At 48.1% G+C, this 140705-nt stretch overlaps 7 protein-coding genes and 2 non-coding genes across 15 annotated transcripts; 3 read left to right on the top strand and 6 right to left on the bottom strand.

Annotated features, from left to right (window-relative positions):
- Positions 1-65599: 65599 nt before the first annotated feature.
- Positions 65600-68142, bottom strand: rpl18a (ribosomal protein L18a). The gene is made up of 5 exons (XM_047022821.1): positions 68038-68142; positions 67134-67313; positions 66590-66719; positions 66122-66231; positions 65600-65745 (listed from the first exon to the last, which is right to left on the bottom strand). The coding sequence occupies exons 1-5, from the start codon at positions 68053-68055 to the stop codon at positions 65653-65655; spliced, it is 531 nt and encodes a 176-aa protein (XP_046878777.1). The 5' UTR covers positions 68056-68142; the 3' UTR covers positions 65600-65652.
- On the bottom strand, positions 66337-66469 carry LOC124469825. The gene has a single exon (XR_006956339.1). It is a non-coding gene; the product is annotated as a small nucleolar RNA SNORA68 (small nucleolar RNA).
- Positions 67370-67505, bottom strand: LOC124469826. Its single transcript, XR_006956340.1, has one exon. It is a non-coding gene; the product is annotated as a small nucleolar RNA SNORA68 (small nucleolar RNA).
- A 996-nt stretch (positions 68143-69138) lies between the features above and the next one.
- On the top strand, positions 69139-80441 carry xpot (exportin, tRNA (nuclear export receptor for tRNAs)). Of its 5 annotated transcripts, XM_047022704.1 has the most exons (26): positions 69147-69295; positions 70369-70522; positions 71162-71244; positions 71517-71573; positions 71706-71775; positions 71919-72137; positions 72699-72883; positions 72973-73141; positions 73454-73690; positions 73856-73933; positions 74058-74096; positions 74206-74268; positions 74409-74533; positions 74707-74851; positions 75064-75183; positions 75371-75465; positions 75727-75796; positions 76001-76239; positions 76501-76786; positions 77000-77189; positions 77323-77439; positions 77567-77682; positions 77782-77829; positions 77934-78005; positions 78101-78157; positions 78284-80441. In XM_047022704.1, the coding sequence occupies exons 2-26, from the start codon at positions 70436-70438 to the stop codon at positions 78308-78310; spliced, it is 2994 nt and encodes a 997-aa protein (XP_046878660.1). In that variant the 5' UTR covers positions 69147-69295; positions 70369-70435; the 3' UTR covers positions 78311-80441. The 5 variants fall into 5 exon arrangements, with proteins under 5 accessions (XP_046878658.1, XP_046878660.1, XP_046878661.1 ...); XM_047022702.1 differs by having other exon boundaries at positions 69139-69222; positions 77782-78005; XM_047022705.1 differs by lacking the exon at positions 73856-73933.
- rtcb (RNA 2',3'-cyclic phosphate and 5'-OH ligase) lies at positions 78473-84141 on the bottom strand. The gene is made up of 12 exons (XM_047022707.1): positions 83967-84141; positions 83610-83688; positions 83458-83525; positions 83260-83359; positions 82997-83153; positions 82720-82876; positions 82386-82545; positions 82024-82199; positions 81630-81818; positions 81427-81537; positions 81161-81280; positions 78473-81042 (listed from the first exon to the last, which is right to left on the bottom strand). The coding sequence occupies exons 1-12, from the start codon at positions 84057-84059 to the stop codon at positions 80935-80937; spliced, it is 1518 nt and encodes a 505-aa protein (XP_046878663.1). The 5' UTR covers positions 84060-84141; the 3' UTR covers positions 78473-80934.
- Positions 84142-84383: 242 nt separating this feature from the next.
- Positions 84384-88629, top strand: fbxo7 (F-box protein 7). Of its 2 annotated transcripts, XM_047022712.1 has the most exons (10): positions 84384-84568; positions 84862-84984; positions 85149-85410; positions 85934-86179; positions 86296-86440; positions 86702-86785; positions 86878-86976; positions 87100-87276; positions 87640-87677; positions 87892-88629. In XM_047022712.1, the coding sequence occupies exons 2-10, from the start codon at positions 84863-84865 to the stop codon at positions 88216-88218; spliced, it is 1500 nt and encodes a 499-aa protein (XP_046878668.1). In that variant the 5' UTR covers positions 84384-84568; position 84862; the 3' UTR covers positions 88219-88629. The 2 variants fall into 2 exon arrangements, with proteins under 2 accessions (XP_046878668.1, XP_046878669.1); XM_047022713.1 differs by lacking the exon at positions 84384-84568 and having other exon boundaries at positions 84719-84984.
- Positions 88630-89646: 1017 nt separating this feature from the next.
- Positions 89647-117333, top strand: kiaa0930 (KIAA0930 ortholog). The gene is made up of 10 exons (XM_047022566.1): positions 89647-90084; positions 100347-100495; positions 111591-111695; positions 111958-112035; positions 112200-112301; positions 112670-112810; positions 112927-113115; positions 114180-114339; positions 114562-114717; positions 115194-117333. The coding sequence occupies exons 1-10, from the start codon at positions 89940-89942 to the stop codon at positions 115232-115234; spliced, it is 1266 nt and encodes a 421-aa protein (XP_046878522.1). The 5' UTR covers positions 89647-89939; the 3' UTR covers positions 115235-117333.
- LOC124469340 (microfibril-associated glycoprotein 4-like) lies at positions 102199-105299 on the bottom strand. The gene is made up of 4 exons (XM_047022567.1): positions 103975-105299; positions 103408-103504; positions 103077-103259; positions 102199-102939 (listed from the first exon to the last, which is right to left on the bottom strand). Exons 1-4 carry the CDS (start codon positions 104149-104151, stop codon positions 102647-102649), a joined length of 750 nt encoding a protein of 249 aa, XP_046878523.1. The 5' UTR covers positions 104152-105299; the 3' UTR covers positions 102199-102646.
- A 114-nt stretch (positions 117334-117447) lies between the features above and the next one.
- nup50 (nucleoporin 50) lies at positions 117448-124123 on the bottom strand. 2 transcript variants are annotated; one of them, XM_047022564.1, is made up of 8 exons: positions 123971-124123; positions 122935-123017; positions 122588-122671; positions 122229-122427; positions 120867-121580; positions 120208-120292; positions 119663-119781; positions 117448-118983 (listed from the first exon to the last, which is right to left on the bottom strand). In XM_047022564.1, the coding sequence occupies exons 2-8, from the start codon at positions 123001-123003 to the stop codon at positions 118784-118786; spliced, it is 1470 nt and encodes a 489-aa protein (XP_046878520.1). In that variant the 5' UTR covers positions 123004-123017; positions 123971-124123; the 3' UTR covers positions 117448-118783. The 2 variants fall into 2 exon arrangements, with proteins under 2 accessions (XP_046878520.1, XP_046878519.1); XM_047022563.1 differs by lacking the exon at positions 123971-124123 and adding an exon at positions 123307-123840.
- Between the last annotated feature and the right edge of the window lie 16582 nt (positions 124124-140705).

The following is a 140705-nucleotide window of genomic DNA, read 5'->3' as shown; positions in this document are numbered from 1 at the left end:
TATTTCAAACTCCCCGTTGTTGTGGTCCGACGCAAATAATGGATATCGGGCTGCGTCTCCGCACTCATTTGGAAATGGAGGCGATCCAAGCCATGATATCATGAAATGTGTCATTTAAGGAAGTACACCAATCACTCTCCTTGTATCGGGGCCATCGATCCGAGCCACGGATCATCGAGCGTCTGCTCTGGCTCATTTCGGTTGCTCCCAACTTTCCGACATTCCACACTTGGCCGGGTGCCGCCGGAGCATGCTCCACACGTTGTTTTCCAGGCTTGAGTTACCCCGTGACAGAAGGCCTCCTCATGCCTCCGCTGCGTCAGCACGGAGGACACCCCAGCAGACCCCCCGTGGTTTGGAGCCGTTTGCCGCCCAAACCGCTCGGAGAGCGCAGCGGCACCAGCAGGGGCGATGCAGCTCAGTATCTCATCTGTTCTGGGAAAAGCCAATGCACAACAAAAAAAACTGCGTGCATGTGTTGACCCGGGACGAAAGATAAAAAAATGGACAGCTTATAAAAAGAACCAATGCGTACACATCCGATTTGAATTTCGTATGGAAATCTTTATGTTGCGAATTCTAAATATAGTCTCCATGCCTGTCTTTTCCAGCATAACACCTGCACTGACCACCCCCACTCGGTTCATTTAGATTCATTATTTTCGTATGGGAGTATTTATTTATGCTTGTGTGCCCTGCTCTACAGCACCTCTTTGGCTATGAAAGACATCACTATTTTCCACAGAGCCCAATGCAGCTAGAGCAGTCCACTGTGATAGATCACAACCTGGCCCTGTCTATGTGTGTGTGTGTGTGTGTGTGTGTGTGTGTGTGTGTGTGTGTGTGTGTGTGTGTGTGAGTGCATGTACACAGCATGTGTGCGTGCATGCATGTGTACAGCGTGTTTGTGCCGTAAGGTCGAGTGTGCGAGATTGGGCCAAAGTTTGCGCGCGCATGTGCGCGTCTGGGGCGGTGTGCGTGGGTATGTGTACACAGGATGTGCTCGTCAGACAGGGTGCCAAACAAGCCACGGTCTACATGCACACATCTGATGTGGCCATTTTGGACCACTGCTGATTCAGCACTGAGTGGCTGGAATTTATGATAAACAAACACATTTATGAAAGCGTATTTATCTCAAACCGAAGTGACTCCGAGTCCGCGTTTGGCGAGCGGGATGGGACCAGATTATTCAACGGTCGCAGTTAGTCAGGCCTGCCCTTTGTCACTCTGCAAGCTTGTCTTGTTTGTACTCATCAATCAGTTGCGATGAAACCAGCAGGACACCAACCCAGGTCTCATGAAACGTTCCCTTATAAAACCCCAAACAGTTCCTCTGAAGTCCTCAAACCACCTCATCTACAAGGTGGTCTGCTGCTCCGAGCGAAAAACGGTTTCAAGTGCAAAGATGACTGTTCAGGTGGTCTCCAGGCGGGACATACATTCAACGACCACGTTAAGGCTCCTCCAAATGACACCGCTCATCCGCTTTCATCCTTCACAACAGGATATGATGTCCCTGCGAGATGCTCACCGGTTTACAACAAGGAGAACTGCACTTTTGATTTAACTTGGATTGTTGTACCTTTACCTCAGACTCATGGACTGCAGCTTTTTTTTCTTCAACATCTGTCCAGACTTTATTAGCCTGTAGATTCGATTTGGAATCTCAGACTCTCAGAATCCAGACAGTCTGAAGCGTACCTCGGCCGACCTCTCCTGTCGTCCAATTAGAAGTCTGTTATGGTATTAGCTGTGTCTTCTGTCCTTCCTGTGGATGTGGCGATTGATGACTTATGTCTTTTTGGCCAGACGTAGGAGAGAGTAGATACTCTGTCACGATGAAGTGAGGAAGGGTTGCATTTGGAGAGCAGTCCTGTCTGTGCTGTGTCAGCGCTTGGCGGATATCTGGCATACAGTTTGTCATTTGCATGTATGGTACTGTAGAGTGAGGACTGTTGTATAGTAACCAGTATAGGACTATATCTGGGTTGGTTAGATCCGTTTGAATCCATCAGACATCTCACTTCAGATCAGACATGACACGGCTGTAGGCCTTCGACTGAGGCCGGTGTCTCACACTTGCATGAGAAGATTCCTTTCCAGAAGAAGTCCAAATATTCACACCACCTATATTTTTTTGAAAGAGGGGAATGAATACGACATTCATGCTAAAATTGGACCTCGGCTTTGCCCTCCTTCCACAGTGGCAAAGGTACGCATCCGCTAATGTGTAAACCTAAACTGAATCGATTTGACAGATCATCGTGCACTGGCACCAAGGGACCTGGACCCGACTCCCGCGGAGAGAGCAAACATTCAGCCATGCCAGGCTGGGAGGCTGAAAGGCTTTTTGGTTTTCGAAAAAACATCAAGCAGTGCAGCCACCAGCACTTTTTCTCTTAAATTTTTATATTCCCCTCGTAAAAACTGGGAGAGGATGGCTGCTCGTCCAGGACAGGCCCACGCACCATCCCTCCCCAGGTCTGGCCCTGTCCTGGGCATGTCTGAGCCCTGGCCCTTGTTCTGCACGCGCTCTGTTCTGCACGCGCTCTGTTCTGCACGCGGCCAGTTCTGCAAGGGGCTCAGTTCAGATGCGCTCTAGCCTGGACCACTTGGAGGACTGGCCTTTCATTGCCTCTTCACCAAAACACAACTCTGTGATGCTTGAGGGAAAGCATTTCTCTCTCTTTCTCTCTCTCTCTCTCTCTCTCTCTCTCTCTCTCTCTCTCTCTCTCTCTCTCTCTCTCTCTCTCTCTCTCTCTCTCTCTCTCTCTGTCTCTCTATCTCTCTCTCTCTCTCCTAAGGTTGTTTTCGTAAAACGTGTTAATAATTCTGCAATGATTCAGGATTCCCTGGCCCTCCTGCTACCCGTCCTCATTTTCTTTCCCTGGCAGCGACTGTTTGTTTTCTGCACGTGGGCATCTGTGTTGACAGCAGGGCCCAGCCAGTCCCTGTCGTCAGGGCATTGTCTCTCCAGAGCTGGCTGTGTCGGACCCAGAGTACAGCGGTGCGTGCAAAACCAAGTGTCAGTGGTGCTTTAGGAAGCCGTGGTGCTAACAGGAGCCGCTAGGCTAACGAGGGGCCTGTGGTGGAGCCTGTGCAGGAGCCTGGGGGAGTTCCTGGCATGATGGCCTCTCCCCCACTCTGTCTGATTCATCTGGTGAACCTGAAACAGGATTTACGGTGAGGAGTTTCTTTTTTCCAATCGAAGACGACTTTTCGATACGTGCGGTTGACATGATTTATGACCATGTGATACCCATGTTGCCAATAGCGTTCGCGTTGGTAGTTTCCACAAATGCACACGGTATCCACGTCGATGCTGTTTGCGTAAGTCCAAAGGTCGACGTCGTGATTCGTGAAGTCATGTGTTTTGGTCTGCGTGTGGTTTCAAAGCCTTTTGACGTTGTCACGTTCTGAAACAGGAACCTGAAGCAGTGAGTCAGCCATCCTGCAACATTATAAAAGGATCAAATACTTAAACGTCCGCCAAGTCAAAGACACTGTTAGACAGAGGGGTATTATGCTTGCTCCTCCATTTTGTATGGTGTCACTTGTCCCAGAAGAGATCTCATCATCTGCTCCACTCATAACAAGGCTCATCATAGACCACACAGGGAGTGTACACAAATCACATTCATAAGCTATAATTCAAAACAATCCCTTTTCTATTCCTGCATCTAGCACCACTTGGCTTGGGATCTGGATAATATGCATTCATGACTGTGCCATTTGACTTCAAAGAAGCATGTCGTAGGCATCGCAGTGGCAGAATGGCGTCTGGATTATTGATCACAGGGATTCTCCCACGCCATTGGTTTCTGTGTCTAAGACCTTGATGCACTTTCTCTCAGGAGCATAAAACATGGGCTCACTCCTTCCCTGCTGTGTTGAAAATGCCCTGCTGCTTTGTACGTTGCGATCGATGCAAGTTAGAGTTCCAATCTACAGAATTCTACTGTGTTGTTGCAATATTTCAATGGTATCTCGTTCAAGTTCCAACCGTTTGAAAGAAATCCACTTTTAAACCTACTTTTACTGAACTTCATTGCACTATAAATTCCTTGATTCATGCTATCACCAGAAGGAGCCAATCCTTACGGTCTTTGCAATACTAAGGTAACATATTTAAGTTGGATTTAGCAGTCAAAGTTTAGCAGTGCTTGGAGGATAGACAGCATATTAACTTTCATAGGGCGTTTTCAGAGTTGAGCATGAAGGCATTGGACTGATGGATGGGTATTTTTCTATTTTGGGCCGAAAGGAAGGTAGTCATTTCTAACCCAGAGAGACATGCAGTGCTTGTTCCTTTCGAGTCGATCGTGTTGCAGCTCCCCACGTCTCTCCAGTTCTGGCTTGCGTTACCTCGCATGTTAGAAAAGCCCATCAAAAATGCATACCCCTAGAAACACTGTCTCCAAAGCACACAAACACGCACGCACATAGTCACGCATGCACACCACACAGACACTCACAGCCAGTCAGTAAATTACCTCTCCCAGCATGCCAAGCAGCAGGAGTGCAGATGTAATTAAAGGGGGAGGGGGGGGGGGGCAGTCCATAAAGAAACTAATTCTGTCTTCTCCTGGAGCCCCCCCGTCCCAGAAGAGCAGCTAAGGGGCTCATCGCCTTATAAATCAGTGCAGCTCTATTGGCTCCATCTACACACCCTCCAAACCCCCCCCCCCCCCCCCCCCGTGGCCCCTTGCGCCCCATCATCACTGTCTGATTCACCTTTGACCCCGGATAATACGACACACTGTACTTTCGCTTAGCCCAGTAGGTCAGAGCCGCTTCACACTGCAGTCTGTGTCAGAGGCAACGAGGAGTCTGTGAATAGTGGACCTCTGACAAGGCAAAGCTTTTCCCCGCATGCCTCCTGATGAACGAGTCGCTTCAAGTCTTCCAGAACCGCTGGCCCTCGCATGCAGATGGGCTGGAATTCGATTCACCGCTTGAGTTTCGAGTGAAACATGTGGCTGCAGTGCCCTTGTTCCGCGTCCTGTTTGAAGTGCTTTCAAAACCTCTCAAGGTCGGAGGAACAGACGGGCTCATGCCGGCGTTCGTAAACGTTAATCAGTGAGGAATTCTTGTTTTGTTTTGACTTTATCGAACCTGAGACACTTCATCGGCGTGGTCTTGCAACACTATCTGAGCCACACTGTACCAGGTAGGAAGTAAGGTACCCTGCCTGGAAAACAGCCGTGCACGCTAATCCGTGCACGCACACACATCCCCAACAAACCCATGCCGTGCTCCAAATCCCCATTGGTTGGGATAACACAAATAATGTCTGATTTATACGGCTACGTCTGAAACCAGATGTTTAGAAAAACACTTTTCCTGTCATCAAAGGGGAAGTCAGGGAGATGTACTGGGAAAGACACACCCTGAACACAGAGAACCGTCAGGAGAAAAAAAAAACTTAAATCACTCAGCTGTCAGTTAAGCCGCTTTGATCTGCGTACGAGCATTTGTTCAAAGACCGGGAGGCTAATGAAGAACGTTGTTCAGCGCTGCGCCGACTAGCACCGAACAATGCATGCTGGGTACACCCTCCGGACCGGGAAATCAACTCTGAAAAGGAATAATTGGCAAACGTTTCTCAATATCAAAGGTGGAGATACAAATTACCCTGCAGCTTGTGGGAGTGTGTGCGAAAGTGTTTGTTATTTTTCATGGTTTACGAGCGGGCCCAGTTTCTGTGTCATAAAAAACATTAATGTTTCCTCCCGAGGATGGCGTCATCGTTTTAATATCACAGGTAATTACCACGTCGCTCCGCCCTAATTGGTGGAACTCGGCTGCTGTTGTGGGATGCGACTCGCTTCTCTAATGAACACAGACACGGGCGTCGAGACGGAGCCGAAAGGAGTGGCGTGCTGTTGCTCTTGGACGGTGACTCCGCCCATCTGTATTGTGTGGGCAGCCTCCTCAGGCGGCCTCCTCTTGCGGCCTCGTCCCGGGGCCAGGAAGCCTCCGGCCTCGCCAACATATTTGTTTTACTTGTGAACACGTGGTAATTGGCAATTACAGCCGTGTGCCAGCGAAAGGGGCCTTGCTGAGTTTGTGTTAGCTTGGAGTTATGGACCCCTCGGGTGGTGTAGCCAGAGATCTCATTGTTTTGTGTCTGTGTGTGTGTGTGTCTGTGGTTGTCTGTATGGACTTGTGTGTCTGTTCGTGTGTGTGTGCCCTGTGGGAAGGCAGCAAGAAAAAGTCAGAAGTTGTCACGGTAAAAGTTCTCTCATCTTCTTCCGGGACTCTAGCAATAATAAGACACTCAGCCCAGCAGCCCATGTGAACCAGGACAAAGCACAGGGGACTGAACATGCATGGAAGTCATGACATGACATGATTGAGAGGAAGACCGTCCAAGGCTGGGCAGTGATAGATGTTAGGTTGACTTTGTGACACACCCGGTTCAGGGTTCAGACGGTCATACAGCCCAGAGGATCAATCCTCTCCTCCCTCGCCCCTCGTAGAGGTCAAGCCATAACAGTTGTTTCAAAGGATGTGTCATCCATCCTGGTTTGAGGATCAGTCTCGGGCTGTGTCGTTGTGTCCGCTCTGAAGTCAGACTGGACACAACGACCTGGGCTGAGTCATGTGACTCGTGTACACGCACCAGAGCCAGAAGGGACGTGGTATTGCCGTGGAAACGGCGACGCGACCGCCTCCGACTCATAACGCGGTCACCGGCCGCCTCTGTCTGGACGTTTGAGAAGCTCGCGTCACGTGTAACGGTTAGCGTAGCGCTGTCATTTCCCCTACCCCTCTTTAATTTGTCATCTCCCTTCCTTTTTTTCATGCATTAGCTTTGGATCCTAGCTCTCTCGGTTAGATAAATAAGCATTCTGCATTTCTTTCTGGCTATGGATGGCATTTAACCTCACAGTAAAATCTGGAACGCAAAACATGTTATGAAAATGTTGTGCTTTGTCCCAGTTAACTACTGTATTGGAAGTCTAAGTAAGTGGTGAGACCACCTGACCAGATAAAGTTGTATATGGAAAAATAAGTGAAGTACATTAAAGGGGCACAACCATTCGCTGTGTTTTTTTTCTCTCCTCAAAAGGCAATATTGGCAGGACTGGCCACAAGTTTTATTTCTTGACATGGAGGCATTTTATGGCCGCTGTCATTTTGGTCTGCGGTGGTGTGCCTGTGGTCAGTCAATGTCTTCCTCCACTTATTCTCCATAATTCATCATTTATAGCACTGACAGTCAGTGAGAGGCTCCCCCATCCATCCAAAATGGGTCGCCCCGGCAGGTCATGTGGTCGCCGACTGTGGGGCAGGGAGAGACAGAGGAGACATTACTTCCAGTGCAGTAAGAAAGTACACAGAGCTGTGATGGTCGACATCCTGAACCTCACCACCAACAAAATAGACGCGCATGACTGCCCTTTTTAAAGTTGTTTTAGTTGTTGTTTAATAATTACATTGGGAGGTGAAATAGGCCACATTATTTAGGTAATATCTGTCCGGAGAGAGATTTTAATGTACTGTAGCAGTGCATGGTGTGCATTTATTGCTGTTTGATTGACTGTGTTAGGAGTTTGCACAGCTTACTGAGTTATTAACTGTGTGTGTGTGTGTGAGGCGTTTCTGTGTTGGTGTGTTTTGTGCTTGTAATCTTATGTGTGTGTGTGTGTGTGTATCAGGGATTTATGCACATGGCTGTTTTGTGGTTAGAAGTGTGTGTGTGTTTGTTTTTGTTTGCTTGTGCGCGGGCACGCGCGCGTATGCGAATGATGTGCACACGTCTGTGTGCGTGTGTGTGTGTCCATGTGTGTGTTTTCTAGAATGTGTCCAACTGTAGATGGGGGGGCACGGCCAGCTCCTGGCACAGGCCTTTCTCCGGGGCCCCCAGTGTAAACAGCCTGGCCTCACACTACCTCGTGTTAGCTGCGCCACGTTCATCATTTTGTAGGAGAGAGAGAACGCCTAGAGGCTCAGGCCTTGGTCGTGAGATCTTCGGAAAACAAAGGAAAAGGATTGTTAGGGCCGTTGGATGTGTTCAGGGTTGAAACCCTACACCGCGTTGTCCAGCCTTGACGCTCGAATCATGGATGGCATCTTCGCCAAACAGACAGACACCCTCGCACATGTGATGGCATGAGGTGACTTTAGAGGCGTCTGGCACTCTTGTGTAGACGATCAGACAGATCAACAGATTTGGCGGGTCTGTGAACTTCAGTGCTGTCATGAGAACATCAAGAGGAGCCATTTTCCAGGAACCATGTTTTGCCAGGTAAACCATAATGAGTGTGTCTAATTAGTATCATTTGTATATAGTTGCAACATCTTATAAATTCTCCCCCAAGTCAGGCATCAAATGTCTCAATTACAAGCAAAAACTATTACCATAAATTTGAACAAAGACGGTAGACATCACCGTACATAGACTTGAGTATAAACCCCCCCCCCCCCGAAAAAGAAATACCTGGTGCCAGGTAAGAACCACATAAAAGGATCCCACCTCACCAACAACACTGTCATTAAAATAGACCCTGAGGCTCATTTTCAACAGAGCGTTCACGCGCGTTCACACATGCCATTTCTCTCTCTCTCCCTCTCCCTCTCTCTCTCTCTCTCTCTCTCTCTCTCTCTCTCTCTCTCTCTCTCTCTCTCTCTCTCTCTCTCCTCTCTCTCTCTGTCTCTCTCTCTCTCTCTCTCTCTCTCTCTCTCTCTCTCTCTCTCTCTCTCTGTCTGTCTGTCTGTCTGTCTGTCTGTCTGTCTGTCTGTCTGTCTGTCTGTCTGTCTGTCTGTCTGTCTCTCTCTCTCTCTCTCTCTCTCTCTCTCTCTCTCACACACACACACACACTATCTTTGTCTGCCACACACACACACACACACACATGCATACGTTGCGCCCACATACACACACACACACACAGGCAGAGACAGTTTGGCAGACACGAACAGCACAAAATATTTACAAGAGGAAATTGCTCCGACGAGAAGTGAGAGTGCTAGGCCCCTGTGTGGTCTGAATACATCACACAAGCACAGTCAAGACACACGGACCCCCAGCAACTGGTTCCAGGTCAGAATTCCCCTTGTAGACGGTAATAAATGTTTTGGGTCTGTACCAGACTGAAGAGAGAGGATCCAGGAGGGGCTAAAAAGTAAAGCTGCTTACTCCAAAACATTGGAACCGCTAACTGTGCAGCCCATGTCCCTTGTGCAGAGGAGCGAGGAAACAAAACCACACACATTTTCTCTAATCCCTCCTAAGACCTTGAGAAAGACACACAGAAACCTTTAAGCTGGGTCCTCATGTGCCTGATCCGACGAAATTCCTACGCGGTGAATGTTGCTTGTGTCCCCGATATGACTTGTTACAATACAGTCATTGTTAACGCTGTGGTGGAAATGCGACAGATTTCACTGTCCTTTTGAAGCGATTCAACTTGACTCAGAAGCCCAATTGTTTTCCTTGGGCTTTTCCGTGATTATGTGTACGTCGCTTTGGATGAAAGCATCCGCTAAATTGTCGTCTGTAGAGAGAAGTCCACAAGTTCATTTCTAGGCCTGTAGGTTTTTTCAGATGAGCACTGTCTCTCTGATCCACTCACTCTATGTTGGGTTGGGGGAGAGGGGCGTCTTCCCCTGGCTAGACGGGTCACGGGCTAGCCCTGAGAGCCCTGCCTTCCCTGGATGACAGTCGGATGTGTTTACCTGTGACCCCCTTCCCCCTCGGACTCCCCGCCAGGAGCCCCTGCCTGCCTGACGATCAGAAGCGCGCGTCCACAACCCCGCTCCTTGCTTCGAACCCCCCCTCCCCCTAAAACGATATCCCTCCAGGGCTGAAGGGGTGGCTGCCAGGCAGAGAGGGGAGAAAGGCAAGGCCGTGTTCAGCCCCCCCCCACTCCCCCGCACGCCTTTCTTCCCCCGGTGGTTCGTGTTCCCCCTCTGTCTGTAGCCGGATCCTGTTCCACCGCGGGGGGTCCCTGCACCATGAGAGGGGGGGGAGACCCTCCGTGGACGGGCCTGACACCCAGCCCGTCACCATTCCCAGCCCTGCCCTGCCCTGCCCGTCACCCACACGGCGTGCAGGGAATGGGGAAGCCGTTAGTCCACCCACTGCTCTTGCCTGGCCAGGCGGTCTGAGAAGGGGGCGGACGTGGTGGGATGTTGGGGCTGAGGTGATGGGGTGGTGGGGGGCGGAGGTATCCAGGTGACTGGAGGTCTGCTGGTGAGTGTGAGTGGGGCGGGGCGGGGGGGGGGGGGGGCAGGGCACCATTCACAACTTATGAATGGTGCGCCTACCCACGGCTCATTCCCTCCCTCTTGGATCAGCCTCTGCCATTTTTTGGCCATGCAGGATACCCTCACGCGCTGTGCTCTACCCGATACGAATCCACTTCCAGAAGGGTTTGGATTTATGAGCCGTACTTATTAAAAACACGCTCCCCTGTTGAAAGTCCTGCTATGGGGCCTGGAGCGCTGTCTCACCTGTCATTGACTCGGGGAGCTCACTGCTGGAAGCCCCTCACTGCCAGTGGGGCCTCTCCTGGGGTGTGGGCTCACACAACGCCTCCACTCACACTTCCATACCACCCTGTCACTGCAGAGGATTGGTTTCGACCTCTTTGCAAAGTCGAGGTGTCCTTGTCACCTTTTTCGCCACGTAGCCGATGGGCTACTCTGCAGTTTTTGGGGGATTTTATTTCATTTTTATAACATCTGTGCTCTGATTGGTCTTTGGCATGCATACCGCATGGCCAAAAGCTGTGCTTTTTCTCCTCTCCCTGTTACGGAGGCGGGGGGGAAAATGCCGAGCCACGGCCATTTTGAAAATGTCCGAGGCACTCGTAGAGTCTGCATAGTGAGAATGTGTCTTGTACTGCAGCAGACCTGGCCAATGAAGAATAGCAAGAAAAGAAAAGTGCATTTTCCTTCCTTACACTTATGTTTCAGTGTTCTAGGAGAACCTTCTGCTCACAATTGGACATATAAATGCCTTGGTTGAAGATACATTGAATTCAATGACAACAGTGAACCGATAATACAAAAAGGAATGTGAAAACGGGTCACAAACTAACGAGTGATTTAGAGGAAAACACGGCCATAAGGACGAAGGGCTGTAACTACTCCCAGAGATTTCCAACACCCCTGCCTAAACTATTAAGCGTCCTCAATGCTCTCCAATCCACTTGCTAGAGTGGCCTGTTGAATGTTTCTATCGGTGAGAGTGCATTCCTCAGTTTTGATTGAGCGTGTTTTAAAATAACCCTGCACTCAAGGACTTCCAATTAAGTTTTCCACACCTTCACTGAACAAAACTTTCCAGTGAATTATGTAATTGGAAGTGAAGACTGCTAACTCTTTACCCCAGCACACTGCCCTCTTATGGCCAAAGACGGGAAGGACAGCCTTCACAAGCACGGTGCAGAACGGAGCAAAAATTCAAACCCTACAACCTCGAGCGACGTCTGATGAAACTCTAGTTTGTGTGTGTGGCAGCCGGTCTGCGCAGTGCCGACGGAGGGAGGTCTGAGTCCAGGGAATCCTTATGTAAGCCCAGTTTGATTAGCACAGGAAACATAATGCATGCTGCCTTTCTAAGTGCTATGCCACAGGTAGAACGTCTGAGTGATTATGTTGCTCTAACTTGTACAAATATTTGGAGGCTGATTATTTTTTGGGGGGTGCTTTTTCCTCCCCCCCCCCTCCCTTTTTTTTCTCGTCGTCTTCTTTTCACCTCAGCCTCTTCTGTCCACCCACCTGAGTCTGGACAAACACACGGTCTGAATGTCTAAACGACCTGTCCGTCTCACCATGACAGGGGCGTCGCTACTGCGCTCATGGTGGGCCAGGTGTGCTGCTAGGGCCACGGAACCCGGCCAAGAGCCGTTGGCACGGCCCCCGCAGGGCCATGGAAAGTTCTGGAACTTGTCTGTGCTGGCAGCGTTCTCGTCAGCAGGGCCTCGACTGGCCCTGTCAGAGAGGGTTTCTTTACTGCCGAGCTGGGAGCCAGAACGGGCAGGGGGTCGCCGAGGGTGTGTGTGTGCGTGTCTGGGGGTGGTTTGGCCCCACACACTGCAGTCTCCCACACGACGGAGGCTAGCGGACACACCAAAAAACACACACACATTTATAAATCAAGACACATGCAAAAACGCACACCCACACACACGTTTATCAGATGCAAAGATAATGGCCAGGTACGAGGCTTCATCAGTATGGAATGTCTATTCCCCCGTGTGTGAACCGTCCCTGAATTATGTGGGAGGAGGAAAGGAAAAACTCCTTGTTATTTCGATTTCTTCTCCCATCTTCACTTCCACCGGCACCATGAGTAATCGCCGACAAAGGCGGTAGAGGTTACCCTAGCAAGAGGCAGAGAGGGCCTGGGGTCTGGGCCTACACTCAGACCCAGACAGGAGGAACAGGGGAAGCCTCGCACACCCACTCAGGTGGTCCTCCCAGCCCATACTGCAAGTCCCGTTTCCCAGAAAGCACCCAGCTGCACGCAGACCTGGGGTGTGTGTACGGATTACTCAGCACCAGCCTTATGACTGGACGAGAGAGAGAGAGAGACACACACACACACATGTCCACTCAGACTAAAGAGGTCATAGACAACAACAGACAACTACGGCTATGCTTTCTGTTCCGCCTCTTTATGAAGTCATGGTGGAAATGGAAGTGATTGACACAAACCAAGACCAATAAACAACGCAGGTGGTATGACCCACTCCTTCATGGGGGCGGTGTTTTTCCAGTAGGAAGTGGTTTTGTGGAGTTTTTTTCCAACTGTAGCTCTGCTAGGGATAACTAACATGGACATTTTAGGGCAACAGGTATTAGCACAGCTTGTAATATCCAAAAAACACAATTAGTTTATGCTTGGTGTACTGAGTTGGGTCTTTTTTTGAGGGCATGCAGTTATGCTTGCTTTGAGATACTGTTGAGTACATATAAAAATATGTATTTTCACTCCTTGTGCCTAAATGTGCCCAGAGAGTAGAAGCTGAGGGGGATCTGAAATATTGTTTTTGGAGATTTCTCACGCTGTTTTTGAGAGCATTTTCCTTATTAAGTTTGAAATGCATACGATGACTTCCAGTTCTGGGACAGGTTTTATGACGGCACACGGCACAATAAAATCCCCACTTAAAACGAAAGGTATTCACTTTCATTTGTGTACTGTACCTTTCCCTTGGCGTCACATCTGCGTGCTGTATGACTTTCCCACACTTTGCTACTCACAGGGAATCAGTCTCTCCTGAACACTGTTTAGTTAGGATGAACAAAGTCAAATGGGACCAGCACCCTTAGGTCGGTTGCAATTACAGTAAGATTCAGAGTGATCTGGGTTTTAGTAACCGACAGGTCAGAGACGACTTTGTGTGTGTGGCTCTCTGCCCACACAGTGGACTGATATTTGTGTTTGTTTGAAGGAAATGAGGATGGCATTTCCAGTCTCACGATGTGTCACACAGCTTGCAGGTGCCCTACCAGCCATGATGTCACAGTCTTTGGTGGTCCGCTCCAGGCTGGTGGAGCAACCGGAAGATTGTCTTGACTGGTGTGTCATGTGGTGGAAATACGATGGGAGGCCTTTCATTCCTTGGAAGCCAGCTGTGTCCCATCGACTGGCATCTGGAATGACATCTGCATCCTGTATCTTGTAGCCTTAACAATAAACAATAAAGATTTGCAAAGTTTTGTCACGAGTGGTGCAATACAGGGCATTCTTCATCATCTATCGAAAGTACAATTTTACCGCCTCGAGTTTATTTTCAGTTCCTTTTTTAAAAAGCCACCAGAAGTCTCTCGCCTAATGTAGCACATTTAGCCGTTATTACAGTAGCCGCTACTACCGTTGGCAGACATGTCATGCAAATGATGAGTCACCCAGTAAATACTTTCAGTTTCTAAACATATATGGGCTTTGTTGAGTCGAAACTCAAGTCCGGTCCTTTCTATGGAGTACCTCATGACCGCGCCACACGTTACACACAGTCAAGTCTCTGTTGCAGGGCTAATTATTTGGAAAATGGCTGGCGACCACACCATAGACTCCACCGACAGCCCCATTACATTTGACTGCGCTAGGAAATAATGGTCATCCCAGTTAGAAGGCGGTTCTCTATACCACCTGCTGTGTGTGCGGCTGTGTGTGTGGCTGTGTGTGTGTGTACATGTGTGCTCTGAGAATGTGATATTGTAAACGGAATTCCCTTTCTGTCGGCGGTTATTGCAGTTCTTGCCAAACGAGATTGTCGCGCCGTTCCAAAATAGGCTTGTTGCAAACAAGACTTTGATTACTAATTCATTATGTCACTGGTGAAGGAAGTGGCTATAGGAAATTGAGATTTATTTCAGCGGTGAAGTTGGCTGTTTGTTTTGGACCACAGTGCTATTTTCTAAACATGAAGGGTGCATGTTGGTCAGGGGAGAGGTGAACAGTGAGCTTTTGTGGCAGGGCCCGGGGCTGAGTGTGTTTAGGCTTGTGGTTTCTGCTAGACTGGGGCTTGAACAGTCTGCTTAGAGGAGGATGACGAACAATACAATTTCATGTACAGTTGTGGCCTCTCAACTTCTACCGGCGCACTGTTCATGAAACTGGGTTGTGTTTCGACATAGAGATTGTTGCATTCATGTTTGCTTTCTCTACAAAGGGGCCTCATATCAGCAACTACACGACGAAACAGTTGGGCTATCGGCAAAAGTAAAGAAAGGGAAAAAAAAGGCCTTCGCTATCTGTCTCTTCTCCGGAAATCTGCTTCATTTCATTCGTATGATTGGACGTTCTCAGCCACTGCCCCACAGCAGTTCACTCCACCTGAACAGGAGACAGCGTTACAAAAGCATTTCTATCAGAGACAGATACACAGCGGTATTCACAACAGACTCTTACATCTGCCTTTCCAACCACACCTACCATCCCACTTGTGACGTTATTGTAGATGAGCCCTCGAACGTTGGGGAAAGGTTCCCCTGTTTGCTTGGGGAAAGCGTATTGAATTCAGACTCAGAGAAGGGTGACATGGAGATGTAAATTACAACCTTGCGGTGCAATAAGTCAGAATGAAGCACAATGGGGGGCCCATTTGAATTGGCTGATGAGAGATCTCCATTCGAATGTAAAAGATAGTTAACTCTCGTTCCCTCAGCCACCCACAATGAGCTTGAACTGAAAGAAGAAGAGTCCCAATTCATCCAATCCAGATTCTGTTTGACTGCAGATGACGTTCATTTCACCAACCCAGTTGGAATGCCCTGTTTCATGACAGAATGGAACTTAGGGGTGATCGCTGGACTCAAGGTTCCATATTTGTTTCTGTTTAAGTTGGACTGAATAAGCAGTCAACTGCCTTTTAAAGCCTCAGTCGTGAGATGTGATGGTCCCCCCCCCTCTACACACTTTTGTTAGTGTAACCTAACCCCCCCCCCCCCCCTGGTCCCCCCGCGCCCCGCAGTGACCACCCTGTACTGTGCAGGATGTCAAACGAGGCAGCCGTCCGTACCTGGCCATGTCATCGAGCCACAACTCAGGCTGACCCCCCCCCCCCTCCCCTCCCCTCCTACCCCCGCCCTCCAAGGCCCCCCCCCCCCCCCCCCAGCTAGGCCAGACCACCCATTTGTCACAGAGCAGATGTAAACGTCCAGCTCTTAAGTGTGTGCAGACAGCCGGGTATTTCTCTTCTGAATGGATGGCCTATTCCTGCCCCTGGAAGCTCTCAGTGCAGTCCAGCAGGGCCCCCATGCTGAGCCTGTTCCACCTGCAATCCTCCCCACCACCGGGACCACCACTAGCTGTGCAATCTGCCGGGGCACGCCATGATATCGGACGGCTTTGTCCTCAAACCATTCAGTCATGCAGATATGCCACTAGAAGCAAGGGAAGGCAAAAGGATGTGGATTTGAATTCAATCCTCCTGCACCTACACAAAACCCTTGAGTGATTTATGACTTTCAATCCTTAATAACGCAGCGAACATTGAGTCAGTGATTATAATATAATCAGAGTAATAACGTTAGTGCGCTTTAAGTGGGACTTTTTCAACCCGTCGACCGCAAATTGTATTTTCGTCCCTCCAGAGAATGTGGGTGGCGGCTCACGAAAGGAAGTAACGAACCCGTGCAAAATGTAAAACACTTTGTGGGTTCGGTGTATATTTTACCCATTTCAATGCTTTTGCTTTAATTACGTTAATTCCACCCCCGCTTTCCGTCCTGCAATCATCGTGGTTCAGTCCAGGTTACCTGGTCTCTATTTCAGCTCTCGGACCGGTCCATGTTTCACGGGTACTCCACCGCTCCTCGTCAGTTGTGCCTTGGAAACCCACATGACAAACATTGTGTTCGGGCAGAAGTAGAGGCCTGTTTCCTGGCCCACTTACGTCTCCTTCGACTGTACGTTCCACATAGACCTCTTTGTTGCACATCAGATGTGAATGGTAACCTGAATTAAACCCTCCTCGGATGTCATGTTTAAGACACTAAATGAATCAAGTCACTAAATGAAAGAAGAAAAAAATCATAATTAGACTTTACAGTGGTACACCTGAGCTCTCCCTTCAGTCTTGGTGGGATTCTGGCAGATGTGGACTTTTCTATTAAGAGAGCAGGGGGGAACAGTAGCCAGTCCAGCCATTTCAAACAGCCCCCAAAGACCCATGAAACCGCACTCTCTGTCGCACACCATTGCTCAAACGCTAAAGTGCAACACTATCTCACGCCTATAATGAACCACTGTCTCAGTTCTAAGTAAGACATTACAAGGGAGAAATCAGGTGGAATGCTAATAGAAATACCGTAATTGCAGGAAGAGGAAATAGTGGCTGTTTCTAAGGCCAAATGGTTTTTCGCCGGACCACTGTTTTCATTCCAAGACCTCTCTCTCTCTCTTCCTCCCCCCCCTCTTCTCTTTTTCTCAGGGCAAGATTCTGTTACATACACCAGTCTGAGTCCTTGGGAACCACAGCCTTGCAGCGGTATAATTATTTCAGCAGATATCTGCACACTCCTTAGCAAATGGCTGATAATTGGCCGATATCTCGTCCAAAATCCAGAATCGCACAGCTGTCTGCAGTGACCGCATGTTTATGTTGAACCAGGCGGAGGCAGTGGCGTTTGATTGCAAGGTGTAATTCATGATTCTTGTTGAAAGGTAGGTGTGGATGGACAGGCGGAGATGGAGAGTCTGTCGTGAACACCAGTGTGTATCTCTCTCTGGTGGAAACGTGTTTGTGACTTACGCCGGCCGCCCTTTGCGGGGAGAGACCTGCAGTTGCGGACTGGCTAAGAACATCTAACTACAGTATGATGACATGAGATGGTGATGATGGGAGCTGGTCATTTAGTTGAAGTTTGATTTTCCTCTGCAGAATATGAAAGGAGCATCTGCAAGGTGCGTTGTGCCTACAACTAAGAAAACCGGTCTTGAGTTCTGGGTGGTATTGAAAGTAATTCAAATGGAAATAGAATCCCATCAACAAAAACAGTCACTGACTGCCAGATTCAGGAGTTTGAAACGGAGAAAAGGACAACTTTAAAGGGTAGTTTCCATTCTTTTGGAAGCTTGTGGAGCCCTAACTCTTTTATTTGGGCGGCTCCTGTGGGGTTATGGTTTAAACAAATAACTGCCGGTACATTTCTGGAACAAACTCTTTAAATAGAAAACAGGATGTGAGAGACAGGTCTGTTGAAATGCTCTGTTTGGTCTGCCCCAGGGAATCAACCTGGGACTCGATGACAAATCCATATGGGCAACAGGGGCAAGAGACTGAAGATGACCTCTGATCCCGAACGGTTGAGACGGAGAAAAGGCTAAATATAGCCCTGTGAACGTGTGTTCTCCTGCCACCCCCCCCCCCACACCACCCCAAAAGCAGACAAATTGTTTGAAGTGTTTTATGACCTGTAGAGAGCATTCTAAACAGTGCGATATTACTGGAACTGCCCCACCCCCCCCCCCCGCCAACATCTTTGTGTCCAGCATTCGGGAAGCTATGCTAGGTATTCCTTTTAAACGGTTGATGGAAAGTCACAGAGTCCCAGCTTTCAGATGCGCCAATGCTTCTGGTCTCCACACAGCTTGTCAGGGGTCAAGAACTCAACAAAGGGCGCGAGGCATCTCCTGCAGCCCCAGTCAAAATGTTTTGTTCAAAGGCGGCCGCCGAGGTTAACGTCCTGAGTGGAGTTTCCAGCCAGAGGGTTCACACCTCTTCTCCGCTGTTGTACATTTTGATCCTCTCCCAGATGTGTCCGTGCTGACCGACGTACCTTTTCCAGAGGGCTCTGACTCGGGGCCATGTTTCTGCACAATAGGGCCCCGCTTCGCTCCGTGTGGCAGACAGTATTATTGATTGATGGATGTTCTCCATCAGACCATTGAAGTTCCCATCTTAGCTGGAAAATGTGTGCACTTTCGCTGGGTCTCAGACGTCTGTCGGCACTGTTTTCTTTCGGAGAGAGCAAAGGAGAATCCCGGCAACCCATCTTGGATTTGTTTAAGAGGACATAAATTGATAGCAATGAGGCTTGCTTAACATTTTCGTCTCATAAAAACAATGGGGCGAACAGCATGGGTAGCACTCTAAAGGGTCAAGCAGGCGTTCTAAGCTATGCTAACTCAAGTCTGTTTTCCCCTAGACGTGCGTCTGAATGACTTTGACTTTATTACCCAAAGGACAAACCACAGTCAGGCACTTTTTTCCATTATATCAGAAACTGTTACCCAGTCTGCATCAGGTGACAGTATGTGGAATTGGCCTCCTTCTGCTTATTTTCTTATTTTTTATATGAACTTTGAGAGTTCAGAGCTGAGTGGACATATCACTGTACCAGGCGTCACCCAGCATAAACTGAATGCCAGCAGTTGCCACAAGCAAATGCCAGTGACCGTCACTACGTGCATATGCTACTACAAGTCAAGTTTGTATTGGGCTGCATCAAACAGAACATGGAAGAGCTCAGAGATAGTGAAAAGGTCATCACGTCGATGAGCCCGTCGACCCAGCGGCGCCATTCCAATATGACTGAGAGGACAGACTTTCGTATACCTGAGTGTGTATGGAGCGCGTCCTCGCGTCAGTCTAACTCAAGCAGACAGCATGTCCGTCGGAAGGTCACAGCTGTTTTGGCAAACACAATGCCGTTCTGTGTTGAAGGATTCTATACAGTTTGGTCCGTTCAAAAAACCTTGTTACTGTGACGTTTTGTGGTTCAATACTTGTACATGTACATGTATATTTGCTAGGTAGGTGCCATGTAAAAAAAAAAAACATTGTTTCACTTCTATTGTGACAGTCGAGGTGACGCCAACGGAAAGAGTTCAAGACATCATTCCAACGCTGCATCGTAAAAATATGTGCTTGGGTGGCATTAGAGCGTCGAGCAGTCAAAACACTTGTCTTTAATGGCTGGTCCACTTCCTCGGGAGATGCCAGGTGCTGAATGGCTTGATGATGGATCACTCTGTGCAGCAAAACACCCGCCTCGTCCGCCATTTTGTCATTTCGAACGGCCCCCGTCTGTGTTTACTGAGTGCTGTGATAAACACTGGGACACCCATTCCATTTACATTTCCATTCCATTTAGTCATTTAGCAGACACTCTTATCCAGAGCGACTTACAGTAAGTACAGGGACATTCCCCCTGAGGCAAGTAGGGTGCGTAGGCAAGTATCTTGCCCAAGGACACAACGTCATTTGGCACGGCCGGGAATCGATCCAGCAACCTTCCGATGAATAGCCCGATTCCCTAACCGCTCAGCCATCTGACTCCCATTCCAGGTTGCTTGTTTCCCTCACGTAGTCCGGTGGATGGAGAGGCTGGGTCAGGACTCGAGGACACCAGTCAGGCCTCAGGAATGTGCTATTTTCCCCAGTCCGCCCCAGGACGAGCAGGTAGCTGTGGCCAGGTTGGCAAGACGCTGGCACACAGGGGCCGATTGGGATTTACAATCCCTGGCCATTGTTTGGAGTTTCACTTCCTGGTATGTCTATTCGCAAATAAACAGTCTGGGGATTGGCTGGAAAGCGTCGCGGTACGCCTGGATGAGTTGGAAAATTCGGAGGAAGGCGAGATCTTTTTTGGCACTTGCCAAGTCCGTTTTCAGCAGATGTGAAAAGGGATGAATATCCCATACAACATGAAGCATACACCTCTGTCTCCGGTTAATTTAGTTATCGATCAAGCTAAGGATAAACCAGCCAATGGATGAGTTTACACCTTACCTTCTCCACATACCAATAAATAAGACAGTGGACCATGCGAATGGCTGCATACTTTCAGACAGACACAGAAACAAACTTTGCATTCCTGCGGTGTGACTTGTGGAAAGGTTGAGAATGTTTTTCACACCTTTCTCTGTGGCAAAAGGGCTGTGTTGATATTTGCACTTTGATGCTGTGAAGACCTGGCGCAGGATAACAGAGAGAGAGAGAAAGAGAGAGAGAGAAAACAGAGAGAGAGAGAGAGAGAGAGACCGAGACCGAGCCCAAGAGGTGCTTGCTAAAATGATAGCCAGAGAAAGCCATATGCTCTCCTGGCCCGATCTGAACCTGGAGCCTTCAATGTTATCTACCTCAGACGTTGTTCAGCTGGTGGTTCACTATAGGTCAAACCTGTACAGCAGGGGTCGGCAAGTAACTTGGGCCACGGGCCAGTATTTTTCCTCGCCACTAGACGGCGGGCCAGAGTCTGGGTTACTGCCTATTTAGACGCTGCGATAGGTGCCCTTGCGATACGTGCACTCGCAACAACTAGGCCTACATGGAGAATGGGTAGGTCTACTACAAATAGCTAACGATAATAAACCATGTGCATGAGCCCATTGGTGGTCTGTTAACGAACTGTATCAACATGGTCGTCACTGTCATCCCAACGTGGTGGGTCGTCATCGTTGGTGCACATAAATACTGTCTCATCAAGTGAGAATAGGATTACTAGGACCTAGTCAAGGTTTTAATGTGAGGTGAAATCGGAACTTCACATTAATGCGAGCAAAAATTTAATTTTTTACCTGGCTTTTTCAGTTCCTCCTGGGATCTTATCCCTTCCATTTTTATTTTTTTTCGCTTCAGCTTAATCTAGCTAACTCCCTCCACAACAATAAATTATGGTTTGTGTTTGAGAAACATGCGCGACAACTGAACTGCACTTTTTAATGCACGGTCTGATCATGCGCTTAATTAGATTAAAACATAATGTAGCCTATTAGCTTACTTTTCAGTCACACAGTAACTTAACAAACTTAAGGCATATCCTGTTATTCGGTGTGTGAAAAAAACAAAAAGAAAGCAGGCGATCTTCTGGCCCAATTTATAAGCGGGCAAAGCGGCCCACCGTGAATTCTCCCTATTCTCCCGATGGCCATTCCGGGCCTGAAACTATAAATTAATAAGCAATGTCGTGGGGGGTGCTATCGGGGTGCTTTGGTCTTTCTTGGGGGTGCTGAAGCACCTGCTAGCCCCTTCCTAGCGCTGCCATAGAGAGCGCTGCCCATGATTACTAACCATAACTGTGCTTTCACCTCAGGCGATCTGTCAGCCGTGAGGTGTAGCGATCATATGGTAGCGATGACATGGCGAAAAAATACTTCAGAAAAGTCAATAAGTGTATTCGACTTCATGCAGCGACGGCAGCGCCGACAGCCGGCTGCCTTGAAGCTGAGAATGCCATTGGTTACTTCAAGTCAACCGGGCTGCAGGCGACGCCGGCGCTGCATGAAGTCGACAACATCTAATGACACCATACCCAGTTTCCGGTTTCAAAATAAAAGTCGACGGGGAAAAAAACGTTATAAAAAATATATCATTGGAAATATTTTGACGGGCCAAATAAAATCGCTGGCGGGCCACAATTGGCCCGCGGGCCGCCTGTTGCCGACCCCTGCTGTACAGGCACTGGTCTGCCCACTCTGATGAGCAGACATCGTGAACTGATGATCAGACTCTCTGAGCAGCACCTTGCACTTCACATCCACTGCTGGTCTTCAAAAAGAGAGAGCGACGAATGAAGCTAGTCCTGTTAGTTCTCCAATTCAGGAGAACTAGCCGAGAACTACTTAGGACTGCACTGCAAGTGTTTCTGAAACGTCAGGATGGAAATACGCAATGAGATCATGACCAAGGATGTGCCTGCGACAAACTGTCCAGACAAGAGCCAGGTAGCTGGTCGTCACGGGGATCGGTATGAAGATGGCCGACATGGTGATGTCATGCTAAGACGCTAAGATCACGATAGCAGTGTTTGGATGTCAGTTCTCATGCCTTGTAACGCAACATGCTAAAAGGGCAGGTGCCAGATGGCGTCGTTCTTTTGTGCAGTGTCGTTTATTCGTGTGGCTATCCTACTGTAAGGTATTAATCCAGAACACATGCTGACCAGAGAAAATACTGAGGGAGACAGATTTCATAGAGATGGTGGAGAGATATGAGGACTGCACACCTGCCCACTTAACAAAACCCTGGGAGAAGGTAGCTAGCCTTTTAGTAATTGTTTGTTATCACAATTAGAGTACGGCCACAGCTGAACTCTAGTCAAAAGGCCTATCTTCACAGTTTCTCTGTTGACTGTTGATTTTTGAGAATGTAAGTCAGTGAGAGAAAAAAAAAAAGAAAAAAAAAAAAGAACAGAGGCTTTTTGTCCATGCCCTAACACAAAACATACATTTGGCTCCTGGTCCAAATAGGATTTCGTGGATCATGGCTGCACATCTGTGAGATCTGCAGGGCTAGCCATGAGCTCATGTGTGATGCGGCCCTGCCCATAACCAGGTCCTCTCAGCAGAAGGGCGTTCTCATGGATTGCTGTTGATCTAATGTCCAGGGGTCTCGGGCCCGCTTTGAAGCGTTATGTAAAAACTATGCAAACACCGTGAGGCTGGAAGATGGCATCTGTGTTTGTGTGGACGTTTAAAGGAGGAATGCTCCCGAGAATTCATTTCCCACCGCCTTCCTGAGTCCTCCCTCAATCCCGGGTATCGTAACGGCTTCGCCTGCGCCACGCGGGGAAAAAAAGTCACCCCCCACCCCAAAACAAGAAAATTTGCGCCTTTGATATGATCCATGTTATGATACTCGCCCTGTGCTTATCTATTATGGTTACCCTCCCTGCCTGGGTGCACCGTATCCACGGCGATATATAAGATCAATAGGAGAACGCCCAGAGTGTAAACATTGCCCCCGCTCCAGACCCTCTAGCCCACCCTCCCTCTGGCCCCAGTTACCAGGGCCCAGTGGGACTCCCCGTGACCCCTGCACTCTGGAGGTGAGCCTGTCGTCTTTGGCATCGATGGAGGAAATCGAACCCTTCCATTTATTAGTTCTCATAGGCCGTGTTGTTCTAAGGATTGAAGATGAAGAAAGGGACAGGATTAATGCGACGGCAAGATCAACAGACATGAGGCGGTGGAAGATGTAAATGCCGTGGCGAGCATTATTTCCCAACATGAAAGGCTTTTTCTACACACTGTGAACGTTGGCAGATTTAGTCACACTTTTTTCACCCCACTCCAATCTCTCTTTTTGAAACGCTGGTACGTATGATATTTTGCTCCATTTTTTGTGTCCAATTATTTCAATGTACAGTATCCATTTGAAATGCTGCTTTCACTTTAGCATAAGAAGCCAGAGAAGTGACCAGCTGCTTCTGTGTATTTCACAACACACACTGAGGGGGACAATGACAACTCCTCCTCCTCTCTCATCCTCTGCTTTCTCATCCTCCTGCTGTCCGCTTTGGTCTCCTACAACAGTAAAATCATCCTTCAATCCGAATGGTGTCTTTACTCAATAAATAAACAATTTATCTCCAAATCTTCAATTTGAATGGATCAACTTTCACCCATGGATACAAGCAACACCTGTGTGTGCGTGCGTGCGTGCGTGTGTGTGTGTGTGTGTGTGCGTGTGTGTGTGTGTGTGTGCGTGTAGTTATCCAACACAAAAGAATGGAACCATAGAGCTTGCAAATAGTCCTTGATCAGTCTTCACGTGTGAGGACTTTGTCTGCAATGGCTTTCAAACCCAGTCTAAATAGAGCTGGGTAACACACAGTGCAGCGGTATGCCCTGTGGTGAAAGTCCCGGCTTGCGCTCTCACACCTTTCTAGTTTGTGCCTAGCAAGAATGTTCTTTTCCATATGCCTTCATATTCCCCACAGATCCTGTCAAGACCTGTCCTGCAGAGTCAGGGTCACATATGTTGCAAAGATGAGCCGCCCTACCCAGCCCCTGTGTCTGGCCCCGAGAGCGATGGTTGAGTGCTCTCTCTGCAGGCAGGGTCAGCTGTGGATCGGTAGGGGTCAGGACCGTCGCCAATAGCTACAGATGTCAACAAACAGAGATAAGGAAACACAACTGCTGTTTTAGCGGCACCCCGAGGGCCATGTACGACAGGCACTAAAACGTTCATGCAGCCTGTTTCCCATCCTAGAATGATGCTCTCATGCCTGTGTTTCCAATCACATCCTCCTGGCAAAAAAAAACAGAATTCATCGGCCCTTGCTGCATTATGCCCAATGCAAGTTGCACTGGGAGAGTTCGTTTTCATCTCTTGCTTTTTAAGTGAGTTTCCACTGACCATCTGGGCTTCTGGGACATCAACCACCCACCCCCGACCTCCCAGCCTTCGTATCTGTCCTCCAAATAAAAGAACCCCACAGGCATGCCTGCTCCTTCCCTCTGACTCTCTCTCTCTCCCTCCCTCCTTTCACCCTCCCGCCTTTTCCTCTTCCTTCCCCCCCAGTTCTCTTCCCCGCTTCTCCTTTCCTCTCCCCGTGCGCCGTCGTTTTCCATCGGCGGATGAAAGATGTCTGACATTCTTCTCCGGTCTCTTAAACGGCGCTCAGGCTGTGTGGTCCATCTCTGAGGACGACGTAATGGTGGGCAAAGTCAAGCTACAACTTGTCACCTCCGCTCGGTGTTTGTGTGTGTGTGTGAGTGTGTGTGTGTGAGAGTGTGTGTGTGTGTGTGTATCCTCACAGGGCATGTACCTTCCTCTCGCCAACAGCTGCTGATTTGTGATGGTCATTCATCACCTGGCGAGTACATCAATATTCTCTTGTTTGGAGTGTGTTTCTCAAAATATATAAACAAAAATAGTGTTGAGTGATTCCAGTCATTTAGATTTCAACTCTTGTTTGGATCAGGTAATTCATCATATAAATAAATACACTTTATTAGTGAAAAAAAACTAGTTTTTCTGTAGGCAACTGAATAGCTTTAGCAGCCCTCATTTCAAGTATGACCGTATGTTTTTTACTGTTTTGTGTAATCAGTCATTATCTTTTTTCCATCCCCTAAAGAAAGTCTCACTGACAGAAACATTTTAAGAAGTGAAAGCCAAGGCACAGTGATCTGGAAATCTTGCTTTGCATCATTGCTTCGACATCTTGGAGGTTAAAGTCCATGAAATCTCTTTTCCCTCATAAAATAGCTATGTATCTTATGTTATTGCAGAGTTGTGACTCACGTGTCCAAATTTTTTTTTTCACCTTTTGTTTTCTTTTCCAGCGACATCTTCATCGCCGCCATGCCGTCTTGTGTAGTACAATCTAGTCCAGCCATTGGCGTTGTTTAGCTAGCCAACGAGGGCCCTCTACAGGCCTTTGCTGTTGTGGTTCTGTGCTGTTCTCGTGGTAATGATGTGTGGTGTCGGCTGGGCTATTGAAGTGAGGAGTGGTGTGGAAAAAGAAGGTAAGGCTTTGGAGGGGAGCACCGCATGAATACATACTTTGAGAGGTTTTCATAAAGAACTCTCTGATTCAAGGGGAAGAAGGAACTCAAGTAAATTAAGAGCCTGGAAGCTAGGGTCCCGGGGCCAGGGGCCAGGGCGGGGCCTATATTCTCACCATGGTATTATTTGGGGGGTGGGAAAAAGGGTGGTGATGTCAGCAAATTGGCTAATGTTGGGTTAGCCTAGCCTTTCCAAAGTGGTATCAAAGAACAGTGATGGATGTTTGGGTAAAGCGAGAGCACCTTTCACTGTGAATGTGTGGGATTGTCGTCGCACTCTTCTACTTGGTGATGACGCTTTCTTTTGTTTTTGCTCATGTAGGGATTTCAGTGACGTCTTACTGTTGCGGTTCGGTTTTCCGTGGCCGTTCCTTTCTAACTGAGGAAACGATGAGAAGAATGTTATTTCTGGTTCTCTGCTTAGTCTACTTACCTTTTGATATGTAAAGTAAAACGTTTTATTACAGGTGTCCATGCTTGGTCAAACATTATTTTTTCAGCTTTTTGCAAGTCTGCATCTTTCTAATGGGGACTGAAATGAGTTAGCATTCCTGTCAGCGGCAGTCCAACATTAGCATTGAGGCCTGCTGGGTCAAAGGGGTCAAGACGTGCAGATTTTATTTTTCAGTCATGTCAGACCAAAGACCTGTGCTGTAGCCTCTTTGGTCTTGAAGTTCTCAGGTAAGTAACGCTCTCTCAGCAGAACACAGTGTTTTGTTGGCAGGTGATCTGGTGATGCTGCTAGTCTCTGCCCGCAGTGACCTGCTCACTCCTCTACAGGTATAGGTTACACCGGCTGTTCCCATAGAGGCTAGCGATAAGTCGCTGCCAGAGAACAGTTGAAAGTAGGTCATGTTCGGTGCTGGGTGGTGGTGCCAGTGTTCCCAGAGTCAGTTTCATTGTTTGTGTTTCTGGTTTCCTCCCCTCCGGAGGAGAGCCTTTGACAGAGTCAGCTGTCCTGGAGCAGTCGGAGGTTGGTGGGCCTCTGAGAAGCCTTGTCAAAGCAACTAGACCTGGATGACATGTCCAGGTGGAGGTCACTTGGATCGTGGAGAAACACAATTACAATCTTATTGTAGTTGTTGTGACTCAGACATTGGAAAAATGTGGTCCATTTTATATAGTTCTCATAGCATCTTGTCCCTTACTGAAACTTAGTGCAGTTCTCTAAAGGGGATTTTAGGATCTTTTGAAAACGGACCCTCAGACTATTGTGCAAACGGTCAATTTTCTCAATGATGGGTGTTTATATGCCAGCCGTCAGCCGGACTCTACCACACAAGTTCATGACAGAATGTGATGTTGTTAGGGATCTGAGATGTCATTTTTGCATGAATGACTATGACTATTTCGTGTCACTGTCTGTCACTTTTCTTTCTCTTATATCTCTCTCTCTTTCTTCCTCTCTGTCCATATTTCTCAATGTCTCTCTTTCCCCCTCTCCCTCTCTCCGGCCCCCAGTCCCGGACCCCGACAACATGCATGACCTAGTGACGGCGGGGAACGAGCGTCGTGCACCATGAAGCCCTCGCAGGTCATCCCCGAGGTGGGCAGGCCCTGCTGCACGCTCTTCCTGGAGTTCCTCAGCGGTCAGGCCCCCATTCTTAAGGGCCGGCGAATCAGCAAGCTGCGACCCGAGTTTGTCATCATGGCCCACCAAAACGGACGGGATGACGGGTGAGTAGCGGGGGGTAGATGGAGAAGAATCTCTCTGATCGGGGTTGATTCAGTACAATGTTCTTTCCTCAAAGTAGAATCACAGAGGATTTCCCCCTATACATGTTATACATACAAGACCAGCTCTTCTATAAGTCTGCCAGTTCAGACCTGTGTGTTTTTCTGTTGGTTGAGTAATTGATCCTCAGTGAGGACACAGAAGACAAAAGATTCACCCGGACAGGGACTCGAACCCTGAACCCTCCGACTAAAACTCCCTCTGATGTACTCTGGGGATGGGAGTCAGGTGGCTGAGCAGGTAGAGCATCGGGCTAGTAATCTGAAGATTGCCAGTTCTTGGGCAAGGCACTTCACCCTACTTGCCTCGGGGAGAATGTCCTTTTACTTACTGTAAGTCGCTCTGGATAAGAGCGTCGGCTAAATGACTAAATGTACTCTGCCCCAGCCGTGGTGGTCTCGCATTAAAAGCCTTCAACTGTGACACGTGAAAAGATGGTCCATGACCCGAGTTCGTTCATGTTACATGATATACGTGGTTTCCTTCATTCACTGTGATTGCTAATCTTTGTTCTCACAATTCTTCATAGCACTTACTGCACCCTTCAAACACAGAAGTCCCTGCAGGCTTTCAAAGCACAGCGCAGAAATGTGTAGAAATGGGTTTTAGAGGAAAAGTTTGGTCTTGGGGATACTGTGCATGAAATTGGATTATAGTGGAATACCCAAAGCCAATATTTTCCCTTTCTGGTAAATTACCCAATATGCTTTCCCCCGTCTTTAAAGCAGATTTCAACAACCAGATTTTAGATAACACAACCAGGATCCGAAGGACATTTTTTGGAACTTGTTCTGCGGACCGCCAGGTTTTCTCCACAAGTGTCTCTTTGAAAGTTCAAATGCATGGTAACCATTATGGAGAAATATATACAATGTCAACATATACAGAGCAGTGTAAATTGTCAGCCTGCTGGAAGGCTGGTCCTGCTTCAGAGCAGTTAAGGCTCCTTAAAAGTGACTGTACGACACAATACCAAGGTAATTCCTTTTGTCTTTATGCAGAAAACCCATTTTATGGTCTACGTTTAGAGCGGAGAATGAAGTCGTTCTTCGCTCTCACGGTGCATTTGCTGTTTGTTTAGCGAGTCCCCAGGTCAGGACTCTTCTACGGGTGGTCACTTGCTCGAGGAGTTTATAGTCCTCCCTGCAGGAATGAGTCTTTGAACTGCCTTCCCTTCCACGGAAGAACATTCCCTGTATCCGGCCCAAGAACCAGTTTCACTTGTGCGTTTTTTTTTATTTCTTCGCCCTCTTACCACGATTGGAGCAAGATCTATACAAGTGTCATGTAAACTTTTACATTCTCTGGGAAGTTGTTAGGGTAGGAAGAGAGGGAGAATCGGGGGGGGGGGGGGGGGTAAGAGTCAGCTTTTTCCAGAAAGGCCAAAGCAAACGTTTCCTTTATTGAAAAACGGTACGTACCGATGTGTGTTCTGCTACCTTCTCCCTCTCCTCAAAGAGACCCTCTGTCTGAATCCAGAATGTCTTAGTGGGGAAACTCAACCCTCCAGCTTGCATCGGAGGTCCCCCTACACTGGGATTCAGAATCACACCATTCATGAGGATAAAGATCAATTGTACCCATAAAGCCCAATCCAGAGTGGATGTGAGAAGGACCCAACTTCTCCAGGGCAGCGGGATTCCGAACATTGTCGTCTGGGCATGGCCTCCCTACCACAGGAGTTAGACCACCAGGGAAAATGGCAGCTCAACGCTTTCCCCTCTTTTAGACCAGTTAATCCTGGAGGAAAACACAGGGATCTTTCTCAGTCCAACACCCACCATATCAGGAGCAAGGGGCTGGGTGGGAGGTTTAAGGATCAGAGAAATGGGGAGGGGAGGAGGTTTGGTTGCCTGGACTTGATTGTACCCACACAGATCACAGCGGAGCAGTCGTCAGCTGAGAGACAAAACAGAGGAGATACATGGGGGAGTCAGACTGGTTGTAAGTAGCAGGATAAAGAGATGGAGCCTGAGATGGATATGGAACAACGTTCCTAATATCTCGACGTGAATGTGTTTTACAAGCGCATTGTGTCGCCCTCTGGAATGAAATGTGCTGGTGGGAAATGCACTACATAAATAACGTTTTTAAAAGACATAAATAACGTTTGATTTGATACAAGAGGGCCGAGAGAACATGGGAGAGGGGGTATTGGGAAATAAAGTAACCCAGTTAAGTAGAGGGAAAGGAGAAAAAGAACAAGATAGATTATGATCCTTCCGAGCTGGTGGTTCGATTGTGATTGTGGTGTGTTTGATTGTGATTGTGGTGTGTTTGATTGTGATTGTGGTGTGTTTGATTGTGGTTTCCCTTCCACCAAGGCACCCAAAGCACATGACTGGCAGACCAATCCTAGCTGGGAAGCAGGTGGATGGACTACCTAGAGAAAACACAACGCTCCTCTATTCTCAGTCCAATCATCGGAGGGAATCTGGAGAAGGATTGACATGGAATCTGGTGGGCATTGAGCCATCGGCACGCCTTTGGATGGGAAACTCTTTATGAAATCTATTCGTTATACCACCCGTAACATTACTTGTCCTGCCTATCTTAGCCTCGCTTGTATTCTGCAGTGATGTTTATTTCTTCTGTAGGCAATTCTAGGTCAATTATACTGTATGAACTGTGCTTTCTTCGTTAGGTCTATGTCTTATGTTACTTAATGTGAATAGAATCAAATTACAGAGAACTCAAGATGAACAAGAACAACATTGAAAAAACACGCAGTGGGTTCACCAAACAAACTTAGTACAGAACATTGAATAAAATATCTCCCAGTAAGTTCAAGTTTATCAGGAAATCAATTACACGCTTATGACTAATGAGTTCCTGGTATTTCGCTTTCTCAGCCAAGCAAGTACGTCTTGCAAATGCATTGTTGTCTATTGGTTGACATAGACACATGGTATGGCTCTTTTTATGTTGTACATATGACATGAAGTAACCACATTTCAACAGTACAGAGCACATTGATGTAATGTCTTCTTTGTACCTGAAGCAGCATTTCAGCTGTGTCCATTTTCACCAGTTACTTGAACCTGGAACTTACCCTGGTGCTCCCCCTCCCCTCTACTCTTCGCTCTTTCTCTCACGCTTTCTCCATTGCTCTGCCTTACTGTCAAACTGGATGAAATTTAAAAAAATGCATGGCAGTTTCAAGGGCCCCAAGGTGTTTCTCCAAAGCCAATAAACAGTCGGCAAGTCTCCTCGGCGGATGCTCCGAGCAGTCATCAATCTGATGGGCCGAGGACATCTTACCCTGTGGCCCACCTCTCAAGCTATGACTTAGAGAGGCAGACATTGTGAACTTTCTTTTCTGGGCCTTCACCAGGACCCGAAGCCTGAGGTCTTCTCATACAAGTGGGCCAAGGCACACGAGAGAGCAGAGCAAGGGGTTCTCATATGAAATCACTTTTGTGTTCCCCACGTTTAACAATCATAGAGTCTCAGACTGTGACAGGTGAACGATTCTTTGATCATGGGGCCTAGAGCCTTAGGGCCTCATGCACTAATGATTTTGCGCTGCACTGAGGTAAAAGCGCAGACTGCCTGTCGCGGGAACTGAAAATGGCAAATTACGCTTTTCCGTGTCATGCATATGCATTCACGGGAGGGTCAAGGGGAAAGTGGGAGTTTCCCATAAAGAGGTGGGAGGAGATTCGTAAAGTGCGCCTAATGATGTATTTCCCGGTATGTACAGACACCGCCCGTGAAAGCGCGCCTATATTTTGCGGTGAAAATTCTGCACCTCTTAAAGCAGGTGTAAACCAGGATGCACGTGGGGTTCCCAAGAAGAAGACATAGGCCGAGGAGACGATCTGAAATGATTTTTGCCACAAGGATCACACTTTTTCAGTTGAGTGAACACAAAATCATTACGCGTTACAGATTAAGCAGCCATGCAATATTACAGTTACTGGAATTAGTAATTTCCGTCAAGATTGCATTTTTTTGTGTCGGTGTGGAATTCCGGTCTTGTATAATATTTAAATAAGTTTTGACTTTGGTGGCTGATCCATGATAGAAAGAGAGGAGGCCCATTTAATTGCGCGTTTAAATGCTCGCAATTCACGGTATAGGGGGCGGAGACAGGCACTAATTACCCGATGAACTGCAGGTTTCGTAAATATAACGCTACGTTTGCAAATGTACGTACATGAGGCCCTCAGTGTGACTTCAGTGTGAGTGCAAATGTTCAGTTCAAGGGAGCCCATTATAGCAATAACGCTTCAAGGAATTGAAGGGTTCTGATGTCAGTGAACGCGGTCTGTCTGCACTGCCATAGTTGAGCAATCCAGACGGATATGGCTAGGAAGAGGCTTCTCCCAGCCACAGGGCCTGACTGACAGTCCAGGCCTTCTTCATGTCCTTATTTTCTCATCGGCTTACAATGTTTCTCATATGTTTTGCTACTTTTCTAAAGAGTTGGAAACCAATAGCCTTGGCGATGGTTCAAAAATAGTGTTCGGTGCAGCAATAGTGTTGTTCCATGAGCAGGAATCTTGACGTGGAACGGCGTCGACCTATTTTTTACTTCCCCCTGATCGTGGCAACAAACAAACGACAGTAGCACAGCAGTGGTCCACCCTTTCTGGGTCCTTTTAGCGAAACACATGATTTATGCAGTGGAGTCCATTCTGAATATTTGATGCAATTGACGAAAACAACAATGCACCCACATGTCCATACCCCCCTCCACACACACACACACACATCCCCTCCCCCTTTCCCCCCACAAGTCGATGTTTTGGGGTCAACCATAACAAAGAAAAGAAAAAGAGCCAGGCTTCTTGACATTGTCAGTTCTTCTGTATACTAGACGGAGTGTATCTTTCAAATATTTCAGAGCAGGTCAGATGTGACAGCGTGTGTGTGCGCGTGTTGAGAGAGAGCTCCCCTGTTAGCACCAGTCATCTAAAAGGCTTCACCTCGCTCTGATCCTGCTGGCTGTCCCTACAGCCCGGTGTTAAGTCCTTCCTTGGGTCGGCCCGCTCCCCGTATGAGGGCTTTGTCAATCAAAGTCTCTGCACTCACACACCGTGACGTGCGCCGACATCCCCGGGGGACGCTCTGTGGTTCTCCATGAAAAGCCGGACTTCTTTACACACCGGTCCTCCGCTTTCGACTGCCGAACCCACGGCTGAAGCAAGAGTGTCACTTCATTCGAGCTGCTCTGCCCCGAAACCTCCCTGTGCACACTCGACTGCCAATGTATTCAAAACGATATCCCCAGCAAGGCCAATATTTCATTTTTTTGCTGTGTAACATACCGTCAAATGTGTTTGAGATTTATCATCCAAACAGTGGTGGTGGTGGTGGTGGGGGGGGTGGTGTTCTGAAAGTTCCGTGGACCCTGAGTGTGGTGAGTTTGATGCCCGGCCAGGGACAATATCTCTGCTCTGCCAGGAGCCGAAGCTGGGTCCACGGCCCCGGGGCCTAAGAGAGGCTGGCTGTGTGGGACCCTGCTCTGCTCCTCCCCATGCCTGACAGGACCAGAGCCCACAAGGGGCCACACTACTGGGGATGAAAGGAGAAGATGGACCAGCTGGCTGGTGATGGCTGACAATAAGGACAAGAAAAAGACTGTGCTATTTGTTTGCCTCAGAGCTTTGTATTTTCCACAATCCGTTCTCGTACGGCCCACAAGGCCTAGGGCTTTATTTGTGTGTCTCATAAATATTCCGACACACAGTGGGAGGGAAAAAGCATTGTGGTTTTTAATGCACTCAGCAGCCAGTCAGAATTCTTTCAAAAGAAGCTGTTTGCAGCATTTGCAGCGACAGCCAGAAACCAGTATCCTCTTAAATACTGCAGGCACTTCTGGGGTCTGTAGTATTCAAGTCCAAGCTGTCCGCCTCCCTCCCAAAGCCTATTGGCCTACTTCGTAGATTCCTACTTTTTCCCCGAAATCTACACCAATGATTTTTCCAGGTACGGTATCCATCCCTCAGGAAAGGAACCATTTTCGAAAAGCCCAGCGCCCACGCAATGGCCGTTGTGCACGTTTAGCGAACTGTAGTTGTGAGACGCACACACTTCCATAGACGCACAAATCAACATGCATACGCAGGCTAAACCACCAACTCATTGGTCCAGGTGGCACCTGAAGGTTCTGACAGATCCAAACCCCTACCGATCCTGTGTCACAAAATTGAGGCGCTCGCTGCCAATCGTGACACAGCTCGTTACCAAAACTACAACTCCCAATAATAACGAGTGGCCGCTTGTTGACGTTGTCATCATCCGTCATCGCATTAGCTCCACCACCTGCAGTAATTCAGGCGGCGGTGTCTTTTCCATCAGAAACGCATGTTGCAGAGCACACTTGTGTTTTGCTCCTAAGTAAACTGTACTTGTGCAGTATTCATACTGTGGTTAACCAACAATGTAAAATCATTTTCTCCCCAAAACCGCTGGGTGTTGGAGAGAGTGCCTCTAGAGTCTCTGCTCTCAGACTCTACCCTCATGCTCTAAAAATGCAGCACAATAACCAAACAGAATGTACAGCAGTGGTTTCTGACCAACCGGTTGACATGAGAGCGATTTTTTTTGTTGTACATTTGACGCTCAGGAATGCTTGTCAGCTTCTCCGATTTGCACGAGCCAGCAGCCAGCTGACTGGCTGGAGAACAAGGCTCCTCATCATCCTATAATTTCATTGGCCAAAGAAGAGAACGCCTTCAACACAGATGCCCGCAAATGAAGTGTGTTAGCTGGAGCCTGCTCCCTGCATGCCTATAACCCTAGGAGTTTACAGGTATCCTTGTAAATGAGCTTTTGGGTTTAACATTAGGCTACAGTAAGGTTTAGGTATTATTGTCGCACATAAAGGCCGGCCCACAGACTTGTTGAGGACATTTTGGTTGTGACTTTTTCCGGTTCACCTGCTGGTTCACCCGGGTTTGGCCACCTGCCCTCAGACTGGAATGCTAGGCTCTGCTGCTAGTCTGCTTGTTTTAGATAAGCTCAGACTGAATGTCAACGCCGTATCTACTGGTTTTAGCCATTTATAAACCGCGTCCAAAAGGATCGCGGCTCGGCTACTTGAAAAGGCCACGCCTCGTCTGGGGCATTGAAGGAAGCGCACATGACAAAGCTATTCATTCTGATAGGCTCCATTGATACTGGAATGTTGAGACTTACCGTGTATCCTTTACATTGGATTTGAAGCACAGTAGGGGACGCCCAATAAGCCCTGGGGGACAGCTGATTGGTTGGGTTGCGCTAGACGCTCAGAGACACCTTGACGACGAAGATAGCTCTTCGCCTCGCAGTGATTCATTTACAACTGGGATGCGCCCTGGCGGAACAGACGTTTTTCCACCGTCCGGACCGCAATACTCAGTATGCCACCCACAAGTTTGTGAGAAGCACTGTACTTCCGAGAACTGCTGTCTTAATGGGGGCGATGTGACACATGCAGCGTCTCGTCTCTAAAGAATGAGCTTTCATCACTACCCCCTCCCCCCCTCTCCCCCAGGGAATAGGAAGTCAATGTGGGGTCCTGGTAGAGTATGCTTCAGATCACACCAGCATTGATATACAATCACACACACATACTCACACAGACAAATACCCTGATTCACCCCGCCCCGCCCCCCTCTTTCTCACACACACACACACACACACACACACACTCTCTCTCTTCAGTACATTTGTCTATTTCAGTGAACACGAGGGTACAACTGATGACGAACAGACACATTCGTTAGCACATGTCCTTTAAAAATGTTCGATGTAATTGGTTGCTAACCGGATGCTTCAGGCTTGATTTCACCGCAAATCAAACCACGCTCGTTGCTAACTGTTTGGGTCGGACGTTTTTTGCACGGCACAACCCCAGGCCTCGGGGCGCATCTATTAATGATATGCCACAACACTTTGGAGAGGACAAGGTTTCGCTATTATCTGAGATTATCTGAGAAATAACCCCTGGTCAGAGTGCAGGGGTCTGGACAGCAGCCAGCTTAAGGATATGCTGATGGGGCACTTTCGGGTGAGGCTCCTAAGGCCTCACTTTCTCCTATGGGAACCTGGGCAGGGCAGGGCAGGTCTGGAGCGCATTAGAGGAGCTAAGCCTTAAAGCCCGGTGATCACGGAGCCCAGTGTTCCCTTCCCAGGACAGTAAGTCAGTGTATCACAGGGGTACAGTATGTTCTGTGTCAACCGGACACCTTGAACCCGCTTCCCAAACTATCCAGTATCTTGCATCTCTCAATCGGAGGTCTTATAGGCAACAGCTCATACACACAACCCCCCCCCTCCACACCCCACCCCCCCACACACACACACATCCCCTCCCCCTTTCCCCCCCCTAAACATCAGATAGGCTTATCTAGCTGGCCAGCATAAAGGGGGCTTCACAAGTTGATTGAAGGGTCATGCCATTAGCAAAGCATGTTCTCACAGTAGTCCTGCCAGCTTTTGTCAACAGGTCGGGGGTGGATTGCTGGCAAATCCCGATCTCCTTTGTAGTTGGCCCGGTATGTGCAGACATCTGGGTCAGCACACCCTGGCGGTAGGGCCTGGTGGCTGGGCTGGGCCAGTGGACCAGCTGGGCCCAGGAGCTTCTCCCACGGGTCTTATCCCTACAGGTGCAGAGAGCCCAGCGCTGCCAACACACTGGCCCTCCAACAACAAACAGAGGGAAAGCCGGGGGAAGGGGCCGGAGGGGGGAAAGGGACCAGGGACTGGGAGGGTCCACCTGGTCGTCAACAGAATTTGGATCATCCATGCGGTCGGTCATCCGGGCACCAGGTGATCGGAACCATTTGGGCTGCACGGTTGTTGTTGTTTTTTTGGACTCCCGATTGCAGATCTAAAGGGCGGGGAGTAAGGAGTTGAGGCCCGTTCTGTTTGTGTGTCCTCCGCCCCCACGGGCCTGACTGGAAACAGTCACTATTCCTCAGATGTTAATGACTAAAAATAGCCTTCCCGCACTGAATATGATATGGTCATGCAACGATTGCCAATGAACCAAGTACAGATTGTGCCAGCGACTATTAGAAATAGGAACCCGTAACCCTTCATGACATAGATGTGGCTCTCATTAAAAACCATTTCCTCGTTATCTCCAGGACAGTGGCTCAGTTCCATCCTTGTTATCATGACGTACTGTCATAATAGTAGCAGCAGTCCATTTGGGCCATTAGTTAAGTCTCAGGGCCCTGTGACATGATTTCCGAAATGTCAATGGAGGAGTTTCGTGTTGGATATAGACACTTGGGCTTGCTTGAGAATGGTCAAAAGCCCTCAAGCCCTGACACCTTTGTGTTTTCCAAATGTCGTGTAGCGCTGGGATGAGTCACGAGTCTGGGGCTTCCTCCTTGCCCACGCGTCCTCGCCCCTGATTAACACAGGAAGTGATTGCGACCCGGGTGTCATTTTTCGCACGGTGACCGATCATCTCGCAGCCCTTCACCGAGGTGAGGGACGATGTCTAGATGTAAGGTCAGCCGGCAGGGGTGTCCGCCCAGGCCCTGCAGACCACAGGCCACCTCAGAACACACCGTCCCACCTGCCACCTACGTCTCCTTACTGCCACATTCACTTAACAGGGTCGCTGTCCTCTGTGCCATTTAGCTAACGAGCTGGGGAGCTGTGACCTTTTGAACGTGGCTGGTGCTAATGTGCTAAGATATTTCGATGAGCATTCGGGATGCTTAAAAGTTCAATTAAAAGTGTTGGTCTTTCGCGCTCAAGGAGAAAAGCTCTGCACACAAATCCTCTGGTGAGAATCCATCGCTGAAGCCGTCTGGAGTTTATTGGTGAGTTCATTTCGGTTTGTTGAATTTCCTCTGTTATCACTCGAGCGAGAGACCAAAATAAATATAGGTCCTACCCGGTGCTGTAAGGAAAATAGAAAACACAGAGGAGAGCGTTTAATGATTTATAAAAGAGCCTGATGGGAGGAGACCGTTGTTTGACCCCTGCGTCGGAAAACCTACCGTTGTCCATTCTGTTTAGCCATGAAGGGCATGTACGTGTAATTAAGTTTCATGGTGACGCAGACTAGAACAATCTAGTATGTACCAGACGGTGTTCTGGAACAAAGATGCTACTCAGTCAAGCCTAGTGGGAGGTCACAGACCCCAGCCAAGCCAATTAAAGACATGACTTCCCGTTATGTCACCGTGTCAACCCTGGTCACCGTGCTCCATGCCTCTTAGAAGCTTCCAGACCATGCCTTTCCTCTGGACTTGATGGAGGGAGGCAGTAAGGCACTTCCAATGTCACAGTGTGTTTTCAATTAAGCCACCATGAGAACAGGGCATTTGGTACAGGCCAGTAGGAGTTTCGTTATCACTGGCTCGCCCGGCTCTTCAATCCCCCTCCTGGATCCTGGAAGTCATGGTGGCTGAGCGGTTAGGGAATCGGGCTAGTGATCTGAAGGTTGCCAGTTCGATTCCCGGCCGTGCCAAATGACGTTGTGTCCTCGGGCAATGCACTTCACCCTACTTGCCTCGGGGGGAATGTCCGTGTACTTACTGTAAGTCGCTCTGGATAAGAGTGTCTCCTTAATAACTAAATGGTCATGTAATGTATCCCCCCCCTTTCCCTTCGACCCCACAGGCAAAGTTCAGCTGAGGTCCCCTGGTGGCTCCCCTCTCATCGTTTTGCCCCAAACAACCACTAAAGACTGGCAAACGTCATCACTTCAAACTTATAACCCCACTGGTTTGTTTACGTCCCTATCCCACTCCGTTCCATGTAAATGTCAGCTATCCGACAGGCCCGGTTGTAGTCGTCGACGCTGCGTAACACTGCCTCTTTTCATGGAGGACTCCTCACGCCACTTCCTGCCCTCCGCGAGGCAGCCATTAGTGGTGGAGCCCGGTGGCGAAGAATCCAGCCTGCTGTCAGTTTGGATTGGTGGAGGTCGACGGCTTGTCGGCAACAACCCCTACTGTTGAAAGTGGAGCTGGCGCGTGCTCCAGAGGAAATGAGATGGTGAAGATTTTACCTGACAATCAGGCCAGCGATTCTTGACACAAACGCGCGCACACACACATGCGCATGGACACGTGTGTGCTGTTGGGTAAGATCCTGGGCCACACACATGGGCCACCCGCCCAGTTTTTGGGTGGGTATGATTGTAAAAGAATCTGTCTGCGTCTGCTATGTACACACAAACTGGGGTGACAGGTTCATGAGGTCCCACCTGATTGTAGAACACAATTTCATTTAAATGTAACTTTCCATCATTGACTTGAAAACCCCAAATATTTGTTTGTCATTGTGTTTGTCTGCGGTATGACATGCAGCCCATTTACTTTTAGATTTTAATTGAGAGCTTGTACCCCTTTGTAAGGTCAACTTCTAAACAATGTCTGTAAAATGTAGCATCCATTTAGGTGAGAATGATTCATTCTGAAAGGTCGTCGCTTACATAATGCCAGTGCTGCTTTCGTTAATTTCAACAAGCACATTCGTACAGTTGACCTCTTGCTGCAACAAGGCATGGCATGGGTAGTCCAAAACACTTGCCAGCGCTTGCCATGGTTTGAGATCCTCAGTTTGGATTTGGACGCACTCGTTAAAGGCCTTTCTCAGCATGCCCTCTCCTCAAGCCCTTCGTGCGGATCAGTCATCCACCGTAAGTCACTCTGCTCTGGTGGTCGACCACACGCAAGCTATCCTTTGGGCTCTGGTCGGCATTCTACCGATACAGGTGATTCATGCTCGCTACTCTACGTCTCAGTGCGGTTCTGACGGAGGCTTCCGTTGTGCGTCAGAGATGAATCACCCAGTTTCATTTGTGCTTAGTTAGCCTGACGGTGTTGTAGAAGGCGACTTTAATGGAGGTTAGCAATTTTCGGACGAATGCATGCATATTTGGTCATGTCTTGCCAGCAGACGGCACATCGAACGCCCTCGTTTTAAAGAGGAGGAACAGTGTGTCGTACTCCGCCATTGTAATATCAGAACATGTGCTGCATGGGGGAGTCAGATGGCTGAGCGGTTAGGGACTCGGGATATAAATCAGAAGGTTGCCGGTTCCATTCCCCGCCGTGCCACATGACGTTGTGGCCCTACTTGCCTCGGGGGGAATGTCCCTGTACTTACTGTAAGTCGCTCTGGATAAGAGCATCTGCTAAATGACTCAATGTAAATGTAACGTCAGTTATTGATAACTTAGTATAACATCATGCCCCACTGAACTTTATTGAGTCATAAAATGGTGCCTACTGCCGTCATGTGTCCGTGAACATTGAAAACAGACCATCACACAGAGCTCTGCCCCCTCGCTTGTGGGACACTGTGACTCCTGTTCCCTCGGGAGCCTTACATGGTCGTGTTCTCCTCTCCTCGCACCGTATCGGGAGAACAATCTCTGTCGTGACATTTTCTTTGGACGAGAATGAAAATGAGCCCAAGCTGCGTTTAAGGGCTTTCCAAGACAGAGCGCCTGCCATGTCAGTCTGTTTAAGACGTTGAAAGGCCCCCGGTCCATTAGAAAAGCCTACCGTACAAAGAGGAGCCTTCAGTCCTACGGCAAAGCCAACTAGCTTAGACTCCCAGCTCCACGGCTAGCTAATAGCCAGATGACCTTTTGGATGAGTGAAAAGGAGAGGGGGAAAATGGGGATAGGAGGAGGCAGCATGTGACTGTTTAGACTTTGCTCGGACAACGTTGACAGTGTGACATTGGCACGTGGACGGAAATATAATCTGAAGTGTGATTAGCCACAGTGAGCTCAATTGTGTTCGTATGGGAGAAGAGAAGGTGCACACTCTGATTACATAGGCTCACAGTGCATTTAAGAAGACTTTCAATGGTGGAACATTCCGGCATTTTCTCCCTATCCCGAAGAGTAGTGCCGAAAATAGCCTCTGCGCTTGACGTGACCGACTTTCTTCATTCGGAATCAAATCTTTCTGTTTCCCTCTCGCAGGTATTGCTGTAATAATAGACACACGCCGCTACATATATATGAGGTCGTTTGGCACACCAGTCGAATTGCTGCGTTTCGCAGCTGATAAAAGAGGCTGCTTATGAACGCTGGAGCCCCGTGCCGGCGGGCCCCGGCGGAGTCTGGGGTCGAGAGAGAGGAAGACTCCCTCATCTGGGCTCGGTGGCTGAGGGCTCTCCGAGGGGCCGTTTGAACGCCACTCACTGGAAGGCTTGGAAGGGGGAAAGTGTGTGGGTCGACTGTGACACGCGCAGATGAGCAACATCAAAGATTGCTTCTGGCCCAGCAGTTAACACTGGAAAATCCATTACACACTGTACAGGCCAGAGAGAGAGAGAGAGAGAGGGAGCGAGAGTGAGAGAGAGAGCGAGAGAGAGAGAGAGAGAGAGAGAGAGAGAGAGAGAGAGAGAGAGAGAGGGGAAAACACAAAGAGAGAGAAAGAGAGAGATGAGGGAGGAAGGGAGGGAGGGGGACTCATCTTGGGAGCAGAAATAATGGTTCACTTTATTGGCTTGAACCGTTAAAATGGAGAGCTCAAATTTTGTGACAGTACATCAAGCAAGTTTGAATGGCGTCCCCTTGCCATATTGCCTCTGTCTGGTGTTATCAAGGGCAGACTGGCACAATGTGAGTGAGAGGACGTTGGATTTGGAGCTTGTCGGTCTGGCCTGATGTGCTTCTTGAAATCCTTTCTTCAGCCTTTTTATAGGTTGGTGTCGCGGCAGTTCGATGAGGGGTTTGTGAAGCCATCTGTGACATTGCTCGTAAAAAGGGCAAAGCAAACAAGATTTGATCTGATCCTCCTTACTCCCTACTCCGAGTCCTCTCCTCTCTTGTCCTCTCCTCCTCCCGTCTGCTGAGTGAAGGAGGGATCTGGGACAGGGGCTCTTCGGAGCCACAGGACGTCCTCTTCGGCTGCTCAGACGCACCCTCTCCTGTCTGGTCCCCTAATCCCCAACTGAACAGTGAACACCCCATCCCGTCTGCCTGTGTCCTGGTAGCGTGTCTAGGCCCAGCAGACAGCCAGGAGCCTCTCTCTCTCTCCCTCCCTCCATTTCTCTGTCTCTCTTCAACCCACACACACGCTCTCTCACTCTCTCTCTCCCTTTATTCCCTCTTTGTGATTCCCTGTCTCCGTCATGTGAACGTCGTGAATAAGTGGAATATTTGGACAGATAGCAGGGTCCTCACTGTCCCCGAAGCCGATAAGTGAGTGTTCGGTGACTCTTCCCAGACTTTCCTGATGAGCTGTCGCTCCTCTTTCATCCCGACCCCGGCCCGGACGGAGGCGTCTGAGCCCGGCCCACGCTACGGGCTGCTTTTCACATTAACCCCCTCCCACACACACACACACACCTCCTCATCCTCTCACCCCCCCCCCCCCGCCCTCCACCTCTTCGTCCTCCAGAGTGCAGAGTGCCACCGAGTGCTGTCAGAATCTTCTTGGCCTCGCGGCAGCGGCGGCTGTTCAACCCCCCGACACGGTTGAAAGACAGGGGCGAGAGACTCGCCTTTGTTTTGGTTCCGTTATTGACAACGCGAGGCACAAACCACCTGGCTAGCCCAGGCTCCATCACCTGTTTCACTTAACCGTTATAGGAGCCTGATGTGTGTCTGTGTGTGGAGGGGGAGGGTTGGGGGGTCACAAGCAGAACAGTTCCGCCCTGGTCCCGCCCCTCTTCTCACATCTGTCCGTCTCCAATAGTTTGGTCTGCCGAAGCGTCAGGCATGGACGATAAAGCAGCCTCCCCCCTCGCCCCCCCCCCACCCCCCTCTCCATCGAGGCTCATTTACCTCGGTGGGACCAGAGCGCTCAGCAGGCGCAGGCCCACCGTCACCTCTCCCCCCCCTCGCATCCGTCACAGGGGCCGTCGGGAGGCCCGGAGGGGCGTGCCCGGTGATTTTCCTCGGTGGCCCCTACGGCCGCAACAAGGGGCTGCAGGCCTCTCGGGCCCCCGGCCGACAGGCCTCTGTCTGGGGTGGACCTGCACGTCTGCTATGGTGGATGGAGCCTGGGCGTACGTTCACACAGCGTGTGCGTCGCTGAACGTAGGCCGCAGTATACGCGTGTGTACACGCATGTGTTGATGTGTCAGCCCGGGGGATGTGCGTGCGATATGGGCGGGGTGTTTAAGCGGGGGTGTTGTTGTGGCTAATATGGTGAGCGAGGGGCCCTCTGTGTCTGCGCAAGGACGCTCGTATGTGTGTGGGCGTGCCCGTGTGTGTGTGTGCGTCTGCGTGGGTCTGCGCGCGTGTGTGTGTGTGCGTGCATCTGTTGAGTGCACCTTTCACCGTGGCTGCAGTCTGATGACTGCGTCCAGCTGGGTGGACGGACTGATTTCTTTCCCATCAGCCTCTCCCTCACACAGTGGCAGATGTTGTGAGCTGGGCGGAGATTTGAGGGAATGGGGGTCGGGGGGGGGGGGGGAGGTTGAGAGAGGCTGGAACGATTGTGGGGCTGGGAGGCTGGAGAAGCTGGAGGAAATGGGGGTGGAGGGGGGGGCGGAGGGCTGTGGAGGTTAGAGGGAGGGAGGGAGGGTCGATGCAGAGGTGTAGAACAGCAGGTTTCGAGTTAGCAGGGTTCAGAGGACAGGGCTGCCCTGCCAGACAGGGCAGCTCTGGGCCGTATGCTGGGCAGATGGCGCCTCCCAGCCGGCCTGAATGTTCTTATTTCATCAAATCAAATCAAAATCAAATCAAATTTATTTGTATAGCCCTTTTTACACGCAAGCATGTCACAGAGGGCTTCACATGCGCCCATAGAACTGCCCCTCAACCAACCTAAACCCTCAAGGAAGACAAGGAAAAACTCCCAGAAAAACTCCCACCGGGAGAAAAAATGGAAGAAACCTTGGGAGGAGCAATTCAGAGAGGGATCCCCTCCTCCAGAGACGGTTGGTAAGAGAGAGGAGCAGAACACAAGCTAAACATAGTCATACAGTGTCAATGGGTTTTGAAACACCAAAATCCATTGTTCGGCTTTATAGACGTTGGATGGGACCGGGAAACTCGCTGTTGGCCGTCATGGAGACTGGATTCCGGGTGACGACCTGGTTCAGCGTTGGCAGACCGACGACCAAGCAGGTCCTGACAGCTCAAACCCCCCACACCACAGGGAATGTGTGGGGGGGGGACAGAGAGGAGAGCAGGGATTAGAGAATGCCAGGAGCAGCTAACAGTTACAGTCAAAATAGAATGAGATCCCCACCGGTCAAGTGTGGACTAGTGCAGCAATTTAACAGAGCAAAAAGGGTATTTGATGCAGCCCCCACACACCAAAACAACGACAGCCCCCCTCAGTTGGAACATGAAATCTGTTCCAGGGGAAAGAACTCTAAAGTAGGAGTTATACTTATACGAATAAGGATGAAAACAGCCAGTCCCCCCGTTGTCTCCAACTAGTAATAAAAACTATAACAGTAACAATATACAGCAACGGAACTATAATAATAATAATACTAACAATATACAGTAACAGGTTTACTTTATTTGTAACATCTAGCTGGGCAAATTTCATGGTGCTTCGGATTTGGACCAGAGCATTCCTGAGAGGGACCCAGGGGCTTGGCGGGTCAGGTTGTGAGGATGGGCTATTGGCTAGAGGGGGTCAGTTTCAGCAGACCATATTTGACCCCTTAACTCCCAAGCGAATGCACTGCCCCCCCCCCCCCCCCCGCCCCCCTTCCCAAACCACCCTCCTCCCGACCTCTTTCATGTGCAATGGTCCATCACTCAGTCACCTGGAGGTGTATTTTTGGAGAGGGGAAATACCCATTTAAAGCTCATTAATCAAGTGGGGAGCTATATATAGCCAGCTATGAGCTCACCCACAGGCTGGCCGGTGACTAGCGTTATTGAGGCCCACAGCGTTGAATTCAATGGGTCTTGTTCATGCTCGCTGATCCAAGCTCAATGTGTTTTCAAGGTGGGAAAGAGGAGGAAGGAAGGAGAGAGAGAGAGAGAGAGAGAGAGAGAGAGAGAGAGAGAGAGAGAGAGAGAGAGAGAGAGAGAGACAGAGAGACAGAAAGAGAAAGAAAGAAAGTGCGCTGGCTGAGAAATGGGAATGTTGTATTTTACATGAAAATGATTTCTTATCTGTATATAATTGCTCAATGTGTCTTACTAATCCCTTATCTTTTCAGCAGACTATGGGTGTGGTCTGCCAGAAAGGTCCTGGTCTTCCTTTCAGTCTCCAGGTACAGTGATTGTCCAGGAACTCCACGCTCTCTCCTATCCCCCCTGCCGCCGCCAGTCCCGACGGCCGCCGCCAATCAGCGGACAGGAAGTGGAACCTCCCCATTATTACAGCTTCCTTTTTTTGTTCCCGGGCCCTCGCATGTGTTTCTGATTTGGGACATGAGGCAAAGTGTTTTCTTTGGAAGCCGATGCTGGTGGCTCTGCTCCGTTTCCTGTTCCAGACACTCTCTTGTGCCCTTCCACTCCCCGAGAGCCGTGCGCCCCCGTCCACTCCACTTGTATTTCCTTGAACATGAAGGGTGAAGGGGCCACTTGGAGTGGCCCCCTCATGGAGGACCACAATGGTCTTCCCCCCCCTGTTTCCAGTCCCTCTCTCTCTCTCTCTTTCTCTCTCTCTCTCTCTCTCTCTCTCTCTCTCTCTCTCTCTCTCTCTCTCTCTCTCTCTCTCTCTCTCTCTCTCTCTCTCTCCCAGCGCTAATTGGGAGGGCGCCTTAAGTGGGCCACTTTACCCCCCACCCCAGTTATGACAGGGTTAATGGCTTTGGTGAGTGGGGGCTTTTCCTTAGCGTTCCCGGCCCCAAAGGCCCGCTGTTTTATTTCGTTTTTTTCTTTTCTTTTTTCTGCTGGGCCCCTGTGCCAATTACAGTAATCAAAGCCAATAGGTGGAGGAAAGCTGCCACATCTGCTGGTTTTTTAGGTGTAAACCAACCATGGGAGTAGTTTTTTTTTCGGCAGGAGAATGACTCCTTGTTTAACCTGTAGGTTCCAGCGGTCGCTTGGTTGATCCATTCCCCCCCCCCCCCCTCAGGGAAACCAGAATCTGGTTGGATCGCTGTCCAGCACACGTGGGAGTGAAAAGAAACTCGATATTTGCTGAGCTCGCGTCGGCGAGATTGGGTGCACGTGGCGAGAGGACACAGAACAGGGTAGTGACGCTCGCGGGATAATGGACCTGATTCCTCTGAGACCGCGTGGAGAAGGACACCTTCGTCCCTGCCGGCCCAATCTAGGGCGAAGGCTTCTGTCAATGAACGACCTCCGTCTGTTTGCTTGTTTGTGAACGTGGCTGCCCCTGATGTCTCCCCCACAGCCTGTTCCTCCCTCCAGCCACCAGGCTGGATTTCCGGTCTCACTCCCTCACAGACATCTGAAAAACACATCAGAAGCTCTCTCACTACATTGGCCCTCCTTTCACAAACACACACACACACACCCACACACATTTTTCCCCCAAGTTCCCACGAGTGGCATGCACACTCTGGACGTGCCAGAGTCCGGACCTGCCGGTGAGCTGTTTATTGGCATTGTGTAGGCTTGGTTTATTTTTAGTCTCCGGGATGTCAAAGGTCAACCCGTGAGGCTTATACCCACACATCTGCCAAGGGCGAGGTTCATCCCCCCCCAGCTCATGGAAAACCTTGCCGAGGCTTCGCCTCGCTTTGGTCCTCCAAACAGAATGATCCCTGGGAGATAATGACTGCTTGTTATAGTCTGTTTTAGGGTGCGTTCAAAGGCCACATACTTCGGGGCGAGGCGGAAAACAGAGTGTAAACGTGTTTATATGCTGGACAACGTGCTCTCCTGCGTGTCAAAAAACTCGATAATAAGGCTTTTCATTCCCGTCACCTGTCACGACGTGGACACTAGATTTACTCGGAGGAATCCGTGGATCGAGTCTTTGTTTTTCACACCCGGGCATCGCCCAGTGGAATGGAGCAACGTTGGTGTCAAGCTCTGTTTTCATGCCAGCCCCGGTTTCTCCAGGAGCTCTCCAGGAACTCTAGAAGGGAGAGTTTGTGTTCGGGGAAACCCCCCTGACCTTCTGACAGATGTCATCTCCTATGTAATTGCGCCAATTACTTTTCCATAACAGCCCTGAAACGCTTATGTATGTGGTTAGAATAACAATTTCCATATGAAACACATGCTCATTCATAACGTCTCGTCGAGCACGGTCGGGTTGGGCTATATATAGTGCTGCTTGGGTCACCTCGCCTCGCATCCACCCAATGCAGTGATAGAAACACCACAGCGCTTTAGGTGCGCTGGATTTATCAGCCCAGAAATCTAAACGAAATACGCTGTTTGTGTGCACGTCCTAAACTCCCCCAACGTCTCCATTTGGGCTGACCCGAGCTGCACGACTGAGCTGCCTCGTCTTGTTGAGAGCTGGGTTGAGCTCTGCCCTTTGTGTGTGGGCATGTCATGTCTTCCTGCTCTCTGATCTCTGATTAGCTAACGGGCCACACCACCAGCGCTCCTTTTTGATCCGCTGTTGTTATGTCTGGGGATTGTATAATCAAGGCCTCCTCTCTCTCCCCCCCCCCCCCCCCCCCCAACTCCCCCTTTTGAAAGTGTAAATCCCGAAAAGGTTGATGGCGTTTGCATTGATCGATCGAAGGTGGAGTCGAATCTCGGTTCCCGGTGGTGTTGAAGGGGAGCCTTTCGTTTTGCCACCTGGTACCAGACTGCGCAGGCAACAAAGAGAGACAGAGGCCTTTTTGTGATGTTTGATGGTAGGCACATGGCATCGCTAAGAGCAGACAGTTTAGAGAGCAGATAAACTGTGGGAGCCTGGTGTTTGAGAAGTGATGTAGGCCTTTCATTCACCTACGGGATGCTTTAGATTGATTGGCTCAAACACATGCACGCACATTTCCCGTCATCAAAATGGAAGACATTTCAATTTCTCTCGGTAAATACACACAGGTATGTGCCTCTAAACATGCATTTGCACAAGCTCGCAAAACCACGTACTTGTGACAATATCTTTCAGAACAAAAAATACAATTCATTTAGCTCGAGACCTCCCTCAGAGTTCTTGTAAACTGAACCATGTGCCCTTGTTGCAACCGTAAACATAATCAATGACCTTTGTTGTAGTCTGTCACGGTTTGAAATAAACAGACTCAGTCTGTTCCGAGCTTTATTCAATCAACCTGACCTCCCTAAAAACATTTTGCTGTTGCGGAAATGCCCTTCTGTATCGTTCACAGCATGGTCATCTAGTGAGCAGACGCTTCATGTCGAGGGTCACGGATGTGATTGGACTAGCTTCATTCTGGTTCTAAAGTTTGACATTGATGAAGACCTAGATGACTGCTAGTGATTGACCAAACCCCTAGAATTGGAGGCTGTGACACAGGTTAAAACTCACAGTCGCCAAGAGTGTGTGTTTGTGTACTGTGGAGTCATGTAGGGGAATACCATTTCCCTCCCTTCCTCCTCTTCTCAGCTGGCTTCCAAGAAAAGATAAGAACAGAAATGACATTTCCTTGTCAGTGCCCGGCACCACACTGTGAAATGGCAAGGAATGACATTTTTACAGATCCGCACTCATTCGGTCGGAATACCATCCTGTGTTTTCCGGTTTCCGCTGTTTACATCAACTAAAGAGTGTAACCGAGGATGATCCTGTTGAAGTCAAACCGGTCATCTGTCACTACCGTGACACAGACCTCCCAGGCTGTGCGACGGAACGAAGAAGAAGAAGAAGAAAAAAAAATGCCCTGCTTGAGCCTGCATCCTGTCCCACGTGTGCACACGCTCACCTTCCCCTGCCTGCAGGAAACAATGTCATGTTGGCAAGCCCGAAGGGCCGCCCTGACTGAAAACTTCCAGAGAAGAAAAAGCCCAGAACCAACCGGCAAAGCCAGCAGACCCACATAGTGCTGCGTTTGCTCGTGTCAAACCATCACAGTTCCCAGCTGTGATGAATGGAAGAAAATGTCATTTCGAATGTCAATAGCGCAGGGGGGAAAAAGAGCACACAGCCTCATATGTTGCGCGGGGTGCCGGGGGACGCGCATGACGGCCCGCGTGGAATAAGCTCCGTCGTCAACGAGGCGTCTGCTGATTGATGATCCCGATCTTGTGCCTGGGATCGCTCCGCGTAGCTCCTTATCGTTGCGGACGTCGTGATCGCGGCGGTGACAGCTGAGGCCACACACGCCCCGGCGGCGGCGGCGGGCGTGGAGCGTGTGAGCGAGGCGTGGCGTCGAGTGACGGGCGCCGGCCGGCACGGCGCATGGGGCACGTACGGCCGCTCCTATAGATCACCCGACGCAGGAAACAGGAAGTTTACATGATGAGGTTAGGATGGCTGTGGTCGAGGCTGGTCAGTAGGAGAGGTCCTGTGAGGTCATAGACTGACTCCCCCCAGACAGCGGCCAGACTTGATTAAGAGGAAGGAGACACTACCAATCACATTGTTATGGCTGAACCGGGAATTAGGGTTCTGTCTATACCAACGTCCCAAATGTACAATAAACGAACTGTACATGTTGCTTCTCCATATTCCTGGGTGCATAGTTTGGAGTAGGTTTACGGAACATTCTACAACTTCCATGCCTACGAATCTCCCGTTCCGTGCAAGAACTCCCTCTTGTGGTGCCGCATGTGGTCTTATCACGCAGAGCCTCTGCTTCATGGAGCCTCGACTGGACCGTTCATCTTACATTCACCTCCAATAGCACTTTGAATCAGTTCAAGCTCGTCCTGTGTTCCATCCTGGGTGGATGGACCATGGTCACATGGAGCCAGCAGAGGGCAGAGATCTGCAAGGAGGGGAGGGGAGAGAGATTGGAGTTCCCGGTGCCTCGGTGGCAGTACTGCACCGTTACCAGGGGCTGTTGAGTGAGTTGTCATTGAGCATGGTGATTAGGAGTGCTCCGCTTGTGCCACTGCTTAAACAAACCAACAGGCACTTCCCCTGAAGGGGCCAAACGAGTGAAGCCCTGCCTTGTCCTCCGGCCCCTCCAAGAATAGCCCGCTGTTTGATCTAGGGGCCACGTGTCCCCTGGGCCGTCAAGAGGTTCGAATCCACAGGAAGGACGGTGTCGTGAAATGTCAAACATCCTTGACATCCTTCTTCTGTAATCCTGCATAGATGTTTTTGTTCTACAGTAAAGGCTCTTTTCCATTCATGATTCATTGTTTGGCAAATGACTTGAGGGCCGTCTGCAGTGAGATGAATGGCCGCTTGCTCGTTTTTTGGGGCCTGGCAACAGCTGCAGGTACACGTTCTCACCAGTGGCCTACAGATCGAAGGCTGTCGTTAAAAACTTGGAGAGATGCTGCTCTGAAATACAAAGTCCCTGAATAACAGGATCAATCCTACTTCGTGGCCCAGCGCTTCGTGGCCTGCAAACGTAAAAAAAAAGAGAAGAATTGAGGGATTTGGTATTCCCTACGTTTCATTAGCGGGAGGGACGACGGGGAGAGAACAGCAGAGAGAACGCCGGAGAGGCCGGACAAATTGTCAAATGAAATACATCACATTTAAATGTGTGTGCTTTGGCGTTTAACCCAACGTGTTGAAACAAGGAGCCCATCGTGGTGCGATGAATCTCTATTTCTCTCTCTCTCCATCTCAATTCCTCTCTCTCTCCTTCCCTCTCTCTCTCGCTCTCTCTCTTTCCAGCTCTGCCATATCTCTCCCTCCGCGAAGACCCCCGTCGTAATTCTTGCCCCAGAATCGTTCTCCTCCTGAACTCTCCAACTCTCGGCGTCTCGGATGTTCCCAGCATTAATACGAGTCTTGTAGTTAATAAACTTTTGAAATACCTGCACAACCCGGGGGAAACATCTTGCGGTATTGGCTGAGGAACGACCCTCTAAATATACGGCCCTGGGAATCTTTTTGGGATGGGCGCAACAGAATCTGAATATAAAACTCTCTCTTACATGAGCTTTATCTATGTTACAAAGCTCCCACGAGGATCCCGATCCTATAAACATTTGTACATTTCCACCATGAGCAATTTATATGGGGTCTTTCGACTCTTTTCATGGGCTGTCCAGGGTCATGTGTCTGTCATCTATGCTGTCTCTGTCTCGCTGGTGTCGGAAAACCCTTGCGAGGTCGTTGGCCCATGGCTCATCCCACCCATCCTCCAGAGTGCCGGGCCCTTCTCTCTAATCCACCCCAGGTCGGGTTACGCTTTTTGGGGCGTGGGGCACTGTGCTGAAAGCTCTTCTTCCTTGTTATGATTGTCTCCAGGGCGAGGCCTCCAACGGGGCTCAGACTCTGGCCCTGGCTGAACAGTAGATATAGGTGCAAGCCTTCAATGCTTGCCCCAGCCCCTGTTCTAGTCCCAGCCCCTGTTCTAGTCCCGGCCCCAGTTCTAGTCCCAGTCCCAGTTCTAGTCCCAGTCCCTGCTCCAGAGCACAGTCCTCAGTGCCATCCTGGCTCCACACAGCCTGGTAACTTATCCAGTGTCATAACAGACCAAGAAGGTTCTGTTTTCCCTTCATCCAAGGAGGACGGAGCCAGGGATGGAGCCAGGGAGAAACAGAGCCTGAGAACAGGGCCAGGCAGGCCTTAACTCACTTTCCAAGATGATTAGAATGATGACTCTGGGGGTGATCATGGCGATGGCTGTATAATGTTCAACAGTAAAATGTTCATTCATTTCTTCTTCTTTTTTACCTCCCTTTGGTAAGTAAACAAGATCAATGCCCCCCAACAGGGAACCCTTTCCCTTTCTCAAAAGGCTGCACATTCGCTGCACGACCCCTAGAGGTCAGTACTGTTGACAACCTGTTGCACGAGTAGTACCTAATGTGGACAACAATGTATTTAGTCTGTATCTTAGCCTTTTAGCCCGTGAACAACTATAGCTCTATACTATACAACTATACTCTCTGCATGGCATCATCGTGTCAACCCTATGACGTCCTGTGTGACATAGGAACGGAATAGAAAGACATATTTGCTTGTGCAGCGGTGTTCTGGAGTCCAGATCATGTTCTCTCTGCTCTCCAAACAGGATCCAGCCGAACGTCATGGGCCACGATGACCCTAAGGCCATTAAAACACACGTCCATGCGTCCGTGTTACGTGTGCGCCGTGAAAAAACGACCCCAAGGAGGGCGAGAGCCGGGTGTTTTTTCCGACGCCGGCGTGCGTGCTACACGCGTGAGAAAATTCAGAGTCCCGTGTAATTATTTCCACTGCTACTCATGTAGCAGCCAGCCCTTCTTTTTCTTTTTTCAAAGGCCCTTATTGAAATAATTTCTTGAAGGGAGGGAGAGAGAGAGAGAGAGAGAGAGAGAGAGAGAGAGAGAGAGAGAGAGAGAGAGAGAGAGAGAGAGAGAGAGAGAGAGAGAGAGAAAAAAAGATTTGTTTACTCAAACACACAAAGCGCCCACAGTTAGAATACCTGGGAGCCTCCCACATCCTATCACTTGATGTATTTCACAGGATTAGTGAAGATGGGCTGCTTGGGCCGAGTCAGGATAAATGGGCCGTTTCCGGCCTAACTGTTTTCCGCTTGTGGGGCCCTCATCATTCACGTTGACTCTGCTGAGTGTGCCCAAGGGGAGGGGGGAAGGACTCGGTGAAACCCCCTCCGTCGCGGAGCCAAGATCGGCTCACCTCGGCTTCGCTTCTCGTGTAGCTGACGATAACGGAGATCGGGTTGCGTCGCTTCCTCCCTCGCGAGGAGGATGAGAAAGGTTGTTTTGTTTATCTCGTGTGTCTTTTTTTCATTCGTTCAACGATCCCAGCTCAATGGAGTTGTTTCCTGTCCGAGACAGTCAGATCATGTCACGGTGGCACAGTGGTCGAAAATACCTGTGTGCCCGAGTCTTTGTTAGAGGGGCGGAGGGGGGGTGGAGTGAAGCGAAGTGGAGGCTTGTGATGGATTTGTGTACTCTGCCTGGAAGCCAGAGAGCACGGCTGGGAAGCTAAGCTATAGGAGGACCACCTGAGCCTTGCCTACTCCCCTGATGCCTGCCTCTCTCTCTGCCTGTGGGCTAAGGGGGAACAGTGGGCTCTATTCACCAGAGAAAGGACCCGGGAGCTAGCGCATGTTGGAAGACCTCTACAGTTACGCCACCTTTCCTCCACACTCTTTTAGACCTGTCCGTGGAAGGGAGGGGAAACTGTTTGTCAAGTTCTTTTTTTTCTCCCGTTTTTTGTTTCCTCCAATATAGTGCTCCCAGAGCGCAGTCTGGGTTTTTGAGATGGGCCGCGCCGCCCTCTCTGGTTGCACCGAAAGGTCCCATGATGCAGTGTGAATGAAAGCTCCGCAGTCAGCATTTGGCTGTGGTAGGTCTCGGACTCTCCCAGGGTTTTACTTCGACACATCGCTTTTTCTTTTGATTTGTAATTGTTGTAAAGCTATGGCTGCAAGTCTGTTTCAGATTGTCATTTGCCTGTGTTATAACAGACTTCCACACAATCATCATCCAGCAAATGCCCTGGAGAACAGGAGAGAGGGAGACCGAAGTGAACGTTTGGAAGCTGGACTCCCAATTCCGTTTTTCATGTTCGTGATCCAGTCGGAGCCATGTAACTGAGCCGAAATCCAGTTCATGAGTCAGTAGATTTACAAGCCCAAAACACTGGGAAACATAAGGGTGTCTGCAAGGTAAACAAATATGAATAATCCCAGGAGAATAGCCCCAGTATTCACACTAAAAACCTAATCCCTTCATGATGAGTCTCATGTGTCTAACCTTACAGGGACCCTATTTTTCCATTAATGTTTGCGCGTCTTTGGGCGGCTTGGAGCCTGTCAGGGGCAAACTGTGGTAATTGAACCTGAAGAAAAGTTCTTAAATGCAAGCATTTTTATATAATCACTGTCATCATTGGGGCTACTAAAATAATCAGGCCCATTAAGAGCTTGAAGACCTCGCCGCGCCTCGCCAGTCCCTGGGCTGACTCGCTCTCCAAAGTGTTCGCAGATACGACGCTGGGCCTGCCCGCCAGCAACCGCAGCACGGCCTGGAGGGGGTGCGCTCCAGCAGGGGGGGGGGGGGGGGGGGGGGCTGGGGGAGAGAAATGGAACCACTGTGCTGCCTCGACTGTCAGCTGTCAGCCCTCAGAGAGAGCAAGGGCAACCAGCACCTCTGAGGAGGCGAACTCGAGAAACCCTACACCTCGCGTCGGGTTCACCGAGAGCTATTTATAGCCCCGGGTTTGGGGACGAAACAACCGTTTTTAAGGAAAAGATGGGTGAGATGGGTAGGGTGAGGGAATAATAAAAAAAAAAACGCCAGTGCGGCAGTTCTGCTGTCTGGCCTTGTGGGATCATGGGATTGCGGTTGGAAACGAAGAGGAACTACGCTCGAGACCTGCTGGAGTCCGGGGATGACCCCGTGGTTGACGACGCAAGGATCGTCCGCAGTGCTTGTCGTGAGGGGTACTTCTAGGGGGCACCCAGGAAAATAAGTAAAATGGAGAGGTTGACTGTTTCTCGAACGACTTCCCCATTTTCTTTCCCTCTACCGCTCTCTCCCCTCGTGTCTCTCCCTACGCCCAGAAAACGCTGGGCAGACTGCACGCCGCAGCCCTCCAACAGAAACCACAGTGAAGCCCGGAGGGAGAGCTCGAGAGAAGGCACCACTGCACAGCACAGCGGGGGCTTTCAATACTGCCGCGGCTCAGGAGGCCCGGCGTGAAACGCGATCAACACCGCCGCCGTCTAATTACCCATCCATTACGACGCGTTCGTGTTTGCTTTGAGACTCACCATGACTCCCTCTGTTCAGAGCCAGCGAGGACAGATGGGGGGGAGGGGGGGGGGGGAAGAAAAAAGAGGAAAGGGGCGAAATCCAACCGTGAACAGACGCAGATCAGACGTGTGCGCACGGCCCCCCTCGTGTTTATGCTTGGCATGTCCCACCGTAGCCGTTACCTGGGGGTCGTGTTTGAACATGACAGCTCTCGCTGCCCTCGGCGGCGGCCCCGCTGCTGTGGGGGTGTCGAGTTATTGGCCCCCTCAGCTGGAGGTGTTATTGTTAGACACCGGAGGAACAGGGGACAGGAGCCAAGGCTAGCAGCCCCCCTGGCACTGGAGGAGTCTGGGAGTTCTCCGAGCGCGTGTCACTGATAGGCCTCTCCGGAGAGAGAGAGAAAGAGAGAGAGAGAGAGAGAGAGAGAGAGAGAGAGACAGCGAGAGAGAGAGCGAGAGAGACAGTGAGAGAGAAAGAGAGAGAGAGAGAGACAGAGAGAGAGAGAGAGAGAGAGAGAGAGAGAGAGAGAGAGAGAGAGAGAGAGAGCCCGTCTCGGGGCCGGCCAATGAAACGCCATCCCCGGCCCCTGAGGTGGAGGGGAGTGCGTCAGTTATCGCTCGCTGGCCCTCGCTCTCACCCTACGCGATCTGGAGAACGACGGTAAACATCGCTATTATGAAGCCACGGGAGTGTGTGTGTGTGCGAGCCTGCCACTTGGTGTGTGCGTGTGGCGGTTGTATGGTAGGTTCCTGAATGTGTGTTTTCAAGACCCTAGCAGATCCTTAAACCGTACTCTGCAGAAAGATCATTCTGTCTGTTCCATCTCCGTCTCTATTCAGTCTACAAAGATGTTGCAGAGGTCATATGGTCAAATGTGGTTTTAAACTGGTTGCCAGGTAAGCGTCTATGGTGTTGGAAGCTTCAGTCAAATCCCATTTGAGATCCGTTCGTCTTTTTCTTTTGTCTTACATAACCACCATCACAGAGCCACCGCCCTTCATCATGGGCCTCTCGTCCCAACCGCTGACTGGATGTTGTAAATGTGCCTTTTGCCTTTTGCAGTGACTCATGTTGTTTTTGCCAGTAGCTTGGTGGGCCCCAGACGGCTGTAGGCTAGGAGCTGTAAGGACTGTGTTGGGGGGAAATCAGACTTTCCTGCAGTCTAGGTTGACAGCAGTGAACTCTGCTCCTCTTTCTCTAGACAACAGTCACTTTGAGTGTAGTCAGCTCATGTTTGCAGACTGTGGCATTGGTCAAATGTTTTGTCAAGGTTAAAGTCTTTTCCTTTTTATAATGGGAGTGTGAGCCAAGCTTTGCCAGTTATGGTTATTAAGTGGAACTTTTGAGTCCATGGAACAGTGCAGGTCAAACTGTGCACAGAAATATCAGGAATAAGCACAGCTAGTTCAGGCAGAGCAATCGGGCAGCGCATGTCATCCTTTTGTCTGGGACGTAAGGCGTCTTACTCCTCCGCCCACTACTACACCCACGCAGCAACGCATACCCATTGGGCCACGGCCGATAAGGCATCTTTTAAAGACCCGCGGATACGTACACACTCACCCTGGTTGTTGTTTGATCAGTGCTGCTGCCACCCTCCACCATCCCCTTCTCCCCCAGGCTGTCTGTATGTTCTATCCACCAGGGGGATTATATCTCTATTGCTCCCTGCCTTATATGTCATGTATGTATGTGTTGCATCGATGAGGCAGGGAGTGCTTCCCTTAGATCATCCAGTCCGCCAAAGTCAAATCTACATGTCCATGTCATGTAACAATAAATGCTCAATCTAATAAGTGATTGTCTTGACTGAACTGACTTAAATTAGTGAATGATGACACATTTCCAACTTAACTGTTCCGCTCACATGTTGGCCATCACAACGAATTGTTTTCAAATCATACTAAATGGAGGCCACAAATCCAATGTTTTTACTGCCCCGGGCTGGCAAGAGGGAGTTTAAACTCAAATATTGTGTCCCATCACAGCCCATGGTAGTGGTCTTACAAGCCATCAACATGCAACATATTCACCTGACAGATGGAAAATGCTGTACTGTTCATCTCATGTTAGTTTAATGTTAACTGGACGACAGATGTTAATACTTTTTTATTGCAGGTCTTTGCCCGTATGCCTTGTAAGGTTAATCCACTCTACTCTTGGAGGAAAGGCCTGTGAATTACATCTGGACGGGGAACATACACATTTTAAGTGATTCAATTAAGGTATATTTGTACTACTTACAAGGAATTTTATGGACTACATTTAGAATATTTTTTCTCTCCCAATGATATGGTTTATTTTGCCCGCTTAAATCTGGACCTCAAATCTAGATTCAAAAAGTAGTCATGTCTCGCTTCTCTCTATGGAAAATGCCCTCGACAAATTATCTATCCAAACACCATTTTAAAAACGGACAAATTGAATAATTCAGCCCAATTGCCTGCGAAAACACACTCTTCCACGCATGTTGATAGGATTAACGAGCTGCACTTAACTGTCTGTTGACATTTTCGGGGGGGGGGGGCAGCATTTAGATTTCCATCTCTAAACCAACATCCTCCCTTTCTGAGAGGCTGTCATGGCTGCATTGATTAAGCTCTTAATGAAGCAGCTGTGCACCCTGACCCTGACAACCTTGGACGCCACTTCTCCCTGTCCCTCCAAAAATCACTATCGGGCTTTGAAGTGGGAAAGAGACCAGTGGACTTGCACAACATGACCATGTCTGCGTAGCAAGCCAAGCCCACCAAAGAAGAAGATTCCGGTCTGTAGGACTGTCAGAAGCAGACTGGAAGACTCTGGTCGTCCACTCACATCCAAAAACACTCACCCTGTTTTCCTTCCTCCTGTAGATGCCCAAAAGGTGAGGTTTGTATTGTGATATATTGGCATGTAACGGCATTCGCGATGACGTTTTCATGAGGTTCATTTACGTTTCAATGCATGTTACTCTTGAGTGCTCCGGTCAACCCAAAGTTAGTTTAGTCTTAGCTCACCTAGGAAACATTGCATGCTAAACTTCACAGCGCATGGTTTGGCGTCTGTTTTCAGAGCTTTGATTTCTGAGCGGCTAAACGGAATGCCCTGCCACGCATCGACAACAGGGACGACTGTATTTTTTTTTTGTTTGTCCTTCTTTCATCCCCGGATAAGCAATGAGACACAGCCCATTGGCTCTCCCTCACATCTGGCTTCAACGTTTATCAAGATGAATTCAAATGAGCACAATCCCTCATGCTTCCCAAACTCTCGATTCTCCACCATACACAGAGTACACTGTGTGTTCTTGCTTTTCCATTTAAAAGGCACTGCCCTCCCGTGGGGCCCCGTGGCAAGCGTCAAAGAAAGATCAACCATGGGATGGGAGCAGAGCCCCAAACCAAACACACGACAGGAGAGATACAGCGGGGCTGGCACCGTGACACAGCTCCAACGCGTTGCAGCCAATCGCAGTCGAGAGATGGATCCATACCCCAGATCTCCCCAAGGGTTCCTCAAGTTCATGTTACGCGGCATCGCGTTTTTTTGTTTGTACTGTGGGGGGGGGGCTTTTGTCCTCTTATTCGGGGAGTCTTCATCTGAAGACCAAAGCCTGGTTGGAAGATGAACTCTGGAACACTGCTGCTCTGCAGGGCATTCATATCGAGGCCAGTTTTTCCAAGTGTCCGGGGATGTGCAAAAACCGTTGGTCCTGAGAAGGGAAAACACATGTCGGAGCTTGGCGCGAGGACCATGAGCCAGGATTTCCTTGATTTCCCTGGTAATGATTCTGGTCTGTGGACCGCTGCAGAGACGAAAGGCAGACTATTGCATGGAATGTATGTGAGAGTGTGTGTGTGTGTGTGTGTTGGTGTACATCCGGCATGGGGTTGCACCCCAATTGTTGAAGTTGCCTTTCAGTGCCACAGAAGGATGCAGAGATAGGGTAGGCCAGAGGGCCTCTGGGCTTCTTGCATGGAGCCCTCCCCAAACTAGGCCACATGACTTCATGCACAGACTGAAGCTTTCTGGAGCTAAACCAGTCTGACGGGCATACGTGCTACATGTCAACCCCAGGAGGGGAAGGGTGGAGGTCCTGGTGGAAGTGAAGCACCTGTGTCGACCAGTCCGGAAGGTTTTCTGGCACATTACCGGGGTCTGACCTGGGGTCAGGGAGGTGTGGGTGGCCAGTGAAGAAAGCAGCTGTGCTCAAGTCAGCCTGGAGACCCAACGCCATCCCGCTCTCCAGCCTGGTGACAGTGGAGAAGAGGACTGACACCTTGCCTTCCAGGGTGGATGTTGTGGCCAGGGCCTCCTTGGTTACTGCCTCTCCCTGCATGAGGGGAGATGACGGAGAGGGGATGTAATGCGCTGGGCTGAGCCTATGTGAAAACACGCTATGCAGCGAATCAGCTTTGCTGTGGTCACCATGCTGTATGTACTGGAAACGGTATGCATCGCCACTGCAAACCTTTGAAAGGATTCTTCACTCCGGCTCCAATAAAATGTCATGGACAGCCATTCTCGACCATTCTGATTATGTACAGCTTTTTTGACAGCTATTCCAGCGTTTCCTCCCAGCGAAAAGAATAGCAAGACTTGACGGTGCTTATTTTAAAGTGACGGCTCTATGGAGAATGCACAACATAATTTAAGCAACATGTCTCTAAAAAGGAAATGTGTTACATATGGAAGGAAAATCTCAGCTTTAATTTATTAATGAGGTGTGTGTGTGTGCTGGTGTGTGTGTGTGTGTGCTGGTGTGTGTGTGTGTGTGCTGGTGTGTGTGTGTGTGTGCTGGTGTGTGTATGTGTGTGCTGGTGTGTGTGTGTGTGTGCTGGTGTGTGTGTGTGTGCTGGTGTGTGTGTGTGTGTTGTGTGTTGGTCAGAATGATTTGGCTGGCTCCTACACGTTCCTATCACAGGGAGCCCTGACTGATGAATAAAGGGCTTGCAAGCGGCCAAGAGGTAAGCATACTTTTCCATTGCACTTTTTTTTACAAAGCAAAAGAGTCTCTTCGGCTTGCAAGTCTGTCGGTTGCGTTGCGCCCATCTGCAGCATCCTCGATGAAAAGAACATAGGTCTTTGAAGTGCTTTTCAGGTTTCATATGTGTGGTGTGGTATTGACCTTTGGCGAAACACATGCCTAGTGTCACATACAAGTTGAAACTGTCAAAGTCATGACAAAAAAGAACCACAACATACACACACAAACCCCTGTCAGCCTGGTCCATGTCTCAGTCAGCTTGTCGTTCTGTTAAGCAGCATGCCAGCCTGGCCTGTAAGAGTAGTATGGCTCTCACAGGCAGACTAGAGTCCTTTACATCCCGGCCAGGCTTATTTGATCCATACCTGCTTTCGACTCGGCCCCGCAGCGCACATTTGTTTCAAATTTGTCATAAAAAATAACGATTTTCGGTGCTACCCCCATTTCCCCTTTTGTTTTTTGGCATTGACATTTCGGGTGACATTTCGTGGCTAAGCTTGAATCCAGGCTTTATGGTACCTAACTCTGGGGTTTTTTTTTCACACAGTGGATGGTAGATATTGATATGTCATTAACTTATATAAGTGGAGGCGCAGGAAGACATTTGTCTTTAAAGGGAGCACTTTGCTCCGGGGCTGAGGATGGCCACAGAGAATCCATTGTTTCGCAGCACACCAACGGCACCGGCGTGCTTCAGCAGATGCTCTCTTCCAGACAGATTCCCAGCTCACTTTCAATCAGCCTCATCCACTCCCACGTCGGAGAAGCTCGTCCGTCTTTTTAATTTCACATGCGGTCTGACGTACTGACAAGTAACCCTTTCGCCCCCGACGTGCCGTGGTGCTCGTACTTAGGCCCACAGGCACTGACTGGAGCCTATTGGAAACACGTTTGAGAGGGGCAAAACAGCCCAACAAACACGAAGAAGCGCTCAAGGGAGGCACGGCACTGCTGTTCGTCGTGAAGGGAAGTGATTAGAATTTTTTTTCCGGCTGTTGCCCGTTTTCGATCCAGATGTCAACGCGTTTTTGATCTGTCGTTTGTTTGTTGTCGTTCTTCTGACTCTGCGGGACCGGGAGTTGAACGGGGGATGAGGGGGAAAAAAAAGAAATGGACGCTTTGTTTCGTCAACCTGAACCAGATGCTGTGGAAGCTCGAGCCGTTCTCACGGAGGCCCAAACGGTCACACTGATCGCACCAGGCTGTCCCATCACCTTCTGGTTCTTGTAAAGGGACTCTAAAGGGTTCCCTTGCATGGCCCTGCAAAAAGAAACATAGCCAACGGTGCGAGGATGTTTCTCTTTTTTACAAAACACTCTTAAATAAAGGAAGCACTGACTCAGAATTCCCTTCTCTCTGCATCAGCCCCCCTGTTCCCTGTCAGTGAGAATTAAACGGCAGATATACTGTGTTTCTGTCTTGAGTTTGAATTTAGCCAAACTCTCAGCTATCCCTACCAGAGAGCAAATCCGAGTCAGGAAAGAAGGCAGAGTTCCCTGTTATCGACATTCAGTCCTCCCCAAGTCGGTATCTCTGTTCTCCTGTAAGTTGCTGTCATGATGTTCATTTGAAAACACACACAAGGAGATTCTGTGAAGGGATCGAAGGGCACTGTGCAGGATAACACATGGTCCTTCTTCTCCAGCCCCACCTCTCTCATCTTAGTCCCTCATCCATTCCCAAGCATCACGGCGCCACAAACGGGGTGATTTTTCTCTCCCTCTCCGAGACACTGCCAAAGCCCTACTCTGTGAGCCTGTGAAGTGGATCATTGTAACAGATACGAGTGGGCAATAAGTTCAAAGTCTCCCCTCGGTTTGTGTCAAAAGTTTTTCGTCCTGACTGAGAATAGTGCTCTCTCTGTGTGTCCAGCTCGCACTTTGGTTCTGGTCTCCTTCGCGAGCCAACAGCCGTTTTCATCAACTTTATATTTGAGATGAAAGAGCGCTGGCAATATTACAAGGTGAGGAAGGGTCCAGATTTCGAGGACCTGAGGTGGAAAACAACATGGGACATCTTCGGGTTGGGAGCCAGAAGCTGGTCGGTTTGGACCCAGCTCAATAGTGCAGATGACCGGCCTTGTCTAACAGCGGACTGGCCACCTGGAGCATGGATGCTGCCATGCTGCTGACAGTTGGGATGAACTACTGACCAGGTAGACCTGTGACACAAAGAACGGTTCGGATTTAACCACCGGTGGTGCTAAACGACACACCGCAAATGTTGAAGTTTCGAAATGATGGCATTTAAGTGGCAGTGTCAGGGCCAAGGTCAAACTCGAATTCATGTGGTTTAGTTTAATCAGGTTATGGTTGCCGCTCTGGGCCCTCCTAGTCCAGGTTTATTATTTTTTCAGTCCGTCCCTGACATGTCCATTTCAAAAAGATCACAGACTGGATAAGATCCATCATTCTGTGTAGCTCAGTTTTCCTGTTGCTGAGTGAGGCTTTGTTCTGACTGAGTTTAATCATACATGCTGAATGTTTCTGATAAGGGGGAGATCTTTACTTATTATATAATTATATAAAATATTTATATATTATATAAAGAGGGGGTGGAATGTGAATATCTCAGCGATGCCCAGTTTCCTCACTTATGAATAAGGTCTTGCCAACAAACCAACTCTTTGATCCCAAATGTCATGTTTTATATAACTTCTGACCTTTTCACAAACATATACCATTGGAGTCAGAGTAAATGTCAAAGCATGTACTTGGAAAATGTTAACAACATATGTACAGCAACTGTGCTGTGGGCAGTTGAGATTGGAATTGACGTCTATAATAACAATGTGTTTGTGGCACTCTGATATGATGTTGCTAAACTTATTATTTGCAAAACATGTTGCAAAACGTAGTATTTGCTGGACTATGTACCTTTAGTATAGTTCGTTTTTCAGATTCCTATACGTTTAATGTATGCACCTTCCTACTAAAGTAAATTCCTTGTCTGTGGAAACTTTCATGGCAATTAAAACCCTTTCTGATTCTGAAAACATGACTTTTATTGACTTTCCGCACAACATAGACTACATATCAGGGGACTAGAGGCATGATTTATCTTCCTGCATTTGGAATGGTATATCCTAACCTCATATCAATATTCTAAAAGCACTAGTGAGTTGGTCATTGTGTTTATAATTGGCCCCAGAGGTTTCATTCTGGTCCAACGGCACAAACGCTGTCGGAAGGAGGAAGTGGGCTGGTTTGTCCTCGCTCTCAGACATCTGTATGCCGTGCGTCTTATGAAAACTGAGCAGCTTTCAGTCCAATCTATCAAAATCGTTACCCTCTGAGGTAAAAGAGCTGATGTTGCGGGTAATGACTCAAGTAGTGTGTGGGAAACGCTTGAATTCTACCACTCTGCTTATAGTCAGGAGTAACCCAATAGTTATTGTCAGTATCGTATTCGTTGAAACTGGTCATAAACTCAGCAGCTTTTTGGTCATAATTGCTGTAAATCTGCACACTGAAATTGCAGGCAATGTTATAATATATGACAAAGCCTGTCGTGATCAATGACATGACTCTGTCCCACATAAACCATTGCTCCACCCCCTGAGTTTGCCACCTTTCTCCCACAGACCTTTTCCCTTTCAGAACTGAAACGACACCCAGTAGACTGGGGGTATGGGGCTGGGGGTGGTTAGTGACCCTGCCCCTAGATGGCCTTAGGGCGGTCAGGCGGTGTGTTAAAGTCTCCCTTGTTCAAGCAGATTACCCCCCTCCTCCACACCAATAAACACATGCAACCCACCTCTGCCATTGCCACAGCTCCCCTCTCTACCTGGCAGCTGGGCTGGGAAGGCCTGACACTAAGGGGCTTTATGTCCCTGTGTATCTTGTGGCTTGAGGCTTCGCCACTGTGCCCAGGGAGAGTTCCTGGAAAGCCAGGGCCTGGGGATCCACAAAGCCTCCTTGCCACCTCAAGCCCAGAGCCCAGGCCGCAGGACAGTAAACCTGGCAAGAGCTGAGTCCAGACAGTGGTCAGTTGGGGGAGAGGGGGGGGACGCACAGCCACCCCACCAGCTCTGTTCCCTTTGCTCCTGTATTAGGCCCTTACCCCCTCCACCCCCACCCCCTGCTACCGTGTAAACTAGCAAGCTTTCCTCACTATCTGATTTACAGGGCCTGGTCGTGCCTGGGCGAATGCAAACTGTTTTTTAATGGTTTTGGGGGGAAAAAAACGTAGTCCAGTTGGTGCCTCTCCCCTGCTTAAGGTTAACATGTGACCAGTGGTTTTCGAAGCGGATATATTATCTGACAAGAAAAAAACAAGTTGATGTATGACCTGACCTAGCGGGGCCTACCTAGAGATGACTGGTCGACTTTCCCTCCATCCTCCCCTCTTTGACAAATCACCGTCCATGTTTTGGAGCCGAATGCAGAGGGGCCAAACAAGGACTCTTCGAGGCTAAATCATCTCCAGCTACATCAGGCAGACCACATTTCTCATTGCCGGTTGCATTAGTCATTTGGGCTGTTTATCGGTTTAGCTTGAAATCTAAACTGGTAAACAGCTTAAATGAGTAATGTAACATGCTAGCCTCTGTTGTTGAAATGTGTGTGTGTTAGGGGGGGCTCTGTTTTAGTGTTATTTGTTTTGGGGGGTTCTAGATTTAATAGTGAAGCTCTGTCCGATAGATTTTGCCACATGGGATTAATTGAGACTGAGATTCATTATTTTTTACTTTAGTGATAAAGCAGTCACGCACTGTTCCAGTGTGTGAATGTGTCCGGGGGGGGGGGTTTGTGTGGATCTTATATTTGTGCGAACTCTTTCCATGGGCGCTAACGATTATAACTTGTCATCAGGTGATCGAGTCTGTCTTCATGGTAAACTGACTGACCCTTTGACTTGTGACATCAACCCCTTTCACAGACTGAAGATTGGAACAGGAGTTGTGCACTCTTTGTCAGTAATTTAACTGCAACAGGGCTTACAGTCCAGTACGTTTTTGACGAAGCTCTCAGTTGACTTGGGACAAAAGCATGGACTGAGTTTCTTAGGTAGCTTGGCATAAGGTGTGAGAGCCATCAGCATCCCTAGCTTTCACAACCCCGTTTCTTCCATGTAGCCAGTCTATTTTAACCATTTGAGTCTATTTGAATGCGCTGCCAATTATATTTAATGACCTCAAAGCTTTCGGTTCCCAGCTTCGCAATGAGATCCATTGGGAAGCACAACTCTCTCTGAACTGTAGTCAAGGAGCCTAAAAAACGTGAACATTTAAATGTATTCCAAACAATGTTTTAATTCCCTCAATAAAAAAATGGTAATATACACTGCTCTCCTTTGTATCAAATTGATTTCTGAACCTATAACCTGCTTCCTGTGAGAAGTGTGTTTTAATACTTGCTCACAAATAATGGAAAATGTTGCTACCCGGCAAGCAGTAATCGTAAGATCCGACTCATAAACATGTGGCCTGCATATTAGAATTTGATTAACAGTCTCACCTCTCGCCGCCTGCACTTACACATTTACGGTGTAGAGCCTCATTTCTGTTGTGTTATTGTTAGTGGTATACTACATTTTACTCAAGAAATCTGTATTGATTTGACACTTTCTGAGCACGGACTCATAAAACTGAGAATTTAAGCTGAATGTTTTTCCATCACTTGGTGAGGTCCATCCTACTAATGCCCACCCCGGCCCCTTTGCATAAGCCTCGTCTCAAGGACCACACCCTTTCCCCCAGCATGCATCCTGTTAATGAGCACGGCCTACCAACCTGAGTTGAGGCCATTGCCAAAACGTCCCGAAACTGAGCTCAATTTATAAAACATTGAAGCATCACTTGAATGATCTGCATTTTATGGATTTGACATCATAAAGCATGATACTAAATAAAAAGTTAAATTCCACATCAACAAGTACGTACATAAAGACAATGCAAGTGCACATAGCTCTCACCACTCGTAACAAATACTGCTTTTCCTAATCAATAAGACATTTATGTCCCTGGTGGTCTCCTAGCAGCTGAAGAGTATTAAGGGATTGGAGGCTATGTGCTACATTAAATAAGTGGTAGTAGATGGTTTAGTAATTATCATAAAACCAAAATTAAAACACCTCCCTCACATTTAATGCATGTAAAAACACTTTGTCCCTTTGGCTTGACTCACTGGTGATTTGAGTTGGCCTGATTGTAGTAGTATTTTAGAACTTTACTGGAAGAACATTGCCACCATGTGTTAATACTAGGGTGGAATAAAAGATTTAACCTGACTGGTGAGTTTTAGCTCAATGCTACCATCTTGTGGTATGTGGGTTAATTAGTAGGAAAAATTCTCCTATACAAGTTGAACACATATACTACTCAAAATGATCAGGTGCCAGCTATTTTGTCCATTCTTGGGCAAAGACAATGTGAAACCTACCTGGCCATATACAATTAAAATATGTAATTGTTTGGACTACAAGTTGATCCAAGCTCAGTAGTTTCTGTATAACTCCAAGTGTTGTGCATGCAAAAAGTAATCTACCAACCCCATGTAACAAATGGTGTATTAATAGGGAAACATGATGCACCTTCAGTGTGTTTTATGACCAAATTAATTTGCTGAAGCTCATTCTTAGGTTGATTAATGAAAACTACACGGTTTCTTTTCTGTATAAGAAATTTTATTTTCCCCTTATGAGTGAACAAGACATGTCCTTTAGAAGAAGGTGTTTGGTCTCTTGGTGGTGAAGCGGGGCTTGTGCTGGCGACGCAGCACCCTGTGGGGCAGGGGGAACTTGATCTTGGAGTCCTGGAACAGGAGATTAAAGGGGTTTAAAGTCTCCACCATTACAAATGCATATCCATAAACTGTCTATTTGCAAAATAATGGATCTTGAATCACATGTTGCCAGTTTCTTAACCGCCAGGTTTGGCGACGAGAAACAAAAAATCTGGAAGAGGAATCTGGCGTTTGTCTGGCGGGCATTTAACCAGAGCTGACTTAAATAGTATGTCCAGTGAGAGACCCGCTTATTCAACAGTCATTCTAACAAGTAATCCTAGCATTGAAAGTTGCCCCTCAAGTCTGTTTCAGAATAGACTTTATGTAATGTAGATATCCACTAAGGCCTAACAGTCATCCATGGAGGAGGATAATTCCAAGGATGCTGTCCGCCAATACTTACGTGGAACTGCTTGATGGCAGGTCTGCGACACTTGTTGGCGGCAATCTCCTGGACCTTCATGATCTGGATGGAATGGGCGCGGGCGCGATGGCGGGCTCCCATATCCCGGTCTGCAAGGAGCAGAAAGGCAATTTAAAACTTTTTTAAGACAACCAGTTGACATTACTAATTCAATGTTAACAAGCTTATTTCTAGGTTTGGGAGGGAACCATGAAAGATGTTGAACCTTGATTTCACTTCCGTTAGCACATGGAGCCAGTGGAAGGCGACAAAGTCCTAATTTTATTTATGCACACATGACAAGAGCATTATACAAAAGAGATAATGGCCTTTGGGTTTGCGTGCCTTCAATCTCAATTCCCACCGTGTTTGACTTTGCTAGCCGATATATCACACAACAGATCTGGCAACCTTTAGTGTATGGAGGGTGACGCCAGTGGGAATGTATGGCCGTAGTGCACCACTTACAGCACTGTGTGACTGCTCCAGATGTGGTCAGGTCCCTGTACTCTCTGTACATGTTGTGGGTGCCGCTACGAGAGTCGTAACGCAGCCAGATGCCGAAGTTCTTCACCTTGAGTGGGGTCTTCTCGTGCACCTGGGACACCACAGGAGGGGGAAACGGTTAGTAAGGACACCCATAACTGAAATATGTGCAAACATTTACATTGCTAATAACTACATGATGAAGACTGTACCGCAGTCAAGTCACAACACATGCAGAGGTACCCTGAAGGGGAGTACTTGGGAGTCAGGTGGCTGAGCGGTTAGGGAATCGGGCTAGTAATCTGAAGGTCGCCAGTTCGATTCCCGGCTGTGTCAAATGACGTTGTGTCCTTGGGCAAGGCACTTCACCCTACTTTCCGCGGGGGAATGTCCCTGTACTTACTGTAAGTCGCTCTGGATAAGAGCGTCTGCTAAATGACTAAATGTAAATGTAATGTACTTTGTTCGAGATGAAAACGCCTGCTAGGTATTCTCCCCTCCCCATTCTCCACCACTCAGAACGTACCAGGCCGCAGTAGACTGTCTCTCCAGAAGCCTTCTTCATCTTCCTGAGCTGGGAGACGAAGTACCAGAAGCGAGACTTGGCCACGACATGGTTGGGGGCGAAGATCCTCATGCGGTACAGAGGAGGAGTGGGGTTCTTGGCCGAGGGCAGCAGGCGCCCTACGACTTTGTATTCCCTAAGCTGTTGAGGGGATGAACAGATTTTAGTACAAGTGGAACAAAACTTACATGTGGAAAAGATGTAGAACCTTGGATTCACTTTCAAAGGCACTACAGCAGCAGCAGAGAAAGGCGACAAGGTACGTACTACTTTTAGCACACCAGACAAGATCAAACCATTTATTTGATAGGATCTTTGGGTTTAGGGTGCATTATTGTTGGCTAACCACTTGTTATAATAGATTTAATGTATAATGTGTAGTAAGTCGGTAACTGGTGTGGTCAATTAGCTTTGAATTATTATCAATTGATTTGTGAGTATTTAGGTAACTACTGCTGAACTATCATTAGCTTGCCCTGGTACTACAGTTGTACTAGGCCTTAAACTAAATAAATGTCTTAAGATGTTAAAAACTTATTTTTTAAGAGTAGGACACACGCAATACAATTCACTTTACAATGTGGCTCATGTTTGGGAAAATTTATCGTTGTGTTGACTGCCGCTGCAACTCTAAATAGCTATGCAGTAACACACCGTCCACATGCACATGGCTCAACACAGAAAATTAGACGCCATATTGGGAACGAACAAGCATCGGTCTTCAAGACCCACAAATGTGGCGATCATCTTTACTTTCTATAGCATTTTATACATTAACCAATTCGCTAAAACATTAAATACGTAAGTATGCGATAATATAGGACTTTCTGACCCATAGCTACGATAAATAAAGCATTTTACATACTGTGCCAGACGCCTTCATGGTGTCTCTCGCTGACTGCCACTGTAAAAGAGGAAGTAGAAGGGCGGAGACTGCACACGTCAAGTACTAAGGAAGGCGGGTCTAATACTTTATTTCTCTGATTGGCGCGCTGCGAGAAAGTGGTTGTTCATGGTTGTTAACGTAATTAAAAGTGAACATAGAACATACGTTTCATTAACCATTTATTTGTCGGCGTAGGAGTGTTAGGTGAATATGATGGCTTAGTTTGTGGGACAATTATTTTTGATATTCATTTGACCTAATGAACTACTAGTTATTGACTAGTTTGTTTGTTCAGAAATGATCAATACATTACATTAAATGACATTACTGCTATTTATTCACCAGTGTTTCAGACCCACACAGATCAGCCGTGATAATTGGTTTACATTAATGCAATCGATTGAAGTGTATAAACTATTGATCATTTAATATAAATAATACACATAAATATAATTCTTAAGATGAAAGACAAATTATAACTACATTCGTATTATATCATTAGCTTTATGTATGATATAGTCAACCAACCAGAAATAATTCAAGAATTTCTTCCTGTGCTCGTGACCCAACTAAATACGATTCTTCCCATTTCCGTCGAATCGACACGCCGCACTACAGTCAATTGACCTCAAGGTTCCTCAATAACATTTCCGTTATAGCAAATTTGCCTTCACAATAAAAAATTACCAGAAATGTGGCATAACCAGTCAATGGGCATTCCATGATGTTTGGGAATTTGAAGCCTTTAATGTTACAACAAGTAGGCTAACTATGACTTACAGAACGCGAGTCAATATCAATGTGTTTTTTAAAGAACTAGTTGTCTGGTTATTTGTTCTAGAAATGTATTTAATCAGTCATACGTTTTCATGATGTTTGGATTCAAACCCAAGTAGACAGTTATATTATAGCTACTTATATTAAGATATTTTACATATCAGTTGGGGTCTCCATGCGCCACATCAAACACATTTTGGCAAATGTAAATGAAGTTTATGCCTACTTTTTGAGCACATTTAACGACCTTTATTTTGAAAATATTATAACGATTTTGACCGGAACTCATATTACTTACTGAGGCTGCCCTGTTACACACCGTGCAAAATCCTACAGCACACTGCTCGATGTGGGCCATTCTGACAACCTAACTAGCTAACTCTACTGGTAACTGTTTTGTGGAATATTCTACCTTAGATAAACTGACGTCAGGGCATAATGCGATAAATTTGTTGTTATGGTAAGGTATTTTGAAGATCTATTATTTGTTTAATGCCGAATACTTACTGGCTTGGAAATGATGATTTTAACTGTCTCATTTTAACACCGTGCAAACGCAAAGCGTGGCTGTGCGCGAGGTATAGCAGCCGGTACGCCAACATTTTTTAAATCGTGAACACTGCTCTATGAGTGTGAAGTATAGATGAAAAAACATGTCAGAATGAATAGTTGAAAACCACATATTTGGTCTGGGAAGTTATAACGTTAGTTTTGGTAGCTACTAGCTTGCTAGCTCTATAGTAGCTAGCGCCACTCCGTCTCTGGCATATGTGTCCCAACTTTTTCTGAGGAGTGGTTGAGGTTAGCATGCTGCTACTACCAGGCTAACGCCACTCTAGACAGTCATACGATTTGTGACATGATGGACTGTCTAACTAATGCAACTCTGAAATGATTCCTTCTGTGACACATTTAATGTTCGACTGATGAATAGTCAATGACCACGACGCCAAATAGATATCTAATCTTATTGCAAATGTGTTAATTTGTATCTGTCTAGCTGACAGCTTGGCATGTCGCGCTAGCTAGCAAACTAATTAGATAGACTAGTTAATTGGATATGTGGTCCATTCAGAAGGATAATGACTTATTGTGGTAGCGATGTTGAAGCCGTGTTGCATCATATGTTCTGTGCAATGTAACTGATCTAGTAGCAAGGTATGTGTTGTTCACTGCCTGGTTGGGTTGGAGCTATTGTTCAATCTGTGCGAGAGGCCAACTTCAGGGTTTTGTGTCCAATCAACAAGCAACCCATTGAGTTTGGGTTATTCAGTGTAAACACTGTCACTCAATATCAATGCCATGCAGGTCTAGTTTATGTAGCCAGCAAATGGGGTGTAATTCACACTGTTTCACGTTGTATTTATGTATTTCATAGTCAGAATAAGACAGGTAGTCAATTTCTAGGAAACCTTGGACATCCTTCTGCAACATTCTGTTATCTACAGAAAGTAGAAGATATTTCTCTGGCATTAGAAAAGCACGTCAACAGAACCACAGCTGACCATCATGGGTGTGTCTTTGTGTTTCTAGATGTTCACGACCTGCTTGCAGGTATCAGAAAGGATTGAACCCGTAGTGGAGTCTAGCTAACCTACGAATGGCCTGCCAGTCTATAGCTGCAATCATGGACGAGCAGGCCCTGCTAGGGCTGAACCCTAATGCTGATGCCTGCTACAGGCAGAGGGTAAGTGTTTGTCAGTCTGTCTGTCTCGGTCAACAGCAAATATTTATACGAATTATAAGGGGGGAAAAAAACATTGATTATATACACTCTATATAATCAATGTTTTTTTTCCCCCCTTATAATTCGTATAAATATTCGGTCTATATAGACCGTCCAGAATGCTCTTGTAGCTCCACAAGAAGACATGAGACATTTTTTAAATGACTAATTGAATCCGTATCTGCAAATATGTGCTTCTACAAATCTACTTCATGTGTCGATCCAAATATGATTTCTCCAGAACAATAAATGTAGCTCAAGCTACTTTTTTTTTTTTAAAGCACTTTTAGACTGGTGTTGCCAGGCAGCCTACATGTTGTGGTATCCAAACACCCACCATCTTCTCGCCAGTAAAGAAGGCTTGCTGTAAATGTTTCTCTCCGTCAAACCCTCAAGGCTGTTTGCAGACTGTTGGTGTTTCGTGTGGATGTTTGTAGAATCTGGTGGCTAGGCATACATATAGCAGTTTTAGGTGTAGAGGATCTCTGCCCTGCAAGTCTGCATCACTCTCCCTAGCCTTGGGTTGTATTCACCCCAAACGGCCTTGTTGTGTGTGTGTGTGTGTGATCCGCTCTCTCCCCGTGACCCTCTTCTCTCCAGGCAATGGTGTATTTTGAGCAGCTGAAGGAGTCCCAGGATGCATGGGAGGTGTGTGCTGAGGCCCTGGCTAAAGGCATTTACAGGTGAGATGCAGCTGGCAGCTTGCCCGGACGTATGAGGGTACAAACTGCCCGTACGTATGAGGGTACAAACTGCCCGGACGTATGAGGGTACAAACTGCCCGTACTGAGGCTGAATCAACACGCTCGAGTTTCTTCCTGTCCAAAGTGACATCCAGTGAATAGAAAGCCCTTAGTCCCTAAACACCTTCATCTAGTGTGTGCAGTGAAGCAGTATTTCAAGGTTCAGTGTGTGAAGTTGACACTGTTGGGCCCCCCCCCCTCTTCTCTCTCAGTGACGACCATGTGAAGTTCTTCTGCTTCCAAGTCCTCGAGCACCAGATCAAGTACAGGTAAGAGGAGGAGGGGCGGGTGCGCTAGCCCCGTGCTTTCCTCTCAGCAAGGCAGAGAAACAAGCCACTTTGTGCCTGTTTTCCGCTGTCCTTGCCGTTAATGTCTGAATGGAATTTGTTCTTTTGTCCCAGACACGCTAGTCTCAGTGCCGTTCAACAGCAGCTCATCAGGGAAACCCTCATGAAATGGCTCCAGTGTCAGGTATGTGTGTGTTTTTATAATGACAGCAATTTTTGTACCTTACTCCTAGATCCAGGAAGTGGACTAAGACACCCATTTGCCGTAATGAACCCCGCCCCCCTTTCTGAACCATCTTTCCATTATCCTCCACATCTCCCCTCCAGCTGATGAACGCCCAGCCGGAGAAGCCCTTCATCCGCAACAAGGCGGCCCAGGTGTTTGCCCTGACCTTCGTCATGGAGTACCTGACCCTGTGGCCCAAGTTCTTCTTCGACATCCTGTCCCTGGTGGGGCTCAACCCCCACGGCGTGGACGTCTACCTGCGCACGCTGATGGCCATCGACGCCGAGGTGGTGGACAGGGACATCCTCCACTCCTCTGAGGTAAAAGCCCCTCCCTCATTGCCCTCACTCTCCTGAAGCCCCTCCCTCATTGCCTTCACTCTCCTGAAGCCCCTCCCTCATTGCCCTCCCTCTCCTGAAGCCCCTCCCTCATTGCCCTCACTCTCCTGAAGCCCCTCCCTCATTGCCCTCACTCTCCTGAAGCCCCTCCCTCATTGCCTTCACTCTCCTGAAGCCCCTCCCTCATTGCCCTCACTCTCCTGAAGCCCCTCCCTCATGGCCCTCACTCTCCTGAAGCCCCTCCCTCATTGCCTTCACTCTCCTGAAGCCCTTCCCTCATTGCCCTCCCTCTCCTGAAGCCCCTCCCTCATTGCCCTCCCTCTCCTGAAGCCCCTCCCTCATTGCCTTCACTCTCCTGAAGCCCCTCCCTCATGGCCCTCACTCTCCTCGTTTTGTGGTCATCTGAAGCGGTTTTCGTTGAATTCTTCTTTGTTGTGCCGTTCAATGGTGCGGTGAAAGGAACATAAACTCGGGTCCACTTCAGCAAAGCAGCATGTCACCTGTCGGTACAGTCGCGTGGATCTCACTCATGGTGCTTCACAGGAGACGCGCAGGAATACCCTGATCAAAGACCTGATGCGGGAGCAGTGCATCCCCAGCCTGGTGGAGTCCTGGTTCCAGATCCTGCGGGCCTACCAGCAGTCCCACCCCGAACTCACCTGCCAGTGCCTGGAGGTGGTGGGGGCCTACGTGTCCTGGATCGAACTCAACCTCATCGCCAACGACAGGTCGGTCAATAATGCCATTTTGACAGTCGCCATGAACCTGTGTGTGGTTGCAGTGTCCCGGACTTAGCACGTGCGCCTCTGGTTGCCAGGTTTGTGAACCTGCTGCTGAGTCAGATGTCGGTGGAGGAGCTGAGAGAGGAGGCCTGCGACTGCCTGTTTGAGATCGTCAACAAGGGCATGGACCCTGTCGACAAGACCAAGCTGGTGGAGTCCCTGTGCCAAGTGCTGCAGTCTGCCGGCTTCTTCAACGTGGCGCAGGTTAATGGATTCCCGCCGTTGATTACGTTATCTCTTAAGAGTGAGCCATAGGTTCAAACCTCCAGCGATGCCATGTTGTGTACCGTAAGGCCTGCGCCATCTGTGTTTCTAGGTCATTGTAGATATCGCTATCGGGCTTGGGCGTCCAAGGGGCCTCAAGTCTTGTTTACTGAGCCACAGAGGACAGTCCCTCCCCCCCACAGTCCTCAGCCAGGTCAAAGGTCACGTTTCCTCTCCCACTTCTCCTCCTCGATACTAAAGCATTTCCTCTCTCTCTCTCGCTGTCTCTCTCTCTCTCCCTCCCCCCCTCAGGAGGAGGATGTGGACTTCCTCGCCAAGTTCTCGCGGCTGGTCAACGGGATGGGCCAGTCGCTGGTGCTGAGCTGGACCAAGCTGGTCAAGGCGGGCAACGTGAAGGTGGCGGCGGAGACGCTGCAGGCGGTGGAGGCCAAGGTGCCGCTGCTGCTCCAGCTGCTGGTGCACGAGGACGACGACATCTCGGCCAACATCGTGGCCTTCTGCTACGACTACCTGCACGTGCTCAAACAGGTGGGCGGGGCGGCCCGGCGCCGGGCACGGGATCGGAGGAAGGGGGGGGGGGAGGGGAGTAGGTCAGTGGTCAAAGTTCCCTAGGAAAGGAGTTGAGCCCAGGGGAAGGCCATCGGTGTGAATGAGCAAACGGCACGTTTTAAAGGATTTCTTCTCCCATCTCAGGGGTCAGACTGGCCTAGTAGCATGCAGGTAAGGAGCGGAGAAGAAGAAGCCATTGAAGAGAAGTGGGACATAGCCAAGGTGTAGGATTGGTTCACGCAAGACCCCCCCTCCTAATCTCAGTTCAAATGGATTCCAGCTCCTTTGTGCTGAACTTCATGCTGGTCAAAGGTTTCCATGTACTAATGGGATTTCTCCATTTCAGCTTCCTCAACTGACAGACCAGCAGAAAACCAACATTGAGGTGAGATTTTATGAGTGGAAATGCCTTTTTTTTCTCATAGATTTTTCTATGAAGGTTTGAACGCCAAGCAAAAGCGAGACAAGTAATCTCACTGGCTCTTTCCAAACAGGCCATCATGCTCGCCGTCATAAAGAAACTGACGTACGACGACGAGTACAACTTTGAAAACGAGGTGAACCTTCAGTCTCGTTTGTTTCACGATCAATCAAAACCACGGCAAAGCTCTGGAATACCTCTCTCTCTGCCCATGCCTCACTCTGCTCCGGTCTGTGTCTCTCTCCCTCTCTCCTTTTCTCCCCCAACCTCCTCCAGGGGGAAGACGAGGCCATGTTTGTGGAGTACAGGAAGCAGCTGAAGATGCTTCTGGACCGCTTGGCTCAGGTCTCCCCAGACCTGCTGCTCCAAGCTGTGCGCCGCGTCTTCAGCAACACCATGCTGTAGGTCCCTCCCCCAACACACACCATCCTCAACCTCACCATGACACACCGACCCCCCCTCCTCACTCCAGCATCAGTCACCACCGCGGTGGTTCTCTCACGACGACTATTCTTCGGCCGACACGGCTGTTTTGAATGCGTTTTGTCATTGATGTGTTTCTGCCTCCGTGCAGCAACTGGCAGACCACTCCGTTCATGGAGGTGGAGGTGGGCATCCGGCTGCTCTACATGCTGGGGGAGGCCCTGCCCGCCTCGCACGGGGCCCACTTCTCCGGGGACAACGCCAAAACCAGCGCCCTGCAGGACATGATGAGGACGGTCAGTCACCACCCACCCACACGCACGACAGCAGACCGCTCGAACGAGTCGTTTCGAAAAACGTGTGTGTGTGTGAATAGGAAGACGGAGCTTGAATTTGAATATATACATTTCCATTTTGTAGTTTTTGGTATACTTTTTTGACAGCCAGTAAAGCCAGTTGTGTGCATGTCTGACACGTTGTACCTTGTGTCGCCCCCCCGGCCCTGCAGCTGGTCTCCAGTGGGGTCAGTGGGTACCAGCACACCTCTGTGGCCCTCGAGTTCTTTGAGACGGTTGTGCGCTACGACAAGTTCTTCCTCGTGGAGCCCCAGCACATTCCAAATGTCTTGGTGAGTGTTTCAAACGCCTTCCACCGTTGGTCCCTTCTTAAAACCACACGCGCACGTTCTGTCGCCTCACATTTCCGTGTTTGGTCGAGCTCGAGAAAAGGAGACGGGCACGCCCTGTCTTTCACTGTACTATATCAAATGTCCGCCGGGGTGGTGAATGAGGTGTTTTTTGCGGGGTTGTGTGTAGATGGCGTTTCTGGACCATCGTGGTCTGAGGCACAGCAGCCCCAAGGTCAGGAGCCGGGTGGCCTACCTCTTCTCCCGATTCGTGAAAACATTACAGTAAGTCTGGCCCACACACACACACACACAGTCATGTCTCTGCTCACTGGCCAAGAGTAATGGATATGCAAACAGCATATGACGGCCATCTGATATCAGGAAATAAGATCACGCGCCCAGCCAAGTCAACAAGTGACTAATCATTTCTGACCTAAATGCTTTGTTCTACGGGTACAACAAGCGTTTTGTTTTGGGAAACATCCTGTCCTTTGTGTGAACCCGTTGTTAGTGTGGATGCTAACATTAGTCCTGTGTTGACAGTAAGCACATGAACGCCTTCATCGAGGACATCCTGACCAGGATCCAGGACCTGCTGGAGCTGGCTCCTCCGGTGAGGACACCCCGCCGGCCCCCTGCACCACAACAGCACACTCACAAACACACGCAACCCTATTGAATCCACGCCACCTCCGTAGCTTTCCTTACCACAACCTCACCAAGAAGACCTAGTTTAGCTTTTGTCGTGTTAGCCTGACCCTCGTTCTAGCCCAGCTGCTGTAACGCCCCCCCCCTTCCCGGCCTTCCCGTCCTCCAGGAGAACGGCTTCCCCGCGCTGCTGACCAGCGACGACCAGCTGTTCATGTTCGAGACGGCGGGCGTGCTGATCGTGAACGGGGAGAGCCCGGCGGAGAGGAAGCAGGCCCTGATGAGGAGCCTGCTCACGCCGCTGACGGAGGCCTTCCGCCTCCTGCTGGCCAAGCTGCCCCGGGAGGCCGAGGAGGAGAGGCAGGCCGCGCTGGCCGACTGCCTCAGCCACGCCGTGGGGTTCGCCAGGTACGCCCGCTCCCCCCTCCCCTCCCCCCCTCAGAAGCCGCCCCCGTTGGATGGTGGGAGAAGCCACTTCCTGGGGTTCAAGTCTGGCTTTGGCACTTTTCTGCATGTCTTCGCTTCTCTCTGTCTGTCTCTCTCTCTGTCTCTCTCTCTCTTTTTTTCCTGTCACACTTCACATAGTCAGTCCAATAAAGCAGGAAACGACAAGGAAAGTTCAACAGCAACAAAAGTCATGTCTTCCCCTCGCTTCCTCCCCGCGTCCAGCCGCACCAGCAAGGCCTTCAGCAACAAGCAGACGGTGAAGACGTGCGGCTGCACCGAGGTGTACCGGGACTGCCTGCAGGCCTTCCTGCCGGCGCTCAGCTGCCCCGTCCAGAGGGGCTCGCTGCGCAGCGCCGTGCGCTCCTTCCTGCACCGCATGATCATCTGCCTGGAGGAGGAGGTGCTGCCCTTCATCCCCGCCGCCTCGGAGCACATGCTGAAGGACTGCGAGGCCAAGGACCTGCAGGAGTTCATCCCCCTCATCAGTCAGATCACGGCCAAGTTCAAGGTATGTGTTGACCGGGGCGCGGGGGCCTTTAGGATGACTTGTCAAATCAAGAGCATGCTGGAGGTTGGATTGGCTTACTGTTGTGGTTAGGGCATGTCCTTGGATTGCATTTCTCCTTGCGTTATTACGTGCAATACGGAAAGACTGGTTTTGGTGGGAGATTTGCAGCCGTTTGCTCTAACTGTGAGCGTGTGTGGCGGTGGCGGCGCACAGGGCCAGGTGTCGCCGTTCCTGCAGCAGGTGTTCATGCCGCTGGTGCTGGCCATCTTCGAGGTCCTGGGCCGGCCAGCGGAGGACAACGACCAGGCGGCCGCCCTGGAGAAGCAGATGCTGAGGAGGAGCTACTTCACCTTCATCCAGACCATCGCCAGCAGCGGCATGAACGAGGTCATGGCGGGCCAGGGTCAGTAGCTTCCTACGGGAATTTTTTTTGTTTTTTTCAATTATGGGGCCAGACGGTCCCTTTTCTCTCGGGTGTGTGAACGCCCTTGTGCTTGTTGATGCCGAGCGCCCGTTTTTCCCCCCCGTCGCGACAGGAGTTGAAAACATCGAGAGGGTTCTCTTCACCATCATCCAGGGAGCGGTGGACTTCCCCGACCCCATCGCCCAGAAGACCTGCTTCATCATCCTCTCCAAGCTGGTGGAACTCTGGGGTAGGTAGGAACATCCCTTGGACGTAGCCTCGAGAGGCCTTGTACGGAGAAAGGTTTGACGTCACATGGGCATGCCACTGCCATGCTGACAGTGTGTGATGGGTGCTCATGTGGTTTCTGTCCCCAGGAGGGAAAGACGGAATGGTTGGGTTTCCAGACTTCATCTACAAACACATTGTTCCAGCTTGTTTTCTTGCTCCTCTTAAGCCCACCTTTGACCTCACCGATGCTCAGACAGTTCTGGTACGTTACTGTAGAAAGGAACTGGTTTCGAAATCTTTTTTTTGAAGAAATAGAGAAGAAATGTAATTGATCATGTGAACCTGTTTTGTCTCTCTGCAGACGTTGTCCGAATGTGCGCTGACGTTGAAAATGATTCATCTCAAAAGGGTTCGTCTCACATTTCCACTCAATGCCACAGCTTTTGCAACAGTCATGTGGGAACATGATTGTTTTTCATGGGGTGCTTATGCAAAAACCTCTCTCTGTCTTAGGGACCCGAATTCATTCAGTACCTACAGCAGGAATACCTACCTTCCCTGCAAGTGTCACCAGAAATTACACAGGTACGATAATAGCTGACTATTCTGTTTCTATTGTATAAAAAAAAACTAAGTCATTCAGCTGTTTGACTTGCATTTTTTTTTGTGCCTTGCAACAGGAATTATGTCAAGTGCTGGAACAGCCAGATGTTAAGGTCCTCAAAAGCTACATTAAGGTACGTGAGCTACTGACTGGACCTTGAGAACGGCACAAGCTCTCTAACGTGCTTTGAAAGTTCCAGCCAGCTGTATCCTGTTCTGTTTCCTTCACTGACTTTCAGGCCTTTTTGCTCTCTCGATAGGCATTTTTTCAGCGAGCCAAACTATAAAAAAGAAACTGGAAGTTCAGAAGGATTGTGAGGACTCAGCAGGGAGACGAAAGGAGTTGTTCGTGCCACTTACAACAAAGACAAAAAAAAAAAAAGACTGAGCTTAGCATAGGAGCTGCTTTTGCACTTAAACATGTACCTGCATAACGAAAGCCCATCCTGTGTAAGTGGGGGAAATGAAGCAGAAAAACAAGATGGAGGGGGCTGTCACTCCATGTTGGTTGGCCACACCCCTCCACTGACCATGGACAAATCAAGGACGTGCTGTCCATGGGGGATTGGAGTCCTGGTTGGGCAAACAAGGTTTGTGATTGGTGTAACCACTCAAAAGACAGGAAGTAAACTATAGAATATAGTGGGGAAAATTCAAGAATGGTCTTCAAATGGTAAAATGAACGTTTGCTGCCTACTCTACCTAAACATGTTTTGGTAATGAACTAAAAAGGACCTGAACAAGTGACTTTATAGGAGTTGAGAGGCATAGCTTTTTTGATGAAACATGATTTTGACAGGAATTTGACAGGAATATTTGTGGAAAAATAAGGGCTGGATTGTGACAATTCTGTTGAATGGTGGCATTGACTTATGTTGTGGAATGGATTTATTTAACCTTTTTTTGCAGTTTGAAGTGACTTACAGGAGAATTGAAGTGCTTATGGTCCTGGTTCATTGTGCATCTGCCTTCCAGGTTTACCACATACCTCTACCCCCCCAGTGTTTGCATGTCTTGGGTATAACGGCATTCACATATCGTTTTTCCTGATATTCTCAACGTTACTGTCCTTGGACATAATTTAGAACATGCTTGTGTGTTAGAACTGCATCTCACCTGTACAGTCATGAAGTTTATGTAGTGATCCACTACAGTCACGTGTAATGTTCCCTAAACTGGATGCCACTGACAGTTTTCCTAAGCGTTTGCACCGGTGTTTCAACTGTTACTTTCAGAAGGAAATGGAAGAGAAACGGTGGAACAAAATGTAAATAATGACCTTAAGATAAGATGATGTTCAAGTGTAAATAGAGTTTCTAGGTTTAGGCTTTTTTTTATTTTTTATTATTGTATTCCCATCTGAAAACTTGTGCAAACGGTTAGTGAATCTGGACCTTTTATGTACAGCAATCCAAAATAAATGTTGCTCGTGTTCAGAACGAAACATTCGGAATCTAAATGCATTTTATATTGAAGAATCGGATGATTATTCAGGCCTCGGAAGACAGAACACGATTATGCAATGTTGATTGCCTGCAATACTGTGAAGTTTACCTGCCCAACTGCTCCCCAGGTGTGAATAGCATTTTCAGTCGCAGTTTTGAGTACGCAAACCCACCCCATCTGCATCTACCCAAATATCAAATGTTCCCCTCAGAGTTGTACTAATTTCAGTAAGACATTTTTTGAACCATTCAACATAATTGAGTTGTACTTTTAATGTCTCATAATGGCATATTCTGAACCCTTTTAATTTCATTTATTCGATCCATCAGTGAAGTGTCTTGGCTACGTCAGCACTCGAATCACCACATTTTGTTTTGTTTAGGCAGACACAGGCAACCTATTTAGTGAGTGTAAACTGTCCGACTGTGCCTGGGACACTGGTAATATTTTACCAACCACCAATCATTTAGTTGGGTGCTGCTCTAAGATGATAATACCGATTTATTTGACTTCCACCACAATTTGGGGTGTCATCCATGCCGTCGCTGTTCTTTGCCATGAATTACAATTTGAAACTTTAATTGTGGCTCTGGTTTACCTGGAAAAGGTCTGTGAAACATTTCAACAAATATTTTTAATAAAAGGTGACTTTTAAGAAGTCTTTAATGTGAATCCTAAGACATCAGATGCTGTATGGGTTGCCAATGCAGAGTAAGAAATCATTTCAAACTGCAGTTTCCAAAATGGTTTTATTAGTGGATTATGGGAAAACCATGTTAATTGCATCTATGCCAAATATGAGGTAATTTGTTCATTATGGATTGAAATGTCTGTGTGAGAATGTAGGGTTTATTTTTTGATACCGACATGAACCTTCACATCTGTTAGTACCAGCAAGTGTTTACTAATATGCAGTCTTCATTATCCTTGCACAATCATTTGCAGAAATAAATGTTTGTGTTCTAACAGTAACATGGTTTATTATCAATTTAGTTGCCATCCACATCCCTATTATTGAGACGAAAGCTGCTCGTTTTCAATGCTACATGTAGCACAAGATGTCATATTTGTAAAGCCCATTGGGTTAGGGACAGCTGAACATGCACGAGAAAATCAACAGTAATCAGTTGATGCAGTTAGTCTGTTCTCTTCTATCCTTTATTATCTGACAGTCAAAGCCCTCATTATAGGCCACAGCAGTTGGCACAAATAAGAACAAAAAGTTCTCCCGTTTGGTTAAGAAATTAAAGTAGGAAGTCTCCTCTTATCCTTGACAGTTTGAGAACTGTACAAAATCATATTCGTAAAGCTTTGGAAGGCTTGCTTGTAAGTCAAACCATTCGTGTTCCTTCATTTACAGACAAATGTCAGGCCCCACTGCTCGATGGTCAGCTCACTTCCTTTAGAGTCGCTCATGAACCTTCTAGTTCAAAGTGCCCATAGTCTCTAGCTGAGCCAAAGAGTGTTACCCCTTGATTACGGCGATTGGTCGTAGTTTAATAGCCTTCTTGCTTATTCCAGCATCGTGGCATGTGTTGACAACATCTGTCACATTCTTGTATGATTCAGGAGCCTGTATGGATAGAAATATTCCCCTGTTATCACTGAAATAAATAACACTTCAACAACTATGCATTGCGTGTCAAATAGATTTGTAGCAAGGCGTGTGTGGGTCTCTGCTTTCAGCCTACCTCCTCCATGACTAGTTTGGGCGAGGCCACTCGAATGGCAATGCCCTTGTCTGCCAGCTTGTCCAACACATCCTGGAAGTCCAAGTTCCTGCGGGACTTGGCACGCGACAGAGCACGCCCCTGGACAAACAGAGCAGTTGGAAGTTGTGGTGAGTTTAACCAAGTGAAAAGTTAGAGCGACGTAGTCACTGCGATGACGGATGAAGAAAGTGGAGAAAGTGACGCGTGATAAACTTCAGGAAGCCTGGATTGAAGGGGGCTCATACCGCGCCATGGCAGGTGGTGCCAAAGGTCTCAGTCATGCCCTGCTCTGTCCCCGTCAAAACATAGCTGCAGGTGCCCATCGTGCCACCAATTAACACCGGCTGGCCTGTAAGCTGACAAAAAAGTACACGCCATACGAATTAAAAGTACAGTTACCGAAACAATGACGTTCACCTGGGCCACGGTTCTAGGCCGCAGCGGGTACCTGGTAGTCCACGGCGATGAGGGGGTGATGCGGGGGGAAGGCCCGGGTGGAGCCCTTGCGGTGCACCAGCAGGGTCTTCTGCTTGCCGTCCACCATGTGCTCCTCCACCTTGGCGATGTTGTGGGACACGTCGTAGATCACGTGCATGTCCAGGTCGTCTGGCGTGGTGGTGAAGACCTTGGAGAAGGCCTGCGGGACAGACGGACACAACGCGCTTCACCGGGACTGAAGACTTGAGATGAATACGCTTTATCTATGCTTTGATCTGCTGTGAACTGATCAGTGAACAGGTAACCAGGGAACAGATAACCAGGGAACAGATAACCAGGGAACAGATAACCAGTGAACAGATAACCAAGGAACAGATAACCAGGGAGCTGGCTGGATGGGGTACCTGTCTGGTGAGGAAGGTCATGGAGGAGCGGTTGACCCAGGCGTAGTTCCCTGCGGCGGCCATGCCCTTCAGGTAGTCCTGGCCCTCGTCCGATGTGATGCGAGCGCAGGCCAGCTGCCGGTCATTCACTATGATCTTGTCCCTCTTCATCGCCTTCTCCATGGCAACAAGGGCATCTACGAAGGTGAGTTTCATTCAATACACATTTCTTCCCCTCCCACACACGTAACTACATTTAATTATCTGGCGGATAAGGGCATTATGTGATGACTCGGCCCTATCAGCATGCAAAGTGAGTCATCGCTGCAGCTGATGCAATTACGTAGCAAGCAGTCGCTCTGACATGGCAAAACAGCGCCCACCTGTGGCCACCTGGTGCCCGAGCCCCCTGCTGCCACTGTGGATCATCACGCACACCTGGCCCTTGTGATCGATGCCCATCTTCTTGGCCGCGTAGTCGTTGTAGATCTCATCCACCACCTGGATCTCAGCATAGTGGTTCCCTGCCCCTAGTGTTCCCAGCTTACAGAGACAAGAATCCGCACATATATTTACTACAACTAAAATCGCCAGTGGACAACGTGTATCATAGTCATGTTCATGGAGATAAAACATTAATAATAAGTCCACTTTAGTTTCAGTAGGGTTGTATGGGGTGACGGGGTCCGAAGACCCAGGGGGGGTCTTGGAAGATACCTGTGGCAGGCCCCTCTTCTTGGCCTTGGAGGAGACCTTGTTGGGGTCAGCCTGGAGCATTCGGCCATACTCCTCACAGTGCTCCTTGTCCTCTGCCCAGGCGTAGCCCTCCCTCAGGGACCAATCCACCCCCATCTCCAGGGCCTCCTCAAGGTCCCTGCATCAGCAACACCACATGGTAGGTCACATCAGAGATACAGTCATGAACGGCTGTCAGTGCCTATGGGGCCTGCGTGGGGCCCCTAGGTCCCTCCCTCCCCCCTTTCCTCCTCCTTACTTAGCGTTCATGGGGATGACCCCCTTGGAGCCCACTCCCACAGGGATGTGGTCAAACAGCGCTTGGGCCAGCTGCTCCTTCACCGGCTGGACGTCCGCCTCATCCAGGTTGGTCCTCAGCAGACGAACGCCACAGTTGATGTCGAAACCCACACCCCCTGCAGAGAAGCGGTCACCAGACCAGACGTAAGTCACACGTGCTGTGTGTGTGTGTGTGTGTGACGTTACTAGATGGTGCAACACCCATGGCAGTCAATCCTGTACCTGGGGAGACCACAGCAGTGGGATCACTCATGTCAAAGGCAGCCATATTTCCAATGGCAAAGCCATACCCCGAGTGGACATCAGGAAGTCCAATAGATCTCTGGGGATGATGTTTGGCAAGACAAATTGCTATGTTTTGTTTTGACACTTCAACACAATTTATAGTTGACATCTCGGTTTGAATGTAAAAGTACTTACATGTACTATTCCTGGTAGAGCTGCAACATTCCCAATTTGTTTCAATGCCGGGAGAAACCCACCAAAACCTAATAAAAGATATATTTAAATGTATCAACCAAGCTATGTTAATGTAGCATGAACGGTTCTGTATGGCATGGTGTCAAATATACCTCCTCCTTTACAAGCATTTCGTAATTCCTCAAAAATCAACTTTTCAAGGGGGTCGTTGACGTAGAAGACTCCTTCCACCTGAAAAACAATTATTTTTTAGAGAGCATTGACTTGTAGCTAGTTCGCTATCAAACAAGACAGGCTATTACTACTGGTTTAGGATTAAGGGATTGATGCGGGTGTGGACAGACTATGTTACGTATTATTGAACACACAGTCAGTAAACATTACTTAAAAAGTAACTTAAATGCATTTAAAATTATCTACGTCCACGTCTACCACATGTGCTAACTGACGTAGCAACTTAGCTTCGTTAATGCCAAGCCCAGCCATGTCATTCAATACAACTTGTTCACCTGCATGTTCGGGACAAAGCCCTTTTTGATACGCCAACAGTTCTTGCCAATTTTATCCATATATTGCAACTCATCATTGTAACTTCTGCTCATTTTTGTGGTAGAAGATCAAAATATATTGTAATGTGATCACTGATCAGTGTTAGAATCTGTCCTGGCAGTAACTGGCATACGCAACTACGGAAACTCAGAAGTACCGTATTACAAAACAAAACGCGTTAGTATTATTATATAGTTTGGGGTTTGTAATGACAAAACAGTTTATTTATTTTTTACAAACCACTTGGTTTTTAGTTCAAAGATTCTTATCATAGTGTTTATGTGAGTATTTTTAGCACACATCTTACAAGAATACAATAATATTTATTTAATTTCTGTTTCCGTGCAGAAAGTCAGCATCCCTCATCGTTATCCGTAGTTGAAGTCAAACACAACATAGGCTGTAGTCTTGTAGCTAGTAAATTACTGAAGACTGTCAATACCCCTATTTACCTTAATCAAGCAATGCGACCATACCCTCATGGTATTAGTTTGATAATTTATTAGGATACGTTGTTTAGATGTTTTGTGACACGACGTAAACTGACTGGCTGCAATTAAACGTAAGTGCTTGGTAACTTGTTGGGTAACATTATTAGCTAGCAAGGTACCCCTATTACCCTTTCAACTGAATGGTTTGTGCTATATAGTAGCTATCAAAAAAGCTAACTTGTGGCAGTAATAGTTGTAAAGCTAGCATCCTAACTGATCCAATCTGCTATGAGTTTGTAAAGAAACGAAACCGAAAGATGAAGACATAGGGAGGAATACCCAGATATGTAGCTGTTAATGACATACGCGATGTTTTCTGAACATGTCTGATATTAATCTACGCGTTTCTTTTGGTCCTTCTAAGCATGAAGCTGCGTGTTAGAGTCAACAAGCAGACCAGCCGTGTGGAGCTGGAAGGAGAGGAGCCCACCATCACAGACCTAAGTATTCAAATCAAGGAGATCCTGCTGCCTTCCCATGGACTCAGGTCAGACCCCTGTTTCTCCCTCTTGTATTGTATTTGAACTATTAGTATTTCTAAAAGTCCACAAAGAAATGCATTTGTAACTATGGGTGACAGTTACTCCATAATTACTCAACAATGGTTGTTAAGGCTTAAAGCTGTTTTTTTTCTTCTTCTCCCACCTACAGCCCGGACACAGAATTCACCCTGTCCCTGAATGGCACAGAGCCTCTCTGCGACACAGGACAGACACTCTCCTCATGCAGCATCGTTCCTGGGGACTTAATCTGCGTAATCCTGCCTCAGTCTGTGGCTGTGCCCTCTGCTTCCCCCTCACCTGTGAACCAGGCTGCCAGCCACAGTGCTAGAACCTGCCCCAGCAGCAGCACGGCCGCACAAACACCACCACCCAAACAGACGAAACACTCCCATGCCATGCATTCTAATGAGGTGAGCACTCTGTCCTCAAAAAAAGTGATCTGATTCAACAGTGACTCTGTGGAATGACTCGGTGCGATTTTAAAATGGATACAATATGCAAATCACCTGATCCAGGATGCAGTCAAAGGGAAAAAAGGAGAGAGAGGGAGACGCACGGCCCTGTAGCTAAATATTCATATGAAAAGCTTTCGAGCTGAGAATGAAAATAATACTCACATTCTCAACTGACAGCAGACGCCCTTGGATTTATGGGAGATTGTGTGTGTATGTGTGTGTATGTGTGTGCCCTTGTGTGTGCGTGTTGGAAAGAGGTGCTGAGTCATCCTCTGTACTTTCTGGCAGGCCAGCGCAAAAATATGTAGCATGGTTGTTTTGATTTTATAACTGTTATATATATAACCATGTATCGATGTCAACCCTGTTAACTTCAGGACTACTAAATCATACGCGTTCCATTTTTGTATGGCCCCCAGTGGTGTCCTCTTGAAAAGTAATCCAAAACAAGTTTTGTAATTCTCCATCCAACATTTAGCCAGGCACAAGCAGCAAGGTAGCTGAGATGCAGACAGATCCTAAACAGGAAATGGCGCCTGAAGAGGAACAGGAAGCAGAGGCAGCTCCGCTCACCTTGGAGCCCATGCTGTGTGACGAGGCAGAGGAAGGCAAGTTGCCTCATTCCTTGGACGTGCTCCATCACAACTCCCAAAGCGGCAGCCAGTTTGACGCTGTCATGGTGGTCGTGCACCTTCTGATGCTGGAGACTGGGTTCTTCCCTCAGGTGAGGTGAACAGGGACCAGGGACTTGGCATGTTCTATACAACAAGCAGCCATACATAATACCTCAGTATATACCAACATAGAAATAACTGTGTGTCTCTGTGTGTGTCTGTGAAGGGTTCAGAGGTCAAGCATGGTGAGATGCCCAGCGATTGGCGGGCAGCAGGAGGGGTGTACAGGCTCAAGTACACCCACCCTTTTTGCGAGGACAGCCTCATCCTAGTTGTGGCCGTTCCCATGGGCAACCTGCTAGCTGTTAATGGTGAGTCAGCCCACATACAATTTTAGTCTACAACCTCCTCTTACATTGGCAAGCTTTAATTTCATATTTATTTACTCTCAACCTGTTTCTCCTATTACAGAAGATTGTTAGCTCACATAGGTTTAGGATGATTTACAATCAAGATATGAAACCATGTAGAATTGAGGTTAGACTGTGAGGTAACAATGGAGAGGAGTAGGACCAAGAATTCTAATGTACTTTTTACATTCGAAAGTTTAAAAACCATCTAAACTTCCACAGCCTCCCTGAAGATCAATGAGAAGGTGGAGAAGGTTAATAAGCTGACACTGAACCCAGTCCTCTATGTGAATGGCGTTGTACAAAGTAAGTGTGCTCGGACCAGGAGCGTGCATACACCAAACCCTTCAAGGCTCGACTTTAAATGTGCACTTCTGCTGTGTCACCCCTCGTCACAGGAGAGGATGCAGCCACCAGTACCTACAAAGACCTACGCAAGTTGTCGCGGGTTTTCAAAGACAAGATGGCGTACCCCGTGATAGCTGCAGCCAGAGAAGGTATATGTGTGGAGCAGTATGTGTGTATTAAAAAAGATTGAACAAAGATATTCATGTGATGACTGTTGTTGTTGTCACTATTATTATTTCAAACTCACTGTCTCCCTCTGGTGGTGCCAACAGCCATGGCGCTCCCTCCGGTGTTTGGCCTGTCTATCCTGCCTCCAGAGCTGCTGCTGCGAATGCTGAGGCTGCTGGATGTGGGCTCCCTGCTGGCCCTGTCGTCCGTCAGCAGACACCTCAACACTGCCACTGCTGACTCCACCCTGTGGAGGCACCTCTACCGTCGAGACTTCAGGGGTATGAGGCGCGAAACGCACACACCCTTATTTAGCATGCCAGTCCCTCAGTCAACTGGTCCTATTTCCAGAATACGGTTTCCTTGACAGGAATGGGGATTTCACAACGGCACCTTTTTAAGCCCTTTATGGTTTACGTATTCTATATTGTTTATTTGGTTCATTCAAGATGGACAGGAGACATCAGAGAGCTGTTGTTGGCGATAAGAAGCTCCCTCCCTGAGCATTTACACTGAATGCCAAGCGCAACAGCTCATTCCAAATGTCAGGGCCACAGGTTATATTAAGTTGTGTTTGTTTAAAGTTGGTATGGTTCATGGCTTCTCTGAGAAATCTGCTTCATTCTTACCATTTCATCATGCAGATAGTCAGAATCCCGTCAGAAACACAGACTGGAAACAAGTGAGTACTATCCTTTCCTACAAGATAAACTCTCCGAATAAATGCCCTGCATTCATAGGAATGCTGTCACGCTGTATTTCTCTGTGTCTGTGCGCGTAGTGGACCTTTCAGAAGCTAATGGAGCGTTTAGTAGAGGCCAACCAAAGCTGATCCATTTGTCGGCTCCGGTGCCTCATTGTTATGCTATCCCAAGATGATATTCCTCCTTCCTCAGCTGTACAAGACCAAGTACAAGATCCACAAGGAGGCCTCCCGTTATCGCCCCATGCCCCGTGTCCTGCCCTTCCCGCGCACCTTCCCTTTCCACCCCGGGGCATTCCACCCCATCCCTCCCCCCCTCTACCCCCCCGGCATCATCGGCGGAGAATACGACGAGCGCCCCAACCTCCCCCACGGCCTCCTGCCCAGGCCGCGCTATGACCCCATTGGCCCGCTTCCAGGTCTCCCAGGTCACGATCCCGCGGGAGGCCTTCTGATTGGGCGGCGGGGCCACAGGCCTTCTGGGGGCCGGCCGGCGGACATCCGGCGGGGGTTCATCTGACGTGGAGCTACGAGAGGGGGCGTGTTTATCTCATGATGAGGAGGCACAGAATAAAAGTAGGGTGGAGTTGGACGTGGCTTCCTGGCTGGTGTGTGTTGGGGTAGCTGCCTGGCATTGACGCAGATCAGTTGCAACACTTAGCTTTGTCTCCTAACCCTTGCTCTTTCTCCTACCATATTGACCATGGGTTGAGTTTGCATTTGAGCTCTGTCTGTCTGTCTTGAAAGATTAGCTTACTAAAACGAAATAACACGATGGGTGAATGTCCATCTCGTGTATTAGAGTGAGTGATGAGATAATCGCATGGAGGATTGGGGAGAAAATGTTTCACTTATTCAATTTAATACTTGGGTGAACACATTTTATAAATTACAAGACAAAAGCTTTCAATAAAATCGAAAAAAAAGCTAATGAATGATTTGTCTGTGGTTATTTTTGAGCCCATATCCATTCCGTAAAAGTCCCTGGGGGATGATTAAATGCAAGTACTCCACAACCTGACTAGACTGTAAAAATCCTATTGCCCCGTGTGCTATGTTTTAAAATTGAATTATTGCATACATTTTAAAGCCACTATTCAAGTTTAAAAGATGCATATTTCATGGTGGCCTAGTGACATTATAATAGCGTAGGCTGATGAAGGTAGATGGTGCATTCTCATAGAGAAGAAACAGACCTGTAGACCGTATTGCATTTTTGTCTACGTTAGTTCAGCTGGAAGTAAACAAAGAAACAAGACTCGATCTGATGGATGTCTACAGTGAGCCGCGGTCCGCGTGTCGCTGGCTGCTGCATGCTTTGTCTTCTATAGGATTTCAATTACATCATCCTTTTTCCTTAGAGCAGTGACATCAGAGGGTCTTACGCGATTGGCTTATATTTGACAGAGGCTCATGGACACACAATTTAGTTTATCCCTTAATAGTGATGGCCTGATTTTGACGAGATGGAACAGATTATAGGAGAGTCCTCGTTTTCTTAGTAACGTTCGTTTTTTATCGCGGGTACCACCTAATTGATTTCACTAAGCTTATAATGGCCATGATGCAGCTGACAGCTGGGTATTTGAATATAAACATGTAAATATGTACCCTCGTTTGCACTGCATAACACTTCTGGGACACTCAATAGGGACAAAATAAAAAACACATTTCACAATAAACGCGTGATGTCAGGGAAGTCTCTTGCCAACTTGTCTGGTATCGTCATCTCGAGTTAGCGCGCTGACTCCTCCCCTATTCGCAACATTGTATCCAAACTGTGAAATATGAAGAAAGAATCAAAACTATGTGCATAATGTAGGCTCATTCAGCTGTTGCGGTCCCCTGTTGAATACTATTGGCGAATAGTATTGCCTGATTTGCACTGCACTTGGTGAAATGTTACATGGTACGTTCCCCTTTAAATTGGTTCTGTTGATCTGCATTACAGGAAGTGTGAGGGGTGTTCCCGTTGCAATTCCAGCTGATCCTCTTGTAGCAGACTGAGCCTCCCTTTCGTGTCACACAGTGGCTTTAGAATTTGTCACCTCCTCGGTGACAAAGGAAGAAGTAGAGAACACTGCAGTTTTTTTTTGTTTATGTATTATTGTGTGGGACTAATAGCCCACTGAAGCTAACCGTTCGCTTCTGGGGAGATCCTCGGTTATTTCCTCCACTCGTTGTCTTTCTCCCAGCCGGGTGAATTTGCCGTCGAAGGACTGTCATGAGCCCAGTCTGGGGATGGCATCCTTTCAGAGTTTTTGTAAGACTGCCGGGTCAGCGGAGGAAGAGAACGGGGAACTGGACGAGTCTCTGCAACAAATGTTGAAGGCTATCGCCGACGAGCGTAACCGCCTGAATATAAGACAAGAAATTAGTGGTCTTGGTAAGTAGCCTACCTAGAGTCTTAGTTACACACAGGCATATCATAAGATGTTTTGTGAAATAGTATTAATAGCAATGAAACAGGAAATGGCCATGGTTTACCTTAACTAGACATATACTACTGTATCTTGGCGATTTGAAACAAGTTGTTAGTAATTGCAATGGACTAAATAAGGCCAATCACAATACTGTAGGTTGCCTATAGGTAGGTATGCGCAACTGACATATTCACATCTTCCGACCCTAATTGATTTGATTCCATCTATCCTGCACATCTCCAGTCATCAATACAGCCATGGAGTCCCGTCAATGCTCACGCTCATTAAAGTCACGTAAAGAGTTCAAGAAGCATTAAAAAAGAATGAGGCCTTCTTCATCATCAAGGAAAACAAGAGTTTCACATCTGGACATCATTTTAAATAGCTCACAACGAGCAGTGGTCATTGATTTGAGATTAATGGTAGGCACAGCCCGAATGCAAAATGGAGCTTCACCATTGGATCATTGTACACTCATTAGAGTCCTAAAGCATCCTTCAACCATTGGTCCACTCCAAATAGAGAACCATTCGTATTGTAATCATATCCCGTTTTGACCAGGTGTGCTCAGTGCTCGTTTGGTTTTAAGGTAAATTATCATATCAATAAGGTCATTTCATTATGGAGCTTGGCTTGCAGAAATCATCCATAAACATGAATTGTGAATTAAAATCAACCCACTTACATCTGTTATGGCAGTGGTGTTGTATAGTGATGCATTGTTAGCATTACTCTGTGCTTAGGAAAACACTTAAGCCATAATTTCCATTTTTGTTTGATGGATATAAGGGCGTCCGAATAATCATGTATTATCTTGTTTGGCCAATGTGCACAATTGACATTTTGAGCTCTAAATCTTTGAACAAAAGCCTAATAAGCTTTCAAAAAGCTTGAATTTACCAAGTTTATTTGTTTTGTTTGTTTGCAAGGGGAATATATTGCTGTAGTAGGAAAATCAATACTGCACTGTTTTGAAAAAATGACATCATCTTCATGGGACTGATGCATGACCTCAGTGTTAGTTCTGTCTCTGAACCGGCATTTGTCTAACAGTGTTTGTTGTTTTGTTAGAGGTTCAGACAGTGTGTGCTACATTCTGCAAACAGACAGATTAACGGCGCTCTACACCCAAATCAGTTTTTAATGCCCAAACCTTTTATTATATTGACCTGGATTCCGAAAGGTCATCAAAGGTTATTCCAAAGGTTATGCTACATCATGCAGTTACGGGCACGGCCCAGGGACTTGGCTGCTGTGTTGTTAGTGTGGCAGAAGTGTTGTTTTATAAAAAAAAATACATATATGTAATATCTTTTTTTGTTGCTTCTCCTCCCCCTGCTCTACTGTGAGTCAGTGGCAGGATGGATCCTGGTACGACTGCCCTGTCTCCTCCGGGCCAACCTGCAGCTCCTCTCTAGCTCTGTGTTCTCTCTCGTCCTTCCTTCCTTCCGTCCTCCCTCTCGGTTTCTTTCCTCCTCTGCCCTTCAGTGGCCCTCTGCAAGGCACCGTGGAGTCTCACGGCGCAGCGTGTCGAGTCAGTTCCTCAGACCGTGCATATCAATTACCCTCCACAGTGACTCAGGGAAAGATCTGGGCCTGTTAGGTACACTCACCACGGCATATGGAGCCCACAGCAGCAATGCTACAGACTACAGTGCGAGTCATGTCACGCTGTGTCAGCCAATGAAAATCAGGCTATGCTTTGGCCAGACAGTTTTACACTATTTATTATAGTAAGGGGGGGGGGGGTAACACACTTTCATTGCTTTCTGTTTTCACAGGCCACTTGGTTAGGCTAATATGCGTGGTATAGTACCATGACTCTATAGAAATCTTCCACCTGTTTACTTTGCACTTTGTGTTCAGGAATGATTGTCATTGTTCGGGAGTCAGGTGGCTGAGCGGTTAGGGAATCGGGCTAGTAATCTGAAGGTCGCCAGTTCAAGTCCCGGCCGTGCCAAATGACGTTGTGTCCTTGGGCAAGGCACTTCACCCTACTTGTCTCGGGGGAATGTCCCTGTAAGTCACTCTGGATAAGAACGTCTGCTAAATGACTACATGTAAATGTAAATGTATTGGGAGTGTGTGTGCGAAAGTGTTCGGTGCTTTGGTGGAAACAGATGGGGGGCCTCCCACTGTGGTGTCCTTCTGTCTTTAGAAATACATCCCCCACTGAGCCAGGGCCAATAGCGCGCACACACACGCAACTGAATTCTGTTATGTTTGGTAATCCAGGCTTGCTAAAGCCATGATGAAGCCCGTGTCCAGACTTTGTTCCATTGAAAAGCTCCATTGAAAATCCTGTTTGGAGCTGTTAACGTCACTGTAAGTCTTGTGAGTGTGTGTCAGTCAGTCTTCAAGACACTGAGACCATGTGCTATTGTATGGCTGGGAGGGATGAACCCATGTGACTGTCACCAGTGTCACATGGACTGTGGCTGGACTGTGGCGTTGTCACTGTGTGACATCATGTCAGTGCAGAGAAATGATGACTGCTAGGATCCTGCAGTGTGTGTCTCTGACTCACCTGCTGTCTGAGGCTGGGGCTGGTACCCCAATAGTGCCAGTGATGCTGCACCTGCTATCCCCCAAATCAGCCAGCAAGCAGTACATTGTGTCCCATAGTGGGCGGATGATAGTCAATAACGATGATCACAATGTCTAGCAGCGCTGTTGCCTGTCTGCAGCTGTGGGAACAGGAGCCATCTCTGATGTCTCACAGTCTGTCATATCCATAAGAACCATTGGGTAAATATTCTGTCTTTCCCTGTCCATTCAGATGCATGTACCAACTCTCCAGAGTCCTGTCTGTAAACCAGTCACATGGACTGGTCTGAAAAATGGACAAACAATCACACGGTCCATTAAAATAAGACAAACGTATATCTGGAATAGATGTTTTGGCAGTTCACCTCCTTTTTAGCAGAGCTGGAACAGTGTGCTGGGTCCAGACCAGAGCTGGGTGATGTATATTAAAAGCCGGTAGTGCAGCTATTCTTAGTCCAGCACTTCTATCAATGTCTCTGGGGCCTGCTGCACAGTTCTACATCCCGGTCCCGCTACGCTACCACCTCCTCTTGTCTGAGAGGTGTTAACGCTACAAGAACGGCATCATTTACAAACCGCATCTGGAACATTTAAACTGCTCCATCAAGACTGGAGGCTGTACCGTCATGAGTTCGGTAGCTTCTCCGTGTAGATGAAACAAAGTTGGCGGGGGGGTGGGGTGGGGGGGGGGGCTAACGTGGAGCAAAGCACTCCGTGGCACTCTTGATCTGTCAGTCATAGTTCTTCTATGTGGTCTTTAACACACACACACACACACAGACACACACAGACAACATTAACCGCTCAAGTTTCAGCATTCAGCCCAGACATGCTTTGGGCAGACAAAGCACCAGTCTCCGAAGATCAATGACTCAAATCAATACCATGTGATGCCGCACACAAACCCAATCAAGCGTGCTTAGGAGTCCAAAAGAGTCCTGAATAGTTGTGCATGAAGGAGAGCGATGCGGTGAAACCCTTAGTCAGGTTAGCAGGAGTGTAGTATTCAGCGTTAGCAGGAGGAGAAATCCCTGTGAAGTGTGCTACGTGACACGAGATTTAATGGAAGCAGTAAGTCCCCCAAGCTGTCAGTCAGAAACCCAGCCTATTAGTAGTACGATATCACCCTGTCAAGCCCAATATCAGCCTCTGGGTTTCCCAGAGAGCACACTCCTACAGTTCGGACATATGGTTTCGCTCCATTCTCAGTGTGGAAAGTGAATCCAGAATATGACTTTTTTTTCTTTCTAGAAATGGTCTGGGAAAAAGCTTACAGCTAAACGTTTGTTGTACTGCATATTAATTTGTGGTACTTTTTATAATAGTTGTTCATGTTAATTCGCGTTTCGTGCTCAACGTGTTTCGCGGTAAACCTTCTTCCAGCGCTGTGCAGCTCAAATCCCGAAGAAAAGTGAGTGAAAGTGAATGCCGGCGGGCACATAGATAACTCGACGCGGCATAGAAAGGATGGGAATCGTGAGGGGTTTGAAGGAAGAGACCTGGGAGAGCTCTGCCATTGAAGAGACAGCGTGCTCCCCTCACAAGCTGGGGTCTGTTGCCTTCCAGACCCAGTCTGTACAGCCTGTTACAGCTACAACAAGAACACTCATTGATGATGTGTCTGCACTCATACACACATTACCCACAACCCCCTCCCCCCCCCCAACACACGCACTGTATTCTCCCTCCTCTCTTTGTTTAGTCTAACTTCCCTTTACCAGTTCCCTGTACCAGTTCCTTGTTTTCGTACAGCGCACTCCAGAATGTAATTGCACACCATCTTTTATATCTCTCGACGACAAGCTGTCGGGAAACAATCATACGTTTTTCTTGTTCCGGCACGTTCATTGATATTCTTTCGATACAAGTGCACGGACAGGGCCTTGCGTGTTGGCTGGAAATATCCCAAATGACCTGTGCCATTCTGGTGTTGAGTGTTTGCAAAGGTGGACGGTGGCGTTGAGCGATAGGGTCTTTGTCGTCCAGCGGCCATGCTCCCAGGCTTTGTGTTCCCCGCCATGCAGCTCCAGCCCTGTGTAAATATTTCATTTCCCACCGCCGCACGCTTCCCAGAGCTGACGAGAACGTCTTCTTTAATTCATGGCTTTTTCTTTTCTTCAGTCTCAAACGTTTCAGTTCAGCCCCCCGCCCCCCCCCCCCCCCCCCACTCGCGTCAGAGGTTCTCTCGCTACCCGTTTCCAGGATCAACTTGTCGGCCCCTTTAGTCAGGGCCTTAATATAATCAAAATATGTTGAGGGGTGGGGGGGGGGAGGGAACTACATGAGTGCATGTATGGTGATTAGCAGCACAGACGGAGAAGGTAAGATGGATGTTTAGGCTTGCACTGGGTGTAATGTTGGATCTGTTTGCCTTGCTCCACATGCACTCCAGCGGCTGCCCTGACCCCTCCCCTCCACTCCCTTCTGTTTGCTGAGTGAGCTGTGTAGGAGGGGCCTGGAGCAGCCAGCTCACCTGGGAGACAGGTCTCCGGCCTCGTCTCCTGAACGCCGCTGCCGTCGGCGTCCTCCTTCTGCCTGTCAGCCAGCTCCCCTCACCGGGAGCAGAGAGGAAGGGGAGGGAAGGAAGGAAGGAGAGGGGCAGGAGGATGTGGAGGTGGAGGACAAGGAGGGTGGATGTAGGGGGACACAGAGAAAGGAACTGAGGTGCGTGTGGAGAAAAGGGGGTGGAGGAGGAGGAGGAAGAAGAAGACGGGGGGGGGGGGGGGGGGGGGGGGGGGGGGGGAGAAGGAAAAGGGAGGAGGAGAAGAGTTGTGGTGACAAGGACACAACAAGGACATGCCCCGTCAGTCCTTCACTGAGTTGCATGCCAGCAGTGACGAGGCCACTTGGGGCCACTCTTCCCCTGCTGGAAGGAGGAGCTGGTATCGATCCTGGAAGCAAGTCAGGAAGAACCTCAGAGCTCAGTGTGAATGAGACACACCCTGACCATTGACGTTTTGATGTTGACTTGGCCTCTTGTTTATCAAGGTACATTCAGTTCCTCGCAGAGATCTGCTGTCCTTTCAGGACAGCTGCAAGATGGGAGGGTGTCACAACACTTTTACTTTTGACGAATCAATGACTTTAGTCTTTCAGTCTCGTGCTCAGACCATCTTTTCCACTTTCTACACACGTCACACACATTCCGTTACAGCACACACGCGCGCGCGCACACGCATTCGAGACACTAGATACAGAGACAGGCCACCCCTAACTTTCTACACACAGCTCAAGTCATCAATTACAGCACACACACGCACCTTCTCAAAAGGTCCATTACCCTGTCCCAAAGAAGCATTGTGTGTGTGTGTGTGTGTCCACCCTCTGTAATAATGCACTGGAGTTGGTCCCAAGTGCAGTCCTAGAATTTCCGGAAACCATTTCTGCTTGGCCACCGTTAACCTTGACGGAAGCGCGCGCACACACAACCCCACACTTCCACGGCTGGCCTGGCCTTCTGCCCCCTGCCCGGCTGCCCGTCCTTCCCCTCTCTGCGTGAGCAGGCCCTGGGATGCCAATGAGGCTTAGGATGTGGAAGCGATGAGCAACAAGCCATGCCGTGGGTTTCAGCCTGTCCTGAATGGCTGGCGTGTTGTCAGGGCCTCGTCCTACACCTTGATTCTTGGCTTAGCGCCGGGTCAGGAAAGAGGATTCTCATCCATCCTCCTCAGCCTGCGTGGGGGCTGGTTCTGGTCCAGGGCTTCCGGAAGGTTGTCTGTCTCTGACCTCCGCCCCGCCCCAGACCTCCTACCTTCAAAACCACAGAGCTGGGCAAGAGTGATATGTCTATCAGAGAGGCTTCTCTGTCATTATCTCCCTCCCTTCCTCTCGGCATCCCCTCTCTCTCTCTCTCTCTCTCTCTCTCTCTCTCTCTCTCTCTCTCTCTGTCTCTGTCTCTCTCTTTCTCTTCCCCCCCTCCTCGCTCTCTTAAAACAAGGTCACCCACGCCACTGGCGTCTCCTCTCTCTTTGTTCTCTCCTCCCTCGACAACGACGGAACACCGTCTTATGACTGGCGGCTGTGGCTTTCAGTAGGAGCTGTCAGGAGCGGCCATATTTTCATCAGTGCCCCGTTAAACGTGGCTCTTGGTCATACTCGAGGATTTAACAGGTTCCTTCGAAATTATACTGCTAGCTCCTCTGTCACAGCTATGGTCATAAAACCTAATGGGGTCGAAAGTGGATTCAGCACAGCTAGAGGTTAGATTTATGTTTGTTGGTCCCGTATACTGGACTGCAGTGTGCTTGGACAGAGCCTGAATCGTGAGGCCCGGGTACAATGATAGAATTAGGAAAACGGTGAGCCACTTCTTTCTTCTGTTGTTGTAGAAGCTGCACTGTTTGTAAGGTTATACGGTCAGATCGAGACATTCTGTGTGTGTGTGTGTGTGTTCTTCAGTCTCCTGGAGATCTCTCCAGAGATCACTCAGGCCAGGTTGGGTCCATCAGATTACCTCCTGGCAGCTTTTACAGGAAAGGACATGTTGACAAGACTGAGACACTTCCTGGAAGCGCCGGGGGTGGCTTGATATACTGTTGAAGTGTGTGTGTGTGTGTGTTTACCCCACTCACCCCCTCACATGAACCTGCCTATGAAGTAAAAAACTGCCACCCTGTTTTTGCCACCAAAGTTACAATGGGCCAAAGAAGGGAATGTATTTTCTCTGTTGCCTGTCACACTTTGCTGTCAGGGTCTGCACTTGTTTTGCTGTTCTAGCTGCATTCTGTTGTGTTTAGCAGCTTTGTCAGCCTGTCACGTGTGTGTGTGTGTGTGTTTACATTGACCTTCATTTGTCGATCTATTGCCGGAGCAGACTTTGGGGTAAGCAGGACTCATAATGCAGATGTCAACTCAGTATTCCTGCGTACTGCTTTTACAATACATCTTCTTTAAATAATTGACCACATTCGGACTTGGCACACTACTGTTAACTGTTAAGAGTCATTCTTTGTAGATTTACCTGCGGCTTTGAATGATCTCCCTCCGAAGCAGGATCTGTCAGCTTGAGTCACACTCCACTTTCAAACCACTGGAGAGTCAGACCTCACCTGTCACACACACTCTTCTGCTGTCTGGTAGCTCAGTGTCTGTGGTATCCTGGTAGCTCAGTGTCTGTGGGATCCTGGTAGCTCAGTGTCTGTGGTATCCTGGTAGCTCAGTGTCTGTGGTATCCTGGTAGCTCAGTGTCTGTGGTATCCTGGTAGCTCAGTGTCTGTGGTATCCTGGTAGCTCAGTGTCTGTTGTATCCTGGTAGCTCAGTGTCTGTTGTATCCTGGTAGCTCAGTGTCTGTGGTATCCTGGTAGCTCAGTGTCTGTAGTATCCTGGTAGCTCAGTGTCTGTAGTATCCTGGTGGCTAAGTGTCTGTGGTATCCTGGTGGCTAAGTGTCTGTGGTATCCTGGTAGCTCAGTGTCTGGTATCCGGTATCCTGGTAGCTCAGTGTCTGTGGTATCCTGGTAGCTCAGTGTCTGTGGTATCCTGGTAGCTCAGTGTCTGTGGTATCCTGGTAGCTCAGTGTCTGTGGTATCCTGGTAGCTAGGTGTCTGTGGTATCCACTTGGCATGTCTCCATACACACCATGCTAAATTGGCCAAGTGGTTTCTCCACCTTTTGTATATTGCCCAAAACAAATCATGTTAGTTTTGTGAGGCAACAGACAGGAACCCATCATCTGTAACTGGTATCAGACAGTTCTTCCATACAACATTTTTACTTTTGGGGGATGGGGGGGTCTAACAGGTTTTTCTAATTCAATAAATGTGAAACTAAATCCAAGCAAACACGGTTAAAGGCCAGCAAATTGAGTTAGAATGAATGTAGGGTCAAAAATCTGTGCCAAGTGGAATTGAAATACCAATGCAAATTTTTCATGTTCCCAAACAGCAGTGACTAGCATCGCTCCATGCTGCCCAATGTCGCAGCTTTTAAGTTGAGCCTCCATTTTGAGCAGCCAGCTCAGGAGACGGCCTCTCCCTCGCTTAACTTTGACGAACACTTCTGTGTATCTCTGTCACTACTTTCCTTCTCTCCATTTCTTTCTCTCCCTCTCACTTCCTGTTTCTCCTCCACACCACTTGAGAAGGACACGGCTGTCTGGCTCTCATGTCACCTCCATCTTGTCTCACCTGGGAGACCCCAGCAGACAGTAACTCCCTCCCTGAGCCAGTAAACTCGGTTAAAACAGTAAAGGCCAGATGGGGAAACATGACTTTTCAGGGATTCTGGGTACATCCTGTTAGTGTCACTGTGTGGGTGTGGGGGGGGGGATGTAATGTAAGAAACCCATTGTGATCCCATCCACTCACCCCTACCTTAGTCAAACTCCCCCAGACGCTCTCCCTCTGAAAAAGGGGCGGGGGAGGGTGACATCATCGTCCCTGGGCTGGCTGGCCGTGATGTGTCAGCCTCCCCGAGGTCATGTGACAGGCCAGCGCGTCAGTCACAAGGGTGGGCACGGAGGAGGCCCACGGACGGCGCTCTGGTCGAGCGGAGGGGACGAGCTCGGGCTCACCCAAAGGTCAGTGCAGAGCTGACCAACGCCGGGCGCTGCATGGGGCTGCACACCGACTCAAATGTCACTGTCTAACAGGGACCTCTGTTACATGGTGACTCTTTTAGAATGGGGGAAGGAGGAGGAGGAGGAAGATGGAGAATCTCACTGGTACCTTGCCGAGCGCTTTGATTCTCATACCACCAGTTGAATCTGTAACCACTGGTTGCCCTGGCAACCCTCACTGTGAAATAGAAGATCAGGTCATCATCTGAAGACGTGATTGCAGATTACTAATCACTCAGGCCCCATAGACACAGTTGACCTTTACTTGTGTCTGAACAGACCCTGTTATTGTTCCATTTTGACCTTTTTTAAACGGGTAAACCCTGGTGTCTTCTTGTCTCCTAACAGGCATTGCTGTAAGAGGTGTATGTGCTTGCTTGTGTGTGTACACATTTGATCCAATATCTCTCCCTCTTCAAGTATTGGATCCGATTGTATCTCCGTATCTCTCTGGTATTACAAAGTGTGTGTGTGTGTGTCTGAGTGCTGCGGCCACCTGCAGCACACTAGCTCAGGGTCCCGTCTTCACAGGCCAGACACCTGCCGTTTGCTCGGCAACAGCGTTGCCTGGCAACCGGGTCCGGGATGACATTGCAGAGAGTGAGACGACCCTGTCACAGCGGGCTCCACCCAGGGACAGGGACAGGGACGGATAAAGGGACAGGGACAGACTTCTCTGCGATGGATTGAGTCCTCCCTCTGATTGGTTCATCATTGATGCATACAAAGCTGAAGATGAAGTCATGTGCCATACTTTGGAAATGTTTTCCCACTGATTTGATAGCTGCCTGTGTATCACAGTGGGTCTATAAACAATAAATCCTGTATTTCAAACGTATATAAGCACTATTTGCCTACACAGCGTTCTGCAAATATTTGGAACAAGATGACTTCCGGGAGTACTGTAGTAACTATTGAACTGTATTATCTTTCTCTTAAACGAACACTTCTATCTGTCTTTCTCAGATTGCTCCGAGCACCCCACCAAGTCTAGTGGTGGAAGCATCTAGAAATGGGCATCTGTGGTACTAGGAACGAGACCTCTACTTTTGTTACGGCCCCATGTTAGCTCCCTGTGACTCGGTGGGGCCTTCATCTGAACCTGTGTGTGTGTGGTTCCCAGGTGGTTTTAAGGACGACCGGATCGTGTTCTGGACGTGGATGTTCTCCACCTACTTCATGGAGAGGTGGGCTCCTCGGCAGGACGACATGCTGTTCTACGTCCGCAGGAAGCTCGCCTACATCAGCGCAGACAACACAGAGGGCAAGAAGGTGAGATGTCGCTCCACCAATCCCTTCTTGGAAGTAAACGGGTGGTTTCTGTTCCATTTGTGTCAATGTTGTGAGAGTGCTGGCTTATAACAGTGTGTTTTATTATTGAAAATATGATTTGAGTTCAGCTATAATAAAACAAACTTTTATTTGAGTTATTTTTCCTAGAATATACGTACAATATGTGGAAATGTTACAGAAAAAAACTATGTGTTAGGCCTTCACATAGGTCACATGAGTGTATCATAAAAAGACAGCACATTTTGTAAAAAAAACTAAACAACAAACATTCATGTATAGTCACCAGAACTGATTATGCACCTAGTCTTCTTCAGGTGTTCAGTTGAGCTGATTTTCAGTTAAGACGTTAGAGAGAGGCAGCCATGTTTTTTCTTCCACTAACATTCCACGAGTGACAGGTCTTATTTTCATAGAAATGGACTTTAGAGCATAGTGATTCGCTTTAAAGGTATACCAGTTTGAGCTTTTGATATCAACTGCTCCCCACATGTAGACTCCAGTTGGATTGGCTTCATAACAATGGTTGTACCAAAATGCACCCATATAACTTGAGGCACAATTTGTTGAAGAAGACAGACCAAGGAATGAAAGGGGAGAATGAGAGGCAGGAAATGGACTGCCTTTATAGAGCGCTTTGCTAACATGGCGGTACTCAAAGCGCTTTACATTTCTCTCTCGCTTTACAGCTCTCTCTCATTTTCATTTTGAATGTATGGAAGAAAATGAAACTTGGACAGACTTGGCAAGGGGGAAATTGGCAGTGTTCGAATCAAGTCACACTCGAATGTGAAATACAATCAATAGTTCTGCCTTGGTGTTCTCAACAAATCAAGGTTAAAGGCAAATTAAAATCCGATACGTTTTAAAACTATACAGAATGTAGCACACAACCTGTCTATAGATCGTGTCTGGACTCTGAAAGGTGTCACTAATGTTGTTTCTTAGCATTTAGCTTAGTCATTCCCACGGCCGGTGTAAAAGGGACCTATGTTCAAGAGGTTTTACTCACAGTCCACTTCCCTCCCAGGGTGTCCATGTCACAGTAGACGTAGCAGGGAGAGTTGGGTCCTGCGGGGTAGATCCTGTAGACTCCACTGCTGCCTGAGCCAGCATTGTAGATGTCTGCACAGTCCAGGGGCTGGAACATGAGGGACTGTGCCACTGACGAGAACACAGCTGCTAGCACGAGAAGGACCTGCAAGAGCACAAAACACACAGGGTTTCAGTTCACAGATGACATCTGACCTTTCTCCAGAAGGCCTACTCGACTGGAAATGTCAAGCAGAAGTTGTTTTTTAAGGAAACCAGTATGCATGAATCCATTTTCTTACCTTCATAGTTTTATTTGATTGTTGTGGTTCCTCGGGTCAGACTTGGCTATATGAATGCTACGCTGCAAATTCTGTTTATATAGCCTACAGTTTTGGCAGGTTTTCAGACACGTGACCACACGTTGTCTTAATGTTTAGGTACAACGTGACCAATAACTGGTGATAATATCTCCTGGCGGGTTCATAATGGTGGACTTTTTATGGTTGGGACTAAAGTTCTGTGTACTTTGTCCCTGTTTCATTTGAAACCGTATGGTATTTAAGTGCCATCGTATGGTATTTTGATCAATGCCATACATTGCCATCATATTCATTGTCCGAATTAAAATGAAATATAGTAGCTGTCCATCCAGGACAGCTGTTCTACGACATGCTGTTCTACGTCTGCAGGAAGCTCTCCTACGTCAGCGCAGACAACACCGAGGGCAAGAAGGTGAGATCTCACTCCACCAATCCCTTCTTGGAAGTAAACGTGTGGTTTCTGCTCCATTTGGGTCAATGTCCTGAGAGTGATGACTTACAACAGAGTGTTTATTATCAAAAATATGAGTTGAGTTCAGCAGTAAGAAAACAAAAGCATTTATTTTGAGTTTCTTTCAAGAATATACGTACAATATGTGGACATGTTACAGGAGAAAACAATGTGTTTGGCTAAAGTGTAAATTATTAATCACACAGGGGCATCATAAAAAGACAACACATTTTGTAAAAAATCTAACAAAAAAACATTCAGGTTTAGTCACCAGAACTGATTATTCCCCTTAGTCTTCTTTAGGTGTTCAGTTGAGCTGATTTTCAGTTAAGACGTTAAAGAGAGGCAGCCATGTTTTTTTTTCACTAACATTCGACGAGTGACAGGTCTTATCTTCATAGAAATGGACTTTAGAGAATAATCATTACTTTTAAAGGTATACCAGTTTGAACTTTTTAAATCAACAGCTCCCCACATGTAGACTCCAGTTGGATTGGCATGATAGCATGAGTTGAACCAAAATCCACCCATATACAACGAGGCACAATTTCCTGAAAAAGCGTCGTTGTCTCGATCAAATGTGGAGAACGGTCGTCCATTGATGTGGGCCAGCGAGTCCCCTGGTAGGTCAAGAGACAACATTAGTTGGATAGTAAAACATCATTCATTACTAGAAAAAGACTGTCGACATGGTGCACTCAGTGTCATCTGTGTCTTAAACACCAGAAACGTATCGCCATGTCGTGGGCCTACTCACCTGCCCCTCCGTCTCTGAAGCCGCTGACATGCAGCCTGTAGAGGTCCACCTCAGCATTGACCGCCCCGGGAGAGATGGAGAAGGAGGAGTAGTTGGCGTAAACCCTCCTCGCCTCAAAGTCCTCCATGTCCACCCTCAGCTCGTAGTTCTTCTTCGTGGTGAGCAGGTGGATGGTCTCCAGACCTGCGGAGGTGGTGCGGAGAGGTTCAAGATACGCCTAATGCGTTGTGCTGCCTCAGTCAACGTTATTTATAGAGCATGTGCTGGTTCAAACAGGCGTCTGTCTCTCTGGTAAGGTAGTGTGTGTTTTGTGGGTTTGCTTCCTGCTTACCCAGCCAGTACTCTCCAGCCGCATGTCCGAAGCCGTTCTTGTACTGGTCCCACCCTCTGTAGAAGTTCACTGTGCCGTCCATCCTAGTGAGGAACACCTGGAGCCATGGAGAGACAGACCAAGGAATGAAAGGGGAGAATGAGAGGCAGGAAATGGACTGCATTTATAGAGCGCTTTGCTAACATGGCGGTACTCAAAGCGCTTTAAATTTCTCTCTCGCTTTACAGCTCTCTCTCATTTTCATTTTGAATGTATGGAAGAAAATGAAAAATGGACAGACTTGGCAAGGGGGAAATTGGCAGTGTTGGAATCAAGTCACACTTGAATGTGAAATGACTGTGATGAATGAATGTGATCAATAGTTTGGCCTTGGTGTTCTCAACAAATCAAGGTTAAAGACTAATTAAAATCCGATACGTTTTAAAACTGTACAGAATGTAACGCACAACCTGTCTATAGATCATGTCTGGACTCTGAAAGGTGTCACTAAAGATGTTTACTAGCATTTAGCCTAGTCATTCCCATGGCCGGTATAAAAGGGACCTATGTTCAAGAGGTTTTACTCACAGTCCACTTCCCTCCCAGGGTGTCCATGTCACAGTAGACGTAGCGGGGAGAGTTGGGTCCTGCAGGGTAGATCCTTTTATGGTTGGGATTAAAGTTCTGTGTACTTTGCCCCTGTTTCATTTGAAACCGTATGGTATTTTGATAAGTGCCACCGTATGGTATTTTGATTAATGCCATACAGTGCCATCAAATTAATTGTCAGGATTATAATAAATTATAGTAGCTGTCTATCCAGGTATGGGAGATTGCGATGATCATACAGCCTAGTCACTCCAATTGCGCCTTGTCACGACTAGATGGATATTGGAGGTGGAAGGCATTTTCCAACCTACAGAATGTTGCACAATATATTATTTTTCTCAGATCCATTTCCTTGTCTGGGCTGATAAACAATAATCTTTGTGGCGAGTTCCAGATAAGCATGGCACATGATCGGTCTATCTTTCAAACTGTCAAACCAGAAGGATCTTTTAGGCTTTGTGTTTTGTCAGCAGTGTTAAGCATGAACCCAGTCATGTCCTATTTTGATACTGTTATCAGTTGCTTTTGATATTTAATTGTGTATTATAATCTTTATCAGCAAAATACATCTTTGGCATACCTGATGTTGACTCCAATGGTTTTCAGCTTGGTATCATTCTGCAGATATTTTGTAAATCAATCTGCCTGCTGTGTTCCCCAACATGGACTGCCAAACTAGCCGGCAAAAATTGAGCAGTGTAGTGTTGGCGCAGACTTAAGGCCAATTAAAGCCTGGAGGTGTTGATGAAAAGCTAATGACCATGGCTCCATGGCGATGTACAAGCCGGGCACAGGGGCAGACACAACTGGCCACAGAGTTGGATACACCCAAGAACCAGGCCCAGCCAGGAAAGAACATGAGGCTGAAATGAGAAGCGATTCTCTATTGATTTCTTGGTCTGAGGTGATGAGGCTGGTGAAAGGGAAGCCACTGGTTGGTTTGATGTGTAATGAGGTAAAATGCAGCCGCCTTGGCAGAAAATGAGTCCTGTATGAGAGTTATGTGTGATTGATTCTTGCAGTATGTTGTATGGATTGGGTTGGATTGGATCCACATATGCAAGGCAGTGTTAACCTTTGTGTATGCATTTTTGGTAAACATGGAAACTCACAGGATAAACTGTCTTCAGCAAAACTTAAACACAAGTTCAGATGAAACGGTTGTTCTGTGCATTTGATCTTTATGGAGATCGTCTTGTGCAAGCTAATCGAGATTGGTCCAGATTTGTCCAGATTTTCGAGTTGGCACAGGTGTCTCTAATCTGACCCTGAAACTAAACGACTTGGGCGGTTACATTTTTAATAGCAACCCATCATAAATCAGTCAACTCCCCCCCCCCCCCCCCCCTCCCCGGTCTAAACATCATATCCACACAATGAACGAGCAGGAGCAGAGAAGATGGCTCCCACAACAGCCTCTCCTGCTCTGTACCTTCGTCTGACATCAACACTGAGGCTGACAGCCATAGGCTAACCGGCCCTGCCTGTCGCTCTCCAGATGAAGGAGCATGTAAGAAATGAAAGTGAGACTTGGCACTCAACCAAATGACCTGAAGGTAAATTCCGCTACATGGAGCTGGATGCTAGATATTTCCAGTGAGGTCATGTCATTGTACTGCGCCTGCAGTTCAGAGCAAAATCGAGATGTAATCAATAGGCCGTATAAAACCACAAGTGGAGATGGCTGAGTTTAGCCGTGCTCAATTCATTGCGGGTCCCATTTTTCTTCCAAGCTTCGTGACTCACCTCCAGGACTGGTCATTACTAAATGTAAACTTTTTATGTATTTATCGTTGGGCTTTTTTCACTTTCCTGGACAAAGAAACTGTGAGAATAGACAAGAAACATAGGGGAGAGAGAGAGGGCAAGATGCAGACAGTGCTAGAGCAGGAAATGAACCTTGGCGCTAAATAAGGCCTTAAAATGACAATCCGGTGAGCCACTGGGTACCCTGACTTCTTTGAGGGTTGACTATTCTCATGTTTCCATTCCCTTTTTTCCATTCTTTTTTGAAGTTGGAGCTGCAAGCCCAGTATAGGGAACCTACCTGGGTGTGCTGGAGGGACTCTTCTCAATCTCTTATCGGTACTAACCAGTGCTACTTAGGGAGAGTTTTTATTTCCGGCTTCAATTTATGTCACTACATCAGACACGGAGAAAGCTACCGACAGATGTTCCAACAACAGAAAATGGGGCATTTAATCAATCTCTCCAGATTGAAATCCAAATTGCCTTTGAGTGGTTACCGCAGTTCTTTTCCACATCGGTGAACAAAGTTTGTTAAATTGTATATTGAGGTGAAGTAAAGATTTGTGGTACAGTGGTTTGTGAGGCAATTGTCTACACACTGTGAGCTTGCGCAACATGCTGACGCTTACAATGTTTACTAGGAGACAGGTGTGATCTTCATGGAGATGGCTTTGTATATCCTATACATACACCTCCCATCCTCTACGTACACCTGCGATCCTCTGAGGAAGTTCATTGTGCCATCCATCCTCGTGTGAAGGACGGATGGAAGTGATGAAGAAACAAATGTTGACTTTCTGCATATGTGAAGCATTGTATTATATTTGGCCCTTGTTGCACAGATCAGCAAACTGATTCGCGTCTCCACTTTCAAAAACGGTTCAAGTGGATTAATGACAGGCCAGTAACGGTAAAATACCGAGCAGCAATTTGTGGTTCAGGAAAGACGTTGTAGGTCAGGAATGTCATGCTTTGTTGAGATAGAAGAAAAACCTGGGATTTAACTCAACATGGGTATCAATTAGTAGAGGCCTGTCATGTAGGACGCACTTCCTGTCCACCTCCCGCCATCAGATTGTCACCCTAGACGCAGCGTGGAAAGTTGGGTCCTGCAGGGTTGGTCCTGTGGACTCCACTGGTGTTTGGAACCAGAGTTATGGATGCCATAACAGCCTTCTTCCAGAAGCAGAGTGGACCACCACAGGGAGGAACACAGCCAACCCAGTCAGAACCTGAACAGTCAAGATGAAACGTTACGGGGATTCAGCACCTACCGATTAAGTCAAGTGAATGCATTTTAACGAGAAGAGATCTGAAGAGGCGCTCATCAGCTTTCAATGGTCTGTACTCTGTACACTGGTAGTGCTCTATACCTCTGGCTTAATTGACCACCATTCAGGTTCATGACTATAATCATGTCGGGTATAATTGGCATTTTCCAGTCCGAGGAAAGTGCCAGATGCAGAAGTGTAAAATGGAAGTGTTGGCTCTTGGGTGAGACCATACCTTGAGCTGTCGCCCTCATGTGGACGGTTCTCAGGAGAGTTGGTCATGATGCACTTGTTGCATTTTGTCAAAGTTAAGTCTGGCATTCCCCCCCCCCCCCCCCCCCCCCCACACCCAGTTTATTCCATTCTTGTGCTGACTCTATTTCATGCTGATTGGCAAGTGAGATTAAGTGGATATTCCCGTAACGTCATTTACTGTGCTGTTCATCTATGTATTTCTTTCTTTTTTGGGGGGGGGGGTCCATAATCTAAAATGAATGTGGCCTTGTCACTGAGGTGAGTCGTGCTAGGTCCGTCCTGTAAACATCTTCACAGTCCAGGTCCAGGGTCTGGAACTGGTAAGAGTAGACCTCCACTGGGAGCAACACAGCTGTAAATCATCCGAACCCGGAATGAAATCCATAATCGGATCATTCCAAAGTTACGATCTGGATGCTCGTGGTAGGATTTCAGTTCCCGCTACCTAATTCCCCAAACACCTCGGATCAATTTCAGTGCTCTAGCTTTAGGGTTTTGAATTAACATCATCCTTTATTATACTTTATGAGAAAGAATGTAGGCCTTTCTAGACACTGTGCTGCTCAAAAGGAGGCCATAGTTGTGCAAACTACAGGGGGAGTTTACCTTTGTGAAAAGTGCCAAACCGACTGTCAGATTAAACACTGGTCTTTGTAGAGAACGGAACACGAAATAAATCCCATAAGGGAATATAGGACATCATCCACAATTTTCCGCGTGGCATTTGCCTTATGACGGTTGTTATTTGATATATGTAATACATGATGTTTCACCTCTGATCCAATTCACCTAACAAGATGAATTCTAATTCACCTTCCATATTTACAGTAGTGACCATATGGTATTTTTAGTTGCATGTGTAATGAGTATTTGCCAATCCTTTCTGTTTGACACCAAAAAAACGCATATGCTTTCTACAAGTCAACGCCGGGTGTCAAGTTCTCTGAATACTTGACCCGTCTCCTGTTCAATCAACTCAAACACACACTCCTTTGTGTTCCTCTCAGCCGAGTGCTCGCACAAGCCTACTTGGAAATCGGCGTGTAATCAGATGGCTGTAGTCTGTGCACATGCAGTGACGCCCGGTAACCCTGTCGGGTTCCAGGTCTCCCCTCTGCTTCGTCCTCACAGGAAGCACGCCGAGGCACCGTGATAGACGTGTCGCTTTAAATTGAGCGGACGGCCACGCTCCACAGACGCCGGCAGACGTTCTCCTCTCTCTAACTCCGTCTCGTTTTTCTGTGTGGCCCTTCTCTGTTTCCTTGCCTCGCTGGCTTTCTGCTTTCTCCTATTGGAATGCGAATTTACACTGGGTCTGAGGGAAAGTTGGATGGATGGAAACCCCCTCTACCCTCTGCTCTTCCATTGGCCAGACATGTGTGTGTGTGTCTGCCGTGTCGTGCCGTGTCGTCTTGTGGGGAAAGGTGTCCGTCGGGGGACGTCGCTGTGTGTACAACCCCGCCGCCTCGTGCTCAACAGTCGTTAGGAATGCACCACCAGCAAGGCTGACATTCACGACATCGGCCTCTCCTTCACTCTCTCTCCTTCACTCTCTCTCCTTCACTCTCTCTCTCTGTCTCTCTCCCACACTCTCTCTGTCTCTCTGTCTCTCTCTCTCTCCTGCCTGCATCCCTCCTCCCTCCCCGTGCTCCTCTCCCTCGCCGCACTTTCCCCAGCTCCCCTTCCTTCAACCCCCCCCCCCTTTTCTCCTTGCCTGCCTCGCTCTTCATCACTCTCTCCCTCCAACCATTCCTCTTCTCCTCTTCTCCCTCACGCCCTCCCGGCTGGTCGTCCCGTCACGGCTGGTCACATGATGGACCGGGGCGCTGCTGAGGAGAGTAACAGGCCTGGATGTTCGATCTGAGAGTGACTAAGAGGCCGGCCAGCATGAGTCAGCACTGCCACCAAATACCTCCCACAATGCCCTTCTACCTTGTGGCTGTCGAATCCGATTTAGACTATTCCTGCAGGCCAGTCAGGTAGAATTGAGTGGTTTAGAGGCCAACGATGCCAATATCTGTTTTATTCACTGGTCAGAGGCATAGCTCGTTGTTGTGGGATATTTTGTGTGTGTGTGTGTGTGTGTGGTACAGGCTATGTCTTTTCTTTAGGTGGTCGGGAATCTTTTGAGGATGGAACGCCGGCAGATTCACCCTGAGGGGAGGGAGAGATGAGACGCAGTGCAATAACGCAGTATTGTATGACACTTTGCGACAACTCTGTCGGGAACTGTCGCTCTCAATATCAGACTCCTCATCGGCCCTTTCCTGTCAGCTCCCCGTAGGTGAAGACCAAATGTAATAACGGTCTGTCGCGTCCACGTCCCTGTGACAGGGCTGACGTGTTTGTCGGTCAGTCGGCTCCACTCAGGCTCTCCCTGCCCGTCTCTGGGTTAGTATCTCTGTCACGCCATGGAACGCCAAAGGATCAAAGGAGCACAGAAAGACTGCTCAACCTGAAGAACTCCATGAATGAAGACCGTCCAATCACTTCGGTCCGTCTTTGTGGACTTTAGTCCACAAAGGAAGGGGATTAATGGTATACTGCTAGGCATGTCGGAGACGCTGAATCTCTTTCTATCTTGTCGCATCTTGTATCTCCCCGGCCGTATAATGGGTTCCTCATCAGCCTTGGGCTGTGGCCACATAAATGTCTGCTTGTCTGCCTGTCCGCCTGTCTGTCTGTCTAATTGGCTCCTGTCCACCCGCCCCCCCCCCCCACCACCACCACCCCAGGTCCCAGGTTCCCGTGGTAACAGAGCGTGGAGCTCAGGTCAGACAATTGCTGTTTTTGTTTTTTTCTCTGTCTGGTTCCATCATGGCCTTATTGCACCTGGACTTCCTAACAAACCTCCGCTGACAGAAAGGCCTGGAAGCTACGCTAACGAGCTATTAGCCTGGACTAAAGCTCAACTCAACAGATGTGTGTGTGTGTGTGTGGGCGCACACGCCTGTGTTACTGCACGTGTCTTCTCTACGTGGCGACGATTACGCTGTGTGTGTGTGTGTGTGTGTTTCAGTCGCTGACCTAGTTGGCCAGTTCCCCTGTAGCTTTGGTCTCATGCTCCCTGTCTGGCGTTGCCACGCCCGCGGGCCCCCCAACCTACCACACCCTGGCACGGCTCTGCTGTCACTCTCACCAACACAGCCCCTGCCCTCCCCCCCAGCCCTTCCTCTCCACAGAACCTTCCGGTCATTGGTTCTTGCCGTCACACAGGCCCTGCCTCCCATGTCTCCTCCTGTCAAGCAGAACGTGAAGGGAAGCACGTCGTGTTTGCTCCCCATTTATATATACGGGCGAGTGACGAGCGCGACAAGGACAAGTCTCTCTCTCTCACGACCTGCGCTTGGAGGCCCGAGGTGAAGACATGGGACATGCAGCGTTCGCTGGCGCCTGTTGGGAATGCTGGGTGCCTCTGCCGTGGTGTCCGTTTTAGGCTGTATTCCTCCCGGTGTTTTGGTTGTCATGGGCACAGCCGAGTGTGCGTTTGTTGCCTGCTAATTCACAGGGAAAGGTCTGGGAGATGCGGATTCACTAATGCACTCGGGAGGCATTCCCCAGCCTCTCCTCAGCGCACACACACACACGCGCACACACATCTACAGTACACACAGTTTTATCACCATAACCATGGCAACTGCATCCCATTGCTCCCGGTGCTCTTTGAGTGATGTGGAGACCTATGTGGAGACCCTGGCCTCCCTTCCCCATCGCCCCCCCGCCCCCCCCGTCCCTCATCGCCTCCCCCCTCTCCCTCTTTGATGACCTCAGCAGGTAGAGGGACTGAGCAGTGATGAGATCCAATAGAGAGGGTGCGTTGTCTGCCGGGGGGGGGGGGGGGGGGGCTCTAGTACACTCCTCACACGTTGAATGAAAATGGCCGCTCGTGAAATGAGACTGGCCTTCCTTTTCTTACAGAATAATAGGGGGGGAAAACGGATACATGCGTTCTATGAATTGTCCCATCACCCCCCCCATCACACACACACACCACACTAAAGACGCCAGGGGTACATTACTACAGTACGCCTCATTGGGTGCTGTGAGTGAGCAGTGAGAATACAACCCTTCCTCCCACACACACACACATATATATACACACACACTCACACCATGCTCTGCCCTGGGTCACACACACACGCATACACTCACAGAGGCCTGCTCAATGCCGCATCAGTGCATTCCCTCTCAGACATCTGAACCCATGAGCATCACTCTCTAGGTCTAGGACGGAGCTCAGCCGTATCCCGGCGCTGCAGTCGTGTTGTTGAGAACCACCCGGCTTTTAGGTGAAGGGACTATTTTCTTGCCTGATCGCAGGTGGAGGTGGAGGTGTACAGGAGGGACTCCAAGAAGCTGCCCGGCCTGGGAGACCCCGACATCGACTGGGAGGAGAGCGTCTACCTGAACCTCATCCTGCAAAAGGTCAGCGGATCTCTCCCTGCTATCTCTCTCTCTCTCTCTCTCTCTCTCTCTCGCCTTTTCCCTCACTCTATCTTCCCCTCGCTCACTCTCTCTTACTCGCTCACTCAGTCAGTGACCTGAGATTGAACTGTTCGGTCGTACGCGTCGTATCGCGACGGCCTGTTCCTCGGTCGATTTCAGTCAGCCAAAGATAAATGTGAATCTGCCCCTTCGCTGTTCAGCCGTCCGTGTTCCCCCTGACTCCTCCACGTGTCCCTCACAGCTGGACTACGTGGTGACCTGCGCCGTGTGCACGCGCTCCGACGCGGGGGACATCCACATCCACAGGAAGAAGTCTCAGGTAAGAGGAGGAACCGCCCCCCCCCCGACGTCCCAGAGAGACGTCGCCCAGCATGGGGGGTGACCGACGACGACAGGGCGCACTCTAGGTTAGGTCGGCACTGCCCCACTCGTCCCGCTGTCAAGAAGGTAAAGCGATGGTTCCTCTCCCTCTGTCCGTCACAGCAAGTGTTCGCCTCGCCCAGCAAAAACCCCATGGACAGTAAAGGGGAGGAGTCCAAGATGAGCTACCCCAACATCTTCTTCATGATTGACAACTTCGAGGAGGTAAGCCCGCCCACCCTTCCCCCGCCCCTCCCCCCTCCCCCCGGTACCCAATGAGACACCTGAGAAGCTTTGATTGACTGGAGCGGCGTTCACAGGGGGCCCCTGAGAGGCGGGCCCATCGACTCGGATGTAATGAAGTGTGACCTTGTGCCTTCTCACTCCATTTAAAAACGAGCGCCCGGCCTTACCGCCGGTCTCTATCAGGCTGCTGGTGGAACGTCCTCGTTTCAAATGGCATTTCTAGGAAGAGAAATCAATACAGGTCCCTGGCTATCCACAATTAAAAGAAAAAGACTAATGATTAACAGTTTGTTCCTGGTACTGGGTTACTCTGTTTCTTGATTTCTCGTGCGTGTGTGTGTGTGCAGGTGTTCAGTGACATGACGGTAGGCGAGGGAGAGATGGTGTGCGTGGAGCTGGTGGCGAGCGACAAAAGCAACACGTTCCAGGGCGTGATCTTCCAGGGGTCCATACGCTACGAGGCCCTCAAGAAGGTCTACGACAACCGCGTAAGCAGCACTTCCTGCTTCCCGAACTCAGTTCCTCCCTCACCTGGGAGCCTGACTTGGCGTTTCCGGTAGCAGCCAAAACGATCAAGCTTCAGGGGTGTGTGTGTGTGCTGTAGGTGAGCGTGGCGGCCAAGATGGCCCAGCGGATGTCCTTTGGCTTCTACAAGTACAACAATATGGAGTTTGTGAGGATGAAGGGCCCGCAGGGCAAAGGTCACGCCGAGATGGCCGTCAGCCGAGTCCCAACCGGGGACACGTCCCCCTGCGGCACCGAGGAGGACCAGGACTCCCCCATGCACGAGAGGGTGAGGACACACACACACACCCCTACAGTATCCTTAAGGACGGAAAGTTTAGGGCTCGTAAACATCTGAGCATTGTGACTGTGGATTCCGGATCCTACACAGGAGAACAACCAAATATAAAAAATACTGAATGTTGAAATCCCCAAATAAAACGATTATCCACTTGATAGCCACTCCCTCAAAACCGCTTGCTGATTTGAAGACCCTGAGCTCTTAGTTATATCTGTCTGTGGCTGACGGGAGGAAGTTATGAAACACACCGAGTCCAGGAATAGCCCCAGAACGGGAGAGAAGCAGATGCGTATCTGGATGTTACTCCCTCTGTCTGTGTGCGCTTGTATGGTTGTGCGAAGTGTAGACGTGTAAAATCAGGAAACCAGGTCACCATTAAATATTCATGCTAAATTGAAGTATCCATCATTTATTAAGCCCTCCAAATGCGAGTCTGTATGCTGTGTAACCCTTGCTAGCCAAGCGCTCTGGCATACAGTACCATTTACTCAAATGTTATATACCCCCCCGATCATCATGCAGGATCAAGTACCTTCTTTTCTGGGTTGAAATTAGCGGGCGGTTCTTCAGACGTGGAGCCTTGCCTGTCAAGAACCAGCTCTGCCATGACGGTGGTTTTAGAAACTGTCCATTTCAAGCCGTTAGTCACACCGCAGTGACACTTCCTGTGTATTGACATAGTGTTTAGGGTCAGCAGTTATGCTTGGACGCGAGTGGAGTAAGCTACGGGGGAAGGGCGTCGGCGCGGTCAGCGGATGTTGGTAGCGACTCTGTTTGAAGTGACTCAACACGGTTGTCTTGTTTCCAAAACCCTCTTGCCTCTGAAGCACAGCCCTCCACTACACCTCACTTCGTTTGACTTAAGAACCCACACGACCCGGGTCCGAACCCTCATTACCAGGTAGCAACGTGATGTTAGGGTGACACGCTGCCTGTGCGGACAATGGTCGCTGCGTGGCATCACACGGCATCCGTCAGTTTAAGACTCATCAGGTGTTGTCGTCGTGGTAACCTGTGCGTCCGTCCCCGCCCCCCCCCCCCCCCCCCGTCAGGTGACCTCGTTCAGCACGCCCCCCACCCCGGAGAGGAACCGCCCCTCCTTCTTCTCCCCGTCGCTGCGGCGCAAGGTGCCGCGCAACCGCATCGCCGAGATGAAGAAGTCCCACTCGGCCAACGACAGCGAGGAGTTCTTCAGGGAGGAAGACGACGAAGGTGAGGGAGGCTCGCTCACGCGCGGCGCCACGCGCGTTCTAGAGGAACGTTCTAGTTCGGAAAGTTCAAGATCGATTGTTTGTGAACTTGAGGGGCATTGAATAAAAAAAAGAAACCAGTTTGCGTGTGGTTGTAGACGTTAACCCGACCGTCAGCACAGGGAGAGAGGGATGACTCGTCTAATGTGGATACGTGTGTGTGTGTGACCCTGTGCGTCCGCAGACCTCCACAACACCACCAACCTACGCTCCCGCTCCCTGTCCGGGACGGGCCGCTCCCTGGTGGGCTCCTGGCTCAAGCTGAACCGCACGGAGGAGTACTTCCTGCTCTTCTCCCACCTCACCTATGTCACCCTGCCCCTGCACCGCATCACCACAGGTCAGGAGGGGGGGGGAGGTTAGAGTAGACGCATAACGCCGTGTTTATGAATCCCTTGAAACCTGGCTGACCATTTCACTTTCGGGGATGATTGAGGTTTCTATCCAATCTAGTCTATCGTGATTGGATTAGTCATTGCACTCAGATCCATCATGTTCTGTCAGAGTACTGTCAGCAGGACAGGACAGGAGGCGTTTGGAGAACTCCCTGCAGAGCATGCAAATATAAACGGTTTATAAACGCTGTCTTTTCTACTTCAGGTGATAGCTGTGCTAACACGTTTGTGTGAATGATACTTCATTTGTGTCGACGCAGCGGATTACGGCTGATTCAGGAATCCATTGACGTCCAATGTGGTATCTCTCAGGCGAAGGGCCCAGAGAGAGTTTATACAGAGCCCAGGCTGTGAAGGTGATTCAGGGAGCTTTGACAGGAGAGTTCTGACCACCCTTTATGGTTGCGTGGTGTGTCTGCAGATATCCTGGAGGTGAGACAGAAGCCCATCCTGATGACATAGCAGAGCCCCTGCAGCCTCCGAGCATCCATCTCTACCAAGTGCCTACCTGCATCAGGGCCCTGGGACCACACTACCACCTAGTGTCGAGACAGAAAACCCACCAAACCAAACCTCCAGCGGACAGACGCGAGGAGACGGACGACAAGGGAAACCTTCCGAACAATTTTTAACGAAAAGATATTTTCAAACCAGCCCATCAAGAAGTGCCTCTTGCCCTCAGGAGCATCATTTGCGAGCCGCGACGCGCCAACCGCGGGAATCGGGCTCTGGACTTCAGGCATCGGAGGGGCGAACGTCCCCCGGGGGGGAGGGGGGACGCTTCTGTCCGTCGGGGTCACGTGACCTCCGAGTGGATAGGCATTGGCTGAACTCTGACCAAGAAGGGGGAGGGGGCAGAATGGAGAATGTCTTGTAGTTTCTTGTAAATATCCCGCTGCTTTGCCGTTCACAGAGAAGCCTGGAGAAAGGTTACCGCTTTTGATGACGGCGCTTTTTCTTGTTCCCTTGGCTTTCCTTTCTCTCTGTCGTGGTGGGGTGGAGGGATTTTGGGTGTAAATGGTTTTGCTCCGAGGTTTTATTGAACCAGCCTTCACTTTGCACTTGCATAAAGATGTGTCACTTTAAGTGTTATTACATTTATTTGTGTTTGTGAAGAGCATAGTGAATACTTGATGTTAATTACTGTGTAACTACAGAGTACTACTTCCAGTAACAATATTACAGATACAAAGGTGCTATTTTATTCAGTTTAAAAGGCATAGGTTATTGACGAAGTGAAACCCAGAGGTATAAAGGGGGGATTATACAAGCGCAAGCCCTGTGTTGACGTCTAGATTTCAACCCTCCTCACTCAACAGCATAGGTTTTTACATGTCAATTTCTTTGACAATGTTGCTACAACTGGTGGTATTATGTGGTTACACAGTTATTATTGTCAAACTCCAATGACATGTTACTAACAAGTAAATGACACAGCAAATTAGGCTACTAATCCCACTTTACCTGCTGAAGCGGCCCTCATTCTAAGAAAATCCTATAGACAGATTTGGAGAAACTCGCTAATGAGGTGATAGACACGATAAAGGGATCAGGATGACATAATCCACTATTCTCACCACTCTAACCAAGCGATTGGTCTGTATTGGTAATCTTCACAGCCATATGAGTTTGCCCAGGGAAAATCCATGGACAAAAACCATCTTAGCCAACTGCCATGTTAAAGCCCTTCTATCAGTGGCCCAGAAAGCCTTAATATCTGACTCTATGTATGTATGTAACATAGAACTGTCTAGTCCCGCATCCGCTGTTTTAAGTATCTTTCCAAATGTGTAGCTAAACATTCATTCACTGTTAGTTCTTCTAGACAAACATGACCCCAGTTGCCGAGTAACGCTGGTTGCAAGGACAAATGAAGGAACCGTTACAATACTACAACATAGCTAGTGCACTAGCGTAGTCTCCGTATACATTCAACTGATACAGAAGAACACATCCCAAGTTAGAGTAGAAACAACCTGCCTACCTACTATGTTCTGATATCATTTGCATCTTTTGTTGGTTGCTGTGGTTACAGTACTTGTGTTGAGAACCGAACGCGCGAGCCCAAGCCATCCACGATCAAAGTCGGCAGAGTTCTCTCCAGTTTTACATGTTTGCTGTCGAGTTTGCTTGACTCCACATCAGTGTAGATCACAGCTCCTAGACGTGAACCCACAAGGATCTTTGAGGGGAGGAGCCACTGTCTGACCAGTGTTACGCTACAGCTGTACAGTTTCAAGGATGAATGTATCCACGCCGACATTGAAATAGCAAAGCTGCTTTTCGAACCATTTGATATGACAGGCAAAGTGACCAGTTTTGCTAGGGTATACAACGCTGTCGGCCATCTTTCTGATTACTTTCTCTCTCCTAGCCTTTGGAGAGAGATGTTTGTTTCGAGATGTTGTGGTGTCTACACAGTTCCAAATGCTTCAACCTTGCTTTTTGTATTCAAATAGACGAGTAAATGTGCATGTTAGGACCATACCTCTGTTGTATCATTTTCAATCTGTGTACATTTTCCTGTACGTATTTATTAAAAATACACATGACCAAATCAACCATTTTAAAGTTGTTTTACCTTGTTGATGTTAACTTGGACTTAAGTCAGTGTACAGTGAGGGACAAAGACTCGCTCAAGGACTCCCTCTGGTGGCCTTTTGAGGTCTTGCAAACATTTTTCAAAATGATTTTATTCAACACTACTGGCACTCCCAGTGACCAGCCTAGACGCACATTTGCTGTATGAATTTATTCCCCGAATCAAACGACTACAAATGTATTAGGCGCCGATGATTGCATGCCTCATCGTTTCTAAGGCGATACAAAGGACACTTGGAAAAAAAGAACAGTAATCATATATCTATATATATATATGTGACACTTGCGTTCAGACACACAAACTGCCACGTAGGAAACAGCCTTGTGATAAACATACTTCCCTTGCACACCGTCTGTGGGGTTCTGCAGTGCTGTGAGGAGGAGCGTACATATATAAACCATTCTGGGGAGGGGGGGGGGGCTGGAAGGGGGTTCGTTCACTTCCTCTAGACTACGGGTACACATCCAGGACTCCCATTAGGGCACACAGTTTGGTTTCAACAATAAATAGTTACAGAGCAAAAACGTCTCAACACATTCAGTACACACGGGGAGTATAAACAGGAGACTCTTAGTCTACTGTTGTTCCAAAGTCACTCAAGTTGTTGAACCTAAATGAGTGGATGATTAGTATACTGCTTCCACATTGATTTAGTTATTGTACTTGGATGAAGGGGTTTGTCGCCAAAACAAGGTGAAAAGCTGTTTTAACTCTCGTCAACACGGCGCATTACTGTATTTGTCTTGTTTCCTTCAGGAGAATCAGACATGGCCAGTATAAAAACATTCATGCTGAACACACGATGACACATACTTGCAAAATCTCCCCCTTGACAATACTAATCCAAAACAGCACGCAAAGAACCAAAACATCCAAAAACCATTTTGTTCAGCTCGTCTCCCATCTAACTAGCAACAGCAGCAGAACACAAACTGTCTGGAATGTTCCCGAGCCCAGAACAGTGAATGTGTTTTCCAAAACTGTATTTTCTGTGACCGGAATCACGTTTTAATTTTTTTCTTTTACTTAAAATACGCGTCACACAACTCCTCGTATTGAAGCAGGACCCACTTCACAGTATGATGAATAAAAAAAAAGACAAAAAAAAACTCACTTACAAACTGAATTTGTTCTGTACATCCATGCACATAAAACTGTTGATTTCCATGGGCGTGTGTGTGTGTAAGTCTAGTACAAGTGTGTGTGAAGATAAAACCGCCATGAGTACAAATATGAGGCCTCACCGGCCGTGCCCTGGCCACAGGATTTTGGGGGCAGAAAGGGGGGACAGGAGGAGAGAGGAAGAGGCTGAAACACCATGGCCTGGGTGGTGGAGATGGTGGGGGCTCGGGGATGATGAAGTCCTGGGGGCGGGGTGGGGGCAGGTGGGGCAGGGCAGGCGGGGCGGCTCAGGCCTTCTTCTCCTGGAGGATTTGGAGCAGTTCGTCTGCGTCCTCTGTGGTCTTCACTCTGATGAGCATGGGCACGGGGCTGCTGGCGTTCTTGTCGTCCACGGGCGGGTTGGGCACGCACACCACCATCACGTTGTTCTTCCCCATTCTGGAGCAGGGCATGGAGGCCTGCACCATGATATTCAGCAGGATGTTTCCTGTTGACAAGCGGGAGGGGGGGGGGGGGGGGGGGGGGGGGGGGGGGGGGGGGGGAATAAACAAGCTGTAATCGAGGGATCCCTCAGGCACAAACACAAATCAAGCAAATCAAATCGACAACAAACTCACGGTGTCAACACAACCAAGACATAATGTCGGCTTCGCAATTCCATTCCGCACCGTATGGGAATGACACTGCATATAATGTGTTTCCCGGTAATACCAACTCGGGCCACTAGGTGGACACGAGGCCAGGCTGCTCAGTAACGCAGTCACGTTTCAGCTGCAGCAAGCCCACAGGAGAACAAGGACTCTCCTGGGCCAGCCTCGGGGCTGTTCACCAGCAGCCAGCAGGAGAGAGCCCAGCCCAGGCTGCTCCCATTTGTTCAAGGGGACGACGACACACAACGCAAATCTACCGTTTCGCCTACCGAAGTTTCCCATCACATACACACACACACACACGTGTGTGTCAATATTTGCCAATTAGAATCGAAAACCTTCTGCCCAGTTTAAGTCTACATGTTATTGTCTAGCAGCCGGCTGAGGCTGGAGCGCGTGGGGGGGAGGGGGGGGGGGGGGGGTGGTAGCCTGCTAGCTTGGTAGCCTGCTAGCTCGGTACATTTAGTCTTTCATCTTTTTATTTTTAGGTAGCCTTTTTTCCCCCGGTAGCCTTACCCAGGTTGGTGTCGGCTCGCACCAGTAGCTGGGTCTTGCCCTCGGACGCCTGTTTGAGGTGCAGCGTGCCCACGCCCTTCTCCTTGAACTCGGTCTCCTTCTTGTAGAACAGTTTGCACCTGACGGGGGAAACAGGGCAACATGTCAGCCGACCTCCTGGAACGATGGCCATTCATTTCACGGTTAGGGGGGGTCATTCAGTCACTGCCCTGTTAGGTTTTATCGTTTTATAGTGATGTCGTCAAAGATTACTCAAAGAACAAATAGCAGATTATTTTTTTGCCCTTCAACAGCATTGGTAATTTGAAGTGCAATACTATCACAATAATGGTGGAATGTACACGTTTTGGCTGCATTTAACAGAGTTACATTTGGTTCAAACGGTGACAGTGTTTTAGGACTGTACTGTGCTGCAGAGTCACGCTGCATTTCCGTAACGTGCACAGAAAAGGGGACGCAAGACTGACAGCTCGACCCCTGCGACTGATTGGGCGAGTCAGGACATCCCAACAGGAAGTGAAGCGTTCTCGGGCGCTGGAACCTACTTTTTGGAATAGAAGGCGTCCTTCTCTTTGATCTCGCGGACTTCGGGCTTGGGCGGCTCGTCGGACTCCTCGTCCGCGTTGTCTTCTAGAAGGATCAGGAGGGGGCCGGGGGTTACACGACACGACACAGCAGGACAGGGAGACAGACCTCAAGGTACCCCTTCACCTTCCCCCACTAGGACTTCAACTGGTATCATCTGGATATTGACCCCATTACATTCTTGTTTTTCTATGCATTAATTCAGCTTAAAAAAATAAATACAAATGCTATCATCCAACAATCTTATCCAATTTAATCTGCCCTTTTCCAATGTACTAATGCACGTAAAACTGTAGCATGAGCCCATGTCATAGATTCAAATGTGGGCACTGGGAAGATGATGGTTCTATAAGTCGTTGCATTAATATGGAACATGTTTCACATTTCAAGCATGAGCCACATTTCTTGATCCTGCATCAAATTAAGGACAATTTTAAATCAGTACGTATTCACGAAGGGGGGCACTTCAAGCCCTAACAGCCAAAACATCAAGAGGTTGTTTTAAGAGAACTAAACACTCAAACTCCTGATTCTAAAGTCAATGTCTAGTCAATGAGAAAAGACTGCTTTAGTGCACGATACATATTTCCATATAAAAGAGAATGTCTCAATACGGTACCTGTAGGTTGGACGGGTTCAACCTTTGCCCCGCTGAAGGAGAAGGGGGCAGAGGCAGCCAGGCTGCTGGAAGCCCCAAACAGGGAGCCCGGGCTGGAGGAGGTGGTGGAGGAGAAGGAGAAGCTGGGGGGAGCCCCGCCGGACCCCAAGGACCCCAGCACCGAGCTGTCCACCTTCTGCCCGAAGTTAAACGTGATGCCGGCGGGGACGGGGGCGGTGGAGCTCTTCTCCGGGGGGGCGGTGGCGCTCTCCGGCTTGTCCTTGCCAAAGGAGAACAAAGCTTGGGCCGGCGTGGAGGCTAGCGGGCTGCCGGAGGAGGAGGGGAAGGCGCCGGCTGGCAGGAGCCCCCCCTGCTTCTCCCCTGGCGCCTTGCTCTCTGAGCCTCCGTCCGTCGCTGCTGCTGCGGCGGCCGCCCCTGCTCCTCCTCCACCTCCCCCGTATTTCTTCTCGATGCTGGCCAGGTGCCGCTCATAGTCCCGGAAGATGGGGTTGAGGTCGCACAAGGGGTTGTCGTTCACGTGCTTGGTGATCCAGTCCCGCACGGAGCAGTTGAGCGCTGTGAGCTGCCGGCTGTACTCCTTGTTGCTGCTGCTGCGGCTGCTGCTGCTGGAGCCTGAGCTCTGAGCCAAGCTGGGGGCGGAGCCGTTGGTCTGCTTGCCTGTGATGTCACCCGATGCAGGCTTGGTGGAGGCGGGGCCGTTGAATGTTAATAAACCTGAGATGGAGAAAAGGGGGGAAGAGACGGGCGGGGGGGGTGAGTCCCACATCCCACAGATCTAGAAATACCTCTGAGGTGCCCTGTGTTTGAATAGGAGATGGAGGAGGAGGAGGGGAGCTAGCCGGGCTGTGTCTGCCTAGGCAAGCGTGACAGCACCCCTCCCCCCACCGAGAGGCGAGCGGCGGTCCCCCGACTGAGTGGAACACTGCAGCCCTGCCATTCTGCCCTGAAGCACTGAGCGGAGGAGAAAGAACGGGGAGCTGCACAAAGACACGCAGTCGCACACGTACACACACATACAGCACCCTGCTGATTCAGCTCCATTAGCCTCAAATGTCAAACCCCAGTCCACAACAATGGAAGAATTTTCAACTCAATTACATATTAACAGTGGACCAGTGGTGGCTGACATTTCACAGAATGTTCATTTTATGAGAGTACAATACCTTCCGAGTGCGATATGCTGTTATATAAATAATAATAATAATATGGGATAGACTAGTTCATAATACAGAAATCAGGCATAGTCCAGAAGTACCATTTTAAATAAATAAGTAAATAAATAGCCTTAAATATATGTTTGAGAATGTTCCCATTTGGCGACACTAAAGCCGTGCTGTTTCAGCTCCCAGGCCGGACCCTCACCAGGTGTGGCCGTGCCGGCAGCAGGCGGGGCAAAGCCCCCGAAGCCGGGAGCAGCACTGTTCCCGTTAGTCAGGCCGCTGAGGCCCTTGAACCCGGCGCCGTTCCCGAAACCGGAAAACCCCGTGGTCCCACCTCCGGCTGCGGACGTCGGGGCCAGGGAGAACCCTTTGAACCCTTTGAAGGATCCCCCGCCGTCACCCTGGGAACAAACAGGAAGCGCGTGACTAATGCACACGGTGGGGGGGAGGGGGGGCAGGGTGTTGAGCGGAGGTCAAGGCGTGCGCTCCTCTCTGGAGGGTTTGTGTGCCGCGAGGTTCGCCCTCTGCCAGCATGCGTGTGGGCGCTTCCCGGGGCGTTACCTCTGTGCCGGCAGTTCGACGCTTGGCCTTCTTGATCGGCCTGTTCTTCAGCACGTCCTCGCTCGCCACCGAGAAAGTCCCCGCCTGATGGATGAAAGTCACCGTTAGCTACGCATCCTTTACAAACCTGTTCGGGTTTTTTTCTCTCCCGTGGACGCAATCACTTATAATCAGTTTATCACAGTGACCTCATCCTAGCCTTAGCCATCCTAGCCTGAGCCATCCTAGCCTTGAGCATAGCCAAACAATGATGACAAATTAAATGTGTTTGTCCACAGGTCGGGACAGAAGTCGTCGTGGCAACCACACGTTTCATGACCGGGATCTCTACAACTTAGTGGTCGCACCTCTTCCCCCTCATCTTCCTGATCCCAGTTCCTGTCCGTGAGCTCCTTGTCAGCGATCCTCTTTGCCATTACAACTACGGTCTCTGCAAATAAAATACAACAAATTAGCAACATCAACTTTTCAAAAATAACAAGACTGCGTGTATTGTTTGTTGACAAATCACACTAATGCTAGCTTAGTTGTACACTAGGCACTAACCTGTTGAACAAAAAGAAAGGTCTGACATAGGCCTATGTCTACCTATCGTTTGTGTAATTGAGATTAGATTAGAATAAGATTTGAAACCTCGCATAGAGCAAATGACCAAGACTCAAGGCATAGTTATCACTAACTATGATACTCAACAGATAGTAATACATAACACTACTTACGCTGCATAGCGGATCAAAAGCCCAGCTATCTTAAGTTAAGGCGCCTGCCCTCTAGAAAGGACCACTAAAGTAGCCGGGCACCAGTGGGTTAGAGGTGCACCTGTCCGGGTAACGTGTGGTCAGTTTGTTCCTAGCCGGCTAGCTAGCATGTTACCTATTTCAATTAGGTAGAAGACTCTACATTGTTAGGGATCGCGTAAAAATGAAAGCTAACAGGGAAAATATAAGATGGTGGTGCTGCACTAGCTCGCTAAACTTGTCTTATTACTAGCCAATTACCGTACTAGTTGGCTACGCTACACTCAACCGAAACCGTAGAATCCACTAGCTAGTTAGCAAACACACGATGACTTGCCCAGTGAAGCTAGCGAAGCCAAGGTAGACAGTCATGAGACCACGTCCAGAATGATCTGCCAAACCTAAATGCAGTGTAACTTTACACCACGACCATATGATCAGGACGTACTGACTCCACTAAGCTAACTGCATGGTTACCTAGCTAGCATGCTAGCTAACCTACCCAACGCCAGCTAATTAACACACCATCGACTTGAATGGAAATTCAGCTTTTCGAGCTAAGCTAGTAGGCTAGCTAATGTTCGCTAGCGTCGCACCGTCAAGCAGTTTACTAATACACATTGTCATTTTATATACACAGACATACCTTTTCTTGAATTACGTGTTCGATGAGTACCCCTTTACTGTTAAATGATTCGGAACGTTCGCAAACTTTGAACAAAAGCCGGCTTAGGCGTCAGTTTGGTCAATTTTAAATGGGCTCACTCACACCGCCATTTTACAAAACGGGATATCCGCGCGCCTCTGATGCCAGTGGCCACTGCGCACGAGTGAAAACACTATAGCCATGGGAGTTGTAGTATAGTTGCAGTTCTGTAACGATAAAATAATTGACCATATTACGAACTACAGCATGGTAGGATAACTCCTTTATCCAAAGCGATGTAGCCTACAAATAGGGAATGTAGGGTTAGTAATTAGTGTAGAACGTGTTGGATTACAGTATTTCGATGGTCAGAATCAAGGAAGTCTGTTGCCTATTTAGAAGCTTTGAGTTTAGTCTTGCTGAATCAATAGCCTACATAGGCTACTATATGTACACATTATGTAGAGTGTAGTCTTGCTGAATCAATAGCCTATACAGTGCACATGAGTAAATGTACAAATACACAATAAGCTTCAGGGTCAAGTAGATGTAATGTTTGGGTTAGCATAAAATGGTAGAGTTATTGCATACACACAGACCATCCTTTCTGCTTTCACTCTGGGATTTGTGAGCCAATCCATTACAGCTCGAGCTAGGTTTCAATGCTGCAATAAATCGGGATGCAAAGACTCCGGGGATCGAGAGTAAAATGGTGCAGAGTTGGGGAGCAGATGGCTGGTCTCCAAGCTCTCAGGATCCTACACTAGCTTGCCAAAAAGGAACAGGTGCTAGAGAAAGTAGGAAGTGAGCTGGGGGCCCTAGCGGCAGCAGGAGACCCTTGACCAGCTGGCGCAGAGAAAATGGGGAACCTTGGCACGACAAAAAAAGGGAAACCGGTCTAACACAGGAGAATATGTCTTGAGAAATTGACACTAAAAGGTTGACTGTGCTCTAAAATACCTCAAAGTACAAATAAACGTGTGCATCATATAGGGTATTACCATGGGGCCATTCCTACCGATTTATCGTTCCTCCCTCCACAAAATGTTGCTGTCGGACGGTTTCAGAGAAGACTATATAGGTAAGGGCGTCCATCGGGCTTATTCTATCCCTGGAGGAAGAGGGCCATCATTGAGCTGCTAACAAAAGGGGGCCCCTTTGCCCGCTGTGTGGAGAAGATTACTGTGGGCTGATGAGATGGGGGGTGGACGGAGGGGGGCGGGGGCTCCGCGCTCTATGGGTGTGGGGGTCATCTCACTCGGCAGGCTCTGAGCTGTTAACAACCAATCTGCAAGGTGAAAGCCCGCTGAGGCTCCCCTCTGCAGGACTGAACAGATCAATATGATTTGAGATTTCCCCTAGAATTAGACTTCAGAGGTGCTGCAGAATCAAAGCCTGATGTCCCACAAGCGGGCAAAGAAGTCATTGATCATCTCCCAGTGAGGGGATGTTGAACATAAGTGATTATTGAAAATGTTAGTAGTTCTAATTCTAGCATGAGTTAAGTCAGACACTGAGAACATTGCATTTTCAGCCATTCCATGTACAGAGATGGGGGTACATGCGGTTCATTTAAATGGTTTTAGACTTTTACATCTTTATTCTTCCTTGATTATGTTCTTGATTAAATCTCAAGGCCCTTATTATCATTTTTGCATGCATTTCTAATTGCAGGTCTGTTCACAAGACATATTTAAATGTCAATCAAGCACTAAAGATCAGTGAAGCAGTAATTATACTCAATTAGTTAACTGTCACATTAGAAGCAGCAATTAGTCTAGAGACAAATTAAAAGCAAATATAATTGGATGTTAATGGAACCATTTTTGTGTTATCTGTCCGTGTACACTTTAGTGTAATTGTATTGGAGAATAGGTGATGTGAAACAGGCACCAATGTTCAGGTTAACATTCAAATCCAATGGACTAATGGAACAAAATGTAAAATTGAAGAATACATCATCAAGAAAGAAGAACACATCTTAGCTAACTTGTGGGCAGTTCAGTAAAAAATGTTGGCTAATTTGAATTTGTTTAAAATGTTATTGTATGGTAGAAATATTTCATGTAAAAAATTACAATTTGTAGCAGAGAGACTTGTAATGCTCAACTCTATTTGGAATGCAATCAGCTTAATGCCTTCTAGTGGCTGGTAGGGGTACTAAGGAAAGGAAACATTGATCTACATTATACTCCACTTGGTTTGAAAAAGAAACATTGGCTTGATACCTTTCTCTCAGTTGGCATTTGGGCGGTTGCCATATTAAATGTGTGTATTGATTTTCTGCTGAATACCAACAACATAACAATGAAATATGTTAAAGAAATACATTATTGTACGTTTACAAAATCCACACATCAACTGACTACACCTACTTTGTGACCCTCCTCTCAAATACAGAAAATAAAACTGAAACAGACTGTTTTAACTGAATGACTGAAGAACAGTACACACATGAGAAGCTTTGCCCTTTCTTTAATTAAAAAAAAGTTTAAAAGGGTGTTGGCCCTTGTTTGGGATTTCCCCTCTCTGTGCTAGAGTACACAGCATCAGAGCTTAATAACTTTTCACTCACAGCTTCAAAACCCAATCCTCTACCTAGGGGAAATCTGATAAATGAATTTGCCCGTCAGACTGTTCAAAGCCAGTTGATTACATGCTGGATGGTTCAATAACTGCCTTGGCAACACAGACGGGAGTTTAGAACAATCAAATTGAGATGATTGAATTATGGTAATTAATAATTCATTCATATTAAATCCTCAAACTTAGAAGCGTAATGGGTGCCAAAGAGCTGTGTCACTGCCAGTGGGGACACAAAGACCTGCTTTATCACAATGGGAAATCATGAAATAGTCTGTCTGGGTTTGTCAATAAACAATCACTATGGAGATGAAACTGGAGATGTCTTCGCGCGGTCTGGAAATACTGTCTAAAAGGAAGAGGGGAGCCAATCAAAACGGACTCCCCTCAGCGCTGTCAAGTCATTCAATATTAAGTTTAACCTTTTCATATGAACTTTACTGTTCAAATCTCATTGTCTATTCTCCTCACGTTTCTTTGGCTCCATCGTTGCCATTTCTTTTGCTGTGGTATGACACCGATTCTGCTGCCGCCCTCTACTGTTCCAACAGACCGCCTGAAGCAATCATTCTGAGGCAGCCACCTTTTGAGAGAGGCAGAGACACCGAAGAGGGCAATGCTAAAAAATGGAGTCTCTGTCTCAGTGGCTTCATGACACTTGCTTTAGCCTCCCACACACTGACTTTATTCTGCATGAATCACATTGGATTTTATCAAACATTCCCATCAGATTAAATAATCGTGGTTGTGAACACCTGGACTGGAATAACTAGTAACTCATAACTAGACATTGGCAGTGATGCTAATGATTCTAACTAGTTATCGCCTGTGTGAGAACATCCACTCCTGACAATGCTGAATCGAAATCCTTTTTTTTTCTTTCTTGTCATTAATCTTCTTTGGGAGGAAAACAACGTCAGCCATGTTTGTTTGTTCACTGCATACACAAACTGCTAAGCCAACACAAATGCTTTAGTCAGGGAATTAAATTGAATTCAGCCTCAGCAATTAATTCAGTGCGACAACACCAAAAACATTTGTGTTTTGTCCAAGCAACCCCAGAGAGAATAAAAGGGTCAGATGATCTGGAGATGAGCATGCAGGGCTGAACGCAGATAATACTCTTTTCCTACAAAATTCACTTCTCTTATCCCACTGTTGACTGAAACACCACATGACTCATTTTATATACACTACATTTCTGCTTAAAAAATACAACAATTAAAGACTGTGCACAAGTAACATAATGAAATCAACAGTGTTTGATTGAAATTGATTAACTGGCTTAAAGGGTACTCGAGTGGCCAAGAATAGTCACTGCACACATTGTGATTCATTGTGTTTTATCCCGAAGTTAACCGCTGACTTCCAACAAAACTGCTCGTGTGGATTCTCAGTGGTAGATTGACACAGTAATTTTTATGGGCAGAGATTGTGCATGCTCAAGGTCAAATGATTGAAAACGGATACAGGACTAGCATGTGTGCGTGTGTGTCTCAGACTCCTGTCTATCCTATTGGGCAGCCACAGGTACAGACAGACCAACGTCTCTCCACAGAGTGCACGGCAAGCTGCCCCGATGCTGTAGACCAGTGGACTGTATTAAAAAGCAACTGGTCACTTCCTTACTATCTAGTAAATGTCTTCCTGTGTCAAGAGAGGCTTCACAGGGGCAGAAATGGCAGAAGCCAGACAGTTTATCTTGGCACAGCCATAAGACATTAAAAGGACACGGGGACGCACAACAGACTGAAGGGGTTCATTGTGTTCATAACATTTATGCACGTGGCTGCATGGTATAAACCAATACAATATTTGTTAAATATGTTATTAACATGTTGTTAACATTACTGCCTACTTATCATACTGCTGCAGAATACCCATCTAGTCAAACCACAGACGTTTTGGGGTCTGAGTGTCGCTGTATCTTGACAGTCTTGCATCTTCAAACCGACCTTGTGCATGCGCTCAGCTGACATCTATGTCAACCTCCGGTAAGCCCGTATACTCATCCAGACAAATGTCAGGGTATCTTTTCATCAGTCGAGAAGGATATGCTCTTTGGCTCATGTTCTGAGTGCGCAGTGCAATACAGTATGCCAAGTTTCCATTTATTGGACTGAATAAAAATGTCAGTGCACTGCTCCAAAGATAAAGTGCCTTGCTTGATATGAGGACACATTTTACCGTCAACTCATTGCTGGGTCTTATAGACGTATATACAGTATGTCATGCATTCAGTGCAAGATGACCTGGGATGGAAGGTTTACAAGAAAATAATTTCACAAACAAACAACTGTGTTGATGTGTAGATGAAACGGAAATGATGCACTCTAGTGAAATGATAACATACTTTATTGCTTCAATTGGAATATTACCTTCCTGGCTGTATTCTGATTTATTAATCACTTTGCTCTTGCTGGTTTTGTGCTTCACTTTACCCTCCCAATTCAACTTGAGTCCAGAACAGTAAATGCTCTGAGACAAATAACAAACTATTCCCCCAATCTCTGACCCCCTGGCATTTCAAATCATCTTATATCCTTATGTCTAAATTGTAATCATCAATTGGGACAATCTACTCCTGCAGCCCTTACAAATGTGGTGGGATGCGCGTGTGTGTCTGTGTGTAGGGAGGGGTGGGGGGGGGGGGGGGGGGGGGGGGGGGGGGGTCAGTGGGATCTTCAAAGCCCTATGTTGTCATTTGGCAAGGTGTGGAAACTATTTACATAATCTCCCACCACAAACGTTAATCTCTTGATTTGAACGTGGTTCTCGCCTTGCTCAAGAGATGAGTGTGGGTTTATCTGACCCAGGCATTGGAGATAAGTCGTGTGACTTCAGTAGTGGAACCTGGATCCTTTGGTTCTGGACAATGATGCTTGGATCCAAGAGTGGTGATTCTCCAAAGGCCTCATCTCATAGCCCCCCCCCCCCCCCCCCCCCGCCCGCCCCCCCCAACTATCTTCTGCTTAGCCGGTTTTACATGCTTACTCATGACTAGGCCTTGGGCTGGCAGGCTGCGTGGAGGATCATGGTGTACGCTAAGCGCTGCCCAGGGCCCTCCAGTCCGCTCTTCATGGATGAGGTACACTGTAGAGGAGTGAACAGTAGAACACTAGCGACAGATTTCTGCTTTATTCCAGGAAAGTGTGTCACTCACCCAATCAGCCATTAGACACAGTGACTGCTGCTTACGCTACCACAGGCTCGGCCACTCCTTGCTCATCAGGCTCCAAAGCACAGTAGCTGATGAGTATTTTATGGATAGCCCACTGAAGCAAGAGAGTCAAGAATCAAGGCTACAAGCACAAGCTTGTAAACTGGCTGATTTTAGAAGGAATACTTATAGGTTTAAGATGCTATGCAGGCTCATACAAATTGACTGAACACTGAAGACAAATTATGGTAATTTATAGCCGTAAAAAAAATCAACAAAAATTCGGAGACTAATTTCATTTTGCCAGCTGAGTAATAACCGGCTAATGTGTCATTCTGGATAAGTCATTGACCTATGTTAATCAAATACTTCTGAAAGCGCTGGCCTCAATCTAGTGAGAATTATGCTTCACATACTGAACATCGGTAGTCCAGAATTGTAACTTTAAACAGAGGGAGAAAAAACCCCAAGCACAGCAATTTCACTATTTTGCTGTATCTCTGTTTATTCTGAGCAAATGACGCGACAGTGGCGAAGCGTACCCAAAACATCTTGCAATCGAAAGCGACTGCTGGTCGTTTTCAGAGAGGAGTTCAAGAGTTTCACCGCTGAGCCGTGAAATGAAAAGTAGCAGCTGATGTAGCGCCGCGGCAGCAACAGAGGCTCCGACCTGTATTGGGTGGGGGATGGGGACCTGTCCATGCAGGGACTGAAAAATCCGCTTGCCTAAAGTCCATATAAACTATCAAAGATGTCTTTTTTGATACTATTGTGGTTGCATGACACACGTTGTGTGTTTTTGATTGAATCTGGCAGGTTTTCAGTTCATAGCGTCAGGCTACTTTGGCTGTAGAGAAGGCTATTCTCTACAGCTATTCTTTTAACACAAAAATCGATTGACTAACTCCTTTCTTGAACGCCTTAAAACAGCGGCAAGGCACGATCCCGAGGGATTTTCACGTTACATTAATGTGCCCTATGGAGGATGGCTCAAGGCGAGTTAGCTGTGCAACATGAATAAATAACTTCCTTTCAACATCGAGTAATGATTATGTGAGAGCCACCAGCATCACTTCATGTGGGGAAATAGCGTTGCAGTTCTGTCGCTGTCCATGGTGCTACTTTTTCAGTTGGACGCCTACGGTGTTTTTACTTGCCTATGTTTGGATCTGTTGCTGTGTTTATTTTTATAGCCTACATTACTTAACATTGTAAATCTAATTTTGATTGGATAGGAATTTCATCGTAGACCATTCATAATAAACTAGGCTTGACAAGCACACACTTGAATTTTTCACTGAGTTGATGGGAATGTACAGCAATACCATCTCTTTTTCTTACATCAACTCTCAACTCACATCCTTCCTCTGCCCGACCCGCTCCGAAGCTCTGATTCGCTCTTCACTATCGCGGCTCGAGTCGGTCTGAAAGCATATGCAGCATTCTCAACTCCTGGTTGGCTCCCACTGCACAACACACATCAGAAAATCTCCAATTGCAACTTGACTTGTGTGCCTTGAAGGAGGGCGGACGCAGGAGGGGGAGGGGTAGGACTAAACCTTGAACACAGGGCGAGGGTGTCAGATTGGAAAAAAATAGAAAATAATAGTTATTTGGGTGAACAAAACGTTACATTCAGATGGGTGTTTTGTTTTCCAAGGACAACATTACATACCGTCCTATTGATGAAATGCAGACTGCTCACAAGTTCGCTTATATTTGTTTTTATCAATAGCCTATAACTTATCAAAATAATGTACATCAACTTGATGTCATCTGGTTTGTTTGTTTGTTTGTTTGATCGAGCCAAACATAAATAGATTAATTGTACTAAAATGCCATCAATGTATAAAATCGGGATCGAATTCTATTAAAACTAGACATGGTTAACATGTTGAATAAAATAACAGAATATAGGCTAATGTATATTCATATTTCGAGAAAAGGCCTATTGCTCAATTGGACAGCCCACTGTTTGACATGAGACAGTGATTTCAGCACAAAATAAAGTGAGTAAATGAATGGCTCGAACGCTAACTTGTAGAATAGTTATCCATAGTGGGCTGTTGTCTAAGTGCATTTCAGGGAATGCGCATGACTGAACGCATGCTTGTGTGACAGAGGGGGAGAGAAAGACAGACGAGGGGAGAGTTCTGTTCTTTCACTGCTCCATCCGGGAACTTTCGAATTAGCATTGACAGCCGAAGCGCAACTTTTCCTCAGGCAAAGTGAAATCAAGCCGCGGACTCGGACAAAATATAGTCCCCCTTATTCCACTCAAAATTATCAAAAGAAATAGATACCGATCGTTTTGTCCGGATGCGTCGATGTGCTATTATATTTTAAGTGGAGCAGCCCAAGTACCGAAGTCTTTCCGCTGTGTTTGGAGCACTTTGCTCACTGGCGTAAAGTGAGTGATGAGTCCTATACCCAGCAAAGAAGCGAGAACTTGCTTTGCAGCCTGAGTAGTTCTTCTTTCGACTGTTATTGTCGCTTTTAAAAAATCTTTAATTCACTTAAACTTCACATTGATTGCATCGAAAGTGGGAGAAAAGTGCTTTTGAAGTCGGAAAATGGAACTACAAGGCCTGCAAGAGGCGCTGAAAGTAGAAATCCAATGTCATCAGGTAAATGAAACATCGTGTTATTCTATCCTTATTGGTCTTATAAGCAAGTGAGAGCGGTAGGAAAAAAATCAGAGGGGCTGAAACGTAGAGGTTTACATTCCGACTAAATAAGTATGCGATACAATGTCTTCTCGTGTCGAGTGACGCCATAACGTTCACTTTCAAATGAGATTAGTGTACTTTTTAGAGTACTTTGATATTGTCGTAGGTCTTTTCGAGCAACAAGAATTTGGAGTAATAATGCGGTTGTGCTGTGTGGCGAGCAGGACGCGACCTGAATATTTATGAGGTGCAAGAAACTGACTCGCTGTATGCTCACCGCTTTGTTCCTCCCTTACATACTAACTTGAAACACTTTTGTTATTCCCTTTTCGTTCTTATCTTCGATTAGAAAGTAGTTGCACAGATGAAGCAAGACCCACAGGTAATTGTCTATTTCTGGAACATTATAGTCGTCCTGAAGATCAGGCAGTTGAATTGGGAGTGTACGAAAAACTTTATCAGCATAAATCTCCTCTTTCGTTAACCCCATTTACTTAGCAGCGTTTGCTCCGCTTTGTCCTCAACATGACTTTGCTGAAAAAGGCAGCAGATGACCCTAAGTTTTATTTGTGTCGACATTGTTTCACTTGGTGTTTTGATCCCTTTTAAATCTACAATTACACTGATAATCTTTTGTTCAATTGTAGGATGGAGAGCTTAAGAAACAACTACACGAAAGGCAAACAAGAATAACAGCACTAAGCGAAAAACAAGTAAGATGAAATGCATATTTTGCTTTACTATGAATTATTATTTTTGATGTGACGGCGTAGCGTTGTATTGTAATAGATCCTCCGGCTATGTTGAAAACAGTGTGTTTGACAAATCGCTAAAAAGTGGAATATTGAGATTCATTTTGTGGGTGGTCTTGTGTGGTAGGTGTCCTTCACATAGGTTTTGTCCCGATACACTAAGTTGTGTAACATGAAATGTTGAAAAATTTAGCGTCCATTTTGAGTAGGTCGACATGTTTCTGGAGAGTAGCCTAATAAAGGAGATGCTGAAGTATCCGGTAGCTTACTTTTGTAGACATCATGCATCAAGTTTTACCATCGAATTCTTATTATTGTACATAAAACCGGATGTAAAGTTTATTTTCTGTACTCCATTGACTTATTTGTTACTTTATAGCTTGTCTTGAGATATTATTTCTCCTTGGTCACATGACGATAAGGTTGCATTTTGATTCGACCACGCTTACACTCTCACTTTTTTACTATCTTGTATCGAATGGTGTCCAGGATTAACTTTAGACTTACAATAAGTGATTAAACTTAATAGCATATGGGTGTAGTTTGTATTTTGAAGTGCTGCTGACATTACTTAGCTGTAGAACAGCTCCGACGCCCAGAACGGAGCTATCCTTTCAGCACCACGAACAGATGCCATAGAACGCTTAAAGTCACAAGGCTGTTTCACTACGGTGCCTCGGTGATTTTGTGAAGTTATTGAATCTACCAAACCATGCATACTAGTCAAATAAAATCATCATCTAGATAATGTTGGTCAAATCAATCCATGGTAGTTTTTTCTTGGCCGCTATGTTCTCTTCTATTCGCTTAAGTTTAATCGATCCCGTTCCTTCTGGAATGCAGTTTTCAGCACTTGAAGCGGGCCTTGATTTTTTTTTAGATTGCTTTGAAATAAGCCTGTAATTAAGATAGAACCTCATTTCGACTCGGTGCTTACGTCTCAATCAGTTACTTTGGTGTTCGGGAAGGTTAACATGTTATTGTATTTGTTGTAGTGTTTTTGTAAAGCGGTTCAATTTGGTAGTGGAAGCTTCCATTTTGTGAGAGAAGGGGTGTTGGTTTCTTCCTAACATGGAGAAAAAGTCTGCAGAGTTTCGCGGAGGGGGATGGGCCCCATTCATGCCTAACATTACCATTTTGATAGCTTTGATGCTGTTTTTGGAGGAGGGGGAGGGGAGATGGGAAAAGAGAGAAAGCCCGAGTCAGCACTGCACAGGGTTTAATCACTGGATTGAACCGATTCTGTTGCTTTTATTAGCAAATATGACCTCTACTTTCTTCTGCTCGTCTATAAACGGGCTACTCCCAGCAAGTTCATTTTTGCTATTACGTTCTTCCACGTTTACGTCACTAAGTAATGCACAGTCTTATGTTTACATAAGTTGTGTCAAGGCCGAAACGGGACTAATTGTGTTTTATAAACAAAGTATGTCTGTGACACTAACAATAACCTGTTAAAATCTAACTTTCTCGTTTGTTTTGAATATACCAATATAGCATATAAACAGTAAGTTATTCCAATGCCTGAGCTAGAGATCAGTCGTTTAAAATTAGTATTTTCTCTACAAATTTCCATTTAGAGGGATACTTTTATCTAAGGTGTTTTTATTTATTTTAAGTGATAACCTCATCATTGGTAGAATTATTAAAAATAGTGTACTCTCTTTGTATTCTTATTGTAAACAAAGTATACTATATGGCATCATTTCAGGTCGTTTTGCATTTGGACAGATGCAGAGAGAAGCTTATGGTTGAAGTCTGTTATAGCCTCATTGTGTGGTTGACATTGTAAATATGAATTTAAAGGAAGCAGAAGGACTGGAAGGATTAGAAATACCAGTGACGACAAAACCTAATTATGAAACAGCACTGACGCATGCCTGAATGATCGTTGTCAGTTTGACCTTGTGTTACCTTCAAGGCTAGCTCCCATCCTCAAACATGTGTGCGTCTGCTGTAGCACAAACCTGGGCCCGATGCCACGCAGTCATGACAGACCCAAGTCACCAAAACTTTTAACAAAAGATCATGGGTTCTTTTTCATGGCACTGTTAACTTACGCCCTGTTGCATCATGGGATCTCACTTGCCAGTCGGGTCGTGAGGTTCTACTACTGTGTGTGTTTTTACTGTCGCGCTCCATCTTCGTGAGGACTGGGAATCAACACAGATGAAAAATACATTTATTTCCTTCTTGTAAAGATCGGGATGTAGCTGGTGTGCATGTCAACAGCGATGCCTAAGCCCTAATAGTGACTCCAATGGATACCTAATAAGGCCAATTTTTTGTCTTTTGGCTGGAGGCCTTTGCAACCAGAGGAACATGTGTTCCTTCTTCCCTTCGAAATGTGCAAATGTCTTCCTCATTAAGTCCTTTCCTCAGTATCCGAAGCTGTCTGCTCAGGGATTAGGTGCACTTGTTATCTTATTAATTTGTATCTTGCCTCTTTACCAACGTTCCCGTTCGGCGTAGTTGGCCCAGCTTGTATATCTACCGACGGGAGCTGAAGGAGGGCTGGGGAGAGTGTCGGGACAGTGCGCAGGATGGGAATAGGGCTAAATAAACCCTGCTAACTCGCGTCAGAGCAGAGGTATAATTATGTTGGTGGGTCTTAATGCTCTTGTTTACACAGTGGAATCTTTTTGTGGCAGGGGGTTGTGGAGAGTGAGTGAGGGGATCTGACTGAATTCAACTACTCGAAGCAAAGAGGAACCCAAGAAGGGGAAGTGGGAGAGAAACGAAGGAAAAGAACGAGAGAGAGAGTGAAATAGGCAGGGAGAGGTGAGAAAATGGATGTTGAATAGGTTGGGGTGGAGGGAGTTTAAGACGCAAGAAGCCAGGATAATCAAAGAAAAGAGAGATGGATCCAGTGGATGCACGGGGCGGAATGTTCAAAGGCTAGTGAGAAAGTGCTGCGAGAGTATGTTCAAGCTGGCCGGCTGTAGAGTGGCGTCGCTTTGCTCCACAGCAATTCAGCATCCTGTCAGGAGCAATTTGCCCAGATCTGTTTACACAGGCAGGCTCGGCCTGGGGAGAATCGGACGCCTGATTGGCCGAATTCACCTGTGGCAGCTCTTGTGAGAGGAGCCGTGATTGGAGGAGCTGGATGTAGAGTTGGGTAGGAGGCGGGACTTGTGCCTGCACCCCCCTAAACCACCAGAGGGGTCAAACTAGGTCATAGTGTACCCACAATGCCCTGTGACCAAACGTTTTAAATGGTTTTAATTGGCTGTGTCATAGTAAGCAACAGCATGTTTATGCATTGCTAGATCCTCAGGACTTAGATCCTTAGTCCCGCCTAAAGGATAGTACTACTGCTTTTAATAATGTCCAACATAGATACAGGCATGCTGTCTCTAAGATGAACCTCGACACTCCATTTATGTAATGGAAGACATTGTAGTCTTACTCTGCCTCAAATATAAGGATGTTGTGGTTGTTACATAACAATATCGCTTTCAGCTCCACAACAACCGTGTTCAGCCTACGACAACAGACTTCTAAGCCACCCTTTTCAAAAACAGCAAAAAGACTTCCCCCCCCCCCCCCCCCATACCCCCCCCCAAAACGAAACCATAACCAAACAAAACCACAACATAACAAAACTAACAAACAACTGAACTGGTATCAGAACTGTTCAGTGGAGCCCCACGTTAGAAGTTGTGGCAGGCAGGTCCCAGACCTGTGGCTAGGGGGGACAGGAAAGGCCTGGTGCCAGTATGCTGGGTAATATGTTCCGGGGTCCTGTGGGGCCTGGGGCGGAGTCCCCCCTCCTGCTGCTGGTGTGAGCTGGGACTGAGAGTGGCAGGGCAGAGGGCCAGAGGTCAGGGATTAACCTGTCAAGGGCCTGACTCCACGCTGCTCTGGTCACACCCTCTTTCTCATGTAGGGCAGGGCGGTGGGAGGGGCTAGGGTGGAGGTCACAGACATGGAGGTGAACTGTCAATATGGGACGTCTAATGAAAAAGGCTCCAATCATTAATATGTTGCGTGCGTTTGTAATAACGCCGCTTCTGGCGTGTCTCCAGGCAACAGATAGTCCACCATGGCCACTTTCCTCAGCACGACTTAACATTTAGAAATAGTCCGAAATAGTTAGTTTCATGCTTTGCAAATTAGCCAAATCGCGAAACAAAGCCTCGCGAAGATATCATTACATGCACTTCCTGTTCTTACCCAATTTCCTCGACATATTACTAACATGGGGGGTCAGCTGTTGGCTGTTTTTTGCTACTAAAACTGTTTGCCGCCGAACACAGGCTCGGTAATTGGACATTTGAGAAGGGCTGGAAGAGAAGCTCTTTGTACCCAGCGGGGTGCAGCGATGCAGCTCCCTCCACTCCCTCTGTTCAGACCCGTCCTCGCCGCGCAGGGGCCAGGGAGTTTGGGGAGTGGCGCTCAAATTGGCCAGGGGGCCGTTCTGAAAAGAGAAAGGGGTGGGGGGTCGTTCAGTGGCTCCCCTAGGTTTGGTGGCTTAGCCCCCCTCCCCATCCCACTTCCCCCCCCCCCCCCCTCTCAGGTAGGAGGTCGTGGAGAGTGCCTGCCCAAGGCTGGCGAGCAGGGAACTCCCCCACTCCCCCCCCCCGCCCCCCCTCACGCTCTGACACCAAACTCGGGCTAATCCCTGGACGTCTCATTACAGGCTACTGCAAGGGTGATTAAGCATGGGGAAGGTTTGGAGGGGGGTGCCGGGATCTGACGGACCGAGGTGGGGTTTCACAGAGGAAGTACTCGGGGCTGCACGGCTCCCTGTTGACAGTTTTCAAAATTTTTTACCTTTTTAAAATTCACATACAGTCTTTAGCATTATTTAGTCTAACTCGTTTCAAATCATGAAGCGCGCTGCAAATCAAGGTCTCCAGCACAGCCTAATTAGAATATTACAACATTCTCCCCAGTGGGCATTCAAAGTCATGGGGGGGGGGGGGTAGAGAGTGGATAATAATGTATCCTAAGTTACCAGCCTCTGGGCCTACTCAAGGACACAGCCTGGATGTGTAGTTGGAAGCTTGGCCTTGGAACCGGTAGGGCATCCTGGCCTGGGCAGAGCTCTGCTCCCTGGGCCTACCAAGAGCCTACAGGCCTGGCAGTTACAGGCATATAAATGAGGTAGAGAGTGGAGAAGGACAGTGTGTGTGTGTGTGTGCGTGTGACTCCTGCATGTTTATTGGAAGGTGTTGAGGAAAGCAGGGGGCATGTAGAGGGCACCCACACATCACTAGAGAGTAGTGGCAGATCCCATGCTAAATCTCCCAGGACTATAAATCTCCCTGCTTTTGTCCCTCTGCACTTCAGGCAACGGCAAATCACCCCCCCCCCCCCCCCCCGCCCCCCCCCCCCCACCTTCTCTTTTGTTTGCGGATTCCTTTTAATCACCAGTGGAAGGCCTGCATAAGTTCCCGCCCCCCCTCCCCCCTCACCCCCACCACCCACGTTAATTAAGAAGGCCATCTCCCAAAAAACTCTGCTATGACTCTTCCTCTGGGAGAGCACCACTTCCCGGCTCCCACAATGCCGAGCGGCCGGGGGGGGGGGGGGAGACTGTCTGTGTGTCTGTCTCCCTAACTGTCTACCAGTCTGCCAACATCTCTCTCCTGCCTCCCCGGGCCTCTTTACCTCCAGCGCTTCCATCTCGTCAAATTGGGGCCGTTTGGAGGTGTACAGTCATTAGTGTTGGCGCAAAAAACTTTTTTTGGACCACTCGAGCAGTTAAAGGTCATTCCCGATGCCAATTAAGGGCTAAAGACGGGCCGGGAAGGAGGAGAGAATCGTTTTGGGGGTAAGATGAGGAAAGCGCGTGTGCGCAGGATAAAGACCTCCGTTTTTGAGATGGATCGTGATGAGAGAGCCAGGTAAACAGGTTGCAGTGCACCTGCCCGCGGGGCCTAAACATAGCGCCCCTGTGATAATGACGACAGGCTGGCCCCATCCCTCAGTTGGGGAGAGACGTGTGGCAACGCCTCATTATCCGACAGCGTTCATTTCCAGGGAGTCGTGGAGAAGTGCTGAGGTGGCTTTGCTGGGAGACAGATAGGAGCAGGAAGGCCACAATGAATTAACCCATGCTGACTGCCTTGCCACCCCTCCTCTCTCTCTCTCTACTTTTTTGTCTCTCTCTCTCCTCTTTTGTCTCTCTTCACTCTTCTTTTGTCTCTCTTCTCTCTTCTTTTGTCTCTCTTCTCTCTCTCTAATGTCCCTCTGCCCTCACGCAAGAGTTTTCCCCAAACCGAAAATGGAGACGTCCTCTATGAAACTTAGAACCTGGAACGGTGTTCCGTTTCACTTCACTTTCATTGCCGGGCCCCGATGCACAGACGCCAGAATGAGCCGGCAAAATGACTGTTGTCGTTCTTCGATTGTGCTCTGAAAGTGGTAAACCGGATTATTAAAAGGCGTAGGCCAGTGGAAAGGGGTGGAAAAGAACTGGGGTGAGGAGGGGAACTGAGGTGTGTGTGTGTGTGTGTGTGTGTGTGTGTGGGGGGGGGGGGGGCGTTAGCTTTGACTGGGTAATTGGCAGTTTTTCCTATGCTCAAAGTAAAATGGCTCCCTCTCTCTAGCCAGCTAGCTGTTGACGTGCTGGAAAGATGGAGACTGGGATCATAGACACCTGCCTCTCAGGCTCTGGAAAAGTATGGCGAGATAGCCACGGGGCTGTAGAAAACCATGTGCTCGGACTAAAACGTGTGCCTTGAGAAAGCAGGAGCTCTGGTGACATGCCCAGGCCTCACAGTAAGAGGATGAGGGGATACAGGAGGGAGGGTAGCTCCCTCTCAGAGTCCAAAGCTGCTTTTCCAATCCAAACATATTCCCTGACAATACAGCAAGATGAAATATGACCAAAAGAAGCTAAACGGTAGAGTATGTCAACTTATCAACACATCTATGGACTCAAACGCCACCAACCAAAAGTGTCTGTTCCAAAACTATAAAGTCCTTTTATAAATAGCAAGAGCAGTTGTTTATTTGGCTTTCAAGGTTTGGTACACTCTTTTTGGTTTCTTTGAAAATTGCCTCTGATTACGATAACAACTAACAAGGGTAAAAAAGCCCCGCGATAAAAAGCAACGGAAGACAGGACACAGGAGAGGTGGCGAAAAAGACATTCTTGCCTTTCTGGACCCGTCATGATTAGCATAAGCTCAGGGAACATTTCCTTCTTTTGTGACTCGTCAAGGTAAAAGCAAAGGTACGAATATCCTTCAACAGTGACATATTTTGTTGTGGTCCCTTCAGAGAGAGAGAGAGAGAGAGATGATGGGGGAAGAAGTGAGGGGAGAGAGAGAGAGAGGGAGAGCAATACTCAAGGGGATGTAGCGCTTTTGATTTTCTTGTTGGAAAGCCTTTGAAAATTGCCATGGTAATTTCCAAATTGTTTGTGTGTTAGTACTATCTTCTGACTTCTCATTTTGGAGGCACTTTTGTTTATTTATGGCAACAAAACGCTGCCACTGTGGGTTTCATTTGAGTTTCTTTAAAACAAGAAAATCTTTCTACACTATTTGGCACACACTTTTAGCATTAGCTGGCTTAATGACTCAATTTCACACTGTTCTACAGCACAGTTGAGATTA

The sequence above is a fragment of the Hypomesus transpacificus genome, chromosome 7 (genome assembly GCF_021917145.1).
Source record: "Hypomesus transpacificus isolate Combined female chromosome 7, fHypTra1, whole genome shotgun sequence".
NCBI lineage: Eukaryota > Metazoa > Chordata > Actinopteri > Osmeriformes > Osmeridae > Hypomesus > Hypomesus transpacificus.
Note: the sequence above shows the minus strand (reverse complement) of the source record. Positions and strands in the feature narration are given on the sequence as shown.

Coding starts and splice junctions, on each gene's coding strand:
- nup50 (XM_047022563.1), bottom strand. Junction 122,672..122,934: donor AGGAAGATGAGGGGGAAGAG/GTGCGACCACTA, acceptor TTCATCCATCAG/GCGGGGACTTTCTCGGTGGC. Junction 119,782..120,207: donor GACGCCTTCTATTCCAAAAA/GTAGGTTCCAGC, acceptor TTCCCCCGTCAG/GTGCAAACTGTTCTACAAGA.
- rpl18a (XM_047022821.1), bottom strand. Junction 66,720..67,133: donor AGACAGTCTACTGCGGCCTG/GTACGTTCTGAG, acceptor GTGGTGTCCCAG/GTGCACGAGAAGACCCCACT. Junction 66,232..66,589: donor TGGAGCAGTCACACAGTGCT/GTAAGTGGTGCA, acceptor TGCTCCTTGCAG/ACCGGGATATGGGAGCCCGC.
- fbxo7 (XM_047022712.1), top strand. CDS start 84,863: ATGAAGCTGCGTGTTAGAGTCAACAAGCAGACCAGCCGTGTGGAGCTG. Junction 86,180..86,295: donor AGACTGGGTTCTTCCCTCAG/GTGAGGTGAACA, acceptor GTGTCTGTGAAG/GGTTCAGAGGTCAAGCATGG. Junction 87,277..87,639: donor CTACCGTCGAGACTTCAGGG/GTATGAGGCGCG, acceptor TTCATCATGCAG/ATAGTCAGAATCCCGTCAGA.
- xpot (XM_047022702.1), top strand. CDS start 70,436: ATGGCCTGCCAGTCTATAGCTGCAATCATGGACGAGCAGGCCCTGCTA. Junction 75,797..76,000: donor TGCTGGAGCTGGCTCCTCCG/GTGAGGACACCC, acceptor CCCGTCCTCCAG/GAGAACGGCTTCCCCGCGCT. Junction 77,683..77,781: donor CCGATGCTCAGACAGTTCTG/GTACGTTACTGT, acceptor GTCTCTCTGCAG/ACGTTGTCCGAATGTGCGCT.
- kiaa0930 (XM_047022566.1), top strand. CDS start 89,940: ATGGCATCCTTTCAGAGTTTTTGTAAGACTGCCGGGTCAGCGGAGGAA. Junction 100,496..111,590: donor ACAACACAGAGGGCAAGAAG/GTGAGATGTCGC, acceptor GCCTGATCGCAG/GTGGAGGTGGAGGTGTACAG. Junction 112,302..112,669: donor TGATTGACAACTTCGAGGAG/GTAAGCCCGCCC, acceptor GTGTGTGTGCAG/GTGTTCAGTGACATGACGGT.
- rtcb (XM_047022707.1), bottom strand. CDS start 84,059: ATGAGCAGAAGTTACAATGATGAGTTGCAATATATGGATAAAATTGGC. Junction 82,200..82,385: donor CGGGCACCAGGTGGCCACAG/GTGGGCGCTGTT, acceptor TCACCTTCGTAG/ATGCCCTTGTTGCCATGGAG. Junction 81,281..81,426: donor GCACCACCTGCCATGGCGCG/GTATGAGCCCCC, acceptor CTGTTTGTCCAG/GGGCGTGCTCTGTCGCGTGC.
- LOC124469340 (XM_047022567.1), bottom strand. CDS start 104,151: ATGGCATTAATCAAAATACCATACGGTGGCACTTATCAAAATACCATA. Junction 103,260..103,407: donor GGCTGGAGAGTACTGGCTGG/GTAAGCAGGAAG, acceptor CCACCTCCGCAG/GTCTGGAGACCATCCACCTG. Junction 102,940..103,076: donor CTTCAGAGACGGAGGGGCAG/GTGAGTAGGCCC, acceptor TTGACCTACCAG/GGGACTCGCTGGCCCACATC.